This window comes from Myxine glutinosa, chromosome 4 (assembly GCF_964187855.1).
Source record: "Myxine glutinosa chromosome 4, kmMyxGlut1.1, whole genome shotgun sequence".
Taxonomy (NCBI): Eukaryota; Metazoa; Chordata; class Myxini; order Myxiniformes; family Myxinidae; genus Myxine; species Myxine glutinosa.
The window spans coordinates 161,612,449-161,718,117 of record NC_136264.1 but is presented as its reverse complement, the minus strand read 5'-3'; the positions used below and the strand labels follow the sequence as shown (position 1 = coordinate 161,718,117).

The 105,669-nt window shown below is 46.3% G+C and overlaps 1 protein-coding gene, 1 long non-coding RNA gene and 1 pseudogene across 10 annotated transcripts; 1 reads left to right on the top strand and 2 right to left on the bottom strand.

Moving 5' to 3' along the window:
- Positions 1-1,264: 1,264 nt before the first annotated feature.
- Positions 1,265-2,211, bottom strand: LOC137425981 (palmitoyl-protein thioesterase 1-like; annotated as a pseudogene).
- Positions 2,212-5,634: 3,423 nt separating this feature from the next.
- DCUN1D4 (defective in cullin neddylation 1 domain containing 4) lies at positions 5,635-52,404 on the bottom strand. Of its 9 annotated transcripts, none has more exons than XM_068113923.2 (11): positions 52,312-52,404; positions 51,105-51,176; positions 50,564-50,606; positions 30,108-30,219; positions 29,536-29,624; positions 27,998-28,068; positions 17,826-17,917; positions 15,948-16,056; positions 10,911-11,015; positions 8,743-8,845; positions 5,635-6,298 (listed from the first exon to the last, which is right to left on the bottom strand). In XM_068113923.2, the coding sequence occupies exons 4-11, from the start codon at positions 30,170-30,172 to the stop codon at positions 6,237-6,239; spliced, it is 696 nt and encodes a 231-aa protein (XP_067970024.1). In that variant the 5' UTR covers positions 30,173-30,219; positions 50,564-50,606; positions 51,105-51,176; positions 52,312-52,404; the 3' UTR covers positions 5,635-6,236. The 9 variants fall into 9 exon arrangements, with proteins under 9 accessions (XP_067970024.1, XP_067970022.1, XP_078632807.1 ...); XM_068113921.2 differs by having other exon boundaries at positions 51,933-52,363; XM_078776681.1 differs by having other exon boundaries at positions 52,162-52,362.
- Positions 52,405-52,410: 6 nt separating this feature from the next.
- Positions 52,411-83,149, top strand: LOC144891847 (uncharacterized). Its single transcript, XR_013623243.1, has 3 exons — positions 52,411-52,525; positions 82,372-82,541; positions 83,075-83,149. It is a non-coding gene; the product is annotated as an uncharacterized LOC144891847 (long non-coding RNA).
- The last annotated feature ends 22,520 nt before the right edge of the window (positions 83,150-105,669 follow it).

The window sequence follows — 105,669 nt, the reverse complement described above, 5'->3', positions numbered from 1 at the left end:
TTCACTCACTCACCGCAGGCAGGTAGGTGGTCTTTGTCTTCTACCGACTCCTCTCCGGCCTTGCTCCCCCAGCTCTGTCTGTGCTCTGTCCCCCAAATATTCCTACAGGTCGCACAAGATCTGCCAGCCACCCTCTGATGGTTAAACTGCCGAAATCTCGGCTCTCTGCTCACCTTCACTCTTTCATTCCTCTTTTCTCCCGCCTCTGGAACAAACTCCCACACTCACTTCAATCACACTCCTCCCTCCAGGTCTTCAAAACAGCTGTTCACCACCATCTCTTATCTTCCCCCATCCAAAACCTTGATCTTTTCTACCCCCACTAATTCACCCCAGATCCACCTTGTTTGAAATTCCAACTTCTTTCCTGGAAGTCTTGGCAGTGTCCATATGTTTTTCCATCTCCCACCCCCCCCCCCCCCCCCCTTCCCATGCCTTCCCCCCAAAGCCCTCTCCCTCCCACAGTTCTCTCGATGTCTCCATGTCTCTCGGTCCCTGCTCTCAAATGTTGTGTTTGTGTCCTTCCCCCTCTCTCCCCATCTTGTCTACCGCTCCCGATGTTATTTGTTTTGTGTGTCTGTTTGTCTTTCTGTGTGATTAATGTTCGCTCTTTCACGAGCCTCGATCTTGTATACAAAAAAAAAAAAAAAATTACCTCCACCACCAAAGGTGGTGGAGGTTGTGTTTTCGCCCCTGTCTGTCTGTTTGTGAACAAAATATCTCAAAAAGTTGTGGACGGATTCGGACAAAAATTGGCAGAGATGTACCATATGTGATGAGGACGAAATGATTCGATTTTGGTGAAGATAAGGATTCGGATGCGGCTACTAGAATTTTAAAGTCGTTCTTCATCATTGGGAGTTAGGGCCAAAGATGATATAGAGCAGGATATCTCACAAAGTTGTGGACGGATTTGCACGAAACTTGTTGGACAGGTTGTGTGTGATACAAGGAAGAATCGATTCAATTTTGATGAAGATCCGGATCCAGCTAGTTTAATTTATAAGTGATTCTTCACCATTGAGTGATATGGCCAACCAGGTGGAGGCCGTTTTAGTTAGACCTGTAATCATACTCGTTATTAAAAAGAGCAGCAAAGACATTTTACAAGTACTAAGCAACAATAGAAATTCACATCTCAACAAGCTTTCAGCATTTTAAGCATCACAATGCGATGGTCCCATAATATCGTATGGAATGCAGAGCGAACGACCCTACAGCGTAGAGCATGATCCAGGAGGCAGCAAGTAGGGCAGAATTGTCATCAAACAACTCTGCTGTACTGCAGGTGGTCACCATCTGCTTCCAGGAAGTCCAGATTGCTGGTCTTGTCCATCTCCCGTAAACCCAGCCGGTCCTCGAAATGCAAGGAACTCTCCCGAAGATCATACAGCTGTATTGCTTGGCCATCCTTGTAGAAACCAATCCACTCGGATTATTTGGGCACAACAATGGAATCTCGTGCAAATTTCACCAACACATGCTTTAACAGCTTCAGGTTGTTCCGATAGGATTCGTTCACACGCTTCTCCTGAATATCTGCCAGGAAAATGTTGTTGCGGTACAAGGCCAAATCCAACGGATCGTAGCAGTATTCAGCCTGCACTAGGTTGTAAACATCCATGTAAGCATCACCTTGGTGTAAGCAAATCACCTTGGTGCAAGCAAATCACCTTGGTGTAAGCAAATCACCTTGGTGTAAGCATCCACGTTGATTATTTTGAAGATGGAATCACAAAAACCTGGCTCTGGGTTGAAGAGGCCAAATACCTCCTGGTGCTGCCATAAAAATTAGATGAGCTTCCTCATTGGAGGACTTGGACTGCGCTGAGCCGGTGCCCTCAAGGACTGCCCTCCCTGAGAGTAGCCCTTTGAATTACATTCTGCCTGGAGTGCGAGATCTTTCGCCAAGGCTTGGCAAACCATACCCACTTGGTCATTCACATTCATGAAGAAGCCATTTGCCATGTCCGCAATGATATCGCCAATCATCAATAGCAGCACATAGACATTGGGAATGTTTTTCTTCAGCATTCTTGTCATGCTGCCCATGCTCACCGGGTTGGAGCAGCTATCACCCATGCCATGCCATATTACGATTAGCATGGGCTCACTGCTAGTTAGCAAGCATGATGTGTACAAGGCCAGAAACACCACAGTAACACAAAAGGTACAGTAACAGCCAGAGAAGCAAACCGTGTGCTGCACCATGTTTATCTGAACTACGTATCCTTAAGGAAGCACCGGAGTGTTTCACCTGGATGTAATCAGTGGTTTAACTAAAAAATTAAGCTCCCCCACTTATCTAAAGAGTTTTAAGGTGCAACTAACTTGGTCAACCAACAAGGCAAACATGAAGACCAAGGAGTTTTCTAAAGAAGTCATTCAGACAAAAAGTGGTGGAGAAACACCGTTCAGGAGAGGGTTATAAGAAGATTTCAAAGTCACTCATTATCCCTTTGAATATGGTAAAAGCCATCATTAAGAAGTGGAAGACGTATCATCATACCACCCATCCAAACCCAGCAGCCAGGCAAGCAAAAAACTGGTTCGGGATGTCACTGTAAATCCACCAATGACCGAAAGATCTGCAAGGCTTTATGTCCGACATGGGAATCAGAGTTCATCAATCAACAATAACCCCTTCCCCTCACATAGCTGGCCTCCATGGACAGGTGGCAATAATAAAGCCATTACTCAAAAAGACGTATCAAAAAGCACGTATGGAGTTTGCGGAAAAAGAAAAAGCATCTTAATGATACTGCAGGCAAGTGGAGAACGGTTTTGTGGTCAGAGACAAAAATTCACTTTTTGGTCTAAATTCAAAGCTTTAAGTCTGGTGCAAGCTTAACACTGCACATTCTCCAATCAATACCATCCCTACTTTCAAGTATGGTGGTGACAGCATCATGTTATGGGGCTGCTTTTCATCAGCATGGACTGGCAAGCTTGTCAGGGTGGAGGGGACAATGGATGGTGCAAAATACAGGAGAATGAATCCTTGATGAAAACCTGCCTGAGTCAGCCATGGATCTTAAACTGGGTAGGAGATTCACATTTCATCAGGCCAATGATCCAAAGCACAAAGCTAAACCCACACTGGAATGGCTGAATAAATAAAAAGAAAATAAATGTTATTGAGTGGCCCAATCAAAGTCCTGACTTCAACCCAATTCATAATTTATGGTGAGACTTTTTTTCTTTTTGTATACTGAATCGAGGCTCGTGAAAGAGCTAACATTTATTCCACAAACAAATCAACCAGACAAACAAAACATACAAAAAGAGGGAGCGGAAGACAAGATGGGGAGAGGAGGGGAAGCACACAAACACAACACCTGAGAGCAGGGAGAAGCGCGGGAGGGAGAGGGCCTGGGGGGAGGAGGCGTGGGAAGGGGGGGGGGGGGGGGAGAGGTATAAAACACAAGGAGACCAAGGACTTCCAGGACAGAAGTTGGTATTTCAAAAAAGTGTAGGATTTGGGGTGAAATTAGCAGGGGTAGAAAAGATCAAGGTTTTGGATGGGGGAAGATAAGAGATGGTGGTGAACAGCTGTTTTATAGACCTGGAGGGTGGAGTGGGATTGAAGAGAGTGAGGGAGTTTGTTCCAGAGGTGGGAGAAAAGAGGAATGAAGGAGTGAAGGTGAGCAGAAAGTCTTGATTTTGGCAGTTTAACCATAAGAGGGTTGCAGGCAGATCTTGTGCGACCTGTAGGAATATTTGGGGGACAGAGCCCAGAGAGAGCTGGGGGGGGGGGGGGGGGGGGGAAGGCCAGAGAGGAGTCGGTAGAAGACGGAAAGACCACCAACCTGCCTGCGGTGAGTGAGTGAAAGGCCCTTGGAGTTAGCTTCATCGCGGGAGATTCCAATGATTCTGAACGCTTTGGTTTCAACAGCGTGAAGACGAGCTAGGTGTGAGGCAGGAGCACCAGCCCAGAGGGGAGAGCAGTATTCCATTGAGCTGCGGATGACTTGAAGATTTTAGTCTATTGATGATTCCCACAGAACAGGGACATAATGAGATCTGTGGAAGAGAGAGGGCTGGGGAAGGGTACATGGGATAAACAAGATGGACACTACAGGGACTTTCAGGGAATAAAACAGGGGGAATTTGAAGGTGGGTTTGGGGTGGATTAACAGGGGTAGAAAAGATCATGGTTTTCTATGGGGGAATACGAGATGGTGGTGAAAAGCTGTTTTTAAAATCTGGAGGGAAGAGTGGGATTGAAGAGTGTGTGGGAGTTTATTTCAGAGGCGTTCAAGACCAGAGAAGAGTTTGTAGAAGACAGAAAAACCACCAATCTGCCTGTGGTGAGAGAGTGAAAGACCCATTGACTCGGCCTCGGCATGAGAGATAACAATGATCCTAAAAACCTTGGTTTCTACAACGTTAAGCAGAGCTAGATGTGAGGCAGGACCACCAGCCCAGAGGGGAGAGCAGTACTCCATCAAGCTGTGGATGAAAGATTTAAATGTGGTTCAGACGTTGGTCTCTTGTGACGCTGGTCGGTCCTTAGACCACACCTCTCCTGCAGACTTTATAAACCCAAGCATCCGAGGGCTCGCAGCTGGTATTTGCATCCAGAGAACATCAAGGAGTCAGGCTGAACATGCAAAGAGCAAGCCATTGTGAAAGCAAGCCTCTGTAAGGGTGAGATTCGCTGGCAGCAAACAGACTGGTGCCCCGGAATGAGAGCTTACAAGCTGTGGAGTTTTTTTCCCCTGGACACGCCGACTGACTTACTGACTCACAGTATCTGTCTCTTTCCATCACTATTTCTAATTTGTTCACTTGGAACGCACGAGAGCAATCAACAATTGCACCCTCGACCGATTCAGGGCTGGGTTACTGACTTGCATTCATGATTTCCTATGTTGCATTACAAAGCATTCCGCATCTTCTCGCATCTCTCCCTACATGGCGCACAATATCATCACTCTCTTCTTTCCCCCCTACCATTTTTCATGTTGGGACCAACACAAGGCTGCAGTGTAATTCGAATGAGCGAGGTGTCACCAACAAATCCCACATTCGTTATGTCTCTGTGGCTATCTCTCTTGCTTGTCTTGTTTCCCAGAGTGACTGAGGTGCCTGTGTCTGTAGGATTGTGTTAATGTGACTGACGATGGGGCTTGTGTGCACAAGGGTAGGATCTTTCTTTGGGAGACTTTTTTCTCAGTACACACCTGGTTTACCTGTAAATACATGTCCTTTACCAATTCTTTATCAACTTTACCAAACTGCCCGATTGTCCTTTTCTCAATTGGTTAGACAGAGTATGTAAATAGTGGATGGGAGTTCTGCCCCGCAGTTCTGTCATGGTCAGTGATTAGCCAACGTTGCACTTATGGTATCGCTCGTCCATTCTTGATTTACTGTCGTGGGGCATCAAGAGCATGGTTCCTTATCTGGGGGCTTAATTTGCAAGGATGGTAATGCAGGAATTGTACACGAGGACCCTACCAAAATTCATCATCTCAAATGGTGTCCCTGGTTGCTTAGCAACCCATTGTGCCACGGAGTTATCTGCGGTTCGTTGGCTTCAGGGTCAAAGAATGGGAAGTGGGTCCGAGAAGTCCCTCGTGACCAGGCCGCCAAACTTGAAACAATATATACATATTCACTTGAGACAGCTTACAGTCCATATTATGCTTTATTATACCTAGAAACCTGGCTAGGCAACAAAAGAACTTTTCCATAATGTAAGAATTTAAATTACACATTAATCACTTTTACTAAGACCTAAAAGTTTTGTTGTTTTTTTAATTTTTTGCCTCTGTGCTCAACAACTGGAAAATCATTAAAGCAAAAGTCCAAATCATACATGGCTTCTGATGCCTGGCGGCCACAGTATACTGACAACCGTGGTAGGCGTCGAGAGGGAGTTGAGATCACATCAGTCTCGCAGACATTTCATTGCAGCACCGAGACTTGCAACTTGCTCATGCCTTGAAAACCAAACCATAAAATAGCTGCTAAATCTCCAGTACAAAAAGCCCTCCCGCATAATATGTACACATCGCTGCATCGCTTGCGTATGGTTTATCTGCATCATAACGAGAAAACACAGACAGAATGCTGGCCATTCTTTCAATATTCTGAACATGTGAGTAGCACTGGTGGTTTGGCATGCATGATTTGGGTAGTTCATTATTGCCCTTTGTATATATATTTTTTGTTTTCACCCCGTATCCCAGGTTGTTCTACAGATGTGCCGAATGGAAGCAGCACACTGATCACTGAGTTTGCTTTTCCTTCTGCTTCTGCCAGTCCACAAACTCATCCAGAAGCACTGGCCCTGCATTGAGAAACACAGACGTAGAGAAATGTGATATACAACTCTTGTCTTTGTTGTGGACCGTTTATTAATTTTAAACAAATGTGACCGTGCAGCCATTTTTGGGTTTCCGATTACACGAGTGCACAATATCCCTCCTCCAGTTTAAAATGCTATAACAACATTCCCTAATTATCAGTCTCTTTCCCTTCCCTCATTATGAATTTATTAAATGTCCATGCAAGGATGATGGCTTAAAATCTATTCTCACTATGTGTATTTAACAAACCAATACTCAGCAAAATAAATAAATTGGCTTGGTTTGAGCATCTGCTTCAAAATTCTGTGACCCTAAGTGTGTGAATCTCACAAAACGCTATTTTCAAGTGAAAATGAGCAAATCGTTCAAAATTTTCTCAGAATAAATTACTCACAATAGTCCAAGAAACACCAACCTTCAAAAATTTTCAACAGATATAATTATATTAAGCAAGAAAATAAATTCCTTAAGTGATCATGCACTTCTCTCATGCACCCTGCTTTATACAGAGCAGTGGTTTTGCTGAAGCGGTTTCTTGACTAGGGTTATGATCTCGGACGGGTCACCACAACGACACAGGATATCTGCCTGAGTGTGCTGGAATTTGTAATTTGTTTATGGCGCCGATGATAACTCGCCTACTCTTCATCAAGGATACCGTGGGCTGTTTAACATCCACTAACTAATGATGGCAGACAGGACGGCAGTTTAAGGGCTGCACCCACATTGATGAATCACCCTACATGTGAAACAACGGGATGACAGTTTATAGCTGGGCCGAGATTCAAACCCAGGTTAGACAGCTCAGATGTGAGTGTATGGACAGTAGTTGCATGTTGAAAAATAAAGACTTTGCAGCTGGTTGAGCGCATCGCATTCCGAGGACATTCTGAACGCCGCTTCTACAAGGGCATATTGAAAAGTAATGCCTCCTATAATTATTTTTCTCCAACACAGGTAAATATATTCAAAAGAAACAAAACGCATTCCACACATTAGTTATTCCCACCACTAGGTGTAATGGTCTATGATTCTGACACTAATGGTATCATTGCTACGTTAGTCAAGATGGCAGAGAGTAGCACGACATTGTCACTGCTATGAAGTGCTGAAGATGAAAGCTTGGATGACCGACTGGAGATGAGTTAGGATGAGATGAGAGTTGGGATGAGATGACTGGAGATGAGAGTTGGGATGAGATGACTGGAGATGAGTCGGGATGAGAGTTGGGTGCACCATTACGATCCTCAGAGTAGGAGACGGTCGATGCAGTACTGACACAAAGGATCACCAGCCCCAACTTGGCTCAGTCAGATTTTCATCTCGTCCCCAAACGTAAAGAACACCTTTATATCGAGAACTCCCATCTTCCGACGATGATGTCAAGGTCACAGTGAAGCGCTGGTTAAGTCAGGAGGACGCACGGCATCACTAAACTACATGGACATTGGTAGAAGCGTGTGGACCGCAGCGGTCATTACATTGATAAATTAATATGCATCATGGTAGAATAAAGATCGATGTTAGTATCTGTCTTTATTTCATTCTAATATCTTAATCCATTTTGGAGAAAAAGAATAGCAGGCCTTGCTTTTCAACATTCCTTCGTAACATTATGTCTTCAAGTCGTTGTGTAAACTGTATTATACTAGTTTGTATGAGCTTTTCAACAAGTGTAGGAATTTCTTATTATTTAGATTACTTTGCACATCTCTATTTCGGGTACATTTGGCTAAATTTACAGCTTCTGGTCAGAATGAAGAAAGCTCATCAAACATGTTCTACTAAAATAGCCCGCATTTAATCAAATTATATAATTTTAATTAACTCCAAAAAAAACATGCCAAGCCTTCAGAAAAAGGCAATTGTATTGACCGCTATCAATTACACGAATGGGCCACATGCCCATAAAGCTGGATCCTATGATCAATAATTATTTTTTGTCCGTCAGTGTTTTTCTCAAAATTGGGAAAAGGACCCAATCCAGGCAGAAGTAGCATTTTCACCAAGGTCAAACAACCCCAGACAAAGGTGTAATCTCAAAAAATGATCTGGCTGTGGTTTTGAACTGAATGGCTCTCTTCATAGTGGTGGACCTTCAAAAAGAGACCTCCAATGGGATGCCAGTATTCTGGCCACATCATAGGTCATTTTGCCCATTTTATAACTTTGCCTTCGCCGCTGTACATAGTCTCGTGGGTATGAAATTACGAGCACTTTAATTACAGTTACTGCACGAGCATGTCCATAAATCTAGCCTGTAAATGGCAATGCTCATGTCATACACGATGTTCAATTGGTGTCGTTTGGCATACTCTTCACAAATAAGGCACATTTGTTGGTGAAAGATCAAAAGCGTTTTTCTTAAGTGCAGAAAAATACAAGGTGACGATGCAATGCAAACTAAGTAACAAGATACACTTACAGGCCCCATCTTCGTCATAGTTGCTAAGATCCATGTTGATTGTCCTGCTGAATTCCAAGACATTGCACCACTGGTCTTTGTTGATAACTTTGTACTTAGATTGCTGTCGAAGCAGAGATATGAAGAAGAAAAAAGTTAATATTTTGTGCAGTGAAATAATGCAGCACAATAAATTATGGTATTTTGTAAAGTACGTTTTTGGACATGATAGTGAAGGCAAAATTGACCACAGACATTTGGTCCCATATTCAAAAATGAAAGCACCACCGAGCAGCAAGCTACCCAGCAGGCAAGTCTCAGGTCTGATGTATTCAGCACAGAGTGGTTTCCACCTGTGACTGGGCAGGAATTGTGTGCCATGACACCACTGGTCTGGTTGAAAAAGCTTTTCATTTTATCCTCGCAGCATTAAAAAAAAAAATTCTGGAATTCAGCGAGTATAAATCGGTGTAACCATGGGAAAAGCAATGCTTGCCATCACGTGACGCGAATAAACCTTCCATCGAGCACCTCGCCTTCTTTCCCGACACCGACGCCAATGTAGTGCATTGCGTTATGCTCAGCTAGCCAAATATGTTGTTTGGCCTCTATTATCATCACATGATGGCCATATGGAAAAGCAGCATTTTGCTTAATGTACGTACTGGTACACCCATAATGGATACATTAAAATGCATAACGTATCTGCTACGGGAGGGTTTACCCCCACCAAGCCCCCCCCCCCCTCCCCTGGTGTTGGCTTAGCGGTTAGGGTGCCGGCTTGGGATCCTAGGATCCTGGGTTCGAATCCCGGTCGATCGCTAAATTAACACCAGGGGGGTTGACTCAGCCTGTCATCCTTCCGAGGTCGGCAAATTGAGTACCAGCTTGCTGGGATGAATGATCCCGGTGTGTACCCCGGTTTAGAATAGGTACACCGTATCCCTGCGCATCGTAAGAGCGTGACCAAGGGTTGGCGTCAGGAAGGGCATCCGGCCATAAAAACATTGCCTCAAACAGGGAACAATGATTGTCATGGGGCCCGCAAGGCTAACCCCCGCTCTAGCGGGGAAATGGCCTTAAAACGATCATTCATTTTTTTCATTCAATCCCCCCCCCCCTTCCCCTCCAAGAGGGGGGGAAAAAAAAAGTAAAGCAAAAAAGTCAAAAAAAATTGCACCCCAATACCAATGGCGAATGAAATCACCAATGGTCAAATTTCAAATACTTGAAGTGTTGCCAATTTTACATTGACGGTGGAATTTATGTATGCCATGGACATATGATAGAAAAATCAATTTCTGAACCAACCATGGTGATTAAAGATTGGTAATAAAACATCATCGGTTAAGTGGTTTCAGAGAAATTGATTTTTTAAGGTTTTCCTTCAATCCAATAATGCTGCCAAACCATGTGACCCAAGATGTTCCACAGTTCGCCATTACTTCCTCAAGGTGGAGAGCTCTCGCAGTTATCTTGCAAATGTCAGTGAATCACCAATGTTAACTTGTTAAACCAAGACCCGATAAATCTGCTTTTCACTCACAGCTGCTGTGTTACACTATGAAAGAACATGAAACCTACCAAAGCAAGTTAACATTAATAGCCTCTGAACACAAACTTTATTGCTCCGTTTCAATATCTATGATTGGTTAGTCCATTTCTGGTGTGAGCTGTGTACCTCAGACATTCATATTAAAATGTCAATGCGATTGGGACACATAGTGTTAGATCACTAATATAACTCAACTGGATAGATAATGAGGTGATACAGCAATGCGATTCGTTTGTGATTTCACCAGAAATGTGACCGATTGTTGATGACTGATCTGATTAAATTTGACTGATCTTTTGGGAAAACATGAATGGCAGTGCCAACAGCAAATTTTGGGCTAAAGTGTTTTAAATATAAATTTAATGCAATTATAATGTTATCGTTCAAAACCTAAGGCTGCCACCGCATTCAATCATTTAAATAAAAACAACCAATGAAATTGAACCAGGAAGTTACAGAGATAGACATTATGCAATGACAAATGTGCCAAATGTTCAAAAAATAGTGTGTGCAGTGTATTGCATCGTTTGTATCAGTACGTCAAAACCGTGATATTTAAAGGTTTACAATATTAAAATTATTAATAAAGAAAAAAAAACAATTTGAGCACAACCTCGACCACTCACAAAAATACCTCAAGAAACTGGTGAAAAGATGAAAAGAGTGACCATGTCCTGCCCAACAATAGGGCAAGCATGGACTTTGCTGTGTCAATGTCCAGACTCCTCTGATCCTTCTCCTGGGATTCGAGGACAACAAGTTCAGAAAATTTCATGGTCAACAATATGCAAACCTATCAATTGCAATTAAAGTTAAAAACGTGAAGAGGAATGCACTTTCTTCCGTCTCCCACAACAAAAATTAAAACCGGTGGAAACACATCAATACACCGTCAAGTTTAACTTGGCATATAAGCGAGGCAGCATTGGATACAGTGACAGCAAAATAATTCCGTATTACGCGTGTTTCCATTTCCCCAACAAAGGTGGGCACACATATGACATGTGACGAGTGGTTTTTTTTATATACAGCATCAAGGCTCGTGGAGGACCAATACAACAGGGAACGGAAGGCAACACACTGACAATGGAGCAATATAGGCAAACCGGAATGGGGGAGAGGGACAAGGGATAAAGAAGAAACATACAGCTAAGAATGAAAGAGGATCCTAATCATATGGGTTAGCAAGAAAAGAATGGCACGAGTCAACCAATTCAAAGTTTTCTTGATCACTTCAAACTATTTGGTGAGGGATTTAGTTTCGTATTGACCAAATTTCAGCTTCGTTTCTGGCTCTTGATGGTTATTTCATATTTTACCCCAGACATAGTATTCTTCTTCTTCTTTTCCTATATGTAGCACATGCCTCCAACTAGTATCATTGACTGAGGGAGTGTGACTGTGCTGCTGATGCAGTGCCCCTTGCAGGTTAAAGCAGGAATTGTAATTTGTTAATGGTGCTGGTGATAGCTCACCTACTCTTCGTGAAGGATGCCGTAGGAATTTTTTTTTAAATGTCCACCACCGAATGCTGGCAGACTGGATGCCCAGTTTAACGTCCATCCAAGGGATGGCACACACTGATTAATTACTCTGCCCTGTGAAACACCAGGATGACAATTTATAGCTAGGTCAGGATTCAAACCCAGGCTACACAGCTCGGAGAAGAGAGTGCATACCTCTTGGATATCCTGCCAGCCCTCAGACATGATGAGTGGACTGTGGAGGTATCAATCACATCATATTATAATGAGAAGTGCAAGTGTAACATATAATATATAATATATACACATGTGCGTGAGACTTCTAAGCACTGAAGCAGTCATGAACTGTTGGACAGAATCGTACTATAGGTTGTGCACGGGGAGGTTTCATTCAGTCACAAGATGATAGTCCCGAAGATTCAGGGTGAAGGGGGGAGGTGCGGGAGGATCCCAATTATCTCATAGTAAATGTATGGCACAGCACTACTCCCACTGGAAGGGTGTATTACAAGTCATAAAAAACATGCAAATCTGGAATTCCGTATGAATCTATGCACAGATTCATTCGGAGGAAAATGTTACACCATGACTTCGTACATCACCTAGTTTTGGTGATCCACACGATGTTAGCAGTCTTTCTTTGTTGAACTATGTTGAACTTTGTTGAACTATTTCTCCAATGCCTTGATCTCCGATCATCAATTTGGATTCAGACCAGGTCATTCTACTCTGGACATGCTGCTTCTGCTGTCTCAACAATGGATGGAGGTCCTCAATGCCAAACAGGAAATCAGAGCCGTCTCCCTTGAAATATCACGTGCCTTCGATATGGTCTGGCACCCAGCTCTGCTCACCAAACTCTCCTCCTATGGTATCCATGGAAATCTCCATGCATGGCTTGTGGACTTCCTCTCTGGTCGTAGACAACGTGTGGCCCTGAATGGATTTCTCTCATCTCCCCTTCCTGTTCAGGCTGGAGTTCCCCAAGGCAGTGTTCTGGGCCCTGTGCTTTTTCTGGTCTTTATCAATGATCTCTCCGACTCTCTGGAAAATCCTCTCTATCTCTTTGCTGATGACTCCACTCTCTGCCACTCCATTCCTCTTCCCTCAGATCGGCAGTCTGCAGCCTCCTCACTCTCTGAAGACCTGGACAAAATCACAGACTGGTCAAACAAGTGGAACATGTCTTTCAATCCTGACAAATCTCACACTCTTACTATGTCTCTCCGAAAAGATCGACTGGACAACCCTCCCATCTACTTTCTCAACAATCCTCTCCAAGAAGTTCTGTCGCTCAAGCTTTTGGGTCTCACTATCTGCCATGATCTTTCTTGGGAAAACCACATTTCCAAGCTGGCCTCCAAAGCCAGTCGCCGACTGGGCATCCTCCGTCGTGCGAAGTCCTCCCTCGGCACACCTGAGCTCCTCACCACATACAAGGCTTTCATCCGCAGCTCAATGGAATACTGTTCTCCCCTATGGGCCGGTGCTCCTGCCTCACACCTAGCTCGGCTTCACGCTGTTGAAACCAAAGCTTTCAGAATCATTGGAATCTCCCGTGATGAAGCTATCTCCGAGGGCCTTTCACTCACTCACCGCAGACAGGCAGGTGGTCTTTCTGTCTTCTACCGACTCCTCTCCGGCCTTGCTCCCCCAGCTCTCTCTGTGCTTTGTCCCCCAAATATTCCTACAGGTCGCACAAGATCTGCCAGCAACCCTCTGATGGTTAAACTGCCGAAATCTCGGCTCTCTGCTCACCTTCACTCTTTCATTCCTCTTTCTCCCACCGCTGGAACAAACTCCCACACTCCCTTCAATCCCACTCCTCCCTCCAGGTCTTTAAAACAGCTGTTCACCACCATCTCTTATCTTTCCCCATCCAAAACCTTGATCTTTTCTACCCCCACTAATTCACCCCAGATCCACCTTGTTTGAAATTCCAACTTCTTTCCTGGAAGTCCTGGCAGTGTCCATATGTTTTCTACCTCTCCCACCCCCCACCCCCTTCCCATGCCTTCCCCCCACCTCAAAGCCCTCTCCCTCCCACAGATCTCTCGATGTCCCTGCTCTCAGATGTTGTGTTTGTGTTCCTCCCCCTCTCGCCCCATCTTGTCTACCGCTCCCCATGTTATATGTTTTATGTGTCGGTTTGTCTTTTTGTGTGATTAATGTTAGCTCTTTCACGAGCCTCGATCTTGTATACAAAAAAAAAAGAAAAAAAAAAAAGATGAAAAAACTAGAGCAATGCAACTGTGTCGCCAATATGCCTCCACATAGTCCCACAATGGGTACATGCCCTCATTCACCGTCCTAAAAATAAACAAGTTTAATTTAAATTCCTTCAGCTGTTTTCATTTGTGAAGTTTCAATTATCACATTTTCACCAGCCATGACAGGTTTCACATTGATCGGTGAAGCGGTTTGAGAGAAGTGATTATTTAAAATATTGGCTTTCAAGCTAATATGGCTGCCACACCACGTGTACACTCTGCATATGTATGTGTCGGGGATCACATTTGTGAAGCTTCATGTTGATCGGAAAAGGTTGGTTTTTCTATTCAAGATGGCTGCCAAACCACGTGACCTACGACATCATTTTCAAACGATATGCAACAATGGTGTTAGATGATATTTGTATAAATTTAGCATCGATAGGGTAAGCGGTTTAAGAGATATAATTATTTCATATTTTCCTTTAATCCAATATGGCTGCCACACCATGTGACCTATGATATTTTCATGATGAACTTTTAATCACATGCCTAGTCAATAACACATGTAAAGTTTAGAGTCAATCAATTTGGTGGTTTGGGAGAAGACGTTTTTTTTTGAGGTTTTAAGGTTAAATCCAATATGGCTGCCAAACCATGTGACCTATGATGTCATAAATGTACTATTTCAATACAAATCTGTCATAGATCATGTGCATGCAATTTCAGATTTTTAGGATAAGGAATTCGATTAGAACATTTTTGGCTGGTATACCATTTCACCTATGTCATCATATCATGCATTTGTTCCCCGTTGGGAGTACTTGACAATGTGCCAAGTTTCAAATTTTTCCATTCAGCGGTTTCCGAGAAATACATTTTTTATTATTTGTGTTTACTCCAAGACGGCTGCCATACCACGTGACCTAGGACGTCACAATTATCATAAAAACATTCTGCATAGGTGTCACTCCTACCATGAAAGTTTTGTCTCAATCAGTCATGTGGTTGCTGAAAACAAACAAGGTTTAGCTTATATATCCATTCTCTTCTGAATGGTGATACAAAGATAGTTGTTTTTTTTAAAGTGTTTATAAACAGTCAGCGTTTTCATCTTTTAATGACCTCAATGGAAGGCCAAATGTTTAAACTTCTGAGCCATAATCATGACCTAAAACTCAATGTTGCCACGTCCAAATCTTTTCAGTTTTACTGTAATGAAATTTCCTCCAATAAGCAGGCCTGGCAAGACAGCTGAGATGGCCTTCAAGCTTTCCAATTTACGTTAAATTACTGACATGACTACAATCTGTCACTAAGGCGCTTCGCACACAAGGTGTTGCATTCTATCTGATTTTGCAGTCCCTTTGGAGGAATGCCGAGCTTTGTGCCCCATCTGGCAACATTTCATGGAGGATATGCAAAAGTTTCCATGGTACCAAAATCACAAAACCTTTGCTAAAATCAGAATCAAGATCAGACAGATCAGGATGAATATTTTCTCCTGTGAATGATTCCCCAATCGGTGCCACTCCACACCCTGCTTTCTTGTCATTCCTTAGAATACAACCTGCTGCTGCTGCTGGAACCTCGACTTACCACTGAAAAAAGTAATGGCAAACTATCGGTGTATAAGTTCCCTCACGAGTGTTTCGGTAGCATTGAATATCTGGAAAGATTACAATAAAAAAGGACCTTTGTTTTGACCCATAATCAGGTCGAAAAGTGGGGGTGGCGAATTGGCATCTGAGCAATTTTCAATGGTGAATGCAAATGCAAAATAACCAACAGAACATTGACATAGAAGGGGCTCATTATTGGTACAGCAGATTAATGTATTTTTATGGTTAAAAAAAACAACTGTGATAAGTCGTTTTCCAATTTACTCCTCAAATTGGCCCTCAACCCCCCACAACGCCAACCTTTCCCTCCTGTGTCCACTTCCCTGAATAAATAAATAAATAAATGACAACATACCCTGGCAAAGTCGAAGGCATATCTGTAGATCTGTTTGAAGCACACCGATTCATTTAGAAAGGAGCGCAAGTAGTCAAATTTGTTCTGCAACTTCGTCACATTATCAGCTCTAGTTCAGAAGAAAAATAAAACAAAAACAAAACTTGACGGAATCATTTTCAGAAGAAACCATCAAAATAAGAGAATGTTTAGCATTTGAATGCACATTTCATGGGTTGACAACTTTATGGTCGCTTGCAAAGTCATCCCCCACAAAAAAAATGCACGAACAAAATTAATGATCGTGCTTCTGATGCAACTCCAACTTCTGATTTGTCCTGCTAGTTGGGTTCAACCACAAGCAAATAAATAAACATAAGGTCAATACCCCTGGCGCGAGCAAAATATACTAGCAAAAGTACCCGGCTTTGCCGGATAACAATGAGTGGCTTTCTGACGGGCATATGAATGGGGGGGAAGGATAGGAGGGAAGGGGAGGGGGAGGAGAGAGAGGGAAGGGGGGGGGGGAGGAAAAGGGAAGGCATGAGGAGAGGGGGAGGAGAAGGCATGAGGAGAGGGGGAGGGAAAGGCATGAGGAGAGGGGGAGGGAAAGGGGAAGGGAGAGGGGAAAGGAAAAGGGGGGGGGAGGAGAGGAGGGAGGGGAAGGGAAGGGGAGGGGGAAGGAAAGGGAGTGGAGTGGGAGAGGGAGAGAGAGGAGGGAGGGTGGAGAGAAGAAGGGAGGATGGAGAGGGTGCTAAATAATATCATTAAATGCAGCTATTGCTTTTTCAACTAGAATTCATATAACACGATAGAACATGCAGTGTTGAAGTGTATACTTGGATTCAAATAAAATAATGATTTTAAATGATTGTTAAAAAATGCCGAAAGTTTAGCGCTATTGAAGCAGTCTTATAAATCACCCATATACACCACTATATTTATCATGCCCAAGTACTGCTAAACGGAAGGGTTTTGAAAGTGCAAATGAGGCGATTTGTGTTCTGCAGTGTTCAAGTACACCCCGACATTCACGGGGGACATGTTCCAGGAAAATGCCGCCAATGTCAGAACCGTGAATGTGGGGGCATTGTTTCAATGGTAAAATGGGGGATAGGTTCCCGGCGGTTCCTAATTTGCGGAAAAAAACCCGTGAATGCAGAGGACAATACCGCAAATGTGGAGGAAAATCCGCACATGTCGGGGCATTAATTCAATGGGGAAAAGGGTGACAGCTAATTGCACTAAGATGCGGTGGAGTGTTTTCATTCTGTGCAGTAATTCACAGGGGGGTGACATGTTACACAGCTGGTGAGATATCCTACGAAGCAATGTTCAGTGTGAATAGTAGGATATCCCGTGAAGCTGTCCATAGTGTGAATGGTGGGAATATCCTGTGAAACTCACTTATAGCGTGGCGAAAATATTTGTATGTGGCCGTTAAAAGCTGTGAAAACACGAAGCACACGGCTACAAATATAGAAGCCGGTCATGCTCGCAGCTCGTGGAATTTTTTTTTTTGCGCCCGAAAGGAATTTATTTTATTTTTTTCGAAAGGAAAATTATTTTTTTGGCGGAATTTTTTTGCGCCCGCGAGAAAACCCGAGGAACCCGCAGAATCCACGAATGTTGGGGTCCGGGTCCGACTGTATATATAGGCTCCTACCGTATCCCCATAGGACATGAGTTTGGTTGACCACTTTGCCTCAAAATGAGTTTTCTTAATCTATAACCATTATGTGAGCCTCGAAAAGCAAATCAGATCAAATAATGTGTTATGTAAGCATGAGGAAATCAAGGAATCAAGGGCAATTTTCTGATGTAATTTGATGATAAATCCACTGTTTGTAAACAACCACACAGATGAAAACACAGAATTATAAATAAAAAAATACTCACTGCAGAGAGGTCATGCCTTTAAGCCATTCTTGACGCGTAAAATAACCCATGTTCTCTGCCTCAAGCTTCCAAGCTAAGACCAGCATAATAATCTGGAGGGCAAAAAATATACATGTAATTTATTAACTCACATTCATTCTAGAAAGTAGAGAGAACAAGTCAGGAGACGATGATGGTTCACGAGCGAGCGGTATTCAATGACAAAGGACGGACTGTAACCGAAACAGGCCCGGACCGGCCAGGCCCAGAAATGTCAAAACGAAGGTTACTGACCTTGAAATGAGATAGAAAATAATGTATAATCAGTTATGAGGTTAGTTAGCTACACAATACCGAAAATTCGGTGAAAAATGAAATGAAAAAATAAATAAATAAATAAATAATAATAAATAATAATAATAATAATAAATTAAAAATCGAGCTCCGTGGGGCTAGACACATGACATTGGCCTAACCAAATATCGAAACCCGTCAGATTCCACCAACTCCCTCGGAGAAGATGTAGCTTGAACTCGATTACCCCCTAAAAATACATCTTTTTAGGGCGTGGCTGCGCCCACAATGGGTGCAATACGCCCACTCTAGGCAGGACACAACGAGATCATGATATCAACCTCCCACCCAAGTTTCATCAAGATCGGATGACATCATCGGGTAGTTATGCTGCAGACAGACAGAGACACAGACAGACACACACACATGACGAATATAGTGGTCACTTGATAACTCGTGAACCAATAGTGGAAATAGAGTGGACGGATTACTTTAATGGCTGACAGGACGGCCTATATGGAAAGCCTATATAGCACACGCACCTCGAAGCTGCCTCGCCTGGGTTCGAATCCAGACCCAACTATAAACCGTCATCCCGCTGTTTCACTGGCAAGGGTGTGCGCTGTCCCTTGGGTAGATGTTAAATTGGCGCCCCATATGCTAGCATTCGTTGGTGGACGTTAACAATCCCATGGTGTCCTCTGTGAAGATTAGGCGAGATATCGTCGGCACATGGCCAAATTCCAACTTCCTGCCCTAACCAGCAGAGGGCATTGCATCAGCGGCACAGCTCGCGCCCTCAGCCAATTATGCTACCCAGCAGCCTTGTTCTGCATATGAACAAAGATTACTATATTGTACATTTAGGAATGCAAGTGACCAAAAGGAAATACAAAAGAGTGAAAAGACAAAGGATGAGTAATATAAACCATAATAACAAACCAGAAATGGCCGAATCGGCCATTATAACTGCAAACAAATGATCAAAAGGAACGTGTAAAATTGCTGTACATGGTACATTGGTACAATATGAAACAACATTTTGTATGAATGAATGAATATCATAACGATAACATAAAACATAACACAACACAACACTATAACATAACATAACACATAACACACAACACATAACACATAACATAACATCACATAACACACAACATAACACACAACATAACACATAACACATAACATAACATAAACGATAACATAACATATCATAACAATATAACAGCCATTATAACTGCAAACAAATGATCAAAAGGAACGTGTAAAATTGCTGTACATGGTACAATATGAAACAACATTTTGTATGAAAGCAATTTTTTATGTGGCAATGTTGCTGCTTCATATGCAGCCTTTGGCTGATGGTTACATCATTTCTGGAAGTGCGTTGTGCTGCTGATGCAGTCCCCAGTCCCAGTAAGCTGGTACTCATTTCGCCGACCACAGAAGGATGACAGGCTGAGTCAACCCACCTGCTGTTATTTAAGGGCATGAAAAGGGCTCAAACCCAAGATCATAAGGAAGGGTGGGAGCCGAGAGAGGGGTTGGGGACACAATATTTGGAAGCAAACATAAAATTTAAGCGTTCAGCCTTCTCAAGAGCAGGGTCGGCTGTGGTGCCATTTAAAGACAGCGAAGGGATGAAAGGGAAGCGTACACCAGAGACAGACTTAACAAGTTGCCACCAGGTTTTAGAGGAGGGAGACAAGTTTGAAATTTCAATCTTGAGGTTGGGCAGATGTTGTTTTCTGGCTCTCCTGAGAGTGGACATACAATTGTTGCGGGCTTTTTGGAATGCACCGAGATTGCCTTTGGTCGGATTTGCCTTCCAGGGAGAGAAGGCAAGTAGTTTCAGAGCAACTGTCTTGCCATAAGGATTCAGTGTACCATGGACAGGAAGAAAGGTAGGAAAACTGAGGATGACATGGGATGAATCTGTGCATAAGAGAGAGAGAGCAGGTTTCTGTGGGAAAAAAATCCCAGGCTGAGTTAACATCATGGAAGACCAGTGCTGAAGAGATTCCTTGCCAATCTGCCCGAATGAAATGCCAGACTCACTCTGGCACTGAGGCAACTGTCTGAGAATAGACAGATGTTGACTTTCACAAGCATAGGATCAGAAGAACCAATAGGAGTAGAGGAAGAGCATGAGACATTTGTGGTAAAGTTAGTCATTACCAAGTCCAGAAGGGAGGATTTGCCATTTGGAGAAATGGCTGATGAGTGAGGTACCAACACAGCCAATTTGGATGTTGACAATTGAAATCACCCTATATGAGGAAGAGAGAGTTGGGATGAGTGGTTAAAAGTTGGCCCATGTTGTCTGAGAGAGATGCAGATGGAGTCATCGCTGTTTGGAAGACAGTACAACACACAGACAAACAAGAGGTGGGAGTGGCAAAGAAGTCACAGCCAGATGCAATACGCCCACTCTAGGCAGGGTGCAATACGCCCACTCTAGGCAGGACACAACGAGATCATGATATCAACCTCCCACCCAAGTTTCATCAAGATCGGATGACATCATCGGGTAGTTATGCTGCAGACAGACAGAGACACAGACAGACGCACACACATGACGAATATAGTGGTCACTTGATAACTCGTGAACCAATAGTGGAAATAGAGTGGACGGATTACTTTAATGGCTGGCTCCAGGGGGTTGGGAGGTGCAAGATCAGTACAAGGGCAGTGAGAAATTGAATTCTTGATCTAAAGTGCAACTCCACCACCGGGGCATGGTTCAGGCCAATCAAATCAAAAGAGACAATAGCAGGGGAGAGACATTAAGGAGTCACGGACGTCCTATTCGACGTTCGACGGAAGGGTTCTGCGAAACAGATGATGTCAAGTTTAATCGGCAGCGGCTTCGATATAGAGATCTGTCAGGTTGTAGCGGAACATAAAACATAAACTGAAATGAAACTAAACATTAAAAGTGCTATTGCTCTCATCTCCCCTTCCTGTTGAGGCTGGAGTTCCCCAAGGCAGTGTGCTGGGCCCTGTGCTTTTTCTGGTCTTTATCAATGATCTCTCCAACTCTCTGGAAAATCCTCTCTATCTCTTTGCTGATGACTCCACTCTCTGCCGCTCCATTCCTCTTCCCTCAAATCGGCAGTCTGCAGCCTCCTCACTCTCTGAAGACCTGGACAAAATCACAGACTGGTCAAACAAGTGGAACATGTCTTTCTATCCTGACAAATCTCACACTCTTACTATGTCTCTCCGAAAAGATCGACTGGACAACCCTCCCATCTACTTTCTCAACAATCCTCTCCAAGAAGTTCTGTCGCTCAAGCTTTTGGGTCTCACTATCTGCCATGATCTTTCTTGGGAAAACCACATTTCCAAGCTGGCCTCCAAAGCCAGTCGCCGACTGGGCATCCTCCGTCGTGCGAAGTCCTTCCTAGGCACACGTGAGCTCCTCACCACATACAAGGCTTTCATCCGCAGCTCAATGGAATACTGTTCTCCCCTATGGGCTGGTGCTCCTGCCTCACACCTGGCTCGGCTTCACGCTGTTGAATCCAAAGCTTTCAGAATCATTGGAATCTCCCGCGATGAAGCTATCTCTGAGGGCCTTTCACTCACTCACCGCAGGCAGGTAGGTGGTCTTTCTGTCTTCTACCGACTCCTCTCCGGCCTTGCTCCCCCAGCTCTCTCTGTGCTCTGTCCCCCAAATATTCCTACAGGTCACACAAGATCTGCCAGCCACCCTCTGATGGTTAAACTGCCGAAATCTCGGCTCTCTGCTCACCTTCACTCTTTCATTCCTCTTTTCTCCCACCTCTGGAACAAACTCCCACACTCACTTCAATCACACTCCTCCCTCCAGGTCTTTAAAACAGCTGTTCACAACCATCTCTTATCTTCCCCCATCCAAAACCTTGATCTTTTCTACCCCCACTAATTCACCCCAGATCCACCTTGTTTGAAATTCCAACTTCTTTCCTGGAAGTCCTGGCAGTGTCCATATGTTTTATACCTCTCCCACCCCCCACCCGCTTCCCATGCCTCCCCCCAAAGCCCTCTCCCTCCCACAGTTCTCTCGATGTCTCCATGTCTCCATGTCTCCATGTCTCCATGTCTCCATGTCTCCATGTCTCCATGTCTCCATGTCTCCATGTCTCTCGGTCCCTGCTCTCAAATGTTGTGTTTGTGTCCTTCCCCCTCTCTCCCCATCTTGGCTACCGCTCCCGATGTTATTTGTTTTATGTGTCTGTTTGTCTTTCTGTGTGATTAATGTTCGCTCTTTCACGAGCCTCGATCTTGTATACAACAAAAAAAAAAAAAAAAAAAAAAAGCTAAAACATATATGCATAGCAACAAGCATTCTGAGTATTGCGCTGCAATACATGTCCCCTACCAAAGTTCAAAGTGCCATAACTTTGTCAAAAACTGATCGAATATGCAAATTTATGCATGGTTGATGCTGGTTTTCAAATTTGATGTGAGGTATACTGAGACACATGTGTGTCACGCCTCGCCTCGTTGATAAGCCCGCAAGGTCGCTCCGTGGAGCAGCCTGCACGTATTGCACTGTGTGAATTATATAATTACCAACTTACGGTCTGAGGTACCAGCGATTCAAGAGATATCCATTTTTTTTTAAAGATTCGTTTAATTAACGATATCTGCCAAATCACGTGCCCTATCGCAAATTCCAAAAGGACATTTTAGTAGACTGACATGCTGAACAGATCTGTGAAGTTTCCCCTCGATTGGATCAAAAATTAGGGAGGAGCTCAGTTTTAAAGGTTGATGCTTAAAAACGTCATAACTCTGAAACAATGTGATGCATGACGTCATGCTCGCTGACTTTTTTGTTCGTCAAGGGTATGCGATTCTGCCTGCAAAGTTTGGCCTCGATCTGTTCAGCCGTTGCAGAGAAAAAGGGGTTTTCGTGTTTTCACGAAAAACAATATGGCGGCCGAACCACGTGACCTGTGACGTCATAATTACCATTAAAATATTCTACAGACCGAGTCCCCCCCCCCTACGGTGAAAATTTGATCTCAATCGGTCCAATTATTGCAGAGAAAATCTTTTTGAAAGGAAATTAAAACTTAAAATGGCACTGAGTTAAGGATCATCAGAATTATCAGAATTCCCAAAGTTCAGAGTGCCATAACTTTGTCAAAAATGATCGAAACGTCGTGAAGTTCGAACTTGACCTGTAACTTATAATGAGGAAACCTTGTGCCAAGTTTGAAATCATTAGCATTAAGGGTTTAGAAATAAAGTCCGGAAAACTGTTCTTTGCGTGACGGCCTGACGGAAGGAGGGACGGAGGGACAGAGGGACGGCGTGCAAACCTATAGTCCCCTCCGGTGTACACCGGTAGGGGACTAATAACAAGAAACATGAGCTGACCTTCTGTACTCTTTCTTGCCTCATTCATATTTTGATGTCAAATCCAAATTTCTCGAGTATATAGCATCGGCAAGGTTTGGGGAGGGGCAGGGGGGGCCAATGCCCCCACCTTAATTTTTTCAGTATTAAGATAAAAACATCCCGTATTTAAACGTGAGTAACAATAAATGAACGTAAACTGTATTTGTGATTTCACGTACACTAACTACACAAACAAACAGTAATTTTGGAAATCAGACCGAGTTACCCATTATAAGTCCCCTACCGGTATACACCGGAGGGGACTATAGGTTTGCACGCCGTCAGTCAGTCAGTCAGTCCATCAGTCCATCAGTCCATCAGTCCATCAGTCCATCAGTCCATCAGTCCATCAGTCCATCAGTCCGTCAGTCTGTCATGCAAAGAGCAGTTTTCCGGACTTTTTTTCTAAACTCTTAATGCTAATGATTTCAAATTTGGTACATGGTTTCCTCATGATAAGTTACAGATCAAGTTCGAACTTCACGACGTTTCGATCATTTTTGACAAAGTTATGGCACTTTGAACTTTGGTAATTCTGATGCTCCTTAACTCAGTGCCATTTTAAGTTTTAATTTCCTTTAAAAACCATTTTCTCTGCAATAATTGGACCGATTGAGATCAAATTTTCACCATAGGAGGGATTCGGTCTGTAGAATAGTTTAATGGTAATTATGACGCCACAGGTCACGTGGTTCGGCCGCCATATTGTTTTTCGTGAAAACACGAAAACCCCGTTTTCTCTGCAACGGCTGAAAAGATCGAGGCCAGAACTTTGCCGGCAGAATCGCATACCCATGACGAACAAAAAAGTCAGCGATGGTTTCAGAGTTATGACGTTTTAAGCATGAACCTTTAAAACCAAGCTCCTCCCTCATTTTTGATCCAATCGAGGGGAAACTTGACAGATCTGTTCAGCATGTCAGTCTACGAAAATGTCCTTTTGGAATTTGCGATAGGGCACGTGGTTTGGCAGATATCGTCGTTAAACGAAAATATAAAAAAATGGATATCTCTTGAATCGCTAGTACATCAGACCGTGAGTTGGTAATTATATAATTCATACAGTGCAATACGTGCAGGCTGCTCTACGGAGCAACCTTGCGGGCTTATCAATGAGGCGAGGCGTGACACACGTGTCTCAGCATACCTCAGATCAAGTTTGAAAACCAGCATCAACCGTGCATAAATTTGCATATTCGATCATTTTTGACAAAGTTATGGCACTTTGAACTTTGGTAGGGGACATGTATTGCAGCGCAATACTCAGAATGCTTGTTAATATTAACCCCATGCCACCCCAAATAGAGAAGTCAAACTACGCCTATGGTATATAGCGATGATAAGTTTGCCTTCACTGTTCCAATTCTTATGGCAGGCACTGTATAACGAACTCCCCAGGCTACAGCACTAATGGTCAGCTAGTTCAGTATTCCTACCCCTTTCCTTTCCAAAATGACTTGAGGAATGTGAGCATCATCAGGTGTGCTGGTGGCACAGTGATAAACAAATAAAAAAACAGCAGAGTGGTAAAGTTAGGCAGACTTTAACCAAGAAGATTAGAAAGTTGGTAGATAAGAAGCCGGGACACAGCGAGCACGGAGCTGGGACACAGCGAGCAAGGCCGCTTGGAGTTTCCAAAAAAGCACCTAAAGGACTCTCAGACTGTGAGAAACAAGCTTCTGTGGGCTTTCATGTGTCTTTCACCAAGGAGAGGCTTCCGTCTGGCCACTCTGCCATACAGCCCAGATCGGTGGAGTGTTGCAGTGATGGTTGTCCTTCTGGAAGTTTCTCCCATCTCCACACAGGATCTCTGGAGCTCAGCCAGAGTGAGGATCGGGTTCTTGGTCACCTCTATTACCAAAGCCCTTCTCCCCCGATTGCTCAGTTTGGCCGGGCGGCCAGCTCTCGGAAGAGTCCTGGTTGTTCCAAACTTCTTCCATTTAAGAATTATGGAGGCCACTGTGCTCTTGGGAACCTTCAATGCAGCAGAATTTTTTTTTGGAGGCTTCCCCAGATCTGTGCCTCGACACAATCCTGTCTCTGAGCTCTACAGGCAGTTCCTTCGACCTCATGGCTTGGTTTTTGCTCCGATATGCATCGTCAGCTGTGAGACCTTATATCGACAGGTGTGTGCCTTTCCAAATCATGTCCAATCAAATGAATTTACCACAGGTGGACTCCAATCAAGGTGTGGAAACATCTCAAAGATGATCAAGAGAAATGGGAGGCACCTGATCTACATTTCAAGTGTCAGAGCAAAGGGTCTGAATACTTACAGTCACGTGAAAAAGTAAGTACACCCCATGTAAAGTTTTGACTTTTTAAACATATTTCAACATACAGATATTTGATCTTCATTTCAACAATAGTGATAGATAAAGGTGATATAATATAACAAATATCATGAAACATTTACATTTTGTAGTCCATTGTATAATTTAAATAAACATAAATGCAAATTTCGCATGTGGAAAAAGTAAGTGCACCCCAACATTTATCACTACTTCAAATACCTAAAATTACAATCAGGTGCACCAGCTCAGGTGCAAATGATTAGAACATCATTAGAGAGGATCTTGGAGGAACCTGTTGTATTTAAACCTCAGACATTTAGTTTGGTTTGCTCTTTGTTGTTGAAGTGTGTGGCGTCACCATGCCTAGATCAAAAGAGCTCTCCGAGGCCTTCAGAAAGAAGGTTAGAGATGCCTACGAGTCTTGGAAGGGATTTAAAAAGATCTCCAAAAGATCTTGAAATCAATCATTCGACTGTCCGGAAGATCATCTACAAGTGGAGAAGATTCCAAACAACTGCCAACTTGTTCAGGCCAGGCCGCCCCAGCAAGTTCAGCCCGAGAGCAGACCGCAAGATGCTGAAAAAAGTCTCTAAGAACCCCAGAATGTCATCACAGGACCTACAGGTAGCTCTTGCCACTGTCGATGTCAAAGTGCACGAGTCTACCATTAGAAAGAGGCTGCACAAATTTGATCTACATGGGAAGTGTGCCAGGAGGAAACCTTTGCTGTCCAGAAAGAACATCAGGGCAAGACTAAAGTTTGCCAATGAACACCTAGGCAAAGACCAGCACTTCTGGAACAATGTGCTCTGGACAGATGAGTCAAAGGTAGAGCTATTTGGCCACAGTACCAGAAGACATGTTTGGCGAAAACCAAAGACAGCATTTGACCACAAGAACCTGATACCAACTGTAAAGCATGGTGGTGGAAATATTATGGTTTGGGGCAGCTTTGCTGCATCAGGGCCTGGGCAGCTCACCATCATATAATCCACTATGAATTCTTCATTGTACCAGAGGGTGCTTGAGCATAATGTGAGGCCATCTGTCGGAAAGTTGAAGCTCAACCTAAGGTGGACCTTGCAACATGACAATGACCCTAAACATACCAGTAAATCCACCAAGGAATGGCTGGAAAAGAAAGAAATTGAGGGTTCTGGAATGGCGAAGTCAAAGCCCGGATCTAAATCCCATCGAGATGTTGTGGGGGGATTTGAAACGAGCTGTGCATGCAAGAAACCCCTCAAACATCACACAGCTGAAAGAATTCTGCATGGAGGAGTGGGCAAAAATTTCTCCCAGTCGATGTCAGAGACTGGTAGACAGTTATAAGAAATGCCTACTTGAGGTTGTTTCTGCCACAGGGGGCAATACCACCTATTGGAGCCAAGGGTGTACTTACTTTTTCCACATGTGAAATTTGCATTTATGTTTATTTAAATTATACAATGGACTACAAAATGTAAATGTTTCATGATATTTGTTATGTTATATCATCTTTATCTGTCAATATTGTTGAAATGAAGATCAAATAGCTGTATGTTGAAATATGTTGAAAAAGTCAAAACTTTACATGGGGTGTACTTACTATTTCACGTGACTGTATGTCACGGGTGTACTTACTGTTTCACGTGACTGTATGTAAATGTGATATTTCAGTTTTTTCTTTTTAATAAATTTGCAAAACTTTCTAAAATCCTGTTTTCTCTGTCATTATGGGGTATTGGGTGTGGATTGATGAGTGAAAAATGAATTTAAACGATTTCAGCAAAAGGCTGCAACATAACAAAATGTGAAAAAAGTGAAGGGGTCTGAATACTTTCTGAATGCACTGTACAAAGCATGGACAGAGCCAAAGGAACTTTAGAATAGGGGGCCGAATGGGGGTGGAGGTGGAGGGAGAGGGGTGGGGAGGGGAGGGGCTGGGAGGGGGAGTGGAGGTTCTTTTGATTTTTTTTTCACAAATAAAAAAAACTGGCATTTAATTATGTAGAAGCAAATCGATTTTGTTGACTCCAGACTGGCAAGTGACAAACGAGGTAAAGTCGTTCATCACAAGGAGTAGTGCATTGCACTGAAAGATTGCAAATCCATCAAAAATGACAAATCAAAGTGTAAAATGATGAGCAATTGAGCACCCAGACCATCTACAATACAAGCAATGTTTTAATGTAACAGCGGTAAATAATAAAAGAGTCATACATTTTCTGGTTCAACGCCAATGTCTTCACAGAATTTTTCCATTCCCAAAGGTCCAACGATGTCATCTTTTTCTGAAAGGAAGGAAATGAAAACTGGTATGAGTGAGCAAAAATGGTTTTTCATTATGTAATATTATAGTGGAGAAGGAACAAACTATTCTGAAATTCCACAAAAGGAAAATCTGTGTTGACATAAATGCAATAACCAATACAGTATTGATCAAATGGTGTAATTTTTTTTTTTTAAATAGCACCCTGGAAAGAAGCCAACTTCATTGGGAGGAAGTTCAATAGGGAGACTGGTGATGCTAGGTGGAAACACAGTTCAAGAGTGACTGGAAGGCACACTGACGAGCAACTTCACCACAGCTATTAAAATGACATGCAATGGCTCAAAGGGACCTTCCTGCATATATGCAATACATGTACAAACTCCACCACAAGCTTGAGGCATTGTTCAAAATAATTAATAATAAAAATCCAAATTAAGTGAATTTAGGAAAGATACGGGGTATGGTAAAGAAATGCAAGCAATCCCATTATAGCATAAATGTATTCAGGAATTGGAACATCCTAAACGGTTTTTTTTGCTGAAAATATAGGAAAACAAAATTTTGAATAAACACATTACAATGAACAACCCAAAAACAAATAAAAGAAAAAGGGATTTGCATCATTCTCAATGGATAAAGTAAACAAATCAATTATTTTTTACTTTAACGGCAAAACACTGCAATGCCATGGCACACAATTAATCGGTGCAACACAAAAGTTCCAATCACGTGGAAGTATTTTAGCGAACTGCTCTTTTAGTAGGTGCATTCACTTTGATGCTAAAATATGGCACATCGATTTGAAGGGGAAAACTTTCTATGGTTTACTGGTAGATTAAACTTTTAGATTTATTTAACAGTATCCCATCTGGATTTGTAAACTTTTCTCTCAATTGAAAATACAAAAAATAAAACATGACTGAGTGACAAGTACAAGGAATCTATATATCATCCCCAGAGAACGAATCAACAATACAAAAAGCAAAACCTTTAAAATCCTCTCCAATGGAACACTGCCTCATTCACTTAATCGTTTTTCTTGAGAGAGTATATTTGTCTGAGGCTCTTTTCTTTTTTCTTTTTTTCGTTCTGTCCCCTTCAATGCTCGTGCAATTGTTTTTCATAATCTGACTATCGGACAAGCCTCCGTTACATAATAAGTACAACAGCAAAGACTGTCTCAACAACATTCCCCTTCTCTCACTGAAAACTATGCTCATGAACTACTGTAAAAGCATGTTGTTGTATTTTGGTGCAATAGGTAAATAAACCATAAACGAATAAATGCAGACCTAGAAGACACAAAAGAGAAAGCAAAATGTGAACAACAAATAACCAGGGGATGAAATCAGAATAACAAATCATCAAGCAAGGAATTGATTGATTAAGCATTCCAGCATTGTGTGTGTCAAAACAATCCTTTATAGAGTTTGAGTAAGGATTTTTTTTGATATAGTAATGGTACTTGCAGGAAAGTATCACTCACCAGTATATTCAATAAACCAAGCAATACACCTTTTGGTTGAAAAAGCATCGTCGCTTTTTGCACTTTCAGATAGGTTAGATCTTGCCGAGCTGACAAAAACAATAAAGTATTATACAGATAAGTTTTTCATCATGGAGTTGGTTTGACTCTCTTGTTCATCACTTTCGATAAATAGAATTACAATTAGGCTATAGCTGTTGTATGTAGAAGATACATGTGTAGTTAGGTTGCTCCTTGCATCACTACCAAAAAAAAAGCAACCATCACTTTAAAAGAAAATAAGACTGCGAATTTAACAATGCAGAGCTTCCCCAGTATATATAGATAACAGTGGATCTTAAAATGAACAATGACTAGGCGAAAAAAAAAAAAAAAAAAAAAAAAAAAAACTACAGCATGGGGTGAACTTGTGCTGGGCCTTTTCATCAAAATGAGACCCAGGAAGGTCATGGCAAGTCAACAATCCTAATTGTTAAATGAAAGATAAATAAAGTTTAGTGACAAGTCAGCCCATTAACTTGAAATTACACACACAAAATATTGCAAATATAAGATGTGAAAATTTACGACACCTTTTTGACCGCTTGATGGGATTATCCTCGCCAAATGGTGACCTTCTCTTCTTCTTTACAGGCATTGTGTGCAAGCAGTCAAACACTGAACAATTGCAGGAACCCTGGTCAACTAGGCAATAAAAAAAAATTTCGCCTTAATGAAACATTATAAATTAATGAGACCATCGACATATTAGCCAAGTATGCCAGGGAGTGTGGAGGGAGAGAGGGAGAGAGGGAGTATGGGTTTCTGTGGAAGTATGAAAATAAAAAGTTGATTATTCAGGTATTTTTGAGGAGGGGTTACTTTATTCTCCTACAAATAACATGTTTTAGTATGGGTTGAGATGAATGGTGGTGGGAGAGGTTGAGCTTAAAGAATAAAAAATTCAGGGTGTTTCATAAAAAAAACAAAAAATGCAACCCATTAAAGTTATGCGAATTATTTAATCCAAAATTATTTCTATTGCAGGTTTGTATGAAGCATCATTTGGAGGAAAAATTGGAATCAGTCAGTCATACTATTAATTTTGAAGATGGCATGGACAATTGAACAAATGATCTTTATTGGAGAGTCTTACTTTGCCACAAAGTCATTTAAACAGACTCAAACACGATTCAGAAAGAAGTTCGAGAACAGATTAGCCCCAGATAAGTCTGCTATTTTTTGATTGATAAAGAGGTTTAAGTCCCACGGGACAGTGCAAAATCTTAATTGCTCAAAGTTTGGTCACCCAAGGACTGCAAAAGCACGAGATAACATTGAAGCAGTTTTGAGGAGCCCGAGCAAATGGCTGCGTCATCGATCTCAAGAATTGAACTTATCGTTATGAAGTTCACAAATAATTCTGAAGCACAAACTAAAAATATACCCATATCGCATACAAGTGAGCAAAAACTAAGACAATGATTAACAACTTGTGATAAACAATGTATGATGACGTGTGAACGATTTGAAGAAAAAAATGCATCGGGATACAAATATTCTGAGTAATGTGTGGTTTTTTGACGAGGCCCACTTTCTTTTATGTGGTCATATTAACTAAAAACAACATGTTTTGGGGTTATAGTTCTCCAGATGAAGTCTTGAAAGGCTGTTGCACAGCCAGAAATGCACTGCATGGGTTGCCATAATTAAATCTGGCATCATTGGGCCTTTCTGGTTTTAAGATGAAGGAAGGAAATCGATAACCATAACCACTGAACAGTACTTGATAATATAATATGAATGATCGTTTTAAGGCCATTTTCCCCGCTAGAGCGGGGGTTAGCCTTGCGGGCCCATGACAATCATGGTTCCCTGTTTGAGGCAATGTTTTTATGGCCGGATGCCCTTCCTGACGCCAACCCTTTGTCACGCTCTTACGATGCACAGGGATACGGTGTACCGATTCTAAATCGGGGTACACACCGTGATCATTTATCCCAGCAAGCTGGTACTCAATTTGCCGACCTCGGAAGGATGACAGGCTGAGTCAACCCCCCTGGCGTTAATTCAGTGATTGACCGGGATTCGAACCGAGGATCCTAGGATCCCAAGCCGGCACCCTAACCACTAAGCCAACACCAACACTAAGCCAACACCAACACTAAGCCAACACCAACACTTGATAGTTATCCACAAATTCTGGATTGCATTAGCGAGGAAGCGCCACATCAACAGGGCCTGTGAAATGGTTTCAGCAAGATGGGGCCAAACCTTACACTTCCAACAGATCAATACAGTGGCTACAACAGATATTCAGTGATCGAATTGTCTCGAGAAGGACAGATGTTGAATGGGCGCCCCATCATCCAGACCTCAACTCGCCTGACTTCTATCGTTGGTTACCTGAAAGATAGAATGTACCAAGGGAGGGAGATCTCAGACTATTGACAACCTCAAAAATGCAATTGCCACCAACACAGCTATTCCAGTTCAGGTATGCAGCCGAGCTATCGGCAACTTCAAAAGGAGGATCAATTTGTGCCTGCTGCAGCAGAGCAGCCATTTAGAACATGTTTTGTTAACTGACTTCTGAAATCACGAGTTTCATTTTTGTGTTACTTTATTCTACATATTACAAATATTATTATGTACTGGTAGAAAGCCCAGCAAAAATGATGGGTTGGAACAGTTTATTCGACGGTGCAGCCTCGTGAGCATGCCACCAACATGTCTGAAGCCTCAGCCTAGTGTCAGGTGTGCTTGTATCTTCTTTATTTATTAGACATCCTGTGGATGTAAATGAACACTCATTTTACTCTGCAAGCATTGCACATCACGTGCAGCAGATTTTAACCTCCTTGCACCTTGTATTTATTGTTATTTTTTAAAAAACGCTTCTGTACACCACCCTTGAGGTACACCACCCAAGCCACCATCTACAATTCCAATAGAAAAAGACAATTACTTTTATGGAAAATGTTTTTCGAGTTTGGATTATCCTCAAAAATAGACCATAGTGAACACACATTCGTGTTAAAAGATTGGCTTTTAAAACCTTCCCTTATGAAGGGGGACAGACATCTGTACAAACACACAGACTGGCATTGTGTTTTATATGGTGGATAAGTTTCATGTTGTTTCAATTGAAAATTGAAAAAAGTATAAAAACAAATTTGGGTTGCATTTTTTTTGTGAAACACCCTGTACATGTATTTATTTTTTTTAAATCACCATATACCACACACCACACTCACTTAGGTCATTCAGCACTTAAAGCGTTTAGCATTTAGACAACCGATGATCATTCTGTTTCCATTGTATTTTCTAAGACTCGTGGTAGAGCTTGCATGGAGAGTATCTATCACACAAGACAAGCACAGGTTTAAATCCCACAAGTCATGATACTGGGATCCAAGTGTAAAACCCATATACAGTCTTATTGTGTGCATTGTCACTCAATGTACTTGCGATTGAGATAAAAGTGCAATGGTAACTTCTACCAGTCTTTTTGTTTTTGAGATTTTGTTTTGATTTCAACTAAAAATATTTTGTTTTGTCATCCGACCAAAGATGACCGACTGACAGCCTTCAACTCCATACAGCAAAATTACTAAAACCACGGCAGGGGCCCAAGACATTTTATGTATTTTTCTTCTTGTTTTTTTAAAGTACAGAAAGCAGGAAGAGAAACATTTTTTTATGCAAAAAGATGTAGAGATGGTATGCCAAAAAGTATGGAAACAAGGGACGGACTGTATATGTGTGCGTGTGTGTGTGGTGTTTAAAAATAATTTACTGCTCAAATTCATACATGGGAACAATCAACACACACCATAATCGCAAATGGATACAGGGATGGACAGGGAACAACCATGACTCAAAGATGTAGGGATGGTTTCACATGATCATTTCTTGTCACTGTCCCTACCTTGTTTGCATTATTTTTGCCGTACCATCGCTACATCCTTTTGCATTAAAGAAGTTTTTTTTTTTTTACTAAGTATACTAGGAAAATCACTGGTTGCAAGATGCTGCCTTGGATCACTCCAACCTCTCCTGGGAGAGGAGATGACTCCATTGAAAGCTACGTTCTCGGTGTGAGAGGAAGAAATCAGCAATCCAGGAAAGGTGGCCTTTTATCCACAGACAGAAAACTTGGCAAGAAGAGCAGGATGCTAGATTGTGTTGAATGCCTGAGGTATGTACAGAAACATGGCCTTTTGTTTGAGATTCAGGATGTCAATCTGTTGTTGAAAAAGAAGCAGAATAATAGCTGAAGATGACTGGTCAAGATGGAATTCAATCTGATGGTCAGAGATTAAGCTGTTTAAGAAAAGGGAAAAAGTTATTGTAGAAAAAAAAAAATTGACATTGGCCGAGATTAAGGATTATTTGACTCTGCTACACGGCATATAGTCGAGAGGATCTGGTGTTTATGGGGCGGTTTTTGCATCCTTCTTGGGTATTGCACCCTTGTGTATAATTGGGAGTGATGTCTGTCTTTCAAGAAGGTGGGAATAAGCCTATGGATAAAGAGAGCAGACAGAGGATAAGAGCCACAGAGCAGGATTTGAGAATGACACTGATACCATTGGAGTGAAGTCAAGCAGAATTAAGGCCGGTCACACGTATAATCTACCTTTTGTAGGTGGTAACCAGTGTTCAGGAAGCAATGGATAGGGGGTAAAATGAGGATAGAGAAGGATGGGTTGGGTACACAAGCTTTGGAGCCAAACAATGAGGTGAGACATTTGACGTACCTTTCAAGCAGAATCAGCTGTGCAGTCATTCGAGTCGAGGGAAAGAGGGGATGTATTGAAGTACACACCAGAGACATACCTAATAAGGCACCCCAATAACTTTTAAGGAGACAGTTTGGAGAGTTCAGCCTTAAGGTTTGCATAATGATGTTTTCTGCATTGCCAGAGGATAAACACACTTGTTGCAAGTCTTGTGAAATGACACCAGGCTACCCCTGTTTAGGTTAGCCTTCCATGAGAAAGCAAGTGGGTTTACAGCCACTGCCTTGCTACATGACTCAGCGCAACAGGGCTGAGCTGAGAGGATGATATTGTCGCGTCCATGGCCAATGAAAACTGGTCACAGATGGATAGCCAATCGGTTAACTCCAAGGCAGCAGTTTTGAAACTTGGGCGGAATCTTTTTGGTGCGTGCGGGGGATGGGAAGGAGCTGAGGTCTTACCTTTACGGACAGCCGCCACTGGGTTTATTCCTGAAACCCACAGAACAGAGAAACACGACAAACAATTGAAAATGCAACACAAATGAATTTAATGAAAGAACCAAAAATGAACGGTGAGGTAAATCTAATTCCTAATTCGAGACGTCTCCACTCAGAAACGGAAACAGACAGGGGAATGATCAAAGAAAAATAAACAATGTTCTCTTTATAATCGGCCGGCACTCAGCTTTGGTCTCGATGAGCACTTTGGTGGGGTCAGTCGCCGAGACAGTCGCGCTTCGAAGTGCCCGAACAACGAGCCGTGCAGCAGGCAGCCAAACGTAACCCGCTCGATCCTGGCCCAGCCAGCACAACCCGGTCCTTCGCTCCCTCAAAGAGCACCGAGTCAAAACAACACCCCTGGCTCCAACGCTGCAAGGTTTTCTGGGCTCCGAACAGTTCTCCTCAAGCGCACAAGGGAAAATGCGACTGCCCGCCACAAAGCCAGCAACAGAGAGAGTGAGAGGGAGGGACGCACCCTCCTTTTTACCTCACTGGCGTCACTCCCCGGCCAATCCCCGTGCCCCATTACATCATTCCATATGCTCTCAACCAACGACGAACTTTGGGGCACGGCCTATCGGTGACGATCCCTTTGAGGTTGAGTCTAGCAGTCGTACAGGAATGTTCGGCTTTCTGTCGGCAATGTCGGTTTCATGGCCGTTGTTGTTATTGTTATTGTTGGTGAACGAGGGCTTTTATGGCCGGCCCTTTTCCTTGTAAAAAAACAGAAGGGAAGATCACAGGAGGCAATTACATACTGGGGATTATCCTTAAGCCCTATTTAACTAACACAAAAACCACCCTCCGTGTGGTGACGTGCAAACACTCTTAACCTGACAGGTTCCCTTCTTATTACATCGAGGGTTGTTCTTCGTGTCACACGGTCCATGCTAAAACCTATATGATCCCAACTCCACTATGGTGTTTCTTCCCTAGGCCCCACAAACATAACAATATGATAGCTGCAGAGGAGATGGAATGAATCCTGACAGAGAGAGAGACAGAGACAGAGACAGATTTTTTGGAAATGTTTCCCAAGCAGTCAATATAGGATGCAGAGGAGATGGAAGACCAACCAATTTGTGAAAGAGCAGATTGCAATCCCTACCAGTCCACCCCGAGCAAATAGCCAGACTTTGGCACCATAGTAGCTCTGCAAGTACAGTCACAATGATTTGCACATTTACAACAACTTGGTCAGGGAAACCAAGGGTGGTGGAGGAAGAAGAGGAGGAGATAGTGAATGGAAAGTCCAGGAGGTAGGGCAGATCACAACACGCGATTCATGTTGGGAAGTTCATAGATTGTGTCAGTCCCATGAGAATCACAGAAGCCCTTGGGGACATTGCCATAGCTGTTTTTTGCAGTGCCAACTCCCAGGAAACTAGAATGGTGGCAGCTGAAATAACTGTAGATGATGAATAGAGATTGCATGTGTGGCTATAAATTGGTTCAATGTTAGCAGAAAGAGGTGTAAGTGGAGTAATCCTCATCAAGTGCATGGTACATCACATAACCAAACATTCTATAGTTTCAGAGAGGGATGTGCAGTAAATGGGCCATTCCCGCTGTAAATAGGCAATGTGGGTTGGAGCTCATGATATGAACAGCAAGCCCACCACCAGAGCAGAGGTCTAGCCTATCAAAGCTGAAAGGAGAATAGCAAGGTAGACACACGTGAGTTAAAGTCATCCTGGGAGAATAATGTTTCTGTTTGGTGCACAACGTCTGGATTAGCAGCAACGACCTGTATGGAGAGATCTGTGATTTTAGAACAGAGTCCTCAAATGTTGGCGGTACTTTTATGGAAGGAGGAGAAATTGGAGCTTATGGAGGGGGTAGCTTGGATCGGTGGAACATGCTGGGGTTATACAAGCTTCTTGGGGTTAACTCACATGTACATGTAGTGGACAAAAAAAAAAGGAAACACCTGGGTAAATGAGGGACACAAAGCAACGGCTTCCACGCAGGTGTGGCCCATGTGTTAATCAAAACAAATAACATCCCAGCATGCTTAGGGTCATGTATAAAAATGCTGCTCAGGCCTGGTTGCTCATAATTATGGCTAGCATGGCTGCAATAGGAGACCCCGCAATGCCCCCATCCACAGAACATGTGTGGTCACCAAATGGTGTGATGAGCATGACATTTATGTTATCCATATGACTTCTCAGTCACCAGGTCTTAACCCAATTGAGTATTCATGGGATATTCTGGAATGATGCCTGAGACAGCGTTTTCCACCTCCATTAAACAGGTGTGAATCGATTCACTTTCTCGTGGAAGAATGGTACCATATCTCTCCTGCAGAATTCCAAACTCGAAGCCACGGCGCATACAGGCCGTACTGGCAGCACGAGGTGGCCCAACACCCTATTAAGTGACTTTACATTGGTGTTTCCATTTGTTTGTCCACTACCTGTATCTGCACTTGCTGGATATCAGATTCCATTGGAGAATCATGAGCTCAGGAATATGTAAGCACACATCGTGGCTCCGGTGGTTATAAGCGCAAAGAAATGCAGTACTGCAAAAATGTGATGGGACAAGTAATGTCATTAGGAGAAGCAGTCCAAGAATCCAAGACAGACGGAGAAAAGAAAATGGGGCGGGGGCCGGGGGCGGGGGAGGAGTGAATGAGAAAAAGTGAGAGCAGATAAAATAGGAGCGAGATCCGTAAAAGCAGATAATGGGGAAGCTGAAGTGCACGGTGCAACGCGCGCGACTTGCTACCAAGGAGGAAGCGGACAACGCGGTACATTTATTGTTCTTTATTAAAAGAGGTCACTGTAGCACTGGCGCGCTCCGGGCTGCACGCCCGGTGTATATCCTGAGGCCACGCCTACCCCTCGGCGTGGCCGCCGCCCACTTGGTGCGCGGAATGATGTCACCATGCCAGTGAGCTTCCGTGTCCGCCACACGCGCCCCCCCAGAATTCCCGCGCACCTGGAGGGCCAGTTTGCGGGGCAAACGGATGACCCGGCCGAAGCGCCCTCTGGCGACTGGCGGCGTCCGGGGTGCAGGGATGCCAGGTGGGATGCCCCCGGCTGTACCCGGGATGGGTGCCGGACCGGGGGGCGGTGTGGCTGCGGTGCTGGGCGGTGCCGGGGGTCTGTCCGCAGGGGGGCGGCCCCGACGCGGGGGCCGAGCCACCGGCGGTGGGTGGTCCACGTCGAGGTGGGCCGGCTTGAGGCGGTCTATGGAGACCCGGCCAGGAGTGCCGCCGATGTCCAGGGTGAAATGTTTCACCCCGGTCTCCAGCACGCGGAAAGGCCCGTCGTACGGGGGCCGCAGTGGTGTCCGGTGGGCGTCGTGCCGGATGAAGACGTACTCCGTGGTGCGAAGCTCCGGGGCGACGTGTGTAGGAGGGTGCCCGTGCCGTGGTGCGCCGTCGGCACCGGGGCGAACCTCTGGGCGGTCTCCTAAAGCGCAGAACGCTCCTGCGCCGCAGACCATGGTGCCGTGGGGTCGGGGAGGAACTCGCCCGGCACCCGCAGCAGTTGTCCAAAAACCAACTCCGCCGCGGAGGCGCGCAGGTCGTCCTTGGGCGCCATCCGGAGGCCCAGCAGGACCCAGGGGAGCCTGTCGACCCAGCCGCCGTCGCGGAGGGTGGCCCAGAGCGCGGCCTTCAAGGAGCGGTGGAAGCGCTCGCACAGGCCGTTGGCCTGGGGGTGGTAGGCCATGGTTCGGTGCAGCTGGACCCCGAGCCCACGCGCGACCGCCCCCCAGAGCTCCAAGGTGAACTGGGGGCCGCGGTCGGACGAGATGTCCGAGGGGGCGCCGAACCGGGCGACCAAGGTGGCGATGAACACCTGTGCGACGTCTACCGCCGTCGTCGTCGCCAAAGGCACGGCCTCCGGCCACCGGGTGGTGCGGTCCACCATGGTGAGGACATGGGTGAAACCCCGCGAGGGGGGCAGAGGTCCCACCAGGTCCACGTGAACGTGGTCGAACCGACGTTCCGGCACCGTAAACGGGGCCAAGGGGGCCTGGGTGTGTCGGTGCACCTTTGCGCGCGAGGCACGTCCTGGTCCAGCCGCGGACGGCCTTCCGGAGGCCATGCCAAACAAACTTGTTGGCGACCAACCTCTGGGAGGCCTTCGTGCCCGGGTGGGACAGGCCGTGGATGGCGTCAAAAACCTGGCGCTGCCAGCCTGCGGGCACGATGGGGCGAGGCCGCCCGAGGGAGACGTCACAAACGAGGGCCATGCCCGCGACGTCGAAGGGCACCTCGGTGATGCGGAGGCCCGTGACGGTGGTCCGCAGGGCCTGGACCCCGGGGTCGGCGGCCTGGTCCGCCGCCATCCGGGCATAGTCGATGCCAAGGTGGACTGCGTGGGCGACGGCCCGGGAAAGGCAATCGGCCACAGGGTTGTCCTTTCCCGCGACGTGCCGGATGTCCGTCGTGTACTCGGACACGGCCGCGAGGTGACGCTGTTGCCGGGCCGACCACGGCTCGGCGACCTTGCCCATCGCGAAAACCAGCGGCTTGTGGTCGACGAAGGCCGTGAACGCACGGCCCTCGAGCAGATGGCGGAAGTGCCTGACTGCCAGGTGAAGCCCAAGCAACTCGCGGTCGAAGGTACTGTACCGGCGTTCGGGCGGGCGAAGCTGCCGGCTGAAGAACGCCAGCGGTTGCCAGGCACCACACACCCATTGCTCGTACACCGCGCCCACCGCGTAGTCCGAGGCGTCGGAGGTGAGGGCGATCGGTGCATCGGGCCCGCGAGCATGGTGGCGTTGGCCAAGGCGAGCTTCGCGCCCGAGAACGCCGCGTCCATCTGCCCGGTCCAGGTAACGTCACCTTTGCCCGGCTTCCCTCGAAGGGCCTCGTGTAAGGGGCACAGGAGCTGGGCGATGCGGGGCAGGAACCGATGGTAAAAGTTTACCATGCCCAGGAACTCCTGGAGCCCCTTGATCGTGCGGGGGCACGGAAACCCATTCACCGCCTCCACCTTGGCCGGTAGGGGGACGGCCCCGTGCCTGGTGACGCGGTGCCCCAAAAAGTCGATGCTGGTGACGCCGAACCGGCACTTGTCGGGGTTCACGATGAGGCCATGCTGGCCCAGCCGTTCGAAGAGCGTGCGGAGGTGATGAAGGTGCTCTTCGCGAGACGCGCTGGCGACGAGGATGTCGTCCAGGTAGACGTACAAAAAATCCCAAGCCGCGCAAGACGCTGTCCATTAGGCGCTGGAACGCCTGAGCCGCATTTTTCAAACCGAAGGGCATCTGAAGAAATTCGAAAAGCCCGAACGGCGTGATGACAGCCGTCTTCGGGATGTCCTCCGGCCTGACAGGAACCTGATGGTAGCCGCACACGAGGTCCACCTTTGAAAAGAAGGACATGCCCGCCAACCGGGCGGAGAAGTCCTGTATGTGGGGGATGGGGTAGCGGTCGGGGGTGGTGATGCAAAAATGTGATGGGACAAGTAATGTCATTAGGAGAAGCAGTCCAAGAATCCAAGACAGACGGAGAAAAGAAAATGGGGCGGAGGCCGGGGGAGGAGTGAATGAGAAAAAGTGAGAGCAGATAAAATAGGAGCGAGATCCGTAAAAGCAGATAATGGGGAAGCAATGTTTTAAATTAACCTTGGCAAATATGGAGGAAGGAGAGAGAGAGAGCCAGAGAGAGGGGGAGAGAGAGGGCATGGAAAATGGAGAAGGAAAGGGAGAGGGAGAGAGATAAATGAGAATGAGGAAGATGAGGAAAAAAAAAAAAAAGGAGAAAGATCAAAGGGTTCTTGACTGAAGTATATGGAGATATGGTCACGGTCAAGACTTATACATGTTAAATCAATACAGAAGTATAAAATGAGTGCATAAGTTTGACACAACCAGGCACATGGGACAACAGTACAGACAATGATCTGAAATAGCTCGACGAGATGGATCCAGAAGAAAGAAAAAAAAATAACATTAAACAAATAAAAAATAACATAAATATCAGGACCTGACTTCCGGTCCCTCGAGTGACGAGGGGTGCTTCGATCTCTCCACGGCATCAAAGTTTGAGTGTTTTCCCGTTCGTTTCTTTGTCAAATTTCCGCTGGGTATTTTGTTGTGTATGTGTTATTGTGTGTTTCTATTTGGTTTTGGTTTTGTAGTTGTTGCAAATTTGTGTGTAATTAGTCGTTTTTTTGTTCGCGCCTCGTGCGCCTCGTGGTCTCTCCGGGCTCCCTCCCCCCGTCAGTGTTTTGTGAATATGGGTTCTTTCCTTCATAGTATTTGCTTGTTTCTTTGATTTTCTTTTCTCCCCCCCTACCTCTCACGAACATCTTACTCTTTGTCCAGCGTTTTGAAAACAGAACAAAAACAAAAAAATTCTATATTAATTCTTTCTCTCCTCCCGGACACGCGCTTGTTCGCTCTCCTCCTCGTCTCGACTTGTGCCCCGCCCCCTATATCTCGTTTTCTTCCACCTCTGCTCCTGCTTTCTCAAATCCACGTTCTCACTTAGAGACTTTTCCCAGATTGTTTTTCATGGTTTTGTTTAACTATTATTTAAATAAGTTTAAACCGCAGCAGTGATGCTGACGCCGCCCTCCCCCTCTCCCCCTCCCCCCCCCCCCCCCCCCCAGAATTTCCATGTTTTAAACGTTTCCCAGTGTGTACCCTGGATTAGAATAGGTACACCGTATCCCTGCGTGTCGAAAGAGACGACTAAGAGGGTTGGAGTCAGGAAGGGCATCCGGCCATAAAAACATTGCCTCAAAAAGAGAACCATGACAATTACAACTACATATGGGCAGGGTGCAGCCCAAAGTGGAGATCGGTTTCTGAGGTTTGGGACATGGAATGTAGGGACACAATGACAGGGAGATCAGGAGAAGTGGTGGAAGCATTGGTCAGAAGAAGAGTGGACATATGTTGTGTGCAAGAGACGAGATGGAAGGGAAGTGGTGTGAGAATGGTGAAGGGTAGGCAGGGACAGAAATACAAGTTTATGTGGCAAGGGTGCCTGGAGGGCGTGAATGGTGTTGGTGTCCTGTTTTCTGAGGAGTTTGTAGACAGTGTGGTGAGTGTGACTAGAGTGAGTGATCGGTTGATGATGGTGAAAATGATGATTGGAAAGCTCTTGGTGAACGTCATCTCGGGATATGCTCCGCAGGTTGGTCGAAGCGATGAAGAGAAGGACATGTTCTGGTGTGCGATAGAGAAGCTGATGGAAAACGTGAAAGATGAGGAAGTTGTTGTGGTAGGAGGAGACCTAAATGGACATGTGGGAAGGAGTATGGACGGTTTTGAGGGAGTTCATGGGGGTTACGGATATGGTGTGAGAAATGGAGAAGGTGAAAGGATTTTGGAGTTTGCTGATGGAGCTGATTTGTTGATTTGTAATACTCAGGTCCAGAAAGAGGATAATAAGCTCGTTACATACACGTCAGGTGGGTCGACGACAACCGTTGACTACCTGATGGTGCGTAGGCGAGATAGGGGGCACATCCGGGACACAAAGGTGTTCCCAGGGGAGCAGGCTGTTTCACAGCACCACTTGGTTGTCTGCGACATAAGGGTGAAAGGTGCGAGGAGAGCTCGGCGGGTGAAGTACCAACCGAGAATGAAGGTGTGGAGGTTGAAAGAGGTGACAGTAAGGGAGGCATTAAAAGAGAGGCTGAGTAGGGTCGAGGATGATGTGGTTGAGCTTGAAAGTGGTTGGATGTCAATGAAAGCTAGTCTGTTGGGAGCCGTTGGTGAGGTATGTGGATGGACAAAAGGACCACCGAGGCACTCGGAAACATGGTGGTGGGATGATGAAGTTGGAATGAGGATTGACGAGAAGAGGAAGAAGTTCAAGGAGTGGCAGAAGGCAAAGGGTACGGGAGCAGAAACAGCAGAGCATGAAAGTTATAAGGCAGCCAGGAAGGCTGCAAAGAAAGAGGTAGCAAAGGCGCAGGAGGCATGTAGGAAAATGTTCGGAGAACGCTTGGATTCGGAAGAGGGTCAGAAAGCAGTGTTCAGGATTGCAAAGCAGATAGCGAAAGAGAGGTGTGATATGATGGGGGTGAGTTGCTTGAAGGATGAAGTGGGACAAATCGTTGTCGACCCAGATGGAATTAAAGGAAGATGGAAAAGATATATGGAAATGCTGTTGAATACAGAAAATGAATGGGATGGCAACATAGAGAGTAACTAGAGGGGTCAATATATGGTTGAACCCCCAAAAAATTGATACAAAAGGTTTTTCAATGGATTCTGGTACCATTGGTCATGCTAAATAACATACTAAAAATCTAGTAACATCTGACTTCCGGAAAGGGGTCATTTTCAAGATGGCGTCCAAGATGGCCGCCGGGAGCTTAAAATGGCCATATCTCAATTATTATTCAACCTAGAAAGGTGGTTTTGGTGTTTAACCCTAGGTTTTAGGGCCCAAGGAATCCAATTGAATCAATAAAATTACCATCAGTTAATTATTTATTGACAAGTCCAAGATGGCATCCCAAGGTGACATCCTGATCCACTAAAATGGCTCTGTCAAATACTAGTCAACCTAGAGAGATTTTTTCAGTGTGTATACCTAGGTTTAAGGCACCCAGGCAATCATCAAAATTACTTAAATAAGCACAAAGTAATCAGGTAATCCAGTAAGCCAGGCTTACCAGCCCATTCGGCATTTGTTGTCTTATACAGTTAGTCGCTATTCATCGTCATCCTCCGACTCACCAGCTAATGAACCAAGTGTGCGTTTCAGATTGGAGATAAGAGTGTAATGTGTCTACACCACTGCCACCTGTGACTCCAGTCCACAGTATTCAGTGATCATTACAGACAAAGGTTTGTACAAAGCTTGAGAGGTTATGGCAAGGGACAGACTATTTTATATTGGGGAGGGGGAGAGGGGGGGGACTGAAAAATCTGACAAACAATTTATTTTCATCTCAAAAGGAATAAGTATATGATTTGGTACATGTATGCATAAACAAGATCCATATTTTTTAGACATTTCCAAAAGAAATGTACACAACTTTTCCCAGCTATAGCCTTGGGGGGGTGGGGGGAGGGAGGGCACTCCATGTGTTCAGGGTAGTAGGACTGTGCCACCCATTCACAGAACTTCCGAGTTTCACTGAATGTGACTTGAAGGTTGGTCTGCTTTGGGAGTTGTCGTTCAACTTCAAACAGGCCACACCAGGTTGGCAGGGGATGATGCACATTATTTATCAGGGAAACAAACACCCAGGCCAGTCTTCAGTCAGGTATCTACCGATGATAGACATGTACTCGGGGGACAAGACGTGCATTCTGTCAACATTGGAGTTCCTTTCTGTGTGATGTGACAATCCACATAACAAGTTTCTTCCAGAGGAGTCGGAGGATGACGATGAATAGCGACTAACTGTATAAGACAACAAATGCCTAATGGGCTGGTAAACCTGGCTTACTGGATTACCTGATTACTTTGTGCTTATTTAAGTAATTTTTATGATTTCCTGGGTGCCTTAAACCTAGGTGTACACACTGAAAAAATCTCTCTAGGTTGACGACTATTCGACAGAGCCATTTTAGTGGATCAGGATGTCACCTTGGGGAGCCATCTTGGCCTTGTCAATAAATAATTAACTGATGGTAATTTTAGTGATTCAATTGGATTCCTTGGGCCCTAAAACCTAGGGTTAGACACCAAAACCACCTTTCTAGGTTGAATAATAATTGAGATATGGCCATTTTAAGCTCCTGGCGGCCATCTTGGACGCCATCTTGAAAATGACCCCTTTACGGAAGTCAGATGTTACTAGATTTTTAGTATGTTATTTAGCATGCACAATGGTACCAGAATCCATTGAAAAACCTTTTGTATCAATTTTTTGGGGGTTAGGCGAGTTTTTTTTCGTATATTGACCATACTAAACCCAGTTTTAGGACCGGCAGAGAAGATAACTGAGAAGGAAGTTGAGGAAGCGATAAAAGCAATAAATTAAAAAAAACACCTTTAGAGGCCATTTTTCCCCGCCAAGCGGGGGTTGGCCTTTTTCGGGCACCGTGGTTGTTGTTGTTTTTGTTGGTCCCCTTTTTGAAGCAATGTTTTACGGCCGGATGCCCTTCCTGCCGCCAACCATTTTTGTCGCCTTTTACGACAAACAGGGAATTACCAGTGAACTGGTACTCAATTAGCCGACCTCGGAAGGATGACAGGCTGAGTCAACCCCCCTGGCGTTAATTCAGCGATCGACCGGGATTCGAACCCAGGATCCTAGGATCCTCAGCTGGCACCCTAGCTGCTAGCCCAACACCAGGCTACAATGAAGAGTAGAAAAGCGGGAGGGCCGACAGGAGTTGTGGGAGATATGTTGAAGGCAGCAGGAAGTTGGGGTGTGAAGAGAATGACAGAGATCTGTAATCTGGTGGTGAAAGAAGGCCGCATTCCAGTGGATTGGGAACCGAGTACCCTAGTCCCACTATACAAGGGGAAAGGTGACTCTCTGGAGTGTGGCTCGTACCGAGCAATAAAGTTATTGGAGCATGGAATGAAGGTATTGGAAAGGGTGTTGCAGAGGAGGATAAGGAAGAAAGTGAAGATCGACGAAATGCAGTTTGGATTTATGCCAGGAAGAGGAACGACAGACGCGCTTTTCATTGTGAGGCAGTTGCAGGAGAAGTACATGGAGAAGGGGAAGAAGTTGTTTCTTGGGTTTGTTGATCTGGAGAAAGCATTCGATAGGGTTCCAGGCAAAGTATTGACATGGGCATTGAGGAAGTTAGGAGTGGAGGAATGGTTGATCAGAGTCGTGATGGCAATGTACAAAAGAGCGCGCACAGCTGTAAGGACGAAGGACGGGAACAGTGGTGAGTTTGAGGTGAAGGTGGGAGTGCATCAGGGGTCGGTACGAAGTCCACTACTATTTGTAGCTGTGATAGAGGTGCTGGCTCAGAACGTAAAGGAGGGTTTACCGTGGGAGTTGTTGTATGCAGATGATCTGGTGTTGATTGCGGAAAGTATGGATGGACTGAAGGGAAAGATGAACAAGTGGAAGGAATGTATGGAGACAAAAGGTTTGAAGGTGAATATCAGAAAGACGAAGGTGATGGCAAGTGGTAAAGCATGTGGTGAGGTGGAAAGAACTGAGAAGTGGCCCTGTGCTGTGTGTAGGAAGGGTGTCGGAGTGAACTCCATTCAATGTACAATGTGCGCTGAGTGGTTTCATCAAAAATGTAGTGGTCTGAGAGGGTCATTAACCAGTGTGGCAGCTACATTCAAATGTAAGGTGTGCACAGAGGGAGCTGCAGATGGAGGAAATGTTGAGTTGGATCTTGGAGACGGCGTGAAGCTGGAAGGTGTGAAAACATTTTGCTACCTCGGAGACATGCTGAATGGAGAAGGTGGATCAGACTCGGCAACGGTTGCTAGAATGAGATGTGCATGGAAGAAGTTTCGGGAACTGAGTGGTGTGCTGATGATGAGGGGAGTGTCGTTAAAGCTGAAGGGAAAGGTGTGTGCTGCATGTGTGAGAAGTGTTATGATTTATGGGAGCGAGACATGGGTAATGAACGTAGAGCAGCAACGAAGGTTGGAAAGGGTGGAAATGCGAATGGTTCAACGGATGTGTGGAGTATCGTTGAGAGAGAGGAAGACAAATGATGAATTGCGAAAAATGATGGGAATAGAGCCTGTGATTGATGCTGTGAAGAGGAACAGGTTGAGATGGTTTGGTCATGTGTTGAGGAAGGATGAAAGTGACTGGTTGAGAAGAGTGATGGAAATGAATGTAGAAGGAAGTAGAGGACGGGGAAGACCGAGAAAGACTTGACTAAAGATGGTGGAAGAAGAAATGCGGGCAAGGGGGTTAACAAGGAGAGATGCACAAAATAGGGCAAAATGGAGAAGATTGTCATGGGGACCGCAAGGCTGACCCCCGCTCTAGTCGGGAAAATGGCCTTTAAAATGCATGTTGTTGTTGTGTTGTTGTATGCGGGGGAAGCGGGACCAACACACCAATGCGACTTATTTGGAAAGGCAATATCCAATAAAATGGAAACATAACCTATAACAATAAATAAAGAAAGAGCAATCAGAGATTCCAGACCCTCACCAGGACGTTTTTTTTTTTTTTTACTGAATCGAGGTTCGTGAAAGAGCTAACATTTACTTCACAAACACATCAACCAGACAAACAAAATATATAAAAAGAGGGAGCGGAAGACAAGATGGGGAGAGAAGGGGAAGCACACAAACACTTGAGAGCACACAACATTTGAGAGCAGGGAGATGTGTGGAAGGGAGAGGGCTTGGGGGGAGGAAGCGTGGGATGGGGGGGGGGCGAATGGGAGAAGTATAAAACACAAGGACACCAAGGACTTCCACGACAGAGGTTGGTATTTCAAAAAAGTGGAATTGGGGTGAAATTAGCGGGGGTAGAAAAGATCAAGGTTTTGGATGGGGGAAGATAAGAGATGGTGGTGAACAGCTGTTTTAAAGACCTGGAGGGTGGAGTGGGATTGAAGAGAGTGAGGGAGTTTGTTCCAGAGGTGGGAGAAAAGAGGAATGAAGGAGTGAAGGTGAGCAGAGAGTCTTGATTTTGGCAGTTTAACCATAAGAGGGTTGCAGGCAGATCTTGTGCGACCTGTAGGAATATTTGCGGGACAGAGCCCAGAGAGAGCTGGGGGGGGGGGGGGGGCAAGGCCAGAGAGGAGTCGGTAGAAGACGGAAAGACCACCAACCTGCCTGCGGTGAGTGAGTGAGAGGCCCTTGGAGTTAGCTTCATCGCGGGAGATTCCAACGATTCTGAATGCTTTGGTTTCAACAGCGTGAAGACGAGCTAGGTGTGAGGCAGTGGTTTTTTGTGGTTTTAAGGCTTTGTGGGAAAACAAATATAGCAGCCAAACCATATGACCGAAGAAGTCATTCTTTTTTTTCTCCACCAATTTATCCCCAGATGATGCTCAATAAATTTCATCTTGATCGGATGAAGTTTTGTACTTGTCGAATTATGACGTCCTAATGGAGGTACCTATGACATCACCATTAACGTATGTTATTCCCCATGGAGAGTTCTTTACAATGAGCCATGTCTCAATTTTCTCTATGCAGCGCTTTTGGAGATGTAGAGGTGCAAAGTTTTTCGGTTTTTCCAAGATGGCGCCCATACCACGTGACCGATTATGTCATGATTATCATTCAAAATTATACAGATGGAAGCGCACCTGTGGTGAAAATTTCCTGTCAATTGGACGAACAGTTGCAGAGAAAATCACATCTATTGTGTGCGGACAAACAAACAAACGGACGGACTCAAATGCAATACCCTCTCCTCTGGCGTGGGTAATAAATGGATCCATTATTTGTTCAAGCCAGAATACATGGGTACTTGAAAACATCGAGTAATTGCTTATCTGTGAAACACTGCGTGACAAAATGGCAATGTCCAAAGTAGAACAGGTAGCAATTTTCAACTCTATAAAACTCAGCACATCAACAAAGAGCTGAAAACACTGCAATTAACACAACATAGAAAACCAACTTCACCGAAGTCCACACCATCCAATTCCTATCAGCAATGACATCAAGGAAAAGTGTCGGCCGAGCTCTCACTCCTAATCTCGAGGGAATGCAAGACTTCACCAATTCACTTGCGATTGTTGTTTTCACACAAAATTGGCCCATTTAAAACGTTTTCTAATCAGGCAAATTTATGTAGACAAAACTTATGTTGTAAAAACAAAAAAGCATAACAATACAGTACACTTAACGTAGAACGAACGTACATCATCATCATCAGATGAATCAATCACACCCAAAAGCAAAATAAAAAAACAAAATGGTGTTAGCCATCACACGTAAAACAACAACAAATTCTTCAGTGAATGCTTCAGGTTCCATTGTTTAAATATCGTTTTTGTTAATAGGGATAGAATAAATGTTTGTATTTTGGGATAATTTTCCCTTTAATGGTGACATGAAACAGTTCAAATATATAAAATTAAGAGAGAATTATAGAGCAAAGGAGAAGGGAATTTTCCCTCCTGTTAATGCACACGGAAGAAATAATATCCGCATCGATCACACTGTAAAAAAAAAGATTCCAACACACAACTCGTCCTTTTACCGAACGATCTATAGCAGTGCTTCTCAAACGGTGGGTCGTGACTCCCAAAGGGGTTGCGAGTGGGTTTCCTGTGGGAGGTAGGGGGTCGCAAGCTGTCTGCGCTAAGTAGCTGCACAAGTCATAGTGATGCTGCCAACGACTTACCGACGTGAACTTGCATTCTCAAGCTAGGTAGTGATCAAAAGTCAGGTCAGTCTTTTGGGACTGCCACTGGTAACATGCAACCCAGTGCTACCTGCCACGCGGTCGGGTCGTCGGCGACTAAACCGACACCCTTTACTGGCTTTGCTAGTGGGGAGGGTGACTGTGACCCCCTGCCAGGACCAAAAGCAACACCTGGCAAAGGGCGGATGAGCTCCCGTCGGGAGCCAAGGGCCATCCGGTAAGATGGTGTCTCCTAAAAAACACCCATCCTGTTTGGGTCGGTTCAAGTCATACCAAAGACTTTAAAATGGGACGAGCTGCTTCCATGCTGGAAAAGGTAGCGCACGGACAATCCCCACCGGTTGGCATCCATTGGGAGGAAGAAATTCCTCTTGAGGAAATGCCCCACTGAGAATGGTGAGAAAAGCGACGCCATTATTATGACGTCGCTGGTACCCAGAGTATCCCAGGAAGTGACGGTAGTGACAGCACTTCCCCCAAGCTCAGTGGCTGTGTCAAGTGTTTGTCTCGTCAGTGTGTGTGTGTGTGTGTGTGTGTGTGTGTGTGTGTGTGTGTGTGTGTGTGTGTGTTCTACTACGGGCCTTAGCCCATGTATTAAAAAACCAAAAAAACAATAAAACTAGACAGAAACAGGCTGATCGATGTTGCTGAGTAAGATTAGTCCCCGAATTGATGTGCAAAAAATAAACAAACAGCCCAGATTCCTGCCTTTTTATTACTCCTGCAGTCACAGGGTTAGCACTAATGAATCCAACCCAATTTTCCCCATACAAATTAATTTTAAAAGGCCCCCACTTGAATAAACCCAGTATTTTCACAAGTAAAGTGTTTTTTTTCTAAACCCATGGAGGGATAACAGGGAGTCGCAGCAACGAAATACCAGGACTGGTCGGTTGTCTGGTAAATCCGGCTGAGAAACACTGATCCACAGTGGCCTGCAAGTCCTTTTACCCCTCACTAGTATTCATCCTTAAACTCTTCACACAGGTTTTCTTGTGCAGTACTTACAATACAGTAATTAATCAGTCATTGTACCTGTATGATACAGTGCATCCAGATACAATGACCAATTCATTATTGCAAGTACTACAACTATTGTATTATTCAGTTCTCCCACCTGTGGAACCACCTTCCCTCAGCCGGGCTACATCACTTCTCCCGCAGAGCTTCAAAGCAGGTGGGGCACATCTATTCTGCGCCACCCTCCACCCCTACCCATGTTTTTTTTTACACCCATTGACCCTGTCTATAGCACAGCCCTCTGACTTGCAGATTGCCATGCATCTTTCCCTCTTTTCTTGTTCCCTTCCTGTGTCCAACTGTTGCCCCACTGTCAGTTCATACCCTTTGTCACCTCGCTCTTCTATGAGCCTCGATCTTGGCAATAAATACATCGGGCTACTTTTATTTCAGCACAAGCTGCCGGCCATTCAGTTGAGATCGGCGGCTTAAAAGGCAAATTCAGCAAATTCAAATAAAAAGTTTGTTGGTGACAGTTTGTAAGACTTTCAAACATTTGTAACGATCTATATTTACACCCCCCCCCCCCCCCCCAAAACGAAACAGAACACCACATGCGACAAAACATACATACTTATGCCGTTGTCACGGTGCCCATCAAACTCCTCTCTCAGATTCTGGAAACAAGAGAACAAACAGAGGTTTATTTATTTATTTATTTATTAATAAAAGGCAATCGCATATTAATTACTACACACAGAATATAAGTGGAAATTGGGGGAAAAGTTCCTTCTGGGGATAGGGAACAGTCATTTGAAGTTGTCTGTGATGTGGTCATGAACAACAGTGTTCGGAACTTATTAACACGGCCAATTCCAGCCCAAAATTGCACATCTGGAAAAACAAAGCAAATCATGAACAAGACCAACGTAATCAGAATCACTTAAACTTTGCAAGCAGAAGTTGATGCTATTTGCAATTTCATGCCATGACTGCAAACCCACTCCTTGAGCAACTACGTCTGAGCCACAAGGTGTCTCAGGTAGCATCTCCCACCAGGTGGTCTCAGGTAGCATCTCCCAGGGCCGTCTAAGACCTTTTACAATCTCAAAGTGAAGTACACAATGACAAAATTAAACTTTTGGAATGGCCACTCTGTCGGCTTCGAAGTTTACCAGTTTGTTAAAAGTTTTGAAGATCCTGTGAAAATTCTCCAGAGTGATGATTGCCCCGTACACTTGGTGTAACTGGGTAGGGTAAGAGGAACAACAAAAATAATGAAGAATAGAAAAAAAGAAGAAGAAGAAGAGCGAATTATATCAATGAGAATCATATTATTTAATATTCTTTTTCATCCTTTTCAAAAATAATAATAAAGTCAGACCAGTTAATGGATTAAGCCTTCCTTTATTTAATTATTAACCCCAAGTCGTTAACCAGGCTCGAATATACAACTGGCCCAGATTATCCAACGTGCTAGGCCGCGACGCAAGAATCACGTCGTTCATTTGTCTGTACCTCCTCCCCTCTCGACGCCCCTCTTTCTCCCTCCTAACCTCACAGATCGAACACTGACCCCTCCGACCCCACGTGACCAGCCTCACGGTTCATCTGCTTCTAACCGTCCCGGCCCAGCGACATGAACGTCGCTCTGGCGATAAATAGAATCAAGATTACGTAGAAGGGGGGGACCAGAAGGGGCAAACGTACCGAGGATGAGCAATATATATATATATATATACACACGGGATGGAAAGAAAGGGCGGAATAGGAGAAGAGGACGAGTGGATAACTAATCTGATTTAGAAGGAAGCGTGAAGAGGAGGAAGAGGTGGGGAGAAGTGGAGAAATGCTAGATCATGTCGTAGTTCATCAAGTGCTTCTTCGCGAGCGTCAAAGCACACAGTTCGTCCCAGCGAGTATATTTGAGGAGAGGTGAGAGGGAGGCGGAAAGATAAGGATAAGAGAAAAGGCAATTACGAAGAGGAAGAGGAGGGTTTCACCTCAAACCTCCTCTTCCTCTTCTTTCCACATCGAGCTGCGTCACAGTCTGCAGCTCAACCTCGTAAGCCTGAGACGAGTCCGTTGCATCAATGCGGCCGCGAGGTAAATACGAATAATTGCACGAAGACAATAAAGACGATCAAATAAAATTAAAAAGCGCCGCGGCAATGGGAGGCGCTGCGCAGACACCAGCAGATGCTATGGAACCGTTCCGACGACGAGCCTCACGCTCCTTGCTGCTGGACTCAGTTACCACAACAGGGGTTTCTCCAAAACCCGTAATCCGTGCATAGCACTATTTGCCGGCACGAGCAGCAAAATTATCCGCGACTCAAAATATTTCATATAAACTGGAGTTACTTCACTTCGAGCGGTTACATTTTGTGCTGCGATATTCGGAGATGTGCATGCCTCGATCGCGTCTTCCCCCACAGACGAAAATGCGATCGACCTGACGTAGCCATTTAAAGGGCGGTCGGAGCGCTGACCAATCGGCTGTGGAGGATGCGCATACGTCATATCCGCCGGTGAACGTGGGAAATTCGAATCTGCGCACGCTTTGACTTGAGTACCTGATCAAATACTGTCGCTGGTACTTGATTTTGCAAACGCATTATAAAGATTTTAATGTGTATAAATATTTATCGTTGTGTTTCTGACACTGTATGAGGGATTAGTCTCATGTGCTTTGCAAAAGAATATAAACAAGGAACTTTGACGCAGAAATATACCGTTTGACCCATCATGCCTGTGTTATAATTATATCAACAACACATCAATTCAACCGGGCAGTTTATCCACTTGATTTCACTTGGGGAAGCCTGATATCGGCTTTACACTTAAGCAAATGTGGCTGGCTTAAGATCTTAAGGTCTCGGATTCGAGCTCCTGTCCTACCATTGAATTAACACCAGGTGGGTTGACTCAGCCTGTCATCCTTCTTCTGAGGGTGGCAAAATGGGTACCAGCTGACTGGGGTAACAAGGTGGTATCTGTCTGACTGGTGGTAAAAAGTGATTCGAGTATCCTGCGTCGGAGTGGCGACCTGTCCAGAATTGTGCCTAATAGCAGCCATATGCATCTGAAAATGCAAAATTAGTTGTCTTCTTCTTCACTGGGATGAAAAATGAAATTGGAGGGTGGGGGATAAACTGGTGGTGGGGGCGCCTGAAGAACAGCCAAGGCAGGCACACAGATATATATATATATATATATATATAGATATATATATATATATATATATATATATATATATATATATATATATATATATATATATATATATATATACATAGATATATATATATATATATAGATATATACACATATATATGTTCAAAACACACCTGGTCACAAGTGTGCCGCACTATACCGCACTATATATATATATATATATATATATATATATATATATATATATATATATATATATATATATATATATATATATATATATATATATTGTAACGAATTTGGAAAGTGTAAAGAATGTGAGAACTGGTTTGCTGTGTTTTAACTGACCCTCGTAGAGTAAATAAGGTCGAAGGACGTCCCCCTAGTTAATTCCATGGAACCTACAGACAGGCCACGATATATCTTTTTAAATAGCTTATTTCCTTATTCTATGTAGGCTAAATATGTGTTTCCCACTAGATTGACTCTGCATTGTATCAAACAAAATAAGCGTAGGCCCCTTTCAATTTCCCCAATCATCTCCGCTCTCCAAAGTTCCTTTCAAAAGCGGTGCGAGTGGTGTTCAATCCCGCAAGCCGCCATTGCCCATGTGCTAATCTCGGAGAAGAGGGGGGTAGGAGCCACCAACTCACGGGCGTGGCACGTCGTCATGATCAAAGGGGGAATCGGACAGCCCTAACAGCCAACCAGCACCGCGGTGAGCGACCCGGTAGGCGTGCCCTCGCAGCCGGCGGCTTGATTCTGACCCGAGTAATAAAAGCGACTGGAAGGGACTGCTTCGGCAGATGAGAGAAGAGATGAGATGAGAGATGAGCTGTGAGATGAGAGATGAGAGACGCTCCAAAAAGGAGAGGTACTTGGAGATGAAACAAGCTTTGGAGAGACGTGCTGAGAGGAGGGAGATGGCTCCACCAGAAGGAGAGGAGCAGGTGTGACCGAGCCAGCGCGTGACGTCCACAGCATCAGCAGCGTCGACGCGACCGAGGGTTTTCCCGCCAAAAACGCGAAGAGTGGGAGCTGCTACCTCCAGCCCTGCCGGTTGCAGGGACCTGACCCTGCCTCCCTCTCCAGCAACCCACCTCCGCCATTCCTGCCTGCAATTTCCCCCGTGTAAGTGTGAACGTCGTCTGTCTTAATCGTTGTCCTGGGGTTAAGTAAACTGCATAGATAAGCTAACGATTCACTGTGTGACTGCTTCTTCCATCCATTGCTTGTAAATAACTTGATCGCTCCTTCTTTTTGCTTGTGTGTATTATAAAACCTGTTATTCCTCCGTACTCTGTCTTCTTCTCTCTTCCTTCTCTTTCGGTCGCTTTAGAGGTTTCCAAATTGAATATCTGTGGCGCGATTTGGTCAACGTTGGGGGAGTCGGGCTAATCGGGGATCCTGTAACGGTCGCGGTTGACCATCCGCTCGGCCCAAAGTAACATCTTGTCCGCGAACCGTAACAATATATTGTTACGGATCTCGGACGTCGGCTCTCCCCTTATCAAGGGGGGGTGTGGGGGGGGGTTAATCCCCTTGTCTTTTTATCTGGCCGACCCGAGTCCTGGAAGTTATAACGTCCTTCCCGGCATGGCGTTAGGTAGGGTTTGTTAGGCCTAGGGGTTCACTACTACCTAATTACTAACGCCGGCCGGAAACGAGGGAATACCTCCCGCTCGAACCACGGATATGATGGAAAATGCCGAGCGGATAGCAATCCACGATCGGAGCTATTAACAAATGACTAAACCCGATTCTGAGCGGTTCCTAATCGTGCCACGTTTACCCAATGAGAGAAAAGACAGATGCGATCGGACAAGAGGAAACCTGAAAATAGGAAGAACAAAGATTGGTTTATTACAAATGTACAAGAAGGAGAAGAGGAAACGAAAGAAATGTACAAGATAGGAAGAGGAAGAAGCAGTTACACAGGGCAGCCTTAGACAGTCTTACTCTTAGTACCCAGGACAAACGTACACACTCACACAGGGATTGTAGATGGAGGATGGTCACCGGCACGTCCAGGCTCCAGTCGGCTCCAGTCCAAGCTTCGATCCAGCGGCCGAAACCCGGCAGGCAGCTCCGCGTGTAGTTGAACGCGACCGGACAATTATATAGCGGGGGGAAGCTGGTATGCTGCAAACTTAATATGTGCACTATACAAAGGCGCCAAACGCCCCCTCGCCAATGTACTCCTTTGATAAGGTCCTTCTTTCATAAGCGCCACTGCATCAGTCCCGTCAATGCAACGCACGTTCTCCCAGCAAGTCAGTCAAGGCGAGCTCTCTCACGCGGTAAGTCTTTACAAAGGTGCACTCTCCCGATCAATAAGTTCTTTCAATGCAACGCGTGCTCTGGTAAATAAGTCCTGTCAGTAAATGTGCTCGCTGGCAAGTCCTTTTGTAATGCGCACCAATCCTTCTCCGCGTAAGTCCTGTTGGTAAATGTGCTCGCTGGCAAGTCCTGTGAAAGGGCTTTGCGCTCGCTTTTATAACTCAACAAGCGATCACTCCGCGAGCCCCAAAGCCACGCCTGTCGGCGATGTCACTTCAGCCCTGGTTGGCTGGTTAAGGCTTACCGGCCCCGCCTTTGACGGCTGGATGACATGGCCACACCTTCTTGGCATTCCGGCCCCTTTTTCCGGGCCTCACCGCGTGGCTTATGGCGGCGTTGAGCGAGCGTTAAGGCAGCGAACGCTGCTAACAAAGGCGCGTAACAAATTGGGAGAGCCATAGGGCAGACTGGAGGGCGCGTAATGGCATCACTTGGAGAGGGAGGCTGCAAAATGAACAGTATGGGGCCTACTTCTTATTTGATTGACACAACGCAGATTCAACTATTGGAAACACAGCCTTACCTATACACATACTAATGAAATAACTGAAGTCCTATGGTGGCCTACGTGTTGCTTGTGGCCTAACTATGGGGTGCAACCTTTAACCTTTTAATAATGTCATATTTACACAAGTGTGGGTTCTAAAACCGCAACACTGCACCCCCCCCCCCTTTTTCCAGGCTCGACCCGAGCCAAAACAATCAGGACTATCTTTTAAATTAGTGTGACACTCAGGTGTGGTTACCCTCTACTTTTAACCTACTACCCTGAGTGCGACAGTTTTAACACTAGATATGTCCCCCCTGCTGCGTTGCGTCCTACCTAACTGACTCACGCCCACAATTAACCGAATTATGGATTGGTTTCCAAACTACACATAGAGCTGGTGGGGAGCATTATTTACAAGACTACTAATTATTTACAAAACTAGCACCCAGGACCTCTCTTTTGGGGGAACAAGAGAATAACTTTTGAAAAGAGGAAAATGCCATTGCAATGCACTGCACCGATACACCATACCCATATGCACCAAAAAAAAAAATGCACAAAAAGCACCAGCACCAATATGCACAAAAACAGACATTTCAAAAATTAATAAATGATGCCTTGTCCTTGCTTCTCTGCTTGTCTGCTAGGCCAATGTATCTTGGCTTGATCTTCTTGCTTGATGTTAATTTAATAAAAAGGGCACACACCACGTCCGCTTTTTTTATTTATGGCCAGCAGGGCCAACTCAGGTGGTCCGACTGCTTGAAACAGTGATCCGCAAGCCAGATACTGCTGGCAGCAAAGATTTGTCCCAGGAGAGATGCCAGGCCACAGAACGTGTGGTCCATAAGTGCCAGGCCACAGAACGTGTGGTCCATAAGTGCCAGGCCACAGAACGTGTGGTCCATAGGGTGTACCGGTGCAGGCAGGCATGCAGGCAGCAAGAGTGCAGGCAGCACAATTCAGGGCACCTGCACACTCCCCTCGGACACAAAAGACCATGGTCCATGAGTGGGGAAGGACGACAAAGCAGAGATTAGCAGGGGGAAAGGGCGCAAGGGAGATCTCGCGAGATCTTGTCGAGGCGGTCACGGTTTTTCGAAGCTGTTCCACGATCCTCACGCACGCTCGAAGTTAAGTAATTGTCACATTTGTATTTTTGTCGAAACTGTATTTATCTTACATGTGTGTACCTTTTGTGTGTCCCTGGGAAGATTATTATCGGTGTTAATCTTTCATACCTGTAAAAAATAGTCGAGTATTTCGCGCCACGTGGCCTAGTTGTTGAAGCTTCCGACCTTGAGGCTTGGTTCTCTCCGGGCATCCAAAGCGGTTATTTTTTCATTCGTGTGTTTGTCAAATTTCAACTCGTTATTTTATCGTCCATGCGTAATATTGTTTGTTTATAGTTAGTTTTGGTTTGAATTTCCTGTAACTCGTAATTAATTAATCGTGTTCTGCTCCGCGTGTGCGGCCTTGTACCTCCATCGGTGTTTGTTTACTTAACTCCCCTACATCGTGTTTTGCTTGGCTCTTAGTTTTTTCCCTTCTACCCCGAACATAATATTCTTTGTCTAACGTTTTAAATCCCCACCCCCCCACCCCCCAAAAAAAACGAAAAAAAAACAAAACAAAAAAAAAACTTATTTTTCCTTTCTCCACGTGTGCTGTTTGTCTCATCCTGTACTTTCTGTCCAGGTGTGCTGTTCGCCCCGCCCCCATTATCTCCTTGCCATCCACCTTTTGCCCTGTCCACATGACTCGTGGTGGTCCCTCTCGGCTCTCCCCCCGTTGGTACTTTGTGCATATAAGATTGTTTACGGTTCTGTTTTAATATTATTTAAATATGTATAAACTTTCCCCTTCAGTGTTTTATTCAGTGGTATATTACAACACGCTGTTTTTCTTCCTATTTAAAAGGCTTTTTTCAAATTCCTCTCCATCTCATTCCATGTCAAAAAAAAGAAATTCAATCTCTTATACGTCTCCCTCACTACATGGTCTAAATTCACATTCATTCCACCCCTCCTCCATCGTTCTCAATCGGATTGCTAACTTGAAAATCACAACAAACCCAATTTGTTATCAATGTTCGTCTTTCATTAATCATCCACTTTCGAAACTCCCCTCTTGCCCCTCCCCTCCAAATCCCCCCCCTTGCACCTACACTCCTAAACTCCCCCCTTGCCCCTCCACTCCTAAACTCCCCCCTTACCCCTCCACTCCTGAACTCCCTCCTTGCCCTTCCCCTCCTAAACTCCCCCCTTGCCCCTCCCCTCCAAATCCCCCCCTTGCCCCTACACTCCTAAACTCCCCCCTTGCCCCTCCACTCCTAAACTCCCCCCTTGCCCCTCCCCTCCTAAACTCCCCCCTTGCCCCTCCCCTCCTAAACTCCCCCCTCACTCCTCCCCTTCAAAACTCCACCCCAACCCCTCCCATTCAAATCTCCCCCCATACCATTCCTCTCCAATTCTCCCTCCTCCCCCCTCCTCCTCAAAGCTGCCTCCTCCCCACTTCGTCTCCCTTCTATCTCATACCTCCACCCCCCCCCCAACCTTCTACTTTCCTCTGCCCCCCCTCAAACAACCCCTCACTGTGCCTCATCCCTTCACCATCAAACTTTTCATCCTCCTCATCCTTCCCTTTCTTGGAACTCTTCTGTAATCTCTGACACACTATCAACTGCTCTCCCTACCTCCCCCTCTCATCCTTCATCTTACCCTACTCCTCCCCTCCCCTGTCCTGTACCTGATGCTCCCCCTCTCTCTTCATTAACGGTATGGACCTCAAACATCCAGGGCCTTCGCTCAAACCTGACTGATCTCTCCATACAGGTTGCTTCTGACAATCCAGACTTGATCTGCTTAACAGAGACTTTCCTCCTTCAAGATGTCTCTGATTCCTTAATATCTCTTCCTGGTTACTCCCTCCTCCGGTATGATAGACCTGAGCCTCGTCCTGGTGGTGGGGTGTCTATCTTTATCAAAAACTCTCTTCCTCACTCTCCTTGCACTGCCCTCTCTCCTCCTCACCCCCAGGAGTACCTCTGGCTACGGCTTCCTCTCCGCTCCCACCTTTTGTTCATATGTGTTCTGTACCGTCCTCCAAACAGTGATGACTCCATTTACATTTCACTGTCTGACAACATGGACCAACTTCTATCCACTCATCCCAACTCTCTCTTCCTCATATGTGGTGACTTCAACTGTCATCATGCCAGCTGGTTGGGTGTGGGTTCCTCTCTCACCAGTCATGGCACCTCAGCAAAGGACTTCTGTGACTCACTGGGATTGACACAATCTGTCAATTTCCCAACCAGGATCTCAGCCAATGGAGTTTCTTCTCTTCTAGACTTGGTCATGACAAACTTCCCTGCTAATGTCTGCTGCTCTTCTTCTGCTCCAATCGGTTCTTCTGATCATGTGCTTTTCAAAGTGGACATCTCTCTGGCCATTCTCAGAGAGCCTCGTCAGCGTCGACAAGTCTGGCATTTCACTCAGGCCGACTCGGACGGTCTTCAAGCAGCCATCAATCGTCTGGATTGGTCTCCCATCTCCACTGCCTCTGACATCAATTCTTCCTGGGAATTCTTCCAAAGCAAACTGCTCTCTCTCATGCACAGATTTATCCCATCTCGTCTTCAGTTGTCTTACCCTTCCTCCCGTCCATGGTACACTGAATCTTGTGGTGAACCAGTTGCCCTGAAACAACTTGCCTTTGCCTCTTGGAAGGCAAATCCAACTGAAGGCAATCTCAGTTCCTTCCACCAAGCTCGGAACAAGTGTGTGTCTACCCTCAGGAATGCCAGGAAGCACTATCTCTCCACACTCAAGAATGAACTCTCAAACCTGTCTCCTTCCTCCAAATCCTGGTGGCGTCTGGTCAAATCCGTTTCTGGTGTTTGTTCCCCCTCCATCCCCTCCCTTACCTCAAATGGCCACACAGTTGACATCGCACGTGACAAAGCCGAATGCCTCAACTCTGTGTTTGCCTCAAAATCTTGTGTCCCAAACCCATCTCTCTCTGTTCCCACCCTTCCCAGTCGAACCCAACTGCTCCTGGACTCTGTGTCCTTCTCTCCTGACAAGGTGGAGGAGTTTTTGTCTAACCTCGACTCTGATTCTGCAACTGGACCAGACGGCATCAGCCCACGGGTCCTAAAATCCTGCTCTGCTGCTCTATCTCACCCTCTCTCTGTCCTTTTCACCCTCTCTTTTGCTCAAGGTCATCTGCCAGCATCCTGGAAATCAGCAAACATTACCGCTTTACACAAAAAAGGTGCAAAAACAGATCCTTGCAACTACAGACCAATCAGCCTGCTCCCAATTATCAGCAAAGTCATGGAATCCATCATTGCTTCGGATATGAAATCTTTCCTCTTCTCCAACGGCTTGATCTCTGATCATCAATTTGGTTTCAGACCAGGTCACTCTACTCTGGACATGCTGCTTCTGCTGTCTCAAACAATGGATGGAAGTCCTCAATGCCAAACAGGAAATCAGAGCTGTCTCCCTCGACATATCACGTGCCTTCGATACGGTCTGGCACCCAGCGCTGCTCACCAAACTCTCCTCCTATGGTATCCATGGAAATCTCCATGCATGGCTTGCAGACTTCCTCTCTGGTCGTAGTCAAAGTGTGGCCCTGAATGGATTTCTCTCAACTCCCCTTCCTGTTCAGGCTGGAGTTCCCCAAGGCAGTGTTCTGGGCCCTGTGCTTTTTCTGGTCTTTATCAATGATCTCTCCAACTCTCTGGAAAATCCTCTCTATCTCTTTGCTGATAACTCCACTCTCTGCCGCTCCATTCCTCTGCCCGCAGATCGGCAGTCTGCAGCCTCCTCACTCTCTGAAGACTTGGACAAAATCACAGACTGGTCAAACAAGTGGAACATGTCTTTCAATCCTGACAAATCTCACACTCTTACTATGTCTCTCCGAAAAGATCGACTGGACAACCCTCCCATCTACTTTCTCAACAATCCTCTCCAAGAAGTTCTGTCGCTCAAGCTTTTGGGTCTCACTATCTGCCATGATCTTTCTTGGGAAAACCACATTTCCAAGCTGGCCTCCAAAGCCAGTCGCCGACTGGGCATCCTCCATCGTGCGAAGTCCTTCCTCGGCACACCTGAGCTCCTCACCACATACAAGGCTTTCATCCGCAGCTCAATGGAATACTGTTCTCCCCTATGGGCCGGTGCTCCTGCCTCACACCTAGCTCGGCGACACGCTGTCGAAACCAAAGCTTTCAGAATTATTGGAATCTCCCGCGATGAAGCTATCTCTGAGGGCCTTTCACTCACTCACCACAGGCAGGTAGGTGATCTTTGTGTCTTCTACCGACTCCTCTCTGGCCTTGCACCCCCAGCTCTCTCTGTGCTCTGTCCCCCAAATATTCCTACAGGTCGCACAAGATCTGCCAGCAACCCTCTGATGGTTAAACTGCCAAAATCTCGGCTCTCTGCTCACCTTCACTCTTTCATTCCTCTTTTCTCCTGCCTCTGGAACAAACTCCCTCACTCCCTTCAATCCCACTCGTCCCTCCAGGTCTTTAAAACAGCTGTTCACCACCATCTCTTATCTTCCCCCATCCAAAACCTTGATCTTTTCTACCCCCGCTAATTCACCCCAGATCCACCTTGTTTGAAATTCCAACTTCTTTCCTGGAAGTCCTGGCAGTGTCCATATGTTTTATACCTCTCCCGCCCCCCCCCCCCCCACTTCCCATGCCCCCCCCCAATGCCCTCTCTCTCTCACAGATCTCTTGATGTCTCCATGTGTCTCGGTCCCTGCTCTCAAAATAATGTTGTGTTTGTGTCCTTCCGCCTCTCTCCCTATCTTGTCTACCGCTCCCGATGTTATATGTTTTATGTGTCGGTTTGTCTTTCTGTGTGATTAATGTTCGCTCTTTCACGAGCCTCGATCTTTTATACAAAAAACAAAACAAAAAAACAAACAAAAAACAAAGGGCACACGTAATCACAAGGCAATGCCACATGAAGGGCGCGGGAGAGCGAGCTGAGAAAGCTCGTCCCTAGCGTTCGTCACCCTCCATGTCACCTACTATACCCTTGCCCCTACCCCGTATTTACACAATTTACAAATCCGTCTCTACCCGTCTTGTCCCCCATATTTCCCCTAAACCAAATTCGTTCCCAATCCCTCCCAAGAAGGAAGGGATGGAATCACACACAATGTCTCACCCACGTCAAGATGCGTCTTTACCTTCCAAACGTCTGCAAAAAATCTGGTGTGGAGTTCTATCACCTTGGTGAGTGGATGCGGATCATGCGAAGAGATTTTCTCCTAACTATACTCTAATTGACATTAACTCTCTTTAAACTACCTGGTGTCTTGCCCTGCCAATCCATTGGCCATCATTACACTTTGTGGTTCTAAAAACCAATTCCCATTGTCCATACTGTGGTGCTCTCCCAATTTGGGGTCTCACTCCCCCCATTTTTCAATCTGTGCCCTCGCACAATTTCGGGGCTGGGTCGTGTGGCTCTCCCAGCACGTCCACTTACCTGCGCACCTCCGCCACTGAAGTCGCCACCCGAGCTTGCCTAGCTCCTGCGACTACTCTAACTTGGGGAAGGCCCTCCTGGCTCTCTCACCCCATGAATGCCCCTTCTGGCATCAGGCTACCCGGGTCCTTCCTCTGGATCCTCGGGCCCCACTGAACCCTACACAACTCTACCTGGCTCCCAGAGCCTACCTGCAGCCTCACCTGGCCGACAGACTACCAGTGGCGGAGTGCTCAATAACCACACGCACTAACAGGCTCACACGCCCAGCCATTCCACTTCACTTATGCACCCCTCTAAGCACTTCATTGCTACTACACGCACCACAGATGTCAAACTCCAACAGAAATTTACCTACTCCCTCTACCTACTTTTAAACTACCCTCCCCGGGTATTCGTGAAGGGGTCCATCCTTCCCCCATCCACTCCTTCGCACCATGCACTCCACACTACTCATTCCACACTCCACTCACTCCACACCATTGATTCCACACAACCATTCCCCACTTGCCCACCATGCAAGCCAATGCACTTAACACAATGACACACATCCTCAATACTCCACTCATACACTTTCACTCACACACACACACACACACACACAAACACACACACACACACACACACACACACACACACACACACACACACACACACACACACACACATCTCTCACGAGCATTGCCTCATTTCACCAGCACTACCAAGAACTTCCATTCGCAATGCCTCATTTGCGTATAAAGCGGATCCTTCAGCTCACACACACATCCCTCACGAGCATTGCCTCTCAATTCCTCATTTCAACATGCTCACCAGCAAGATTCTCATTCAGTTCCTCATTTCATCCTAAACTTCAAGCTCATACACACAGCATCATTTAATCTAACTATTTCCCCTAATACTGGTGCTTCCCCTGCCATCCCTTATACTAAGCACATCCCCTGTCGTTATCATCCAACTACACTACTCTACGTCCCCACTACTTGTACAATGTCACTACTTAACTCTCAAGTCTCCTAAAGTCACTTCTAGATTCTAACATTATCCAAGCCCTCCCTGGCTAGTTTGCACCGCCAAACCCCATAAACCTATAGCTCATGTGCCCCAATGAATGGTACAACTACCATTCCTATCATCACTACTACCAAATGTCCACTACTCTCGAGCCTCTCGTGCGGGAATACATTCTTACTGCTCGGCTTCGAAAAACCGAGCAATGCGTGTGGATGGTCAGTCTCATGTAGGTTGGGTCCGTCCGGCATTTTCGATTCTGGGGAGGAGGCATACTCGGGCCGAGGTTCCAAGGTCTATCTCGGCGCAGAACCTTTCGGTCTCCGGCCCGATGACCCAACCTTGCCCGGTCGGAGCACCGCGCCCGCCAGGGGGCAAAGGTCCGACCTGGCCGACCTCCCCCGGAATCGTGCCGCTCGCCGCTACGACACGGCACTGACCAAACAGGGCGGGACCCTGCCCGATTCGTGCACGGCGCTCCGTAAAGAAGCACCGCGGCAATGATCCCCGCCGGCCCCCGCAGCACACAAAGAACACCACGCCCCGAGAGCTCGCGTCGGCTATCCATCAGCCTAACCGTTGCCCTGGTCAGCGTCGATGCTCGACTCGCATGCTCGCACCACGCGTTCCTTTTCTCACTTACAAAACGCGGCGCTCCAACGCCTCCCATACACTCCACACATTTCGTCACCGCACTCTCTCGTGCACACCACCCAGGCACACTCACACACTCCGTTACACACCTCTCTCGCACACACCCTGGCGCACTCCCCTCCGTTACGTACTCCGTAACACTCGTGGGTGTGCACTCTTGCATCCACCCACTCAGCGCACACCTACCCACGGGTGTGCACTCTCTGGTCGCACACCCAATCACGCGCTCCGGTATGCATCCCCGCACACACTCCTCATCCATCTCCGGTGTGCATCCTCGCACACTCTCTCTATCCCTCTCACACTCTGTGTCAACTCACTCCCACTTTCACACTCTGTAACACACTCACTCTTCGACGCACACTTTTTGCTTACACGTGCGCCATTTTCTTTCATACACCTCACCACGGACCCTCCACAAGCGTCTGGGTGACGTCTGGATCCCAAGCGCGTGAAAAATCTTTTCGCACCAAACCTTTTCGCACCATATACAGCCCGGCTTACCTTCAGGATCCTCTTCTCCCCACGCACCTGCAAATCTTTATTGGGATTAGCAAGTACGGCATCATGATGCGAACACGGACTTTGCACATATTCCATCCTTTCCTCCCGCTGTTGCTCTTCTAACTCCGCTGTCTCTTGAATCCCAATTTCCACTATTTCTTCGATGTTATTGTCCTTATTCAGCTCGACGACCGCTGGTGCTAATAAAATAAAATTTTCTAATTCTGCGGTCGTCGGCTTTTCTATTCCCCGAGTCGCGATTTTTATACCCGTCCACGTGACTTTGCTTTGCTCCAACTCGCTTAACCCGCGCTCCTCAAGCCGCGCTACCTCGTCGCATAACCCTGTGCCTTTCCCGCTTGACCTGCAGTCTCCGTCCTTCCCCAATGCTTTTATTTTACACCTAGCTTCCTCCCTCATTTTTTCTATGTTCTTTTCTGACTCTGCGATCCGGGCATCCAATTTGTCATTTATTTTGTTTATTTCATTCTGTTGGGTGCCCATTATTTCCTTCATTTCCCGTGTTTCGTCCTTTATTTCTTTCGTGGATTTGTCATTCATTTGTATTATTTCCGCCATGAATTGCGCCATGAAGGCTTGCATGTCGACCACCCCCACTTGTGCAGTGGGCGCAGCCCTCGCCGCCATGTGCGAGGCACCGCCATTTTGTGCGCCTGCAACCCCCACTGCCGCACCTTCTTCAATTCCCTCTTCCATTACTCCCAATTGTTCTTCACTGGGGTCCTGGGTTAATTCTAACCCCTCTTCTGCCTCCTCATTTACCCCCACCGGCATCCGATCGCCTTGGCTATCCATGGCATGATTTAATTTAGATGTAATAAAATTTCGGCCGCTCGAAATTTTGACCAAATTTCTTCACAGATAAGAAAATTTGGTTCTGGTCCAAATCCCACTCCCCGACACGAATTGTTACGGCCAATAGCACAATTGGTGTCCAAAATTTGGTCTAAAAAAAAATTAGTCCCAGGTTCCAAATCCCCACTCCTGACACCAATTGTTCCGGATCTCGGACATCGGCTCTCCCCTTATCAAGGGGGTGGGGGGGGGTTAATCCCCCTCTACCCACATTGCTAGTAGAATCTATATTATCGTTTAAATGTATTGGTATGAGTTCCGGGTTTGCCATGAGAAGAAACCCCTCAAATCCCTCCCGACCTCAGTCCTGCAGGCCGACGTACCACCGATAACTACGCGGCCTGTCGGGTTGGAACCAACCACGAATGCCAATGAGGCAGCCAAATCTCCTAGCATCCCCATCTAACACCGTTTACCTGGGTCTGATATGGCCCAACTAACTAGGGGTCATGCCCTCATCGCTGTACTCGGATTACTGCCGAGTGGAAGAGAAGCACAGCGCTGACTGAATTGGAGCAAAACAAGTGGGGCCAAACTTCCCGGCTATTGCTAGTGTGGACTTTGCTGGATCAATAACCAAAATACATCACAGGCAGATCAGAGGAACATGTGTTGGGGGTATATTGTTTGCAAAAGGGGGGCGTGGAAATGTATGTGGCACATTAAGACAAGAGGGTTTTATTGACAAAGTACAGCAGACATGCATTTATACGTGTGAAATGAAATGAATGAATGATCGTTTTAAGGCCATTTTCCCCGCTAGAGCGGGGGTTAGCCTTGCGGGTCCCATGACAATCATGGTTCCCTGTTTGAGGCAATGTTTTTATGGCCGGATGCCCTTCCTGGCACCAACCCTTGGTCGCCTCTTATGATGCGCAGAGATACGGTGTACCTATTCTAAACCGGGGTACACACCGGGAATGAACTGAAACGTGTGGCATGGCAAAATCAACAAAAGGGGATTTGGTGTAGTGTAAGATTGTACAGGAGAGAAGAGACAAAGTGCTGATCTTAACCGTCCAAATGACCCCTTATACACTATACTTACGATGACAAAACATGGCAAGATGGCAACCGAGGAAAGGTTAGACAGGGAGAGAATAAGTGACAGTTCTTGGCTCGCCCGGCATGGACCTGCGAGTCCGCGCTGGTCCCAATTGTGGGAAGGGTAAGAAAAGGGGTATGGGATTTGAGGAGTGTTGCCTAGCAAAATGGGCTATTGTTTGGCAGTGTGGTTAGTTTGATGTTCTCCAAACGCACCACCAGCGTTTGCTCTGTTCTGCTTCTGCCGCTCGTTCTCCGGCGCTCCACCAGCGTTCAGCTTATGAAAACCAGACCGATCTGTGGAACGCACGAGCGCTCCACCCTTTTTGAAGCCCTGGTGTTCTGAGTGGATGTGGTTGCCAGGAGCAAGGTGCATGATCTGCTCCTCTGTGATGAGCATGCGGTGCCCATTGGTCTCAGCCTCAGCCTGACATCACACTTCCATCCGAGACTGCAGTTTGGGAAATGGTCTCAGTTGCCTCTAGGCCAAGCCACTCATATGTGCTCTACATAGCCACACATATGTGGCGCTCCCTATTTGCCACACAACTGAGGTGCTGACGGCATGCTGGACAAGTGGAATGGTTGTTGCAAATGGAGTGGTCGTTGCTGGCAAGAGTACATAACGGGATGGTCAGCGTAGGTTTTAGTTTTGCGTGGTAGAGTGAAACAAGGCTTGGTCGATGGTGGATCTGGGCTTGAGCTGCGGGCATAGCGCTATTAGCATCCTGTGCAGGTGATTTGGTGGCAGGGAAGCATAAGGAGGTTGTTAACGTGATTGTGGTTCCATTTGTCCTCACGGTGATGCGGCGCTACTTGGCAATGGCGGGTTTGAATGGCGAGCGGGTGTTCAAAGGTGAGCTTCAATGGTGTGTTTGTGAAGCAGAACTAAAGTCCAGTTAGTTTTTGATGTAGGAAGGGATGTTATTGCTAGCAGCAACGAAATTGCAGCTAATCCCTGCTGGATGGTGGAGCGTGCCATTTTGAGGCGTAGTGATGGTTTGGTTTTGGTGGGGACCGATTTCAATTGTGGTGAGGTTGACAGTGGTCGAAAGATAAGTGGATGATGTGGGAAAACCTACCTAATCCCACCCACACAACACATATTCCCTTTTTCACCCATTACACAAAAGGAAAGACTTTGTCTGCAACATGTAGTAATGAACTAACTAACTCAAGAACCTATATGTTGTGTGCCATTGGCAGTGGTGACAGTTCTCAGAACCATAACAATACCCCCTTCCCATCGCCAGATTCGACCCAAGTCATCCAGCCATTGTGCGCCGTGCACGTGTATTCCCCTCTAAGACATTTACCTTGGATATACGTGAGTGCGACATTTTAAAATTTCTGTGTGTACTTCCCAAAATAATAAAAAGAGAAGTACAGATACATTTAAAGCACACCATCCCCATGTCAAATAAATAAAATATCCTCCAGCCCGGTGATACCGCCATGCAGCACGTAGAGACAGTATTGGGAGGGAGAGGTGTACAATAATTTATTGTTTAATTGCATAACTAAAATCAATAAATGGTAATTGTAAAATAATTTCTTAATCAATTGGCTAATAGCATACCTCAACAACCAGTGTTTCATCTGAAGCTGTAACTTTTTGAAAATTAATTAAACAGGTCATGAATCGAAAAAAAAGAAAAAAGAATTGATTAATCAATAAATAATACATTGATTAACAGATTAATCAATAAATCAAAAATATTCTTTATAGCCACATCACTTGGTCACTGTTTTGTCCGAATATCAGCTTCCTAGCTCAAAATGTGCCTGAGATATTGCCCAGATGAGAAAGAAAATAAATAAATGATTAATAATGAAAATAAATAAATAATAATCATAGAAATTTTTAATAGTTAATCAATTGGCTAATAGAACACATAGACCATCACCATTTCATCCGAATCTGTAACTTTAAATAAATTAATGAAGGAAGTGATTAATCGAATAATTAAATAATTAATCGATTAATTGATGAATCGATAAATCAAAAATAGCCTTTACAGCCAAATCACTTGGTCATTGTCGTGTCCAAATATCAGCTTCCTAGCTAAAAAGGTGCTTGAGATATTGCCCAGATGAGAAAGAAAATAAATAAATGATTAGTAATGAAAATAAAAAAATAAAAATAAAAATTAAATAATTAATCAATTGGCTAATATAACACATAAACCACCACTATTTCATCCGAATCGAACTTTCAAAATAATAATTAATTTAGTCATTAATGATTAATTGAATAATTAAATAATTAATCGATTAATTGATTAATCAATAAATCAAAAATAGCCTTTGCAGCCAAATCACTTGGTCATTGTCATGTCCAAATATCCGCTTCCTAGCTAAAAAGGTGCTTGAGATATTGCCCAGATGAGAAAGGAAATAAATAAGTACTTAATTGAATGAAAAATGAATGATCGTTTTTTAAGGCCATTTTCCCCGCTAGAGCGGGGGTTAGCCTTGCGGGCCCCATGACAATCATGGTTCCCTGTTTGAGGCAATGTTTTTATGGCCGGATGCCCTTCCTGACGCCAACCCTTAGTCGCCTCTTACGATGCGCAGGGATACGGTGTACCTATTCTAAACCGGGGTACACACCAGGAAAATAAGTACTTAATTAATCGATAATAATTAAATAATAATCATTAAAATAATCAAATAATTAATCAATTGGCTAATAGAATACATAAACCACCACTATTTCATCCGAATCTGTAACTTTAAAAAAAAAAAAATTTATTCAGTCATTAATCGAATAATTTAATAATTAATTGATTAATAAATCAAAAATAGCCTTTACAGCCAAATCACTTGGTCATTGGCATGTCCAAATATCAGCTTCCTAAATCAAAAGGTGCCTGAGATAATGCCCAGAAGAGAGAGGAAATAAATAAGTACTTAATTAATCGATAATAATGAAGTAACTCATCCATTGATTAATCAAAAAACAAAAAATACCGTTTTTGACAAAGTACTTACTCACTATTGTGCCCAAATTTCAGCTTCCTCGCTCAAATGATGGCTGAGATATCGCCCGGACAAACAATTAAACAAGAAAATGAAAAATCGGTCGGAGACCGAGGACTTGCCGGAATTAAAAATATGGCGGCCGAACCACGTGACTGTGGTGTTGTGCATCGAAGGTACGCTAGAGGGGGCGTGGCCAATAGCCTGGAAATGGCTCATTGCCACCAGCATAGCCAATAGTTCCTTGCAAGTGACGCAATAATTTCGTTTGGGCCTACGCATGGCTCGACTATAATACACAATCACTCTTTCCATGCCCCCCTTGTGTCTGAGACAAAACTGCTCCCAAACCCTCCTGGCTTGCATTCATGTCCAGGGTAAACGTCCCATCATCGGTGGGGTAAGTTAAAATGGATGCAGATGTCAAACACCTCTTTCGTTTGAGTAAGGCATCATTACGCTCCCATGTCCAATTCAACATTGTCCCCTTCTCCCTAAGTCAGTGAAGGGGCCTGGCTATCTCTGCTAATTTTGTCACAGGGCACCGATAGTAGGTGGAGTCACCAGTGCCGGATTAAGCCTCGGCTGGCCCTAAGGCACATTTTGAAATTTTAGAGAATGGCCTGAACAATTTAAATTAGATCTCGGGCTCATGGAAATGGACCCCAGACAAAAGATGAACTGATTCATGAACAAAATATTTAATACAAAAAAAGACAAATATTTAATGTGAAAAGAAACTACTTTCAAACTAGTTTAGTCTATACAATTTGCAGTGTATGAATATATGCATGACAAAACACGCACAGATTTGGCACTTTGCTTTACAGTTTACTAGACCTTAGATTGTGACCTTGCGCGCGTTTACAACTGCAAACTCTTCAATTACGGAACTGAAGTCCAGTTCTCGGAGCAAATCACTTTCAATGCACAAAAGAGCCAACGCACCAAGACGCTGTTGATGCATGGTAGAACGCTCCACATCTTTGATTCTCTTTAGCTGCGAAAATGAGCGTTCTCCTGAGCAATTGGTGGCAGGGACAGAAATTAGAAAGAATTTGTTTAAAATAATAAAAATTGACGAAAACTGCTTGTCCATTTTTGTGGCCCGAATTTTTGGCTGGCCCTAAGGCACATGCCTTGTCTGCCTAATGGTTAATCCGGCAATGGGAGTCACAAAATCTCCCGCACATCTGATGTTATGAGGTAAGGGGCTACTCCTCTACTGCTGTGATCTTACCTGGGTCAGTATTCACCACCTCGTGACCTATCATGTGACTGAGATAGGCCACCTCTTTCGCAAACAATGTGCATTTACTTGGACTTTGGTCCAAAACATCTGGTCCAAATTGGTTATGGCTTGGTCAAATGTTTTAGTGTGCACCAGGATGTGATTCAGGTACACCAGGCATGATTGCCATGGTATGCCACCTAGTGCACGCTCCATCAATATCTCAAAGGTGGTGAGTGTGTTACTCGAACCAAGCGGCATCACAGTGAACTGATATAATCCATTACCTGTGGAAAATGCCGCTTTCTCCTTCCCTGTCTTGTCCATCTTCATCCGCCAATACCCACTCTCAAGGTCCCAGTTGAGAACCATTTGGAGCCTGCAACAGCATCAAGGATATCTTCAATTCTAGGCAGGGGATAGGAGTCTTTGAGTGTCACGTTGTTAGGTTGATGATAGTCAACACAAAAATGTGTGGTACTATCCTTCTTTTTGACCAACACAACCAGTGACTTCCAAGGACTATCAAAGGACTCAATGACACTGCCTCAAGTATATCTTATACCTGTTTGTCAGCTTCTTCCCTCTTGCTTCAAGTGAGCCACCAGGCAGGCTGACAAATAGGCAGAGCCTCACCAGTGTGGATCTGATGCTTCACCAGGCCCATATGTCCAATGTCCTCAGGACACAAGGAGAAGATATCCAAATGGTGGTTAATTAGTTTATGTACGGCCTCCTGTTGGCCTCCTCCAAATCTACACTACTTCATTTTACCATCTCACAAATGGGATCGGGCCAATTCCTACTATTAGTCCGTCAGGTGGAGGGGTCCATCAGTACCAACTGGGTGGCCGAGGCTCATTGGTATAATTTGATAGCTCTGTGTGTCAGGATACCATTTATGCCTGGTAGCCGTTTTAAATGAGTAGCTTTCATTTCAAGATTAGTTGTTCAAAGGAACCTCTATCAGTTCGATGTGTAGTACAAATGTCCTTGTAAGTCATTTTAACCCCAAAGATTCTGGTCATATATGTGATGACTGAATATAATATACATATAAATAAGGTACCAAATGAAAGCTTCCACCCTGCTGGTACCTCCAAATGCTATTTTTGTATTTGTAAAATATAGAAAATAAATATACATTTCTCGCCAGTATATATTTTCCTTGCAGGATTCCCGATTTCTTTAATGTTTTTTGACAATTCAGAAATTGCTGTGATTATTTCTAACTAGGGCATGCCCGTACTATATATATATCTAAAATTATATCCCCCCCCTCTATTTACATGGAATGGTTTGGTCCATTCGCAAAGCCAAAGGCAAAGCGAACGGCTTGCGAGTACGGTGACAATCCCCCCCCCCCTCTATTTACATCAAATGGTTTTGTCCATTCGCAACGACCACAGAACCCCCCCCCCCCCCTCTATTTACATGAAATGGTTTGGTCCATTCGCAACGCCAAAGCGAACGGCGAACGGCTAAATCGCCATAGCTCGGTAAGTGCTTGTCCGATTAATTTCAAACCTTGAAAAGGCACATCCTCGGGTCCCCAGCAATATACCTGGCAAGTTTAAAGTATATCGGACCCGTGGTTGTCGAGAAACAGCGGTCACAGACAAACATACAAACAAACATACACACAGAGATTAGTGGAATTATAGATAGATGCCATTTTATTTCTTTTAGGTCAATTCAAAAATGGACAGCACGGAAACGATTTGCATTATTCATCTGACTGGTGAGGATCCACATACTGTTCTCACTTCACAGAGGGATCTGGAATCTTGGAATTCCCTCCTAAGAGCTGCTAGGTTACGACAGCATCGTCCTTTGCTGGAGATTGCAGAAAATGCGCAAGAAGGGCAGGTACCACAAGTACATTATCTATCTATAATTCCAGTAATCTCTGTACGTCTGTACGTTTGTTTGTTTGTCTGTGACCGCTGTTTCTCGACAACTACCGGTCCGATATACTTTTAACTTGCCAGGTATATTGCTGGGGACCCGAGGATGTGCCTTTTCAAGGTTTCATATTAATCGGACAATTACTTACCGAGCTATGTCCAAAAAACGATTCAACCAATCAGAGAGCAGCGAACGATCGCGTGTGCCGAACGTGGAGGACACACTCTGCCTCGGATGGCACATTTGAGAGCGTATTCATTTATTTCACGTTTGCAAACTATGTTGGCGTTAAACTATGTTTTAAAACTAATAAAACCGAATTTGCGATTCATTCGCTTTCCTGCGCGTTTGTGCACGCGATGGCGATTTCTTTACCAAACTCCGGAAGCCGTTCGCTTTGGACCAAACCATTGCATGTAAATAGAGGGGGGGGATTGTCACCGTACTCGCAAGCCGTTCGCTTTGGACCAAACCATTTCATGTAAATAGAGGGGGGGGATATAATTTTAGATATAGATATAGTACGGGCAATGCCCTAGTCATCTGAAATGTCGGAAGCTCTTCATTATGAAACGGGACTTAGATAAACTTGAAGCAACAAAAAAAAGATGACGTTGAGAAAAAGCGAATACGTTTGCGTCAGTCAACATCACCTTCAAGCTCAACTGTGATGGATAAAATTTGCATATTCAGTCCACCTGGGAAAACTTCAAAGTACATTACAGGAACACGAACAAGAGAACCACTGACAAAGGGTGTAGAGCTTCAAGCTGATGCTACGATTCGCAACGTCGCTATGCAGAGACAGGACACACGTATTCTTGCTGTGGCAACAAGAGAACTTGTTGCTGCTGAGGCTTGGTACCAGAAATCGTGCTACAGGCTCTACACCAATACCAAAGACCTTCAGAACCCAGCTCATAAAGAAGACATAGCGGAAAGTGATACTGATGCTCGATACAAGAGAGCTGAAGCTGCATCATATGACCAAATCTTCAACACATAAGACGAGACTTGTTTCAGTCTCCACGGATTGTCCCACTAACTGAGCTGACTCGTCTTCCAGTAACATATGTGCATGCTCATGAGGTGTCTGTAATTAGACTCTACCAAAAAGCACATACGTTTAAAACTAAAGGCTGAATTTGGCAATACTCTTCGCATATTTCCTGACAGCAAAGAAAAATTGCTCGTCTTTCCTGAGAACCTCAGCAAGTATGACCTTGCAGAAGAGGATGTGAGGCTGAAAACAGAACTTGAAAGCTTACATAGTATGTCTACAGAAGTCAGCCAAACACTGCAAAAAGCAGCCTTGCATCTCAGATCAGTGATAAAATCTCTAGGCAAGACCAGGCAGTGGCCATTCCTCCCCTCTGCCATGGATGAATCTGCCTCCAAAGTGCCAAAATAAGTGCAGGGGTTCCTGTTTGCTTTATTGAGTGGAGAAATTAATCCAACGAATCAATCTGAACGGATAAAAATGCTGGTGGATTCTTATTCACAAGTTCTGGTGTACGCTGTCAGTTGTGGGTCTCATGTTCCACCCAAGCATATTTTACTTCCATGTGCAGTGAAGGCCTTGACAGGAAATACAGAAGTTATACAGATGTTAAATCGACTGGGACATGGTGTGTCATTCACAGTCATTGAAGAAAATGAGACTGCTATTTGCCTCAGGAAGATTCCTGACACTAATGAAACTGTTTGTCTGCCTGAAAACATTCAGCCTGGTGTTTTTACCACTTTGGCATGGGACAACATTGACAGACTAGAAGAGACTTTCACTGGGGAAGGGACATCACATCGGGTCAATGGCATAGCAGTTCAGCCCAAGTTTTTGGACCCTTTCCACTGAAAAAACCTTTGCCTGAGATTGAGAAGTCAAAGAAGCGGAGCCTCAGTGTCGAAGATGTTTCTTTACCCATCTATATTTCTGGTGAAAGAATTGGACCTCGCAGCTTGAAAACGATTGATGCTGATTATACAGAAGTCACATAAACATCTTTGAATAGGAATCTTATTTGGTTTCTTGCAAAACAGCTCAACAGTGACGATCAAACAGTCATGGGTTGGACTGGATTCAACATTTCAACCAAGGGGAACATACAGGTCTCACAGGACAACATAGGATATCTTCCAACAATCAATGCACCAGCCACAAACATGTCTACTGTGTATGAAATACTCAACCAGTCAGTCAGTATGACTAACCAGCTCAGCCTTGATGAGATTGTTCTTGTATTTGATCAAGCACTGTATGCAAAGGCTGCTGAGATCACTTGGAAACATTATGAGCAATACGAGAATGTGATATTGAGAATGGGCACGTTCCACACCATTCTAAATTTCCTATCAGTCATTGGAAAAGATTCCAAGACAGTGGTGTTAAAAACATTGTTGTAGATATAGAAGCAGGCGTTGTTGCTGATGGCTCGGTTTCCAGTGTGATGGAAGGTCGTCATTATAACAGGGCAGTAAGAACCCACAAGGACATTTATGAAGCACTGCTTCGCCTGGCTTGAAAACCGTTAATTTTGTAGATGCAGGATAATTGCCCCAATCTCATGGCATCCTTGGAAGCAGGACTAGAAGTGGTACGTGATCTGCATGATGATATCACACAGAAAACTTTTGAAGAAACCTGGAAAATGAGCAGGTAAAGGCACTGCTGCATCACTTCTTGAGCTATCTTGATGAATTGAGACACAACAATGGCCCATTGTCTGAATACTGGATGAGCTGTCGACATGGTGAGTGTTTTACTTGGCTTGATCCGTGCATCGAAGGAAGGAAACTGGCAGTTGCACATGGCATGCATTCGTGAATGGTATTTGCCTATGATGAAACCAGCTACGCTTATTACCTGACAGCTTACTATGCAGAAATGTCTCTGTTGCCAAAGAGGCATCCAGCTGTGTATGAGCGGTTTACAGAAGGAATGTTTTCTGTACAGATTGGACCCAAAAACACCTTTGGTGGGATACCTGTTGACCAAACAATTGAGGAGACCGTCAACAAATACACCAAGACCCCTGGAGGAACTTGTAGATTCAGCCTGAATACGAGTGCAGTCTCTCGTTACTATCTCACTGCAGAGTATAAAAGAAGCTATGTCAGGCTTTTAAGAGACATTTAGACCGGGAGCCCAGGGGGGTCAGCCTAGCTGGAAAGTTAACCAATTTTCATGTATATAGCAATGGTCCATGTGCATGTCCATGTAAGGAAATGGACGTCTGCCGGGCACATTCTGGTGGGTGTGGTCAGAAGGTCCATTAGAAAGGGACCTCAAAATTGAGCTGGATCAGCGCTGTGAGTTAACCTGATGAAACCTACTGGAAAATGTTCGGTGTACTCCCGGGTATCATGAATGGCCACTGCCAGACATTTTCAGTGGTGGGTTGTGCCTGCCAGATGCCCCCGAATGCCCCCATCCCCAAAATTGTGCTAGATCAGCTCTGTGAGTTAACCTGATGAAACCTACTGAAAAATGTCCGGCGTAGTCCCGGGTATCATCAATGTCCACTGCCAGACATTTTCAGTGGTGGGTTGTGCCTGCCAGATGCCCCCCGAATTCCCCCATCCCCAAAATTGAGCTAGATGAGCTCGTAAGTTAACCCGGTGAAACCTACAGGAAATAGTTTGGCATCATCCAAGGTATCATGATTGACCACTGCCAGACATTTTCAGTGTTGGGGTGTGCCCGCCAGACACCCCCGAATGCCCCCCCCCCTCCTCCATTGAGCTAGACGGAATTCTGAGAAAAAGCCCAATTTATCTGTTGATTCTGTGGCTTTGTAACTTACTCACAATTATCAATATAGTGTAGCGGTTACCGCTGGATGCACACAATCGCCTTGCACCGGCCAGAACACGGCCAGACGCGCCTCTCCCGGGCATGCCCGGACTCACTGTTCCCGGGCACGCCCGAACCTCCCGGGCACGCCCGGTCTCGTCTTTCCCGGGCATGCCCGCTCTCGCCTTTCCAGGGCTCGCCCAGAGCGTCCGGGCATGCCCGCTCTCGCCTTTCCAGGGCTCGCCCAGAGCGTCCGGGCATGCCCGCTATCACCTTTTCAGGGCTCGCCCAGAGCGTCCGGGCATGCCCGCTATCGCCTTTCCAGGGCTCGCCCAGAGCGCCCGGGCACGCCCAGCCTCGACTTGCCAGGCCGCAGCCAAACACGCCCGGGCAGGTCCAGACTCGCCTTTCCAAGGCTCGCCCTTGACACCCGGGCATGCCCGGTATAGCTTTTGCCAGGCAAACTTCCCGACATAAATGTGTATATATATTGCTGCCCGATAAACGGGCTTGTCAGAATACCTGAGCTGTTTTGTTTCAATAAAGCAACTCGGACGAATTCCGTCTTTGGTCGCGTCAATTCTTTCGACTCGCGTTGGAGCGCAGTTCCTTCATTGGTGACCTACCGACATGGATACGGCAGTGACGTTTAACTGCCTACCTTCTGGGAGGCTCACGCGGCTGTTTGGTTCGCTCAGGCGGACTCTCAGTTCGCCCTGCGAGGCATCACCGCGGACGACACCCGCTTCCACCATGTTGTGGCGGCGCTCGGTTCCACCACCGCGGCCCTCGCCTTGAGCCTCCTCGAGCACCCGCCGGCTGCTGACAAATACGACGCGCTGAAGACACTCCTCCTCGACGCTTTCGCCCTCTCACCGGCAGCACGCGCACTGCGCCTGCTCGCTCTGCCCGAGCTCGGCGACACGCGCCCGTCCGAGCGCATGGACTATATGCTCTCGTTGCTCGGTGAGCACTCTCCGGATTTTCTGTTCCGCGAGCTGTTCCTTCGCCAGCTGCCTCACCCGGTACGCCTCGCCCTGGCTGGCACGTTGATCACGGATTCCCGCGCCCTCGCCAGGGAAGCCGATAAGATCTCCTCAGCGGGCCAGCACATCGGCGCGGTTACCTGGAGCCCGCCGCCGTCCGAGGCGACGCCCACGACGCCCGAGCGCCCTGCGCGGTTGGAGGCCGAACTGCCGGTGCAACTGGCGGCCGCCACGCCGCACCGCCCGCTTCCGACACGACGGCCGGGGCCTCCACCTGACTGGGCGCGGTGTTATTACCACGCCAGGTTCGGACACAAGGCTCGGACGTGCCGGCCCCCGTGCACTTTCGGCAGGTCGGGAAACGGCCGGGCCGGCGTTCATTCCCAGCCATGAGCGCCGGCCACTCGGGCAACTTGCTGTTTATTCGGGACAAAGTGTCTGGGCGGCGTTTCCTGTGTGACACCAGCGCCCAACTGAGCGTCATACCCGCCTCCGAGCAGGACAGGCGGGACGCCGTTTGCGGCCCCTCTTTGGTCGCTGCTAATGGCTCGGCCATACGCACTTTCGGCCCACGCGTCGTCACCCTCTGCTTCGGCAGCCAGCGTTTTCAATGGACTTTTTTGACCGCCTGCGTCCCCATGGCTTTGCTGGGCGCCGACTTCCTCTGCGCGCACGGGCTGCTGGTCAACGTCAAACGTCGTCGCCTTGTCAACGCCGAGACCTTCAGCTCCCTGGCGTGCACGATGAGCAGCTCCGCGCCGACCGAACTGGCATGCGCCCTCCCGGCAGCGAACGAGTTCGCTCGCCTGCTCGCGGAATTCCCGGCCCTCACGCGGCCGACGTTTTCGGCCGTCGCGGTGCGGCACGGGATCGAGCACCACATACCCACTACGGGCCCGCCGGTCTATGCCAGGGCGCGCCGCCTCGACCCGGCCAAGCTCGCCGTGGCGAAGGCCGAGTTCGACGAGTTGGAGCACCTCGGCATCGTGCGGCGCTCCGATAGCGCGTGGGCCTCGCCACTGCACATCGTGCCAAAGCCGGGGGGTGGATGGCGCCCGTGTGGCGACTACCGCCGTCTCAACGACGCTACCACCCCCGACAGGTACCCGATCCCGCATATTCAGGACTTTTCCGCCCGTTTGGCGGGACGGGTCATCTTTTCGAAAATTGACCTGATACGGGGCTACCACCAGGTACCTGTCCGGGCGGCCGACGTCCCGAAGACGGCCGTCATCACGCCGTTCGGCCTGTTCGAATTTTTGCGGATGCCGTTTGGCCTCAAGAACGCGGCCCAGGCATTCCAGCGCTTGATGGACGGCGTGCTGCGCGACCTGCCGTTTCTTTTCGTCTATCTGGACGATATCCTCGTCGCCAGCACGTCCCGCGCCGAGCACCTCCTCCACCTCCGAACACTGTTCGGTCGCCTCAGCGAGCACGGCTTAATTGTCAACCCGGTCAAATGCCACTTCGGCGCGACGACCGTTGACTTTTTGGGCCACCGCATCACCAAGACCGGGGCCGTGCCGCTGCCGACCAAGGTCGAGGCCATCACCACGTTCCCGCGTCCCCGTTCCATCAAGGCCCTCCAAGAGTTCCTCGGCACGGTGAATTTTTATCACCGATTCGTGCCCCGCGCTGCTCAGCTCATGCGGCCCCTTTACGAGGCCCTCCGGGGCAAGCCGGCCAAGCATGACATTGTTTGGTCCGCGGCCATGGATGCGGCCTTCGCCAGCGCCAAACGGGCCCTCGCCGATGCAACGCTTCTGGCTCACCCGGTGCTCAACGCGCCCATCGCCCTCACTACGGACGCCTCCAACTACGCGGTGGGCGCCGTCCATGAGCAATGGGTGGACGGGGTTTGGCAGCCACTCGCTTTTTTCAGCCGGCAACTCCGGCCGAACGAGTTAAACTACAGCACGTTCGACCGCGAGCTGCTCGGGCTATTCCTGGCCGTTCGCCATTTCCGACACCTCCTGGAGGGCCGCCCGTTCACGGCTTTCGTCGACCACAAGCCGTTGGTCTATGCAATGGCTAAGGTCACGGAGCCGTGGTCGGCCCGCCAGCAGCGCCACCTCTCCGCCGTGTCGGAGTTCACCACGGACATCCGGCACGTCGCCGGCAAAGACAACGCCGTGGCCGACTGTCTTTCTCGGGCCAGCGCGAATGTGGTGCACCTCGGCGTGGACTTCGCGCTCATGGCGGCCGACCAGGCCACCGACGCCTCGGTGCAGGCACTCCGTGCGGCGGACACGGGCCTCCGCCTGGCCGACATTCCCTTCACGGGCACCGTCCTGCTCTGCGACGTCTCCCAGGGCCAGCCTCGCCCCATCGTGCCCGTTTCCTGGCAGCGCCGCATCTTTGCCTCCATCCACGGCCTTTCTCACCCGGGCCGGAAAGCTTCTCAGAAGCTGGTGTCGGCGCGTTTCGTCTGGCACGGCCTTCGACGAAACATCCGCGACTGGGCCAATGCCTACACGGCCTGCCAGCGGGTCAAGGTCCACCGCCACACCCAGGCCCCTCTGGCACCTTTCGCCGTGCCTGAACGGCGTTTCGACCACGTCCACGTGGACCTGGTGGGTCCCCTGCCCCCCTCGCGGGGGTTCACCCACCTGCTCACCATGGTGGACAGGACCACCAGGTGGCCGGAGGCCGTGCCCCTCGCCTCCACCACCACCGCCGACGTGGCGCAGGCGTTCATCGCCACCTGGGTCGCGCGCTTTGGCACACCAGCAGACATCTCGTCCGACCGCGGCCCACAGTTCACGTCTGAGCTTTGGGGTGCGGTCGCCCGTTCGTTGGGGGTCACGCTGCACCGCACCACGGCCTACCACCCCCAAGCCAACGGGTTGTGCGAGCGGTTTCACCGCTCCATGAAGGCCGCACTCATGGCCGGCCTTCAGGACGACGGTTGGGCCGACCGGCTGCCGTGGGTCCTTTTGGCCCTTCGCACGGCCCCCAAGGAAGACCTCCAGGTGTCCGCCGCCGAGCTCGTCTACGGCCAGCCGCTCCGCGTCCCGGGCGAATTCGTGCCCGACGCTACCAGTCCCTGGTCCGCCGCTCGCCAGCGCTCGGACCTCCAGGAGGCCGCCCGACGATTTGCCCCCGTGCCGACGTCCCGCCACGGTGGCCCCCAGTCCTACGTCCCCCCGGCGCTTCGCACAGCGGAGTACGTCTTTGTGCGTCATGACGCGCACCGGGGGCCACTCCGGCCGCCGTACGACGGGCCCTTCCGTGTCCTGCGACGGGGTGACAAGTCTTTCATCGTCGACTTCGGCGGCCGGCCGGATCGGATTTCTGTGGACCGCCTCAAACCGGCGCACATGGACGTCGACCGACCACCACGGTTGGCCCTTCCTCCGCGGCGAGGCCACCCCCCGTCCACAGTTCCCCCCGCTCGACCACCCACCACCACGTCGGACCCCTCCCCATGACCCTCCAGGGGTCGCTTTGGCCGGGTCATCCGGACCCCCCTTAAATTGACCCTGCCGGTGCAGGTCGATTCTGGAGGGGCGTGTGTAGCGGTTACCGCTGGATGCACACAATCGCCTTGCACCGGCCAGAACACGGCCAGACGCGCCTCTCCCGGGCATGCCCGGACTCACTGTTCCCGGCACGCCCGAACCTCCCGGGCACGCCCGGTCTCGTCTTTCCCGGGCATGCCCGCTCTCGCCTTTCCAGGGCTTGCCCAGAGCGTCCGGGCATGCCCGCTATCACCTTTCCAGGGCTCGCCCAGAGCGCCCGGGCACGCCCAGCCTCGACTTGCCAGGCCGCAGCCAAACACGCCCGGGCAGGTCCAGACTCGCCTTTCCAAGGCTCGCCCTTGACACCCGGGCATGCCCGGTATAGCTTTTGCCGGGCAAACTTCCCGACATAAATGTGTATATATATTGCTGCCCGATAAACGGGCTTGTCAGAATACCTGAGCTGTTTTGTTTCAATAAAGCAACTCGGACGAATTCCGTCTTTGGTCGCGTCAATTCTTTCGACTCGCGTTGGAGCGCAGTTCCTTCAATAGTATGTATTTGACCAAGCCTGAACCTAGACAACAAGGTGCCAGGCGTGTTACTTTAGATGTATTACTTTTTGTGACACTTTTACCGGTATACATGTGGGAAATAGTCAGTTTAAAATTGGAATCAAGTAGTTAAGTTCTCTTTTCACTGCAACCCAACTTATTTTATGAATGATCAGTCATCAACACATCCAAGAAGATATTAGAAGCAGTACGAGAGGTAAGTTTTGTTACTTAAATTGCTCCCCATAGATATCATGCTGCCACCTATTATCTCATTAATCAAGCCTTAAAACTTTAAAGATTTAAGAGAAGTCTCTCCTTTGTAACTATACTCAAAATCAGTGTGTTTATGATGATGCAAAGCGGTACATGTACATCTACATCCCTTTGAATCCATCAGGTACGTGTATGTTACCAGAATAGCGCTGAGGCCTAATCACAAAATCCAGAGAATTCACCTAACCCTCACCCTCCTGCTGATGCTGTCCATCCATCATATGGAGGGCCACTTGTCCATTAATTAGGCCTACCTTATCCACTGATATAGACATGTCAATGAACCTTATGCAGCCAAGGTTACTCACACTATATACTGCAAGTGGAGCCTATATGCTTCGCTGTACGGTCATTAATTTTAAAGCTAAACGATGTGAATTTATACTCTTTTCTTGATTGAGGGAAATGAAGGCATATATTTTTCGTGTCTGACTGGACCATTATGTTCATTCTTGTACATGTGACTGAACCATTTCTCTCAAGGTAAGCTAATGCCCATACTAAGACAAATGTCAATTTTGATTCCTCTCAATTAATATTTAATATTACTGTAGTCATTTCTTTTTATAATGCGTGTTAGCAAAAGTGTGGCTGGGGTTTTTTTATACAATGCATTATTCTATTCTTCCAGCTTTGGATTATCGATTATCAGCCAGGAAGATGACTTCAGAAGTGCAAGGTTCGGAAGAATCATCACCCAGGAGGATGGATTCAGAAGAACCATGTGTGACTTCAGAAGAGCAATGTTTGGGAGAGTCAGCCCAAGGATCAAATCGTTCATCCACTATTGTCAATCAAGAGGTAAGTGTAATGAAACTTAATTTGCACATTCTAAAGCACTGAGAAGATATCGCTTCGATATCTTCACCAATCACCAATCCACCAGAGAAATCTCCTCTCAAAATGTCTACTGAGTTAGCATAATTTTCTAACTTCAAGGACAGAGGTGAAATTCGGAATTCCCATAACCAAAGGTCAAACGTCATTATGCCTCCACCACAAAGTTATGTTTTTGGGTTGTCCATCCGTCCGAGTCTCGTTATCGCGATGTCTTAAGAACCGTTGGACGGATTTTCGTCAAACCTTTTACATGTATGCACTTGGAAGAAGAGGCAAAATGATTATATTTGGGGTTATTAGATCAAAGGTTACAGGTCAATGTATTTGCACAGAATATCCATTCAAACATATGCGGTTGCCTTGCAGGCGGAGGCATATTTCTCGACTGCGCGTAGTTGAATTTCTCTAGCTGACAGTTAAATCCACATGTGATCATATGGTCCCTGGACCATTTGATTTTTACTCCACATTAACTGACCCTATTTTCATTCCAGAACAATGACGCTGAGGGTGTTTCAAGCTGCTATATCCGTCACAATTGCACAGAAGAGGACGGCAAGCTGAGAAAGTTGAGTGACAGGACATGACAACATTAAAGAATGTTGCTGCCTTGCGTAAAAAATTGAAATCTGACAAATACTTTGAGGTCAATTTTGATTAACATGAACATTTTGATGAACATGATGGCAACAGATTTTGGTAAGCAGTGATCACGAATCTACTGTCAGCTATCACCCTTCTTGTCATAAGCATTACACAGCAGTGAAGCATCTGAAAGAACCCCTGCCACCTGATGATGAACCCACCGCCAAAAAGGCTTCTATCCAAACAAGACGCTGCAGTGTCCTTCCCAAGTCAGATCAGCAGGGCCTGTTGAAAGGGACTTGTATTTTCTGTGGCAAAAGCCGTAAGAAGAAAAATGGAAAAGAGGAGCCCAGACTGAAGATAGCGACAGTTGCCGGTTGTGAGTCACTTTGCCATAGGGGTAAAGTCTTCTAAAAACGAACGTATCAAGAGTCTCATTCGGAGTGGCGTGGACCTGATCGCAAAGGAAGCAGAATACCACAAATCATGCTGTGTCCATTTCCTGAGGGAGACTGATGATCAAGATAGGCCCAATGAAGGGATCTCGTCTCAGTCCTACCACAAGAGAGCATTTGCATCTCTGCTTTCATATATCCAGAATGAGGTGCTAGGAAAGCAACGATCTGTGTTAGTTAGTGATTTACTTGCATGTACAAAGAGGAGTACACCAATGTCGGAGGAAATGGGGCAGACGTCCAGACCTACACAGCTAAAAATCTTACCAGGAAGGTAAAAGACCATTTCAAAGAAAAAATCGAAACAAAACTGGCGGACCCTCGGAAAGGCAACTTCATCTATAGTTCTGCTCTTCCAGAAGAGAATGCCAAGGCTCGCCTTTATGAGGATTCTAAACGGTATGAACAGGATAACAAGTTAAGATGGGCCGCTCTCAATCTTAGATCTCTGATTATGCAGCTCCCGAAGACCAAGACCCTAAATCCTGCAACAGTCCAAAATTTGAAGAAATGCACCGCAGAGAAACCATCACAGCTGGACCTGTTCTTCAGATGTTTCCTTGGTGGCATGACACCAACTTTCAGTGGTGCACACAGGGTTACAGTCGACCAAAAGGTAACTGCAATGGCATCAGATGGTATTTACAACGTCACTCATGGTACCGTAAAACCTCCAGTTGACATTTCTATAAATTGTTCCCCTGATTAATCCATACCTGTTTCAGCAGTACACAATTTATCCAACCGCTTTCTTTAATTTTACGAACTTAAAGGGAAATAATAGTGTTACGGATCTCGAAGTACGGCACTCCCGTTAGCAAGGGGGGGTTAATCCCCTTGTCTTGTTAAGCTGGCCGTCTCCGGTCCTGGAACTATCCCGCTCATTTGCGGGATGAGATTGGCCAGGGTGATTGGTCAAGGGTTTCCCAAATACCTTCACCAATCTCTCCGCAAAGCAGTGAGATGAGTCCCTGCTCAAACCGTGGATGTGATGGTAATTGCCGAGCGGTTTAGCAACCCACGATCCGAGCCGTTAGCAAATAGACTAACCCGATTCTGAGCGGTTCTAATCGTGCCACCGATATTCAATGGGGAAACGGCAAAGACGATCGGACGAGAGGAAGTCAAAGAATGAGAAGGGTGAAGGAAGAACAAATAGATTTATTAACTATCTAAAAGAGGAAACGAAAGAAGGGAATATACAAGAAGAGGAAACAAAAGGACTTAGGGCAACCTTATACACTCTTATATAACACGCCCATGACAATACAAACACACTCACATGGAATGGTAGCTGGTAGGGGTGGAAGGTCCAGGCAGATGGTTCCAGGCGATGGGGTGGTCCAGGCTCCGGGTCCGCGGGTGAAGAACGGCTGGCAGCTTGACGCGTGACCGGACCTTACAAACGCGAGGGGCTAGAATGTGCGTACGTACAGTGTGCCGAACGCTCTCAAAACCACGGCAGTTCGTATCGAAAACGATCGTCCCAAACGATCCTCCGCACAATGTTCTTATGTTCGCCGCCTCTGCGCTGTTCGCTCGCATCTGCTCTCTCGCTCATCTCCCGTTCATCTCCTCTCTGCCGTGAAAGGGCTTTGCGCTCACGCTTTTATTGCAAGCTTCGCATATTAAGCCGTGTCCGCTTTGCTCCGCCTACCGGTGAACATGCCTTGGCCCGGATTGGTCACGAGGGTTCATTGTTACCTCCCTTCGTGACGCGTTGATGGGGCCACGCCTACGTTCCTGGCTGCTCCTCCCTTCTTCTCCAACTTGACCGCGTGCGTAATGGCGTCTTGAGAAGGGCGCTGCAGCTGGCAGAGAAGCGCAATATGTTGTGGAGGGCAGTTTACGCCACAATATGAATGGAATAGGAATTGGAGAAGGGGGCTAGGTTATTTGATTAATACAATGCAGAGTCAAACTATTGGAAACAGATCCTTACCTGAAACACATACTAATGAAATAACTAAAGAAGAATCTATGGTGTCCTACGTGTTGTACATGGCCTAACTAGGGTGCAACCTTTACAAAGGGGGGTATTTACAAGAATTGTTATTTTACAAAGTGAAGGTTCTAAAAACCGTAACAATAGTTTCGGCAATGTATTACATTTAACAGATAACGTCAGCGTCTTTACAACACCCACCACAAATGACGTGTTATACCTTACAAATCCCTGCTATTCCCATGACATGAAATAAAACATCTGATTTTCAAAAGTTATGTTGCTGTTATTCCATAGTATTTTATTCTCAATTTTATTCTCATCAGGTTAACTCACAAGCTGATCTAGCTCAATTTTGGGGTGGTGGCATTCAGGGGTGTCTGGTGGGCACACCCCACCACTCAAAATGTCTGGCAGTGGTCATTCATGATATTTGGGACTATGCCGAACATTTTCCAGTAGGTTTCACAGGATTAACTCACGAGCTGATCGAGCTCAATTTTGGGCGTGGGGGCATTTGGGGGCATCTGGCGGGCACAACCCACCACTGAAAATGTCTGGCAGTGGCCATTCATGATACCCGGGAGTATACCGAACATTTTCCAGTAGGTTTCATCAGGTTAACTCACAGAGCTTATCTAGCTCAATTTTGGCGTCCCTTTCTAATGGCCCTTCTGACCACACCCACCAGAATGTGCCCGGCAGACGTCCATTTCCTTACATGGACATGCACATGGACCATTGCTATATACATGAAAATTGGTTAACTTTGCAGCTAGGCTGACCCCCCTGGGCTCCCGGTCTAATTCTTTCCATGAATCACACTGATCTACAACATGCTGAGTTGCAACAATCACGTATTTCAAAGGATGAACAAGCTGTTTCATGGCTAGTGGACACCATCAGTGATCTCGCAAATCCCTTCACAGAATCGCAAGACCTCATCAACATAAACAATGCTACTGTAGCCCCAGAGTCTGTTACCACAGATCTTTTAACAACAAAGGCGCATGGTATGACAGCTTACAATGCCTTCAAGGAAGACCGTCTCGGAAGTGATCCTCCTCGAGTGAATTTTTATGATAGGCTTTCAAAGCTGAACCTTAAAACCTTCACTGATGTAAATAAAACAACAGGATTGAAGTCTGGCAGTGGACAGGAAATCATTGTATGATCAACTAGCAAATTGTTTGGCAATATGCTAGTGATGGCACAGACAAGACAGCTTGACATGTGAGAGGTTCTGAAGCATCCCTTGGGTCCACTTCCATGGTCCCTAGCCACTGCAGATGGCATACCAAGGAAAACCAACAAATCAGCTCTCACCAAAGAACTCAGAAACAACATATCACCCATGGAATTCATACAATCAAAGTCGGCGTGTCTCATTGATGGAATGGCACTTGTGTATAAGACAAAAAGTGAGTACAAGACTTTTGGTGACATCGTCTCTCTCATACTCTCAAAGTCTGTCAACGAAGCTTCTCAGTCTTCTCGTATTGATATTGTCTTTGATACGTACAGAGAGAATTCCATCAAATAAGTGGAAAGAGAAGGCAGACAATCAAACACTGGATCTATACAGTTGAAGAACATCACAGCAAAGCAGACAGCAGTCCAGTGGAAGAAATTTCTCTCAGCAACTCCAAACAAAACCAGTCTCATTGAATTTCTTGTACAAGAGTGGAAGCAGGCAAAATACACAGAACAACTAAGAGGAAAGGTTCTCTATATAACCTCTGCAGAGAACTGCTTCAAATTCACACATGAAGGAAGTGTTCTGGTCCCAGAGTTCTGCTCTTCACAAGAAGAGGCAGATACGCAACTCATTTTACATGCGACACATGCAGCAGTTCAAGGCTTCCAGGCCATTGTACTCGTAGCTGATGACACTGATGTCTTCCGTGAAGGCCAGTAGGAGCAGAAACACATCAGTGCAACACTGTATCTGAAATATGGATCCCAGGCAAAGTCACATTACATGGACATAAAAAAAATTGCGTCTGTGCTAGGATCGTCTCTCTGCAAATCATTAATAGGGATGCATGTGTTCACTGGATGTGACAGTGTCAGCACACTAGCTGGATGTCGCAAGATTGTTACTTGAACATGTTGAAGAAAAACTCTGACCTTCAGTGCATGTTCACAGAGATTGGAAAAGACTGTACAGTATCTCCGTCACTCCTTGAGAGGTTAGAGGCTTTTACCTGACGACTATATGCTACCAAGTCCAGTGTGAAGAATGTAAATGAGCTGCGTTATCACTTGTTCACCAGCAAAAATGGCCAAGTCGATCCTCACCAGTTGCCACCTTGTGCAGATGCCGTCCACAAGCACATCCTTTGAGCAAATTACCAAATTGCCATATGGAGAAGGAGCATTGAAGCCAGACCTAACATCCCATCACTAAATGGTCATGGTTGGAAATATGAAGAATATGATGGCAAGCAGAAACTTTAAAAGTTGACTGGTTAGACAGTTCACCAGCTCCAGAAGCTGTAATAGAACTCCTTTCTTGTGACTGTTCCAGGTCATGCCGACTGCCTGGGTGCACCTGCTTGATGAATAACCTCAGGTACTCCGAGCTCTGTAAACTAAAGACATGTGACGACCAGCCGTCTGAGGAGGGAGAGGACATGGTTGTGTAGGATGATGCTGATGATGTGGATGAACTTGATCTTTATGAATTTTTCTTCTGCAATTGATGATGCTAATGATTTCCATGATTATGTTCATTTATTTTTATGAAATTAATTCATTTATTTTGATGAAAATTCAATTTATTTTCATTTTTATGATTATGATTATTATTACAGTGTAATGTATTACAGCTGTAAATGCAAAATAAACTGTTTGCAAGAGCTTACATGTGATCTTCTGAAGCCTAGTATGTCTGTATAACATATACATATTGTTAAAAATCGAACCAATAGGGGGTCTTTTCAACATCATATTTCAGGGTGAAAGCTACTACTTACAGACTATCAGGCAGAAATGTGTTCCTGAATAGCAGAGCTTTTATATGGTACCCACGAACCTTGGCCATCCTGAGTGGTACCAGTGGCTCAATTTTGGGGTCGTACCTGACGGACGAAATGTACAAGAGGTTCTCTTTGGGGTTGGTCCAGTCAGACGTTTTCGTCCCTCACCTCCACGACATTAATAACTGCAGTACAGCCTGCTACCTTTGGCCCGTCCGATAGTGTGCAGTTCCGTGCTAACATTTATTATACTGATGGCCACAACAGGCCCGTCAGTGTTTACGAGGGTACGGTCCACGACTAAGCCCAGGATTGGTTGCCCCACCAGCCTTTCCAACAGGCCACAAGGCTCCCACCAGGTCGGGTGAGCACTCCCTTGGAGCTCCCTTCGTATGCATGAAAAGTGTCGGGCCACTAGGTTTCATGGATTTGGAGTTATTGAGGAGACACAATGACTGACTGACTGACACATTCTCTTTTATTATTATACATATATAAACAATTTCAATTGAGCATACCTTGGGGTGACAAGTTGCTTCCAAGCATAACTTCATTGCATATCAGAAAGCTGAGTTTGCATAATGTCTGCTCCCAGCTTGCTCGATGAGGGCGCATAATAATTGGCCTCTCCTTGAAAACACTCTCTCCACTCGTAATATGATGGCAGATCTGAGAAAATGCTCTAGAAATTGAGTTTGTGAAACCCTCTGAGTAGAAGCAATATACTATCATAACTTTGTTGTTCCATATAAGCTATGCTCCACCAAAAACAATGTTGCCACTTTGACAAATGGTTTAAAAGGTCAATTTGAGGTCAAACGGTTATAATATGTCGAAAACGGCAAGAAAATAATGTGTTGCTCAGGATTCCTTCCTAAGTGGCATAATGTACACAAATACGAGTCTTACTGTTTTGTGGTGAGATTGTATTCAAATAAATTAAGGAATTACAGAATTACATTGCAAATGTAAGCATATTTGGGGTCAAAATATCAAATAATGACATGTAAAAATGACAAAAAAAACCCATAATTTCCCCCCTTGAATGTTCCATAGGCGACGTCAATTTATATGAAAACGAGTTAAATTATTCACATATTCTACTCCAGCTAGTCGACTTGTTTTATTCTGGCTTTGGATATCACATTTGAAAGAAATGTCAACACGGTCAAAGCACATCAAGAGCACGTAATCATTAAAGGTCAAGCTGTGTGCTCTTCAAAGCGTTTTGTACAGTTGCATCCAATCTAAGCAAAAATTGTTACGCAACTGCAAACCAAAAACTCAAATTCAAGAACATTTGATAATTACAGGATTTAACTTCCACCATATCAACTCTGTAGTTGTTAGTCTGTGGCCATGGTTTACAGCTGCTTCATATGGGCAATGAAGACTGTCCCCCAGCGGGTGTCGTTGACATGATCGTATAAAGCGAACCATGTGAACCATTTATTTGAGTGCAGAAAGGTACAATTCCCAATTGCCATCCCTGGCTGCACATGTGAACCTCAGCAAAATAGCAATGCAGCTCCTTGTTTTGCTTCCAAAATGTAAATGGCAGATTGTCAGCATTGTCTGCATCAAACTGCTTCACCAAATGCAGAAGCTCTTGCACGTGTGGTAGCAGTTCGCGGCCAGAGAGTCTTCAATCATCGAGTCACTGTTTCTGTTGAATCCTCTGGCAAAATTACCAGCCAACTTCTCGACTTCAGCGGAGGCCGATGTGTGATTGGCAGAGGCCCATTGAACGAATAATGGCCAAAGGATGTTCCACAGAACTTCAAATGTGAGTTTATGAGTTTGGATGACCCTGTTAAACAATTTTCCTCATTAAATTGTCAGCGGTGTTCTTGCAATAAACACCACTCTCCACCCAGTTGACACGCATGAACCCTGAGTCTTGCCATATGCTTGTCGATCATCTTTATGAATGTCCCCCAACACGAAAGCAATGTTCTCACGTTCGCTTGGTCTGTGCCATTGAATCATCTTTGCTTTTCAGTATAATTGCATCAACGACACTCCCCTCCTCGTCAGCATGCCACTCAGTTCCCGAAACGTCTTCCATGCACATCTCACTCCAGCAACCATTGCCGAGTCTGATTCACCTTCTCCATTCAGCATGTCTCCTAGGTAACAAAATGTTTTCACACCTTCCAGCTTCACGCCGTCTCCAAGATCCAACTCAACATTTCCTCCATCTGCAGCTCCCTCTGTGCACACCTTGCACTTGAATGTAGCTGCCACACTGGTGAATGACCCTCTCAAACCACTACATTTTTGATGAACCCACTCAGCGCACATTGTACATTGAATGGAATTCACTCTGACACTCTTCCGGCACACAGCACACGGCCACTTCCCAGTTCTTTCCACCTCACCACATGCTTTACCACTTGCCATCACCTTCGTTTTTCCGATATTCACCTTCAGACCTTTTGTCTCCATACATTCCTTCCACTTGTTCATCTTTTCCTTCAGTCCATCCATACTTTCCGCAATCAACACCAGATCATCTGCATACAACAACTCCCACGGTAAACCCTCCTTTACGTTCCGAGCCAGCACCTCCATCACAGCTACAAATAGTAGTGGACTTAGTACCGACCCCTGATGCACTACCACCTTCACCTCAAACTCACCACTGTTCTCGTCCTTCGTCCTGAAAAGCGGTGCACGCTCTTTTGTACATTGCCATCACTACTCTGATCAACCATTCCTCCACTCCTAACTTCCTCATTGCCCATGTCACTACTTCACGTGGAACCCTATCGATTGCTTTCTCCAGATCAACAAACCCAAGAAACAACTTCTTCGTCTTCTCCATGTACTTCTCCTGCAACTGCCTCACAATGAAAAGTGCGTCTGTCGTTCCTCTTCCTGGCATAAATCCAAACTGCATTTCGTCGATCTTCACCTTCTTCCTTATCCTCCTTTCCAACACCCTTTCCAATACCTTCATTCCATGCTCTAATAACTTTATCGCTCGATACGAGCCACACTCCAGAGGGTCACCTTTCCCCTTTATAGAGGGACGAGGGTACTCAGTTCCCAATACACTGGAATGCGGCCTTCTTTCACCACCAGATTGCAGATCTCTGTCATTCTCTACACACCCCAATTTCCTGCTGCCTTCAACATATCTCCCACAACTCCCGTCGGCCCTCCCGCTTTTCTACTCTTCATTGCTTTTATCGCTTCCTCAACTTCCTTCTCGGTTATCTTCTCTGCCGGTCCTAAAACTGGGTTACTCTCCATGTTGCCATCCCATTCATTCTCTGCATTCAACAGTATTTCCATATATCTCTTCCATCTTCCTTTAATTCCATCTGGGTCCACAACGATTTGTCCCACTTCATCCTTCAAGCAACTCACCGCCATCACATCACACCTCTCTTTCGCTATCTGCTTAGCAATCCTGAATACCGCTTTCTGACCCTCTTCCAAATCCAAGCGTTCTCCGAACATTTTCCTACATGCCTCCTGCACCTTTGCTACCTCTTTCTTTGCAGCCTTCCTGGCTGCCTTATAACTTTCATGCTCTGCCTTTTCTGCCCCCATACCCTTCGCCTTCTGCCACTCCTTGAACTTCTTCCTCTTCTCATCAATCTTCTTTCCAACTTCATCATCCCACCACCATGTTTCCGAGTGCCTCGGTGGTCCTTTTAGAATTATCTATTAGAATTATCAGCTCATTAGAAGAAGTTTATTTATCTTGCCCCTGGCTTCATCCAACTGGATAGATTTGCATGGTCACCCACAAGGATGTCATGAGTGCACTTCAGGGACTGGAACACCATTATGTAAAGTGGGTTCTGCCCCTCCTGTAAAACATAAAACAAATAACTGCAAGTTTATATATACATCGCACATCATATAAAGGAAAGAAGAGAGAGAAAAATGTGAAATAGGAAAAAGATAGAAAAAGATTGGATTAAAAATATAGAAAGTAAGGTAGAAAAAAAGAGAATATACACTACATGACTAAAAGTATGTGGACCCCCCTTCTAATTGGTGGATTCGGCTGTTTCAGCCACACCCATGTCTGACAGGTATATATAATCAAGCACACAGCCATGCAAACTCCATAGACAAACATTGGCAGTAGAATGGGCTGTACTGAAGAGCTCAGTGACTTTCAACGTGGCGCCGTCATAGGATGCACCTTTCCAACAAGTCAGTTCGTCAATTTCTACCCTGCTATAGCTGCCCCGGTCAACTGCGAGTGCTGTTTTTGTGAAATGGAAAAGTCTAGGAGCAACAGCAGCTCGGCCGCAAAGTGGTCGGCCACAGAAGCTCACAGAACGGGACCGCTGAGCGCTGTAGCACGTAAAAATCGTCTGTCCTCGGTTGCAACACTCACTACCGAGTTCCAAACTGCCTCTGGAAGCAACGTCAGCACAACAACTGTTTGTCGGGAGCTTCATGAAATGGGTTTCCATCGCCGAGCAGCCGCACCTGTTACACCTGTTACAGTAACACGGCGCTGGAAGTGGGAGCCGGCAATAAGTTTCCTAGGACTATCGGGTCTTATGGTCACTTAGCGACTCACTGAGTCCATCTGGGGTTATCTGGAAGGGGCGGGACTATAACAATATATGGAATAGAAAAACAAAGAAAGATGCACAGGAAAAAAAGGAGAAAATTAGAACGGCACTCAGTAGAGCACATACCTCCACCAGGCTGAACAATTTGTTTTGTATCACATTGATTGGCCAGATCTGGATCCGGACATCAACCAAAATCTAATCGGTTTTTTGTCACCTAACCAACTCATCCACCTAGTTTTGTCATTGTTTGTCCACAACTTTTTGAAGCATCATGCTACATATCCTTTTTGGCCTTTTCATTCAATGGTAAAGAATTACTTAAGAGATTTTAAAAACCTCTCGTATCCGAATACGTATTTGGAACTTTAAAATTGAATCAATTTGGCCTTGTCACGCAACCAACCGGTCCACAAAATTTCGTCAAAACCCATCCATAACTTTTTAAGATATATCGTGCTCTATATTGGTTTAAGCCCTATCACTCAATGGTGAAGAATCACTTAAACAATTCTCGGATCTGCATTCGAATCTTCACCAAAACTGAATCATTTATATCTTGTCACACACACAACCTCTCCACCAAATTTCGTCCAAATCCATCCACAACTTTTTGAAATATCCTTTTCACAGACAGACAAACAGACAGACACACAGACAGATAATTCGATAAAAAACATAACCTCCCCTATAACATAAAGAAAAAACAACATAGAGAGAAATAAATATAAGGAGAAAAGAAAAACAATATAGAGAGAAAAAGCAATATAAAGACAAAATAAAAATAATATAAAGAAAAAAGAAAAAACAATATAAAGAGAAAATAAAAAGCAATGTAAAGAAAAGAAAAAATAAAATGAAGAGAAAAAAACAATATAGAGATAAAAGAAAAAACAATATAAAGAGAAAAGAAAAACCAAAATAAAGAGAGAGAAAACACAATACAGTATAAAGGGAAAAAGAAAAAAACTACAAAGAGAAAATAAAAAATATAAAGAGAAAAGATAGAAGAAAAAGAGGGAAAAAAAACTGGGAGGAAAAAGAATAAAGATGGAGGAAAAACAAAAAAAATAAAGAAGGTATGTGTAGAAAAAGATAGCGAAAATAGAAAGGGTAGAAAAAAAGATAGGAAATGACAGAAAAAGAGGGTAGAAAAGACAGACAAAGGAAGAAGAGTTTAGCAGGTACTGCCTCACACCTTTCCCTTCTTGGAAGGCTGTGGGAAAATCATTGGGTTCTCCCGCGATGAAGCTGAATGTCCAGGCCTGTTACTCTCACATCAATCACAGACAGGTTGGTGGCCTCTCTGTATTATATACCGCCCCCATTTTGGTCTTGCAACATCTGCCCTCTTTTGGGTTTGTCCCTCCCAGATTTTTGTAGGGCGCACAAGGTCTAGCTGCCAGTAATTATCTTCTTGTTAAATTCCCAAATCCATGCTCACCACTCACTTCCACTCATTTGTTTCTCTTTTATCTCGCTTGTGGAACCAACTCCTGAGTTTGTTTTATCCCACTCCCCTCCCTGGGCTTTAAGGCAGACATTTCACCACTATACACCATGGCTCAGGCCATCCACATTCATCATTCATATCCATGATCTATTCTACCCCAAATGAACCCATTCCCAAGCACTCCCCTTTTCTGGGTTAGAATGATTTCCCCCCTCTTCCTCACCTCTTTTTGTTTGGTAGTCATCAGTTGGTTTGTTCCTTTTTATTTTATCCCTGCCTTCCCCTTCTTCTTGCTGTGTTTCATTCAGCTTGCGTGCAGGGGCTGTTCAAAAATTACGTAACGCTATTTTTGTGAAATCTGACACTCCCCCCCAACCTTTTTGTAACGCTCCGTAACGCCATACTAATCACCCACTACGATGTTACGTAACACTTTAAGACAACCCCTCCCTCCTCCCCCCCACCCCCACTTCCTCCAAAGATCAACTTCATTGGTCAGCCGATATTCTTGTTCACAACGATCAGCGAATAATCAGACTTCGTGTGGATCGTGTCCGGTTTAAACAAATTCATTTTTAAATCGCTCTTCATCCGACTTGTTTGTGAAAAAATATTTCTTTGTTGGTTAATGAAACAAAATATTTGTTGGTTAATACGTAACGTAACGTTACGTAACGCCACTGCAGGACCCCCTCCCCCACACCTTGTAACGCTCCATAATGCTTACGTACACAAGGTAATGCTTACGTAACGCCATTGCAGGACCCCCTCCCCCACACCCTGTAACGCTCCGTAATGCTTACGTGCACATCCCCTTATACCCCCACCCCTCCTCCCGAGCGTTACATAATTTTTGAATGGTCCCCCAGCTTGTTCACCCCATGTGTCCTCCCTCCCCATTCCTTGATCTCACTCTCACTCAACTCGTAGCTTGCTGTTAAAACAGCTGTTCACCACCATCTCTTATCTTCCCCCACCCAAAATCTTGATCTTTTCTACCTCTGCTAATTCACCCCAGATCCACCTTTTTGAAATACCGACTTCTTTTTTGGAAGTCCTTGCAGTGTCTTTGTGTTTTATGCTTCTCCCACGCCTCCTCCCCCCAAGCCCTCTCCCTCCCACAGATCTCCCGATGTCCCTGCTCTCAAATGTTGTGTTTGTGCTTCCCCTTCGCTCCCCATCTTGTCTACCACTCCCCTTATTATATGTTTTATGTGTCAGTTTGATTTTTTTTGTGTGATTCATGTTAGCTCTTTCACGAGCCTCGATGTTGTATACAAAAAAAAATATCTGCTGCTGGTGTTTCCCCCTTTCCATTTTGTTTCATTCCATTGTGCTCTCGCTATTGAACGAGCTTCAACCATGTATCGCCATAAAAAGAGAAACGAGTTTTAAAAAACAACAGATGGATAAGATATAGAAAAAATGAGCAAAAAGCAAGAGAAAATAAAGATCAAAAAGGATGGATAAAATAACATCAGCAAAAGATCGAGAGGGGAGAGAAAAACCACCACCTGCCAGCTGCCATTATATTGGTCGAAATACCGCTTCGAATAAGGCAAACGTTTTCCCATAGATTTGTATAAACCCCAACCCTGATCTGATTCGTTCATATCGGAGACGATCGTTCGGTGTTATTACTAGTGAGGTTTCTCATGACACTTTGCTACGTACGGTCACGATGCTCAATCTCATGAAATTGTCTCTGTTGGACCGTATAGTCAGGTTCACTATGTTGTTTCGTTCAAAATTTTTGGAGATTAGCAAAACTATACATTTTTGGAATATTCAGAGCATGAGGAACCCAAAAATTAATGTTTACATTTGCGTAGACACCTTTGCGAAAATGACACTCAGGACAGGGATGAAGATCTGTAAAAGCATATTCCTAAACGGTATAGACCTCGTAGATCCTGTGTATAGGACTTATAGTTCAATCTGATACTACCTATAACTTCCTATAACAACCTATAACTTCAAAGGACTTGCAATATCATGTATCTATATATATAAAGCAGTAAAGTATGTTTGTTTGTTTGTCCTCTTATAACTCGAGAACTACTCATCGCAGAGAAAAACCAAAGGAATATTTGGAATCAGTACGTCTCAGAGCAACTACAGCACACCTTAAATTTTAAAAAACTTCGGGTTTTAAAATTAGCGTATTAGCGCAGAAGCGCTAGCAGAAGAGGGAGGGAATCGAAGGGAGGGAGCGCAGCGCCAGCGCTTCTGTTAGCGTAATGGTGCACAGGTGGTTCTCACTCTTGCGCATGCGCAAATGCGCTGTTCCGATGCTTCATGTTCCTGCAAAGACTTTGGCGCATGCACAAATGACGACACATGGGCCACTGTATGTTCGTTTAATACGTACGCGCTTTGATGGGCGGGGCGTATGGCGTTCATGAAATGGTCGAATGCGGAAGTGCTTGAAGCCGTTGCGAGCGACTCGCACGATCTCTTGTCATGGTCCACAAGATTATCACAGAGACGTGCAGCTTCCAGCATTACGAGATATGATCGAGACCTAACTTTTGAGACCAGTCGCAGCCTTCTAGGCCCCGTGGTTGGTTCAGACGACCCCGACAAAGGACGTGTTGGATTTTATCGCGAGCCGATTCGAGCGCCGACGTGCCGGCGAACAAAACCAGTCATATCATTTTAACGCGTGGTTCGATTTTTACAAAATAAACTTTTTCTTGAAGGGCTGAAGCGTGCGCTCACAACGATACCGAGTTTGACCCTGGGAGAGCCGTTTTGCGCCGGCAAAGGCGCCTTGATTCCGTGATGACCATGTCGTACTGCATAGATTACCATAAATTATAATATATTACCGGCGGCGCGTTCCGTGACGTCACGGCTCACTTAATTGCAATTATCTCTGGGATTCCTTGGCCGAATCGTACCAACTTCTATATATATAAAGCAGTAAAGTATTGTTGCGGATATGGGATTTGGCCTCCATCCATATCCGCTTGTAAATATTCCCCTATTTCCCCAATCCTCCCCAACTATCCCCAATCCCCCATTCCCTAGTCCCATTGTCTGTAAACAACACTCTGTAGAACCGACCTTCCCCTTTTTCCCCCATTAAATGTCGTACCCAGGTTCACCGCATCTCACGTAGACAACTATAGGACATCTTGCTAGTTATTCTTAGTCTATGTCAGTTAAGGACTCGTTTCCATTAATTCTGACTCTTCGTTGCACCAGAATGTGATTGTATGGCACCAGTAGTAAGTTTAGGACCTCCCAATACCTCCCCACAATCTCCTCTCCGCATCCTCCCATCTTCCTCATGAAACTACAACAACAACAACAACTACAACAACAGCGGGGGGCGGCGCGGCAGCGGCACGGGGAGTGCGCGTCCTCACTCCGGCTTGGTTAGCCGCCATTGACCACGTGCTCCGACGGGGTTACCACGAAGGGGCTGACTGTCAGCTCCTCGTCAAGGGCGGAGCCCGGTAACCCCCCGCAGCCAATAAGAAGCGGCGGGCCGATTCCATCTGGGGCGGAGCTAACAAGCCGAGGGCGTGTCACTCCCCGCTGGATAGACGCAGCCACTTACCGGAGGTGACGTCAGATGCGCCCCCAGCTTGAGGAGAAACAGACGCCACCTCCAGCGCGACGATACCTCCCCGCATATCTGGACCGGACCGTGTGGATCCTGTCCCTGAGCCAAGGTGCACCTTGAGCCATCGATTCTGCCCTTCCTTGCCATCAATCCCTGTGTGAGTCAGTCTTGTCCCGTTTATCTGTGGTCTGTCGGGGCTAAGATAAGACCGTGTTTAAGTGCCCACCTTTCTGTGCTGTACCTCTTGTTAGTGTAATCTAAACATATCCCATATTATATCCTCCTCCGGAGGTCTTGAGAACTGTACCCCTGGTGTCGTGTCATTTAATCCCAGCCGTTGTGTCCTTTCCTTCATTTATTTAGCATAGCGCGATTCGGCCAACGTTCGAGTGGAATCGGGTAAACTGTGCAGACGCGGTCATACCAAACCGCTCGGTAAACTAACATCCAAAACCGCGTCTGTAACATTTGGTGTCGGGAAGTGGGATTCGATCCGGAGCGCGTTTCACGCGCTCGAAATTATAACGGCGAAATTTGATTGTGTTTTACAAAAAAAAAAAAAAAACCCGAATTTTGAAAGTCGCGATATGGCAGACCAAGACGGCTGGGTTCCGGTAGAGGAGAGTGAGGCAGGGTCGATCCAGGACCAAAATGAGGGACATGAGGAGAGCGAAGCAGTGAGGGTAGCAGGGTCGCAAAATGGCGTCGTCGCGCACGAGGTTACGGACGCACAAAATGGCGGCCTCGCACACATGGTTATTGTGGCGCCAAATTTAGCCGCGCCCGTGACCGTAGCAGCGCCGCCGATGGATTGGGGCCTATTTATGGAACAAATAAAGGCGCTCATGGTCCAGACAAGTGAAGACCTGAGGAATGACTTGGGAAACCAAATGGGGGCAATGAGGGACGAAGCGAGGGCTCAGAGTGAGCAATTGGGGGTAATGGGAAACCAAATGGGGGTAATGAGGGACGAAGCGAGGGGTACCGGTGAGGGGTTAGACAATGGGATAAAAGAGGTAAAGAATGGGTTAATGGGGGTAGAAAATAGAATGGCTGCCCGGGAGAATCAGATAGAGGGAGTGAAAAATGGGTTAGAGGGGTTAGAAAACACCATGGAAGGCAAATTGAGGGACATGAGGGACCAAGCGGAAAGGGAAGTTAAACAAATGGGGCAGCAGATAGAGGGGGTCAGAATGGGGGTAGAAACCAAACTGGATGCTCACAGGGAGGAAATGGAGCAGATGAGGGTGGCATCTGGGCAGGAGATGCAAGTGATGGGAGAGGAGATCAGAAGAGGTGTGAGTGAGGAGGTCGGAGGAGTGCGCGAGGAGGTGAGGCACTGTAAGGAGCACATGGAGAAGGAGGTGAGAAAGGGGACTGTAAAGTTACAAGGGGGCATAGAGGACCTGACGCAGGAGGTGGAACAACTGACAGAGGGACAAAAAGAACTAACGGACCAGGTAAAGAAGAACACAGCGGTAATAGGAGGGTTAAAAGCGACACAAAATGACCTAAAAAATGACTTGGTAGCGACGAAGAGGGAATGTCAGATGGTACGTGAGGGACTGACAACGAGGTTGGACGAGGTGATAGAGGTAATGGAGACGAAGGACCGGCAGGTGAGGACGCACATGGAAACGGTCAAGGTAGCCTTAGAGGCCGAGCTTGAGGAGACGTACCGGGAAATAAAAGAGGTAAAGCAGAAATTAGAAGAAGTGGAAGAAGGGGTGAGCGAAATTAAGAAGCGACGGAGAGAGAATAAGAAAGAGATAAAGGAGGAGATAAAAGAATTGGTCCAAAGTCTGTGTTTGGATCGTGATGATGTGCTCATTAACCGGATGAGGGATTCGCAGGTGATGGAGGAGAAGCGAAGAGGAAGAGGACCCGGTGTAAGTGGTGACCAATATGGTCGTGCGTATGATGCGCCAGGTGATTTAAGAAGCTTGGGGGTCGAGATGGACCCGGGTGTTCGTGAGAGGCCGTTGGTGAAGTGTGCGACAGGTCTGGTGTGCGAAAAAGGAGGTGTGCGAGAAAGTCCGACTCTGGGGTGTGTGAGGAAAAAGTGCGTGCCAAGGAGTGAGGGTGCTGGCGAGAGTGAGTCGGTCGTAGCGCGTGTGCGAGGGAGCACATGGAAGCGCGGTGTGGTAAGTGTTACAGAGGGTGTGACGGGAGAGTGTGCGCAAGAGTGTGCGCGAGAAAGGTGTGGGACGGACAGGTGCATGGGGAAAGAGTGCGCTGTCAAAGGCAAGGAAGAATGCACACCTGTGGTGAGTGTTACAGAGGGTGTGACGGGAGAGTGTGCGCAAGGGTGTGCGCGAGAAAGGTGTGTAACGGACAGGTGCATGAGGAAAGAGTGCGCTGTCGAGAGAAAGGGTGAGTGCACTGTCAAGAGTGGTGGTGAGAGTAGTGAGAGTGACAAGGAGCGTGAGTTGGTTGTGACAGGTGAGCGAGGATGTACACCTGGAATGGAAGGATGCACACCTGGAATGGTAGAGCGTGAGTGGGAATGCACGCTGGAATTGGTAGTGAGGCACGTGGTTGGGTGTGCGAGTGAGAGCACACCTGTGATTGTCACAGAGGAGGTGACCGAGGAGGGGGCGCGAAGAGGTGTGTTGGTGAGGTGTGCGAGCGACGAATGTGTGCCAAGGTGTTCGGTGGTCAGGTGTGTGACCAAGGCTGGGAGTGGAATGAGTGTACCGAGGTGTGTAAGGAAAGGTACGAGGAGCATGGAGACGGCTGGATGTGTGAGCAAGGAACGGGCTGCGGGGTGTAAGCATGCAGGTGAAGCATCGACGTTAAACGGAGCAGCGGTTAGGTCGACTTTTAGCCGAATCGGGCCCTCGGTGCGCGCCGGGCCTCGCTTTGAACGGCCGCGTCCGTGCTCCACTAGGCGGAGCTGGCAGCCCGATAGGAAGGGTCGTCATGGCGACCACTTTTTGTTGAGGCGTGCCGGCAGGTCGAGATCGGGACATTGGATGGCTCCGTGCCGAGATGGTGCGTGGGATCTTGGCACGGGTAAGCCCCCGTCCCTGCACCGAATGCCGGACGCATCCAGCCGCTGGCACCGAACAACCCGCATTCATGGCTTGGCTGTACGAAGCCGAGCTTTAGAAGTTAATTGGCGCACCGAGAGGCATTAGTGAGTAGACTGTGTGATGAGGTTAGTGTTTTGGCCCCGAAATTAGAAAAAAAACAAAATTTGATGATTGGCAAAGGATTGGCAGGAATGATTGGCAGATGATGGGTAGTGAGTGGCAAATTTTTGATTTGTTGAAATTTGATGTGCAAAATTGGTAGTGGGAGATGCCCGATGTGGTGGGATGGCAACTCTGTCATCCCTCACAAAGCTGGGGCAAATGCGCTATAGTTTATGGGGTGTATGGCAGTGAAAACTAGCCCGGGTGGGTTAGGATATTGATAGGGCCCTAGAAGATGACATTAGGTAACGTTAAGGTTAGTTAGTGACTGATACCTGTAGTGGGGACGCAGGTAGATTAGTGTGGATTATAATGACGAGGGAGCGCAATAGTTTAAAGGGACGACTGGGAAGCGCAAGTTTCAGAGGGGAGTAGCTAGATGAGATGATGCTGGGTGAGAACTGGAAAGGTGTGTGGAGCAGTGTATGAGTAGTGAGTGTTGTGGATCAGCGCGAATGCGCTTGGGGAGAGAAGGGTGCAGGTGGCACCAGGTGTGAGAGCACAGGTGTGCAAGTACAGGTGTGTGGAATACGTGGAGTAAGTGGTACGGAGTGGTGTGCATGGTGCGAAGGTGTGGATGGGGGAAGAGTGGACCCCTTTCACGAGTACCCGGGGCGGGTAGTGGAAGTGTTAGGTAGAGGGTATAGGTAAATTGTGGTTGGATATTGGCATTTGTGGTGCGGTCGCAGAATGGTATTGTGGATGGGTGCATTAGTGTTGTGGAAATGGCTGGGCGTGTAGCCTGTTAGTGTGTGTAGTTGGTTGGGCACTCCACCACTGTGAGGATGTCGGCCAGGTGAGGCCGCAGGTGGGCTCTGGGAGCCGTTAGTGTCAGTGGGGCCCGAGGATCCGGAGGACGGACCCGGGTAGCCCAGTGCCAGAGAGGGCACCGAGTGGGGAGAGCGCCAGAGGGCCTTCCCCAGGTAGTTAGGTTAGGGTAAGGAGCAGGTAAGCTCGGAGGCAACTGCAGTGGTGGAGGTGTGCAGGTGGGTAGACCTGCTGGGAGAGCTACACGTCACAGCCCAGAAATTGTGCGAGAGCACCGAGTGTTGAATCGGGGGAGTGAGACCCCAAATTGAAAAGCACCACAGTTTGGTCAATGGGAATTGGTTTTTAGAACCCATAGTGTAAGAGGGCCAATGGATTGGCAGGGAAAGACCCCGGGTAATGTAAAGTTGTTAAAGTCATTTAGGAAATAGTTAGGATTGATGAACCTGTCGCACCATACGCAGCCACTTACCTGTGGTGATGATGATGACTCCACACCTGTGTTTTCTTTGTTCTGTGTGCAGGAAATGAGAATTGCTGTGTGGATTGGTGAGACGCATCACGACGTGGATAAGACATTGGGGTGATTCCATCTCTCCCTCCCTAGGAGGGACTGATGATGAATTGGTGATGGCAAATTTTGATGTTGAATTGGAGATGGCAAATTTTGATGAGAGTTGGAAATGGCAAATTTGATTGGTTAGGGGGGAGAGAAGACGAATTTGGTTTATGGGAGGAACGGGGAAGACAGTAGGGACGTTTGTTGATTAGTAAAGTAGATGTTTATGGGTAGTGTTGTGTTTTGTGGATACAGTAAGGGGTAAGGGAGGGGCAATGTAGGTTACCTGGTGGGGGGGGGGGGGCGTACGGTAGGAACGTACCTGTCTCACCTGGTTCCCATGTGCCCCCAGTGTGCATTACCTGGTATTGCGTGCACTTTTGCGCCCTTACCACCTTACTCACTTGTCTTCTTCTTTTGTCTCCCACCTCCGAGGATCTGGCTTTGGGGCAGAGAGAGAGGAGAGAGAGAGGTGCTGGCTCCGCAGTTGTGGGCCTGCACTTTCGCTGCTTGCTGCCTGGATCGATACACCATATGGACCGCAATTTTTGTGGCCACCCACCATGGACCGCAGTCTTTTGCGGCCAAGCACCACCCGTTGATGGACCCATGGGTCAACGTGGCACCTATGCCATACAGGTGAACCACTTTTAGTTGGCCCCCTGATGGCCACAATTTAGAAATGGACGCGGTTGGCGCCTTTCTTTATTTTTGAAGGAAGCCAGAAGGCCAAGTGCACCACATGAAGGCAAGACCAGCGGCAGAACATCGGCCGGCTGCGACACCACCGGTGATTGTTGAACACTTTATTGGTGCACCGGATGGTGCTGACTGTACATGATGGGGTGGTGCTTTTGGTGCTTGGAAGGGGTGCTCTGCACATTATTAAAGGCCGTAAGGCCACAGAGCACTCGTGGGTTGGTGTATCGATGCTGGCATGCGTGCTCTCTCTATGCATAACATCTGCATGTGTTCCTCCAAAAACAGGTCCTGGATCGTAGTGTAAATATCAGTGTAGTCTTATGTAAATAATGCTCCCTACCGGCTGTATGTTTAGTTTGAGGATTCTTTCCGCGATTCGGTTATCCTGTGGGTGGTGTTTCTGTGAGGAGAAGGGTGCAACGTCGCAGGGGGACATATTTACTCATTTGTGAACATCTGTAAAACTGTCGCACTCAGGGTTGAGTTAATAGTAGAGGGAACTACATCTGAGTGCCACACTAAAGTAGGTAAAGATTTATCGGGTCGGGACGCCCCCGAGGTAGAGAAGGGTGCAATGTTGCGGATATGGGATTTGGCCTCCATCCATATCCGCTTGTAAATATTCCCCTATTTCCCCAATCCTCCCCAACTATCCCCAATTCCCCATTCCCTAGTCCCATTGTCTGTAAACAACACTCTGTAGAACCGACCTTCCCCTTTTTCCCCCATTAAATGTCGTACCCAGGTTCACCGCATCTCACGTAGACAACTATAGGACATCTTGCTAGTTATTCTTAGTCTATGTCAGTTAAGGACTCGTTTCCATTAATTCTGACTCTTCGTTGCACCAGAATGTGATTGTATGGCACCAGTAGTAAGTTTAGGGACCTCCCAATACCTCCCCCACAATCTCCTCTCCGCATCCTCCCATCTTCCTCATGAAACTACAACAACAACAACAACTACAACAACAGCGGGGGGGCGGCGCGGGCAGCGGCGCGGGGAGTGCGCGTCCTCACTCCGGCTTGGTTAGCCGCCATTGACCACGTGCTCCGACGGGGTTACCACGAAGGGGCTGACTGTCAGCTCCTCGTCAAGGGCGGAGCCCGGTAACCCCCCGCAGCCAATAAGAAGCGGCGGGCCGATTCCATCTGGGGCGGAGCTAACAAGCCGAGGGCGTGTCACTCCCCGCTGGATAGACGCAGCCACTTACCGGAGGTGACGTCAGATGCGCCCCCAGCTTGAGGAGAAACAGACGCCACCTCCAGCGCGACGATACCTCCCCGCATATCTGGACCGGACCGTGTGGATCCTGTCCCTGAGCCAAGGTGCACCTTGAGCCATCGATTCTGCCCTTCCTTGCCATCAATCCCTGTGTGAGTCAGTCTTGTCCCGTTTATCTGTGGTCTGTCGGGGCTAAGATAAGACCGTGTTTAAGTGCCCACCTTTCTGTGCTGTACCTCTTGTTAGTGTAATCTAAACATATCCCATATTATATCCTCCTCCGGAGGTCTTGAGAACTGTACCCCTGGTGTCGTGTCATTTAATCCCAGCCGTTGTGTCCTTTCCTTCATTGATTTAGCATAGCGCGATTCGGCCAACGTTCGAGTGGAATCGGGTAAACTGTGCAGACGCGGTCATACCAAACCGCTCGGTAAACTAACATCCAAAACCGCGTCTGTAACAGTATGTTTGTTTGTCCTCTTATAACTCGAGAACTACTCATCGCAGAGAAAAACCAAAGGAATATTTGGAATTAGTACGTCTCAGAGTAACTACAGCACACCTTAAATTTAAAAAAACTTCGGGTTTGAAAATTAGCGTATTAGCGCAGAAACGCTACCAGAAGCGGGAGGGAATCGAAGGGAGGGAGCGCAGCGCTCCCTCTAGCGCTTCGCAGCGCCAGCGCTTCTGTTAGCGTAATTAGCGTATTTCGGAACGTTAATTTTTCAACTTCATTATTCGGAATCAGTACGTCCCAGAGAAACTTCGTAATGTTAATTTTTCAACTTCATCCGATTGACATGGGACCAACGGCATGTGACAGAGAGTGAAACATACATGCTACATTTATTTGATGACAATGAGTTCCGACTTCCGGGTTCGTGCCGCCAACCCTGTTAGGCGCCTCTTGCGGCACACAGGGAATTACCAGTGAACTGGTACTCAATTTGCCGACCTCGGTAGGATGACAGGCTGAGGTCAACCCCCCTGCTGTTAAGGGGGAGGAGGAGGGGGAGGGGGGAAGAGGAGGGGAGGGGAACGGGGGGGGAGGGGGAGGGGGGGGAGGGGGAAAGGGGGGAGGGGGGGAGGGGGAAAGGGG

Bases quoted from the DNA above. Each gene is read 5' to 3' on its own strand.
- DCUN1D4 (XM_068113923.2), bottom strand. From the start codon at position 30,172: ATGCCTGTAAAGAAGAAGAGAAGGTCACCATTTGGCGAGGATAATCCC. The intron at 17,918-27,997 runs GTATGACTCTTT...TTTGCCCTCCAG, and splicing joins TTGGCGTTGAACCAGAAAAT to ATTATTATGCTGGTCTTAGC. The intron at 16,057-17,825 runs GTGAGTATTTTT...CTTCTGAACTAG, and splicing joins AAAGGCATGACCTCTCTGCA to AGCTGATAATGTGACGAAGT.